This window comes from Camellia sinensis, chromosome 8 (genome assembly GCF_055761805.1).
Source record: "Camellia sinensis isolate YWXY chromosome 8, ASM5576180v1, whole genome shotgun sequence".
Classification (NCBI taxonomy): domain Eukaryota; kingdom Viridiplantae; phylum Streptophyta; class Magnoliopsida; order Ericales; family Theaceae; genus Camellia; species Camellia sinensis.
The window spans coordinates 199,892,506-200,036,684 of record NC_138968.1 but is presented as its reverse complement, the minus strand read 5'-3'; the positions used below and the strand labels follow the sequence as shown (position 1 = coordinate 200,036,684).

Genomic DNA, 144,179 nt, shown 5'->3' with positions numbered 1-144,179 from the left:
AGGAAACCGGCCAATGGAAAATTGGGTCCTAACTGGGACGGCCCCTATCAGATCGATTCAGTCGCCGGAGTAGGGGCTTATTGGCTCAGAGACATGTCGGGAAGGAGTCTACCACGACCTTGGAATTCCACGCATTTACACAAATTTTATCATTAACCCGACTTATGGGACATGATACTTGTTCTGAACTATTCGTCATGTACATCTCTTTTTCTGTAAATACAAAGATTTCCATTCACCTACTACAGGATCTAGTTCAAACATGGGCCAAACAAAGTCTCCGAATTCGGAGCCCCATCGGTGAATGACATTTTTGGGCCAAACAAAGTCTCCGGATTCGGAGGGCCCTTCGTGGATATCACGACCGACCAAACAAAGTCTCCGAATTCGGAGCCCCATCGGTGAATGACGTCTTTGGGCCAAACAAAGTCTCCGGATTCAGAGCGCCCTTCGTGGATATCACGACCGGCCAAACAAAGTCTCCGGATTCGGAGCTCTATCGGCAAATAACGTCTTTAGGCCGATTAAAGACTCCGGATTCAGAGCGCCCTTCGTGGATATCACTACCGGCTAAACAAAGTCTCCGGATTCGAAGCCCCATCGGCGAATGACGTCTTTGGGCCAAACAAAGTCTCCAGATTTTGAGCGCCCTTCGTGGATATCACGACCGGCCAAACAAAGTCTCTGGATTTGGAGCCCCATCGGCGAATGACGTCTTTGGGCCGATTAAAATCTCCGGATTCGGAGTGCCCTTCGTGGATATCACGACTGGCCAAACAAAGTCTCCGGATTCGGAGCGCCCTTCGCGAATATCACGACCGGCCAAACAAAGTCTCCGGATTCGGAGCCCCATCGGCGAATGACGTCTTTGGGCCAAACAAAGTCTCCGGATTCGGAGCGCCCTTCGTGGATATCACGACCGGCAAAACAAAGTCTCCGGATTCGGAGCACTCTTCATGGATATCATGACTAGCCAAACAAAGTCTCCGGATTCGGAGCCCCATCGGCAAATGACGTCTTTGGGCTAAACAAAGTCTCCGGATTCAGAGCCCCATCGGCGAATGATGTAATGACGTCTTTGGGCCAAACAAAGTCTCCGGATTCGGAGCGCCCTTTGTGGATATCACGACCGGCCAAACAAAGTCTTCGGATTCGGAGCCCCATCGACAAATGACATCTTTGGGCCAAACAAAGTCTCCGGATTCAGAGCGCCCTTCGTGGATATCACGACAAGCCAAACAAAGTCTCCGGATTCAGAGCCCCATCGGCGACTGACGTCTTTGGCCTGATTAAAGTCTCCAGATTCGAAGCGCCCTTCGCGGATATCACGACCGACCAAATAAAGTCTCCGGATTCGGAGCCCCATCAGCGAATGACGTCTTTGGGCCGATTAAAGTCTCCGGATTTGGAGCACCCTTCGTGGATATCACGATCGAACAAACAAAGTCTCCGGATTCAGAGCCCCATCGGCGAATGACGTCTTTGGGCCGATTAAAGTCTCCGGATTTGGAGCGCCCTTCATGGATATCACGACCGGCCAAAAAAAGTCTCCGGATTCGGAGCCCCATCGGCGAATGACATTTTTGGGCCAATTAAAGTCTCCGGATTCGGAGCGCCCTTCGTGGATATCACGACCGGCCAAACAAAGTCTCCGGATTCGAAGCGCCCTTCGTGGATATCACGACCGGCCAAACAAAGTCTCCGGATTTTTAGTCCCATCGGCGAATGACGTCTTTGGGCCGATCAAAGTCTCCGGATTCGGAGCGCCCTTCGTGGATATCACGACCGGCCAAACAAAGTCTCCGGATTCGGAGCCCCATCGGCGATTGACGTCTTTGGGCCGATTAAAGTCTCTGAATTAGGAGCGCCCTTCGTGGATATCACGACCGGCCAAACAAAGTCTCCGAATTCAAAGCCTCATCGGCGAATGACGTCTTTGGGCCAATTAAAGTCTCCGGATTCAGAGCCTCCTTCATGGATATCACGACCGGCTAAACAAAGTCTCTGGATTCGGAGCCCCATCGGCGAATGACGTCTTTGGGCTAAGCCGCAGGGCCGTGCTTAACACAATTTCGATTAAAACAGGTCGATCAACGTCCATTCACTCATCTGAGATATGTTTATTCAAACACGTATAATGAAACATATGCAAGCAGTGTGCCGAACAAGAATTATAACAAAACATTAAAAATAAAATTCTTTTCTTTATTTATTCATTCAACCAATCAATAATCACATAATTCCAGACGTGATCCGCGTTTGCACATTACAGCGAATATTTTTATTCGACGCTGCCCTCGTCATCGCTTTTTTCAACTTCAAAGGCGGAAAAGGGCAAATGATCACGATGATCCAGCCTACATAAGCTGGAATCAATACCCTTCGCTCGGAGAACCTCGGCGGCCTGAAGAGCCGCGATCCAACCGTGCTTCAATCTCCGATTCTCGCATCGAAAAACCTCCTCAGCGAGTGTCTCGGCTTCCTCTAAACTACGGGCCCGTTCGTTCATTTTCTCTATCTCATGCCGCGTGGCGCGCAGACGCATGCCGACTTCGTAGGCCGTGTACACGCTCTGGCTGGGGAAAGAGCAGATTTATTAATCTAACCGGCCGAGCATCTTGGCCCCACGCCGATTGATATGTGCCATAGCCACTTCATGCACTGATTTTTGGCTTTTTAAATGGCCTAATTATCTAAACGGCGATTATGGGCAAATGCCATGAAGTCCATGCACTGGCTGGGGCAAGGGTAGATTTATTAATCTAACCGGCCGAGCATCTTGGCCCCACACCGATTGATATGTGCCACAGCCACTTCATGCATTGATTTTTGGCTCTTTAAACGGCCTAATTATCTAAACGGCGATTATGGGCGAATGCCGTGAAGTCCACGCACTGGCTGGGGCAAGGGTAGATTTATTAATCTAACCAGCCGAGCATCTTTGCCCCACGCCGATCGATATGTGCCACATCCACTTCATGCACTGATTGTTGACTGTTTAAATGGCCTAATTATCTAAACGGCGATTATGGGCGAATGCCGTGAAGTCCACGCACTGGCTGGGGCAAGGGCAGATTTATTAATCTAACCGGCCGAGCATCTTGGCCCCACGCCGATCAATATGTGCCACAGCCACTTCATGCACTGATTTTTGGCTTTTTAAATGGCCTAATTATCTAAACGGCGATTATGGGCAAATGCCGTGAAGTCCATGCACTGGCTGGGGCAAGGGCAGATTTATTAATCTAACCGGCCGAGCATCTTGGCCCCACGCTGATTGATATGTGCCACAGCCACTTCATGCACTGATTTTTGGCTCTTTAAACGGCCTAATTATCTAAACGGCGATTATGGGCGAATGCCGTGAAGTCCACGCACTGGCTAGGGCAAGGGCAAATTTATTAATCTAACCGGCCGAGCATCTTGGCCCCATGCCGATCGATATGTGCCACAGCCACTTCATGCACTGATTTTTGGCTTTTTAAACGGCCTAATTATCTAAATGGCGATTATGGGCAAATGCCGTGAAGTCCACGCACTGGCTGGGGCAAGGACAGATTTATTAATCTAACCGGCTGAGCATCTTGGCCCCACGCCGATTAATATGTGCCACAGCCACTTTATGCACTGATTTTTGGCTTTTTAAATGGCCTAATTATCTAAACAGCAATTATGGGCGAATGCCGTGAAGTCCACGCACTGGCTGGGGCAAGGGCAGATTTATTAATCTAACCAGCTCGTCTTGGCCCCACGCCAATTAATATGTGCCACAGCCATCTTACGCACTACTTTTTGCCTTGCTAAAACGGCCTAATTAGATAGTCGGCAAGAACACAAAACGTTTCACCCAAAATAGCAACCAAACAATTCCATTCATTAATAACAGTAAAGCACAAAGTGAATTGTCATTAAGTAAATTGGGCACAAATTGTAACCATTTTTACATATGAAAATTACTAAACACAGGCAAATTCTAAAACAAAAACAAGAGCAAGCTAGCCCTCGGAGTCAGACTCCAGCAGCTCAACTTCCACTTGCTCATACGAAATTGGCATAGCCAATGACATTGGTAGCAGCAAGGGCTTTGAGCCAGCCATGTTTAAATTCCCGATTCTCAAACTTGGGAACTTCGTCCACATATTCATCAAAAGCTGATTTTTTCCCAAGCATCGAATGCACTGGAAGCCTTCAGGTCGGCTGTTTCCTTCGCCGCCTTCATCTCTTCCAACCCAGCTTCCAATTCAGAGATCGCCTCCTGGGCCAACTTTAGCGCGTCATCGCTCGCATCCGCCCTCTTCTCGGCAACCGATCTCAATTCTTCGGCATTACGGGCTCTTTCCGTCTCGGCCTTGACACGGGCACCCTTCGACTGTGCCTTACTCCTTTGGCCCTCAACCTCCGCTTGTAAACGGCCAATTAGCTCGACGGTATCATAATAGTGACGGCTCATGTCGGCTATCCTTCCGACGGCCTGCAAAATAGGAATTTGAGAACAAAATATTATTTTCGTAAAGAGAAAAGACAAAATCCAAATATATACCAAAAGAGCCGATTGCACGGCCAACCCAATTGGAACCAGATCAGGCTCCGCCCAAAAAGTCGCCTTGTCAGCAGGCAGCGAAACAAACGTCACCAAGCTGAGTGCAACCGCTGGATCTTTGATCACCGAAGCATCGCAAGAGATCGACATATTTTTTATCTCGGCTGAATAACAAGGCACAATCACATCCGATTCATCCAAGCGAGGTCGTTTGTCGGCACGTTCTTCTGAGCCGACATCGACATCGACATGGCGTCTCTCCAGCCTACACAAAAGGTTCCGCCTCGGCACTTCCATTCTTTGTTGTCCCCTCGATAACAGGCAAGGATTGGGATTGAGATTCGGCAGTCCGAATCTCTTCCGTCCTTCGTCACGCGGCCAGCCTTTCCGCATTCGCTTTCTTGGCAAGTTTAGTTAGGCTCAACCCGGCCATATCTTCTGGGAACGTGTCGGGAAGGCCTTCTAGATCGTGAAAAATATCGTCAAGCGCACGGTTTTCTCGACCCGAAGTGGACGGAGGATCAGCCAAATTGAGGCCAGCCTCTTCAAATGCTAACTTCAAAGCCTCAACCTCAGTTTCGGATTGGTCTGACTCTACGAAGTCAACTACTCCCGGCCACTCCGAATCTGATCCCTCGCAACCGATTTTCCTCAAACTTCTGAAATCAGTCAAGAAAAGGGCGGTAAGAAACACCCCACCCTCTGCGATTGATAGAACAGGGAAAACGATCGTGGTTTCGTCAACCCTCTCCATATCGAGGGTGTCGCCTGTCACGAATGACAGATAAACGTCATCAGGAATGGAAAAATGGCGTCGGAAACCAGAAATTCGATACAATGAAAGGAGATCTTTTAAATGATTTGCTATTTCCCTCAGCCAAAAGGATTATGATAAGTCAAGAAAAACAAAGCAGAGTAGGAAGTTGCAGAGGTAGTATGGAAGGCAGTCTGGCGACGAGTGTCTAAAAAACGTGTATATGTTTGAAAAGACGTCGAAATTTTAGATCACAAATAAATATAAGTGTACAAAGAGGCGTGAAGTTGAAATGATAACCGAGAAGTGTGTGTATAGACATTTGCATTGGGAAACGATCAGCCGCCGAATTTCGGCTCTGACTCTTCGAATTCAAAGCCAAACACTCCACCCGTCGACAGTGGAGTGCTTGGGAGGCAATTGTGGGGGCCGATTATTGGGAGTCATAGAGATTCCGGATAATCAAACCTGTGAGAGTCAACATTCTGAAGCACTCGGCAATGGGCCCGAAAGCTCAAATCCAACCCTACTCAGCCAAAGCGATCGATTGAGCAAGGGGCCGAGTGAAGATCGGACAGTCATAAAAAGTGTCGAATACGAGGTGGGAAAGGGATCTAATCCCGAGGCCCAAAGAAGAAAAGATATAAATAGGAGAAACATCAGCCAGAAAGAGGTATGTGAGAATTACTGTGCTTAACTTAGAATACAAGCTTCCTCGAGTGTAGATACTAACTTGCCCGTCGGAGTGTTAATTCCGGCACCCCCAATCAGAGTGTTTATTCTTTTCCAGGCGACCAGAAGAGGATTACGAGCGTTCTCCAAGATCCTGAAGAGTATTTTCAAACCACTTCCCCACAAAATTAATAGATTGTTTTCTATATTTAGTGACTGTTTAAATTTTAATAGAATAAAATTTAAAATTTTGAATTAATTAATTTTTGTGTAAGCTGGTTGGTCTTTTGACCTAACTGATTAAGCTAAACCGTTTTTTATTTGAATGATTTGTTGGTTTAACCGTGATTTTAGCAGTTTTACATGTTACGATGATTTTTTTTTTACTCATTAAGTTTTTAAAATTTCTTTAATTATTTCCCTTTCAAAAACTAATATGATAATTTTTTTAAATTCATATATTTTTATTCTAAAATAGTAAAGTATTAGAATTATGTCATTTTTTTTTTGTAATTATTAATTTTCAATACAACAGTTTTAATTTATCTATATTATATATTATAGTAAAGGAACATCTAAAAGAAAACCTTTAAACTTATATATAAAATTTTAATTACGAAAGATAAAATATAAAATATATATATATAATTATCATATTTTTAATAAATAATGTATTATCTCATACATAACATGGGTGTTATACTAATAATATATAAATTTAATTGGCTTTTATCCTATGTGAGAAAGATGGACTTAATTATTTCATTACTTTAATCCTATATTAAAATTTTATTATTTTACATTATTTCATTACTTTAATCCTATATTAAAATTTTATTATTTTACATTACATCAACTTATATTTTAAAAAACAGTAGTGATTGGGGGCCCGAAAACGGGACCCCCGAATGCCCCGAATTTTTTTTTTTTTTTTTTTTTTTTTCAGCAGACGAAGAAGAGAAGGAGGGGAGGGGAGGGGGAGGGGGAAGGGGGAGGAGGAGGAGGGGGAGGAAGGACTGGAGGGGGCCTAAAAAATGGAGGAAGAAGACGGAGGAAGAAGAGGTGGCGATCGGCTACAGAGGCGGAGGCGCGGCGACGAGCAGAGGCGGCGATCGGCGACGGAGGCGGAGGCACGGCGACGAGCAGAGGCGGCGATCGGCGACGGAGGCGCGGCGACGCGATCGGCGACCGGCGACCTGTCTTCCCTCTCTCTCTCTTTCTCTCTTCTCTTTCTCTCCCTCTCCCTCTCTGTCTCTGCGAAGAAGACGAAGAAGAAGAAAATGGCGGAAGAAAAGAAAAGAAAAAAAAAAAAAAAAATCAAAACCCAAAACGACGTCGTTTTGGGTTTTGAGCCAAATTCGACCCACGAATTTCGGGCCCTCAAACATTACTCTTTAACAAATTTGTTTCCGTATAATTTTTTTTGGAATAAAAGACGAATAATGTTATTTGCATCAATTAATATGCTGATTAGTGTATTAAAAAATAGAAAAAAATTAAAATTAAAATTAACGTTCAATTAGTACACATTAAAATATATTTGGGAGATTAAAAAAATTGGATATACACCTAATCTCTAGTATAGTGTACAAAATAATTGTCCTATGACTTGAACCCATAGCATAATTTTAAAAGTTTTGAACTTTTGTAATTTATATAATGGGTGAGATGATAGTGTTGATATGACAATCTTATACTATATGTTAATATATTAATTCAAAAATGATAGAAATCTCAAAAATTTTATTAAATGTCTCACATGAATGTGAAACTCACATAAAACTCACATTATGTAAATCTCACACCCATAATAAAATTTTGATAAAAATTTTAAGATCTCTAATCAAAAGATGGTTTTTAACCCCCCAAGGCCTATGGAAACTTCAATATGTCAATCCTAATTTTCTAATTTTTTGTTTTTTTTTTAAAAAAAATTAACCTCAGCATTTATTAGCTTCTCTCAACCCACAAAACTTTTTCACGTCTCTCATAATTACTGCAGTACCTTTTCCAAAACAAATAATTTGTATATTAAAAAAATTTAAAACAAATATAAATATAAATATCTATATCTATATCTATCTATTTATTTATATCTATCTCTAACCCACAAGTTTTGTGAGAGTTCTAATATCTGAACCTTAGTTTCTTAATTTTTTTGACTTTTTTTTGAAAAAAAAAAAAGTAACACTTATTAAATTCTTCTAAGTCTTTTTAACTTCTCCAATACATACACTCTTTTTAACTTTTCATATACCTATTGCAAACAGTGAATCTTCTTTTTGTTTTCTCCTTCTTGACTTCTCACTTCTACACTTTCAATTTCAGTGAACACGTATGCAAACAGTAAGTCTTCTTTTTGTTTTCTCCTTCTTGACTTTTCCTTTTGTTTACTGTTTTAATATTGTAGTTAGATAGTGCATAAAAATACTTGTGATTTGTCTAGCGAATAAAAAATTATAATTTAATTTTTTAATATAATTGAAGTTAGATAAATATAAACTTTCATAAAGAGAAAAATGTGATTATAATTAGTTGAATGATTCTTTTTTTTTTTAATGTGATTGTAGTTAGTTTAATAATTCTCATTTATTTATTTTATTATGTGAAAAATGTGATGTAATTGTAGTTTGTTCAATGGTTCTTTTTTTTAATATGATTGTTGTAGTTAGTTCAATGGTTTATTTTTTAATATGATTGAAGTTAAATAAATATAAACCCTCACAAAGAGAAAAAAAGTGATTATAGTTAGTTGAATCTGAATTTTCTAAATTTTTTATTTTTTATTTAAAAAAAATCTCAACATTTATTGATTTGATCAAAATTCCCTGATCAGCAATTATTAAATTTTTTCAATCCACATGTCTTTTCACATGCCTCCATTTATTGATTTGGTCAAAATTCTCCGATCAGCATTTAAAATCCCCTCATATAAATAATTATAGATACAATCCGTATATAGTTACTGTAATATCATTTTCAAATTCTCTCATACACTATAATTAGTAATAAGATTATTAAATTATTTTTATAAAAATTCTTTAAAAATATAATTTATATATTAAAAATATCTAAAATAAATATAAATATTTATAATTATTCCGTGCATAACACACGCATGATAAGCTAATATTATTCGTATGAATTCATATGTTAATGAAAAATGCTTGGGAGCACTAATTAGTGCTCCCACTAATTAGGTGGCAATGGGTCCCGTCATTAATGATGTGATGTTTTGGTCTTGGAGTTGTATTTTTTTTTTTTTTTACTTTTTTAATGCATTAGTGCTATTAGTGGTGATGTTTTTAGTGGAATGAATCATTGTTGATATATTAATTGATGTGCATGACCCCACCGATAAAAGATACAGCCCTTTCAAGAAAGAAGAAAAGAACAATAATGATTCATTCTATTAATTTGGGAGTATTAATTGACTACTAATGAAGTGGAAATTTAAAAATAAAAAAATAAATAAAAACACAAAAATAAAGCATCCCATCATGTAAGACTCACACCATTTTAAAATTATTAGTACTTTTCATTTTAGTGGTCTTACTCATTTTTCAAAAAAAAAAAAAAAAAAAAAAAATGAATACAAGTGACGTGAGAGGTTTCAAAAAAGAGCAATACTAGGTGTCATGAAAAAATTTTCATGAAAATGATCATGAAATATTTATAATCTTTGGATTACACTTAAAATAAAACATCACACACTAATCAAGGTAATCTAAGGATCATAAATTTTTCATGATCAATTTCATGAAAGTTTTTTCATGATCCCTATCTTTTCTCTATCAACAAATGGGAGATGAGATGGAGATGCGTGTTTAGTGTGGACTCGTTGTCTCTCTCTCCCACCTGTTGATTTATTTATTTATTTATTAAGAGAAAGAGAAAGAGATAGAGATAGGCTAGCTAATCCTTCTGGGGCCTCTCATTTGGAGTGGCTCAAGAGAATAAAACACATAATAAACGAAACGACAAAGAGCAGTCCAAAGCCAGAAGAAGAATATATATATAAAGCAAAAAAAGGACGGCCCATCATGCCGGTTTTTTTATTTCTACTCTCACCCCTCATATTTATTTATGTATTTGGCAAATAAAAGCTAATTGAGCCCCATTATTTTATTTTATTTTTTATTTTTTTTGACATAAAAGGCACTATGAGCCGTATGCGGCCCACATAAATAAATAATTCAAAGGTAATGTCAAAAATCTCAAAAAAAATTATTATAATTTTTATTACATATTTTATATGAATGTGAAACTCATATCATATAAGTCTCGTATGTGAGACATTTAATAAAAATTTTAGTAAAATTTTGGAGAAATCTAAAATTTTTGTAATTCAGATTTATATGTAGCATAGTTGTTTTGTGGCACTCACAGTATTAAATGTTTTAAATTTATAACAATAGTGTCATATGCTAATTAACAAAATTTTACAAAATTTTGAACATTTTTTTCTTTCAATGGTTGTGCCGAGGTGTTCGTTTAATAATGTAAAATATCTAAATAAATAAATAATTTATTTTAAAAAATATATTTGTGATTCATTTTTTCAAAAATAAATAAAATATATAATTATCAGATCAATTTAATTTATTTTTTTTTATAAATAATATACACTGAAGACTTTATAAAAAAAATTAACAGAGCCATTCATTTTATTGTATTGGAATAACATAGCCTAGATGTCACAAACTTCTCAAATTTAAATTTATTATTTAATATAACATATTTATAACTGATAAATATTAGTGGGATTAGTGTGAAGCTTATTACATCAATACGTGTGTCTCATTAGATAACAAATGAATTATAATATAAAAATGTGATGGATTTTGTTAATATCTGCCCTAAATAAGCTTAATTTAATTGTACATTTTTATTGCAGTAATTTATGAAAGATGTACAATCATTTTAAATATCTTAATATATGCCTTAAAAGATACATGCTAATAAAATCTAAATATAACAAAGATTACATTATCAAATTTTTACTATTAATTTAATGTATTGGGTATTGGATAACAAAGATTATTCATTTTTTAAATTTTAATGGGATAAATCACATATAGAATAAAGTATAAGAAGTTAAAATGAATTTTGCCTTCTAAATAAATGACAAAATATAAGGATATTTTAGTCCTTTTTATTAAATCGTTAACGAACGTAACAGTATATTTCTGTTAGTTTTTTTGGCTTTCGAAAGTTAATAGTGTAAATGTAAGCGTACCAGTAAGGATTAATCAGTCATTATAGAATTTTAATTGCCAACCAATTATCAAATGATTGTGTTGAAGTTCTTTCAGCCTCAATGAAGAAGGCTTTTACTAGTAGCTTGTTTTAGGAGAAATTTATAAGAAATAACAAGTACAGAATAATTCAGTAACTGAATTTCATTGAGTAAATAGAAACTTACAATGAAATGACCCAACCTTAAAGGATTTATAACAACGACTACTTGAAAACTACTCATAGGAAATGAAGTGCAGTACACGAATTGAAGTGCTGAAAATGTAAAGAACTAGAAATATAAAAATTGGAAAGAAAAAATGAAATAAATAAACTGGTTCCTTAATCTGAGTCTGGGTCCCGGATTCTGGGGCCTTCTTCTCTATTTATACTTCCTAAAGGTAACCGTCGAAATGCACTTCCATGATCTCTGGTCATGCCTTCGCACAATCAGCTTCCACTACGTCATTCCTTCAGTTAGGCTTCCCTCTTGCATTTGAATTCGAACTTTTGAGTAACTGTTGGGTCATATTACCCCGTGCCTTCTCACTGCTTCCATGTAACGCAGACCCACCGTTATCAATATGAACTACCACGTATCCGTTGCTGATTAGTGACTTGCATTAATTCTCCAAAACACCCTTCACGAGCCACGTGTTAAGCTGTGACTGGCCTGTACAAAATATATAGCCAATATTACCCCACGCACTAATATACCCAATACTTGGTGATATTAGTGGATTAGTACACTTTATCCACGTCCTAGGACGTGCATGGACTTAGGCTAAAGTACAACCATCTTTTTAGAAGTGAAGCGCCGAACTTCATTAAATCCTTCCTTATGTTTTGAACATCCCCTCCATTATCTATGAATATGAAGAGTCTGATACGCCTCCAATGGCCAATCAAGCTTTCTCTTATATTGATCGAGCATACGAGGAGGTATTTAACAATGACGACTAACCTCGAAAGAACCTTTATGCATTTATTGGCCACATTTATCCGCCCTCATTTATACAAGTTATGGAAGCTTTTGCACCATATGAACCTTTGGACCAAGCATTTGCATAAATGGATCTTAGAAGCTCTCCATCTGCTCCAAAACATTCTGCATGGGATGAAGCTGCTTCATCGTCCTCTGGAAATACTGGCTGGGATGTTTAGCCCACACCCACTTAACCTCAGACAAGGGAATGAATCCACCATTGATTCTCCGAATTTGATGATCCCACTGCAATTCATCTCTCCATGCGCAGTTCTGTAATATATCCATACGTCCCCCTCAATCGTCTTCGCAACCTTGAAGACAACTTACTTTCGGCCTAGTATACTTCCACATTGCCGTCTAGAACAATGCGAATGACTCCACATCCTGTTGAGGCCTTAGGAATCAGCCCTGCACTCCTAGCCCAAAAACCAAAACTATGCTCCTTTGATTAGCTAGAATGCGTAAATAAGCCTGAGTTCCCATCTTCATTTGAAGAGGACCCAACTGTTCTTTCCTTGCCCTCCAATCCTAACTGGGTTGAAGAACTGAAACTCACCCTCTTCGAGACCCAGTATTTTGCTCCCTACCAAGCCCCAGTTCTTCCTACTGCTTAACAACAGTATAGAGCCCAGGCTTTGCTTGCCGCTTTTTCCCATTTATCCTTTGAAGTCCTTCGAGATGACATTCCTCACAAGAACTTATTGTGGTCCTGTGTTATTATCTCTCGAAGCCACATCCTTAACCCTATAGCCCAGGCAGAGCTTTATACTTTCTTGGATCAACTTCCTCTTCTACTCAACTAGAACACAAACGCTTCTATTACCAGTGAGTTGTTGGAGAACACCTCTGCTACTCGTATTCAAATTCAGTACAAAGTAGAGAATCTTTTTGAATAATATGAAGACTTTAAGAACCAAGATTTAGAGTATGGAGAAGATGTCATTATGGGCAATGTACATGAGAAATGAGGAGTAGATGAAATAGAGAAGGCTCTTAGACAAACAGAATTTGAAATGAAGGCCTAACAACTCTTCTTCCAACTAAGGGCTCATCAGTTAGATAAACCAAATTTAGATAGGATAGAAGATATGTTAGGAAAATAGTATGTATTTATTGAATTTTGCTAGATAAAGTTTCATGATCTTGTAACTTTCCACATTCCTTATTTTTATGAAATTAAGAATGTAACCATGTAGTTTTTCCCAATGTAAATATTGCATATCAATAAAACTGAGTTCTTCAAATCTCATTTGTCATGATCTGGCTTTATATTTCAATTGCATGATTGATTCCATGAAGAATATAACTTCACTTCTTACTTTTTCTATGTAATCTGTGAATAACAGTTTCAAAGAAACCAACTTGCTTTGATGCCTGGTTTTAAGTGCTTCGAAACATGGACTTTCTCATAGGAGTGTCCATATTTGCCTTGGGTTTTCACATTCCAAGCATATGGCTAACATAGCCTGCATAAAATAACAACTTCGAACTAATCAATCTTGCTTCGAGGCCTGGCTCAGGTGTTTCAAAGTATGAAATTTGTCTTTAAGAATGACCACTTTTGCTTTCGTAGGGTCTTACCTAAGCAAAAGTACAGGATAAGTCCTTTGGCTCTTGGATTTTTTATATTGCTCAACCAAGAACTGGTTTCATAGCGCTTTTTTATGCTAAAAGAATAGGCAAGAACTATATTCTAATCATAGGTCATTTCAAAGATCCTTTCAAAGATCCTTCGAAGGAAATCTCTTTCGTTGGAAAGTCTAAAAGCAGACCTCCAAGATTCCTGAAGTGGATAAATCTCAACTATGCTTGAATGTAAGGTACAAGACTGGTTTCAAAGCCAACTACCTGTTTACAAAGCTACGCTAAGTACTTGAAAACTAGCTTTGAAGCCAACTAACCATTTTCAAAGCCAAACTGAATGTCTGAAATGTGTTTCCCTCCATCATAAGGTATCCACATACTGGCTCAGAGATAGTTTTCTTCCTTATGTTCTAAGGGATTTTAAAATAAAAGCCTTAATCACATATGGGTTAGAACTTGGGTCCATTTAACCTGTTATATTAAATGGGTAACTTTGGACAGAAAGGTTTAAAACCCCCTCTTCTCGCGCTTAGAGGATCAATACCTCCTTTACAAGGGTGGCCTTGATTGGGGAAGCTGGAAGACGAACCATTCCCATCACTGCTAGCCCACATTGAGGCCAAAATGGGAGGAATAGTACGACCGAGTTGTTCCTGCCGGGATACTGAACCTCCAAGAACTCTGTTTTCTCGACGCCCTTCAACTAGTTAGGTTTTTCATTACTGAAGATGTAACAACCCTCGTCACTGTTTACCGATTAACCACTGATTACTGCTGAACTGAGACTGATTATGATTGGTAATCGAACTGATTGAAATACTAAACTGATTGACTGAAATCTGGAACTGAATTGATCAAGTATATCTGTTTAATTGTATGTCTATCTGTTGACTGTTTGATTATCTGTTCATGTCTTTGTGTTCAAATTGCGAATTGAAGGCCTTATCGGCGACCGAATCTGAAATTGATTGATGATGTGTGTTCATTGGAATTTATATATTTTTATGGTGTATTTATCTAAAATGTGATTTGGTATGATTAAATTGGATTAAAATGAGTTAAATTACAAGAGTTGGACTTAATTGCCATTTTGCCACTTAGTGGACTTTCATGAGCCTCTTAGTTGATCTCTAATGTTAACATTACAACACTTCATCAGCCCATCTTTCTTGTTCTTGCCGACTTGAGAGAGTCAGAGGTAGAGAAAGCTTGAGTTCTTCACAATTTGGCTTAGAGTCTTGTAGAGATTGAAGGATTCTTGCATATTGAGCCTCTAGACTTGTAATTGAGGAACCTAGGTATGAATTTCATCCTCCTTATTGTGTATTTGAGTCCTTTCTAGCATGGATCATGGTAGTTTAAAGAGTTAAGTCAAGAATTGGTTCAATAATGTTGAATTGGAACTCATTCCATGCATGCATGTTTGAATTGTTGAGTTGTGAGTTCATTTCCTGGTAAAATGTTATATGCATGTTCATATTGTGTTTAAGTCCATGATTTCATCTTGTCTTTGGAAGAATTGACTCATTAGAGCATGAAATTGAGCTTTGAAATGGTTTAAATTCATGCATGTTTGCATATTTTTCATATTCTTGAAAATTGGTTTGAAATTGAGTTGTTTGAAACACCCTTGGGCCTTGATTTTACAATTGAGCTTTGGAATCATGTTAAACTATGAGTTTTGGGATGTTTTCTGGAAAATTGGCCCAAGAGGATCGAAATTTATGTTTTAAAACTTGAATTTGAGCTTGAGGTTCAAATCTGGAAATTCCAGATTTTGAACTCACGCTCGAGCGAGGTGACTGGCGCTCGAGCGTGTAATTCGTGCTCCCAGTACTTTGCACTGTTTTGAAGTTCGCTCAAGCGAAATAATTGACGATCGAGCAGGACATTGTGTCTCATGCTCAAGCGGGTGTCGAGCGCCCAATCGAGCGTGGTTTTCGCCCATCCAGCACTTTTGACTGTTTTGCAGAATGCTGGAGCGGGTAATTTACGCTCGAGCGGAAACCTTTGTCTGCATGTTCGCTCGAGCGGAGTAACATACGCTCGAGCGTGACCCATGTTTTCTGAAAATTCTGAAAATGCTTTTAAAGTGCATCTTTGCATCCTCATCCCATCCTAGGCATTCTTAGGCCTAGTTTAAGCCATCTTAATGAGGATATAGTTGTAGAACACACCGAGGCAAATTAGGGATTAAGTTATTATCTTTCCCAACTGTGTAGCTTAGTGTGTGTTCAATCTGTAACTGTGTAGGGTTGGCGACTGGGGACGCGCTCTAGCTTTACTATAGCCCAGAACTCTGTGAGTAACAACTGTGTAAAGATATGTTCAAAATGATTATCTTCTGAACAATTGAACTGTACTGCTTTCTGAATTGATACTGTTAATTGAATGAATGTATGTCCTATATTCTGAACTGTATTGTGGCATCCTTAGCAACTACTGTTTACTGTTACTATTACAGAGATCTCTGTTGGTTCCCTTGTTGGAACCACTACTGTTTACTGATTGATGGCCATCATTTACTGTTCGGTCTTTTAAGACCTACTGTTTACTATACTGTTATGCTAATGGATGTACCACATATGGCTGTTATGACTGAATGACTGATATACTGAATTAACTGACTGTTTTCAATACTGAAAGGACATTCATTCTTAACCTCTTTACGCATTATGTTATTCACTGGGCTTTAGCTCACTGCTCATATATATATATAGGTGTACAAGCACCAGACCGTGGTTAGAAGCGTCGGGGTAAGCTCTAGTTTTGTCAAGCCAACCAATGTGCCTCACTGCGAGGTTCCGAGCCTGTCAAGTTATGGCTTAGGGGTGTTTTAGTTCCCCATTTTGTCTCTGTAACCATTTTGTTTACTGTACTGTACTGTTTAATAGGGATTAGGTCCCTGAACTGAGTGATTGTATATATGTACATACTGTTTTGTCCGACTGTATATATGTGCATGGAAAGTCTTTTTGGCATACAGACTGTCACAGCTCATTGGACATTGTTTATTTACTGTTTTGGCTTCCGCCAGGCCCCTGTACTCTGTTTTACTGTATTACTGTTAAGCAGGCCTTCAGTAATCTTGGATTACTGGGCGGTTACGGTGCTAAACCCATAGGGGCGGGTTTAGGTCGTGACAGAGTGGTATCAGAGCGATACTTACCACGAGTTATACCGCACACACGTGTCCCAATGAGCTATAGGATGTCCTAGAAAAGCGATTAGGGCATTACATGAGCATGATAAGTGTGTGTGGCTATGACATGACTGAATATATGCTAATGTGTTAATCTGTTTAAATAAATAACTACCTATGTTGATAACTGCTATAACTACCTATAGTGAAATGGATAATGCAAGAACTGCAAATGAATCTGAATACTCATCCTCTGAGGCAAGAATGGCAAGACTGGAAAGAATGATGGAACTAATAACTGAAAGACTAGATCAACAACAGAATCAACTGCCCCCACTTCCTCCTCCGGTACAGCCGGAGCAGTATGTGAATGTTAATGATGGGGATATAATTGCTCTCACCCATAAGTTCAGGAAAATGAAATCGCCATCCTTCCAGGGAGGCCTTGAACCGTTAAAAGCTGAAGCATGGGTTCTTGAGACAGAAAAATTGTTTGAGGTTTTTCCGTGCTCCGAAGCACATAAAGTGCTATTGGCCATCTTTACTTTGCAAGAAGAAGCTAGAAGATGGTGGATGCTTATCCGTGATGACAATACTGTTATGACTTGGGCTCAATTCAAGGGAGCCTTCTTTGAAAAGTACTTCCCTCAGTGTGTTAAGGACAGAAAGGTAACAGAATTTGAACAGCTGAGACATGGCACAATGTCCGTTGCTGAATATGAGACAAAATTTACTGAACTTACCCGTTATGCACCACATATGGTTGACACTGACTACAAGAAGGCCAGAAAGTTTGAAGGCGGCCTTAATGTTGCAATACTCGACAGAATAAATGTTCTGAAATTACCGAATTATGTGAATGTTCTTGACCGAGCCTTGATGGCTGAATCGAACATCGAAGCACTGAAAACTGAAACACCAGCGTCTGAATGGCGTGGTAAAAGGCAGAGTTTTAAATTCAAGAAAGGCAAGCATAACCCATTGAACAAGAAACAGAATATGGGGTCAACAACTAGTCCCAACCAAAGGAGTGGTTTCATACCGCCCTGTTCTGAGTGTGGCAAGAAGCACAAAGGGGTTTGTTACAAAATATCTAGAGCCTGTTACAGGTGTGGCAAGGTGGGCCACATGGTTAAAGACTGCCCCTCTGCTCCACAAGCCAGTAGTAAAGCTGCACCAAGCGTGGCAGCATCAACTGTTGCACCAAAACTGAACCCCAAAGCTACCGGAAAAGAGCCCATGTGGCAGGGCCGAGTGTTCGCCCTAGTACCGGGAGACGTGCAGAATACCGAGACCGTTGTGTCAGGTATTCTCTCTATTTGTACTCAAAATGCTTATGTACTGATTGATTCGGGGTCTACGCATTCATATGTGTCGCATGCTTTTTCGCGAAAACTGAATAGACCATTAGAACCCATGAATTATCTGTTAGCTGTATCATCACCCATTGGGGGATCTATGACCTGTGCATATATGTACCCTACTTGTGAAATTATTGTTGGAGATGCACATTTGTTTATTGACTTACTGTTCCTGAACATTGATCATTTTGATGTAATATTGGGAATGGACTGGTTAATGAAATACCATGCTACCATAGACTGTGTAACGAAACAAGTAGTTTTCCATCTACCGGGTTTACCTGAATTTGTGTTTAATGGGGTTGGAGTAGTACCTCCTCCGTATTTGATTTCGTCTGTGAAAGCTGTTAAATTGATTAGAAAGGGGTGTAAGGGATATCTGTGTTCTGTGTTGACTGTATCTACTGATGATAATGCTAACGTGAACAGTATTCCTATAGTCAGAGAATTCTCATATGTTTTTCCAGATAATCTGCCAAGGGATTTGACTGGCAGGGAGATTGAATTTACTGTTGATGTGATTCCGAGAACGCAGCCAGTATCTAAAGCTCCTTACCGAATGGCTCTGACTGAATTGAAAGAATTGAAAGTGCAATTGCAGGAACTGTTAGATAAGAAGTTCATCAGGCCTAGCACTTCGCCATGGGGCACTCCTGTTTTATTTGTAAAGAAAAAAGACGGCTCACTGAGACTGTGTATTGACTACCGTGAACTGAATAAGGTAACTGTGAAAAATAAATACCCATTGCCACGTATTGATGACTTATTTGATCAGATACAGGGTGCTCAAGTGTTCTCTAAGATCAACCTCAGATCAGGATACCATCAGTTGAAAGTTAAACCAGAGGACATTGACAAAACTGCTTTTCGAACGAGGTATGGACATTATGAATTTTTAGTTATGCCTTTCGGAGTTACCAATGCACCTGCTGCATTTATGGACCTCATGAACAGAATCTTTAAACCATACCTTGATGACTTTATTGTTGTATTCATTAATGACATACTGATTTACTCCAAAAGTGTAGAAGAACATGAACATCATCTGAGACTTGCCCTACAGACCCTAAGAGAACAGAAACTTTATGCCAAACTGTCTAAATGTGAATTTTGGCTTGATCATGTTATGTTTTGGGGGCATGTTGTTAGCAAAGATGGAATTTCCGTTGATCCACAAAAAATTGAAGCTGTAGTGAACTGGCCTAGACCAACAAATGTGACCGAAATCCGAAGCTTTGTCAAAGATTTCTCTAAAATTGCCTTACCGTTGACTCAGTTAACTCAGAAGGGGACATCATTTGACTGGACTGACCAAAGGGAATCAGCATTCCAAGAGTTGAAAACTCGACTTGTAACTGCACCGATTCTTACCCTATCTTCAGGTACGGATGGTTATACTGTATTTAGTGATGCCTCTCATAAGGGTTTGAGATGTGTTTTAATGCAGAATGGGAGAGTTATTGCGTATGCTTCCCGACAACTGAGACCGCACGAAAAGAACTACCCGACCCATGATCTAGAACTTGCTGCAGTAGTGTTTGCACTGAAAATCTGGCGTCACTATCTATATGGGGCGACATGTGAAGTATATACCGACCACAAGAGTCTGAAATATTTCTTCACACAGAAAGAACTGAACATGAGACAACGGAGATGGGTGGAACTGATTAAAGACTATGACCTATAGATTTTGTACCATCCGGGAAAAGCCAACACCGTTGCCGATGCACTGAGTCGGAAATTGATTGGAAATTTAGCCTGTTTGCTTATCGGACATAAGGAATTGCTTTGTGACTTTGAAAAATCTGAAATTGAAATTGTTTTACGAGAATAAGGTGGAACAATAGCTGCTATTTCTGCTCAACCAGCACTGATTGAAGAGATTAAAGAGAAACAGCAACTGGATGACTTCTTGAAGAAGATCATCGAAGAAAGGGAAACTAGACCAAGACCGAGTTTCAAATTTGAAAATAATGTACTGAAATTTCAAGAAAGACTGTGCGTACCAAATGATTCTGAATTGAAAAGAAGAGTTCTGCAAGAGGGCCACAATTCAAAATTTTCTATCCATCTAGAGAATACAAAAATGTATCAAGATCTGAAACTGAATTTCTGGTGGCCGAGAATGAAGAAAGAAATTGCTGATTTTGTATCGAAATGTCTTCATTGTCAACAAGTTAAAGCCGAACATCAACGACCCGCAGGCTTGTTGCAGCCCTTACCCATACCGGAGTGGAAATGGGAACATATCACCATGGATTTTATTATGGGATTGCCTCGCTCCAGTAAAGGTATGGACTCAATTTGGGTTATTGTTGATAGACTGACTAAATCTGCTCACTTCTTACCTGTTAAGACAATTTATAATGTGGACAAATTGGTTATACTCTATATTGATGAAATTGTTAGACTACATGGAGTGCCTGTGTCCATTGTTTCTGATAGGGATTCGAAATTCACATCGAGATTTTGGCAAAGCTTACAGACTGCATTGGGTACTGAATTGAGACTGAGTAGTGCTTATCATCCTCAGACCGATGGCCAGTCAGAAAGGACCATCCAGACTCTGGAGGATTTACTGAGAATGTGTGTCCTTGATTTTCAGGAAAACTGGGAAAGTCATTTGCCCTTAGCTGAATTCGCCTACAACAACAGCTATCATTCAAGTATTGGTATGGCGCCTTTCGAGGCATTGTATGGCAGGAAATGTAGATCTCCGATTTGCTAGGCAGAAGTTTGAGATGGGCCTTTGCTTGGGCCCGAGATTGTATACGAAACGACTGAGAAAGTGAAACTAAAACAACAGAGATTGAAAACCGCACAGAGCAGACAGAAAAGTTATGCTGATGTCAGAAGACGGGATAGAGAATATGAAGTGGGTGATCACGTGTTTGTGAAAGTAACACCGATGAAAGGCCAGACTCGTTTTGGAGGCAAAGGCAAGTTAGTGCCGAGATACGTCGGACCATATGAGATTATTGAGAAAATTAATTCGGTGGCGTATCAAGTTGCGCTTCCTCCTAAAATGGAGCATATGCACAACGTCTTCCACATTTCTATGTTGAGGGACTACTTCCGGGATCCTTTCCATGTGATAGAGCCTACTCGTGTAGTGCTGAGTGATGACTACACTTACGAGAAACGGCCTATCCAGATTGTAAACAGACGAATCAAAAAGTTGAGAAACAAAGAGATCCCGTTAGTGAAAGTTGACTGGCAAAACCATGGTGGCGTATATGCCACTTGGGAGAGGGAAGATGACATGGCTAAAAGATATCCTGAACTGTTTCCACTGAGTGCTGTTTTCTTCCAAAACGAAGGTAACTCGAGTTTAGAGGACTAAACTCTTTTTAAAGAGGGGAGATTGTAACAACCCTCGTCACTGTTTACCGATTAACCACTGATTACTGCTGAACTGAGACTGATTATGATTGGTAATCAAACTGATTGAAATACTGAACTGATTGACTGAAATCTGGAACTGAATTGATTAAGTATATCTGTTTAATTGTATGTCTATTTGTTGACTGTTTGATTATCTGTTCATGTCTTTGTGTTCAAATTGTGAATTGAAGGCCTTATCGGCGGCCGAATCTGAAATTGATTGATGATGTGTATTCATTGGAATTTATATGATTTTATGGTGTATTTATCTAAAATGTGATTTGGTATGATTAAATTGGATTAAAATGAGTTAAATTACAAGAGTTGGACTTAATTGCCATTTTGCCACTTAGTGGACTTTCATGAGCCTCTTAGTTGATCTCTAATGTTAACATTACAACACTTCATCAGCCCATCTTTCTTGTTCTTGCCGACTTGAGAGAGTCAGAGGTAGAGAAAGCTTGAGTTCTTCACAATTTGGCTTAGAGTCTTGTAGAGATTGAAGGATTCTTGCATATTGAGCCTCTAGACTTGTAATTGAGGAACCTAGGTATGAATTTCATCCTCCTTATTGTGTATTTGAGTCCTTTCTAGCATGGATCATGGTAGTTTAAAGAGTTAAGTCAAGAATTGGTTCAATAATGTTGAATTGGAACTCATTCCATGCATGCATGTTTGAATTGTTGAGTTGTGAGTTCATTTCCTGGTAAAATGTTATATGCATGTTCATATTGTGTTTAAGTCCATGATTTCATCTTGTCTTTGGAAGAATTGGCTCATTAGAGCATGAAATTGAGCTTTGAAATGGTTTAAATTCATGCATGTTTGCATGTTTTTCATATTCTTGAAAATTGGTTTGAAATTGAGTTGTTTGAAATTGAGTTGTTTGAAACACCCTTGGGCCTTGATTTTACAATTGAGCTTTGGAATCATGTTAAACTATGAGTTTTGGGATGTTTTCTGGAAAATTGGCCCAAGAGGATCGAAATTTATGTTTTAAAACTTGAATTTGAGCTTGAGGTTCAAATCTGGGAATTCCATATTTTGAACTCACACTCGAGCGGGGTGACTGGCGCTCGAGCGTGTAATTCGTGCTCCCAGTACTTTGCACTGTTTTGAAGTCCGCTCGAGCGGAATAATTGACGCTCGAGCAGGACATTGTGTCTCATGCTCGAGCGGGTGTCGAGCGCCCAATCGAGCGTGATTTTCGCCCATCTAGCACTTTTGACTGTTTTGCAGAACGCTGAAGCGGGTAATTCTACGCTCGAGCAGAAACCTTTGTCTGCATGTCCGCTCGAGCGGAGTAACATACGCTTGAGCGTGACCCCTGTTTTCTGAAAATTCTGAAAATGCTTTTAAAGTGCATCTTTGCATCCTCATCCCATCCTAGGTATTCTTAGGCCTAGTTTAAAACATCTTAATAAGGATATAGATGTAGAACACACCGAGGCAAATTAGGGATTAAGTTATTATCTTTCCCAACTGTGTAGCTTAGTGTGTGTTCAATCTGTAACTGTGTAGGGTTGGCGACTGGGGACGCGCTCTAGCTTTACTGTAGCCCAGAACTCTGTGAGTAACAACTGTGTAAAGATATGTTCAAAATGATTATCTTCTGAACAATTGAACTGTACTGCTTTCTGAACTGATACTGTTAATTGAATGAATGTATGTCCTATATTCTGAACTGTATTGTGGCATCCTTAGCAACTACTGTTTACTGTTACTGTTACAGAGATCTCTGTTGGTTCCCTTGTTGGAACCACTACTGTTTACTGATTGATGGCCATCATTTACTGTTCGGTCTTTTAAGACCTACTGTTTACTGTACTGTTATGCTAATGGATGTACCACATATGACTGTTATGACTGAATGACTGATATGCTGAATTAACTGACTATTTTCAATACTGAAAGGACATTCATTTTAACCTCTTTACGCATTATGTTATTCACTGGGCTTTAGCTCACTGCTCATATATATATGTAGGTGTATAAGCACCAGACCGTGGTTAGAAGCGTCGGGGTAAGCTCCAGTTTTGTCAAGCCAATCACTGTGCCTCACTGCGAGGTTCCAAGCCTGTCAAGTTATGGCTTAGGGGTGTTTTAGTTCCCCCTTTTGTCTCTGTAACCATTTTGTTTACTGTACTGTACTGTTTAATAGGGAATAGGTCCCTGAACTGAGTGATTGTATATATGTACATACTGTTTTGTCCGACTGTATATATGTGCATGGAAAGTCTTTTTGGCATACAGACTGTCACAGCTCATTGGACATTGTTTATTTACTGTTTTGGCTTCCGCCAGGCCCCTATACTCTGTTTTACTGTATTACTGTTAAGCAGGCCTTCGGTAATCGTGGATTACTGGCCGGTTACGGTGCTAAACCCATAGGGGCGGGTTTGGGTCGTGACAGAAGACCCTTTTCTCATACCTACTGCTCTTTGTTTTTGGAACCCAGCTTTCAATTTTTTTTCAATTTGGGTGTGGCATGATGGCCCCTACTGTCCTTGACATGTTCCATCTTCTAGGGTTATCATCCGCTGGTACTCCTTTCGGTTTTGATTATCCTGATCTTAATGTTCCTTTCTTTATTCCCTCTCTGACTTCTTCCTTTAGTGATTTTGTGAAGTCTGAGATTAAAAAGGAAGACCCTGTGACTAATAAGGAGTTCTTTTCTTTTCTCTTATATTGGCTCTGCAAATTTTTATTTTGTACCTCCTCACAGAGAATTATGCCTAAATTCGCCCATGTTGCCAAGGCTCATGCTTCGGCTAAGAAGATATCCTTAGCTCCTTATGTACTGGGTCATGTATATAGAGCTTGCTCTTAGTTTTATGAGAAACTCCTCGATGCCAACCAAGGAGGACCACTCTGGGTGTTGCAACTCTAGCTTTTCACTTACTTCACTGACTTACATTCCAGGTACTTACGATTCTTGGTGCAAGACCCTACCACTTATGGAATGAAGTATGCCAGAGTTTCACTCTACCCTTCTAGCTTTGCTTATTACTTTACTTTCTTCCATTAACTTCCAGCTTCCCTCATTTCCACCTTCTCTTGCCTCTTTGTGGCTAACACAAGGCCAACATGGCTGAGGACTTTCCTGGTTGACAACACCTGCTCTAACCCCGTTCACAAGGATATGTGGCCTCAATTTTGATTCAAAGAGAGCTCTACATTGGTACCTTGAACTTTCAAGCTTATAAGTGTATTGCTGAACTCTACTGCCCTGCCCAATTTGCTAGGCAATTTGGGCTTACTCAAAGAATTCTTGTCCCTCTCTGCAGCTAAACTAACCTCAATCTTGCAACCAGAGACTTGACGGTGCCAAGAACCAGGCTGGATAAGGTAACTTCCAAGTTGATACAAGACTTGGTCGAATTCAGGTTCACTCCCTTCATCCCACACAACATTACATTGAGGAAGTACCAGAATTGGTGGACAACCAATATGGAGGTGCTCCTGGCTATCTCTCCCCAGGATCTGTTAGTAGGGCTAGACGTGTCCTCTCAAGCTAAGTCCAAAGAGACTGAGACCACTACTATTGCCTCCACTGCCCCTGTCATCCCAACTCTTACTCATGTTGTCTCTAAATCTGCTCCTGCTGCCTCACCTCCTCCTCCAAGAATCACCAGGGCTACTTCGAAGAAATGTATGCATCGCAATTTTCCCTTTCTCTTTCTTTTTTGATGTCTTGCTTATTTACTTATAGCTTTTATTCTTAGTGTAGGAGCTCTACAGGAAAACTCTCCCAAAGAGCTCAAGCTTTGAGCATTCTTAAGGGTAAACAACAACAACAAAGGAAAATGAAACTCTTGCTTGATCCTAAAGAAAATGTGGCTGAAACTCTTGCAGAAGAGGAGGAAGCATCAAAGGAAAAAGAAACCCCACTTGAGAGGAGGAAGAAAATGACAGTTTCTTCTTCTGATTTTTCCTAGGACCTCACTCATGAGGTAGCTGCCAGAGTAGTGGAGCAAAAGCATTCCAAAGAAATTATTGTTTTCCAAAGGTCCAAGAAAATGAGACAACAACAAATGCAAAGAGAAGAGACTGCTGCTACTGAAGCAATACAAAATGAGGCTGCAAAGAAGAAACAAACTGCTGAGCTCTATACCCTTCGAAGCTCTTCAATCATCACCATCATAACCTCTGAAGCTGGTAATTTTTTCCTTAATTCCTTTTGATTCCCTCTCCAGGACTTAACAAAAAGTTAACATTTTCTTTCTATTTTCTAAAATGCAGCAGTAATCATTCTTCGTTTGACATTGGCTTCTTTAGCCTCAAAAGGAACAAGGAAGGCTAATACTGAAGTGCCAATGAGTATAGAGCTCATTCAGATAATGCTTCTACTTCCTAGCTCTACATTCCTCATGCCTTCTTTTTTGAAGCAAAGCATCTCACCTTCCTCATGCTCAGGTTTAACTCCATATCTGCCCCATCTATCTTTCATCTCATCTCATTTTACTTCTTCTATAGTCTTGGCTGCCCCTTTATCACCTGAGAGAATTCCAATTGTCACTTCATCTTTAGTAGTAACCGTCGAAATGCACTTCCACGATCTCTGGTCATAGTTTTACATAATCAGCTTCCACTACGTCATTCTTTCAGCTAGGCTTTCCTTTTGCATTTAAATTCGAACTTTTGAGTAACCGTTGGGCCATATTACTCCGCGCTTTCTCACTGCTTCTATGTAACGTAGACCCACCATTATCAATATGAACTGCCACGTGTCCATTGCTAATTGGAGACTTGCACTAATTCCCCAAAACACCATTCATGAGCCACGTGTTAAGCTGCGACTGGCCTGTACAAAATATATAGCCAACAACTTGAGTTCACAAATCATAAAGAAATAGAGAGTCATTTCCAATCGTTAAATAAATAAATCACACATAACCCAAATCATATGAAATTAAAATGAAGTTTGTCCTCTGTTCTTGATTAAGTACATTCTTTTAATTATTATGATTTTTTTGACTAATGGAACTGAAAAACAGGAGATGATTTGGTGCACGTTATATTTTCGTTGGCTAGGTAAAGGTAATCAATCATTCGAAAGTAAAGTTAGGCTTGTTTCACAGTGCCTTACAAATCATTTTATAGGTTGAAAAAATTTATTTTCTTTATTTTTTTTTTAAAAATCTCAACTTATTTGGCAAAATCATTTCTTGTGAAAAAACTCACTTTAATCCCTTCAAAAAATTATTAGAAAAGAGAAATATTATTTTAAAAATATTATTTTCTTTATTTAAAAATTATTTGGCCGTAGCATAGCCAGTAAACTCAATCATACTAAAAGAAAAAAAAGAGAGAGAAATTTTTTAAAAAATAATTATAAATCAATAGCAAACTTTACAAATATTAATAATTAAAAGCATAAATCTTTTCATGAATTTGTAATTATTTTTTGGAAAGTTCACTCAATTGTAATTTTTTCTTAAAAAAAAAAACGATACAAATTAAATTATTAAATATTTTATTACTGTACAAGTTAAAATAATTAATAATTTAATTTACAAATGTAGAAAAGTGTCTCACAGTTGCTGTATTGGCCCACATATGAGACTGCCGTTGGACAGATGGGGTGTCCCTTTAGGTCTACAAATTAAGCAACATTGTTTGTTCTCCCTCTGCCTTTCTTTAGCACTGGGTCTGCTTCGTATTAATTGCCGCTTCTCTCTCTCTCTCTCGCTCCTTTAAAACACAACAGTACAATGGCTTTTTTTCAGATGAGAACTCATTATTATCAACTCTCTCAGCAGAAATAATAATTTTTTTCTTCCCCTTACTTGAGCGTCTTGTTGTTTGTTTTCTTTAAATTTGGTGAGCATAGTTAATTGTAAAGAAAGAGAGAAAGAAAATGGGGTCGAGAGGAAGAAGGAAGCAAAGATGGAGCGTGCAAGCACTGACACCTCTGATGGAAGGGCCGGATCTTGAAATGCAAGATCATGAAGGAACCAAGAAGGAAAGCTCTTGGGATGTCATTCGGGAATGGTTTCGATTACACAAGAACAACCAGAATATCCCCGGAGGAGGAGGAGTAAGCATTTACAATAATAACGGCTTTTCGATGTTGTACAACGGGACCAATATTCCGGCCAGGAGGCAAGATTTAAGGCTTCTGCTTGGCGTATTGGGTTGTCCGCTCGCCCCCATTCCTCTCTCCATTGACATTCATAATAATATCCCGACTACTATTCACCGTCCACTCCACTTTATTAAAGACATTCCCATTGTAAGTTAAATAATTACTCTTCTGTTTTTTCTCTACTACTCCATTCCATGTATGTATGTATGTATGTACATAATAAGGTAGGGTACTCCTCCTTGTGTATTTGTTAAATATATGATGATGAATGATCTCAGGAAAGTTCAACGGCGCATTACATAATACAACAATACCTGGCGGCGACAGGATGTTTAGAGAAGAAGCAGCAACAGCAACAGCAACAGCAGGAGAAGAAGAGTAATGGTGGTGGTAATGGTAATGTTAATGGAGGAGGAGGAGGAGGAGGAGGCGGAGGAAGAGTAATAAAGAATATGTACACGACAGGGATGGTGAAGATGATATGTTGCGAGACAGAGATATCATCGTCATCGTCATCGGGAGCGTCAGTGAAGAGTTTAGGGAGGAGAAGTGGGGAGAATGGATGCTTCGTGCTGTGGCAAATGAATCCAGGGATGTGGTCCCTGGAGCTGGTGTTGGGAGGCGGAAGCGGAAGCGGAAGCGGTCATCATCATAAGGTGATAGCCGGCAGCGACGGCAAGATCATTTGGAGACATACCCCTTGGCTGGGCACTCATCTCGCCAAAGGTCCCCATCGTCCTTTACGTCGTATCATCCAGGTATTGTATTATATTATTCTTTCAATTAATTCCATCCTCTGTCCAACTAAATTATTTAATAATGAATAATACTATTATATATCGTAAAATAAATATTTAAAAAATCAACATTATATATACTCAGAAACTAACATTATATTTAGAAAATTTTAAAAAATATATATATATATATAAATATGTTCAGAAGTTTTTGTTAAAAGTTAAATTTTGACATCCAATTCTTAGAGGTTACTCTACTTCGAAAATATCTATGGATTTGTTATTTGTTTTTCATAATAACGTAATTACTACGCATTTTTTATCACAATATCAAATAAAAATTTTATTTGAGAGTCACATCTATCATAAATGATAAAATAAATTTAAAAAATTGTCAAATTGTCATAATGCAATAACTAGGGTTCATTTTTGGAGTGTTTTTTGTCAAATTTCAACCTTTTTTTTTATTAAATCAAATCTCAACTTTGACATGTGGTCTAAGTTCAGAGCATTTTGGATGATTGATACTCTTAATTTGTATGTCTATATATATAAAGTCTATTTATTAGGGTATTTTTATTCCTTTTTTTCAGAAAAAGTTATGCAACAGTGGTACAATCAAAAAATTATTACACATTCATGACATAGTTTATAATTTTAATAATTAATATATATAAAATTTATCTTTTATTTATAATTTAAATAAAAAATCTACACAAATTCATTTTTTAGCTTTTTTAACCGTCCAATTACTGCCATTGTCATGATTAATGTCATACATGGTCTTCTTAATAAGAGTCTTAAGAGAAATAATTAATAAAATTTAAAACGATTATCATTTTTAAAATATTTCTTTATGCAATTTTTTTTATTATTATAAATAATGTTCCATAAACACTTCCTATATTAGCCTTTCGTGTTTTTTTTAAACACAAACGTAGAATTTAAATAAAAATGGTAAAGCAAACAGTATTAATTTAATAATGTAACGACTGATAAAGATAAAGCAGTGTGTAGTCTGTCTCATACTTTCCCAGACAAACCATAGCACCACGCACGCCACAATCTCCTTGTACTCTTTTTAACTTTGTCTTTTGTGATGATCAGAACAATTCATTATAGAAGTATATAACTTTCATTTTTTCGATAGATATAGTAGATCAGAGAGTTATAACTTCGAGAAAGGAAACATGTGATTAAACTTTGTGACGTCATCCGTGACTTCCTCGGGATTTGCATTTAGAGCAATAGCATTTATCTTTCCCCTTTTTATATTTTGGATCTAAAAAATATTATCGATTCTAAAAATTTTATTAAAATTTTTATTAAATGTTATGAGTGTGAGATTTACATAATATGAATCTTATATTTATATAAGATATTTGATAAAAAATTTAATAGAATAAGATATTTAATAAAATTTTTAGTATGTCTAACATTATTATTTATTACAAGTATTTTTATTAAAAATATAATATTTGAAACTTTTTATATGTATCATCACAGTACACATTAATAAAATATTTTTTTGTATTGATAAAAATATTCATTATGTAATATCTAACATATTTTAAGTCTCATTAAATATTTTTAAAAACTGTTAAAGAAACAAACTTATATAATTTATAAATATTAATAATTAATATCATCCTATTTAAAAAAATTTAAAAAAAAATTAAAACTTCGGGGGTTAATGGTTGTCTTGCCAGCCGCCCCACAATTAGTCCCTGTTTACATCTTCTATCCTAATAAGAATGAAGGTCCATGCCCGTAGCGTTTAAGCATCTACAGAATGTATCACTTTTATATATCTTATTAACTTTCTTTTGCTTACTATGCTGTTTTTCAATCAACAACATGAATTTTATTAGTTTTGTGATCTTTGAATCAAATACTAAATAAATAAATACATAAAAAGTGATGAAAATAATTTTATTCCCATAAATATTAAACCAATCAAAAGAAGGACAACCTCCTAGAATCTATGAAAATTGCCCCTTTAAGGAGGCGATAGTTGATTGGGGATATTCCTTATAAGTGGTTCTATCATAAAATTATTACAGAATTATTAAAAAAAATTATAACTTCAATAATTAATGTATATAAAGTTTACTAATGATTTCAATTTTTTTTTTTTTAATTTTAATTTACACTGAATTCCCTAGTTAATTTCAATGCCAGTTGCTTTAAACGTTGAGAATGTTGATTTAGGATCCGAAGGTCGTTGGTCTACCAAATCACAAAAATTAAGACATCCCATCTACCCACCAACTCGAATTAAACCTAACAAAACTTACAATTATTTATTTATTTGTTCATTGTTTGATGTCGTGTAATAATTTTTTTTTTTTTTCAAATTTCAAGTAATAATATAATTGTTACATTATTGACTTCGGTGAGTGAAAATTTACTATTGTAATTCGTTTAGTTTTAAAAAAAAAATTTATAGACTAACTAGTTTCATTGATTTTGAAAAGTTAGATTTAATATATTATTTGAAAATTAAATTTATAATTATACCCTTATTTCTATTATGCTTTCTTTTTTATTTCTTTTTTTTTTTTTTGTGCTAGAAAGGTAAGATACACAATTTATGATAATTAAATTTGGGATGAATTTTTATATGAAAATCTTTTTTATTTGGAAAACATTTTAGAAGAATTACAAAAATAATTTCAAATATGAGATTTTCCAAACATTTCAAAAAGATGTGAAATTCTTCAAATATTTCAAAAGGAGTATAAAAAACTCCTTAGTAAGTTTTAGACAAACATATAATTTTAAATTGTAACACTATAACGTAACACTTAAACGTAACACTCTAAAAAAACTATTTAATTTACTTTTGTCAAACATAACATTCCAATACAACACTCTTAAAAAACTCCTTAATGTAATACCTCAATGTAACACATAAAAAAATTCTTTAGGCGATTTTTCCCGAATGTAATACTCTAATGTAACACTTCAAAAAAATGATATGGGATTCTTCAAACCATTTCAAAATGAGTAAAAAAATTCCTTAATAAGTTTTGGACAAATGTATAATTTCAAACTATGAATGTTACGCTTGGAAAAATATACTGAGGAATTTTTTTAGTATTTTTGTATATGTTATATTAGCGTGTTACGTTTGAAATTATGTTGATTGGAATGTTACGTTTGTAAGAAGTACACTAAGAAATTTTTTTGTATGTTACATTGGAGTGTTACATTTGGAAAAAAGTATATTAATGACTTTTTTTGGATTTCTACGTTGTTATGTTTGGAAAAAGTATATTAAAAAGTATTTTAGTGTGTTATATTAGAGTGTTGTATTATTAGAGTGTTACATTTTTTTTTCATAATGTGAGATTTGTTCTAAAATAATAAAAAATTCAAAACCTCTATAGTGTATGTAATTTCACATTTAGAGGGGAAAAAAAAAACTCATTTTTATTCCTTAAAAATTAAATACAAACGTGTAAGTGACTATTTTTTTGTGTAATTTTCACTTTAATGGGTCTTTTAGGTGCATGAGAAAGAATAGAGGACTAAACAATTTATAAAATTACATTTTAGAATTTATTAGTGTTTCACCCCATAAAAATGTCATATTTTTTTGTTATGATGAAAAAAGAAAGAATAAATTACAAATATACCTATTTTTTTAAAATGCGAATTATTTATTTTAATAATATTAGTCTTCTCATTCAAATATTCAAATACACCTTTAAATTTTTTTATTTAACAGAATTGTTAATTGAAATATATTTCATATCATTAAAAACTAGGAGGTGACCTATGCTATGTACGAGAATTTATTTTTAAAATGAAAAATTGATTTTGAGACTTAATAATTTACATGTAGGCTGATGATTTTTTTTTGTTACTATATGTGATTCTATGTAAAATGTTCATAAAAATAATTTATTTCAAAATTATTAAAAAAATGTATATTTTTAACTTGAAATCAAATCATCATTTGTGTTAATCAAATTTATCAAAAACTATGAATTCCATTTGTATCCAAATATTATTTTTTTTGAAAAAAATAAAAACAACAAAAAATTCTATAATACACAAATTATGACTTAGTTATAGCTCACTGTAATATTATGATATGTGTTAGAAAATAATAATATTTATTTTAATTTAAAATAAAATTTTAATTCTAATTATTTATTTAAATAATATTAGTCTTATCGTTTTATAAAAGTGTTATTTGAATACTTATATATAATAAATTTAGTTAAATTATTTGTTTATTTTGATAATTTTAATTCTATTGTGCTATAAAAGTGTAATTATCATATAATAATTTTATATGATATATAAATCAAATTATAATATAGTACAATAAATACTCATTTTAATATTAAAAATAATAGTTAAATTAGAAAGAGAATTAGTAATATAAAACTAAAAGTGATTTGAATTATTTTATTTTATTTTTACTTTTATATTTATTTGGAAAATAAAAATATGTAGAATTAGAATTGTACAAAAAAAAAATTAAAAGATTAAATATAAATATGTTATGATTGAATGAAGAAGAAAATATGTAAATTAATTATGTAGAGTATTGATTTTTTTTTCTTTAATATTCTTTTTGAATTATTCATACATATTGTATATAGGTATATAAAATTTAAATTACATATAAATGTTTTGTAATAAATGATTTCATGTTAAATAAAAAATTAAATATAAATTAATATTAAGATATCAAAAAGATAGACAAAAACTAAAATAAAATAAAAGAAATTAATTTGATCAATGCGATAATTAAACATATTATTTCTTATTTATTTATTTGTATATCGAGATAATTTTTGTTTCAAATATCATAATAATTAAATTAAAATATCAACTCTATAAAAGAGATCCGACAACAACAAAACGTAATACACGATGAAAAATATATGAAAAATAAGTATATATATCAAATAGAGTATATATAAAAGTGGTTATTATAATTGAAATTGAGTTTGCTTAAGATTTTATATGTAAATAGAAAATGCATATTGATTTGGTTTTTTTTTTTTTAAAAAAAAAAAAAAAAAGCCTCTAAAATTTGACACATAAGAATGGATATTTTAAGCAATTTTTAAAATTATTACAACAATGTGTATAATGTATATTTTATGTAAATCTCATGTTTATTTATAGTATTCACCCAAAAAAATGCTTAATTATAGTTTATCCAAAAAGAAAAATGGAGGCATTAGATCCGAAGAGAATGAATATATATATATATATATATATATATGAATATTAAGAGGGATATTAAATGGTGTGGTGTGGGTTGGGGTTGCAGGGACTAGATCCGAAGAGCACAGCAAGGCTGTTTGAGAAAGCGCAATGCTTGGGAGAGAAACGAATAGGGGAGGATGATTGCTTCGTGTTGAAAGTAGCCGCAGACCGCGAGGCTGTTATGGAGAGAAGCGAGGGCCCAGCCGAAGTCATAAGGCACGTACTCTATGGCTATTTCTCCCAAAAGAGTGGCCTTCTCATCTACATGGAGGACTCCCACCTCATCAGAGTATCTGCATCGTCTCCATCTCCATCTCCATCTCCATCTGCATCTGCATCTGGAAATAACACCAACAATCTCAATCCCAATAATGTGAATGAGTTTGACGATGAGGACACCATGTACTGGGAGACTACAATAGGGAGTAGCATCGGAGACTACAGAGACGTGGACGGAGTTTTGATCGCTCACCAAGGTAGAACCATCGCCACCGTCTTCCGCTTTGGAGACTTATCCATGGCCATGCAGCCGCAGCAGCAGCCACAACCACAACAACAAGGTGATCATAATCATCACCATCATCAGTACATGAGCAGGACTAGACTGGAAGAAGTCTGGAGAATAGACGATGTCGTCTTCAACGTCCCCGGTCTCTCCCTCGATTCCTTCATCCCTCCTGCTGATATCTTCCACCACACCACCACCCCTGCCCACACCCCTCTTTTCCATTCTCCATGATATCAAATCACATCATTATCATTTTTCTTGCCACTTATTAACTGAACTCAACAGAACAACATTCACTAGCTAACTTTATACAATTCTCACAAAACAAATTCCATTTCTTAGGTTAACTTAAATTTGTGTAATTGCTTTATTGGATAACTGATGAGGTGTGTGTGGATTGGTATGCAGTGGGTATAATTGTAATATTACATGATGGTATCATTAATTAATGAGAAATTTCATACTATGATAAAATGATAACTATATTGCTGGGTTAATAACAATATATATATATATATATATATATATAATAAGGAGCGATCATCCCGTCTCATTTTTTTAATGGGACATTCTGTGGAGCTCTCCCTCCAACTAGTTTTATTTCAAACGGGACATAGTTAAAGATTTTCCTGTACCAAAGACAAATGACCACTTCTTGAATGCAAAATGCCTCCTTTACCAAATATCCCAAAATTATTTTTCAATGTCTAAAATTTCATAAGAAAGTGGTTTATTAATAGAATGAGCGACAGACGAGGGATGAGAAGTGTGAGTCCACTCCTTCACATGGTCCATTTCATGTCATTGGGGATGAATTTAGGAATTAGGATTCTCTCATTGACTCTCTACTTGTTGGGCCATTGGACCCATGTTTAGGCCCAATTTTTATGATCCAAACCATTCACATTTTAAGATTTGTTGAATATATGATACCTATAAAAAATTAAGTTGATCGGATATCAGAAATTACGTGTTAGTATCATCGAATTAAAAACCATTTTTTTAAAAGTTTAGTAATCAGTTTTCTTAACACATATTTTCTGATATTCGATCAACTTGATTTTTTACAGGTATAATATACTCAACAAATCTTAAAATGTGAACAGTTCAGATCATCAGAATTGGGCTTAAAAGCAGGCCCAATGGCCCAATAAGTAAGAAGTCAAGGATAAGTTAAGGAGAGAATCCTGATTCTGAATTTAGGGTACTCAATTAAGAATTTTTAATTTACAATGATATAACAATGACATGGTTGTAATTATGGAACACAATAATGAGTGTTTTGACTAAAAATGAAATAATCACAAACAACCATCTATTATTTATAAAATTTCTATATAAAAACTATGTTCATATAATTTATAACTTCTAATGTAAATGTTTATATTTGTATAAAAATTGTATTTTGAAATAATCTCATTAAAAATTATTAAATAAAATCCATATTAGTTTTGAAATTTAACTAAATAAAAGTATACAGTAAAATTTTATTATCCAACAAATGGATGAAAAAAAAATAATGTTGAACTTCACACAACACAACATACACTTTGTACAAGGAACTTTTAGGCAATTTTTTTATTATTTATTATTCACTAAGCTAATGACATCACGTGAAATGACGTCATCATCGTCCACAATATTTATTGAGCCTTGGACATTTTGACCGCAAGGAGTGAAGTAACCACCTTTTCAAACATTTTGATTTGAGTAATGTTAGGGATTCTAAATATTTTATTAAAAGTTTTATCAAATGTTTTATATGGGTGTAAGATCTATACAATGTGAGTCTTATGTGAGATATTTGGTAAAAATTTTGGTAGAATTTTTGGAACCTCTAACATTTTTGTTTTCATTTTGAGATTTAGGTTTTATTTGTCATAATTTAAAAAAGTTAAAAAAATATTATTTTATTTAAATCACATCATCTTATTTAAGTTATATCATCTCTCTATCACATGACTTTAAACCTAATTCTTATCTAATTTATATTTCATAAAAAATTAAAAAATATACTTATTTATATCATCCCAAATCACCCTTTTATGTGTTGGCCATCCTTTTCTCATTTTATGCGGTGGTGGCATGCCATTGGCTCAAATTGATCCGAGAGTGAGAGAGAGAGAAATAATCCACGGCTTATAGTGGGGGATCACTGGGCCCAATTAACGGTCATGTAGTTGAAGGTTAAATGGGCAGAGTTTGCATTCGTTCGGCCCAATAGACTGTCCAAAATCATTTGCTATATTCCTATATATATCTGAATCCTGACAGACGATGACAATGAAAACAATGGAAGGACGAACCAAATAATTTACCATCTCCTCAAGGACTCTAAAAAATTTCTTGCTTATGGATAGGCTTTGTCAATCTGGTTAAATTTTATATATAGCTCACTTTTATCCCACGACGGATTTTTTTTTTGTGTGTGTGTTAAATAAATCTCTTTTTTTTTTTGGTTGTATGTATGGATAAAATGGTATGACGAACTGTGGTAGAGATGCTGCGACTCTCTTTTAATTCGATTGTTTGATAGTGGATTGGATCTCCCTTTTCTCTTGGACTTGAAAAACAGTTTTGTAACTTTGATCATTTTATATTTTGATTGATTCTCGATTTCACAAAGCATTTCGAACTAATAAAACTCATACTAGTAGACTAAAACGTGACGAGAAGGAATGTTCACAAGCTCCAAATTCAATTAAATAATTTTTGTTTTCAACAATCACTACAATAAATTGATATTTTCGAAACAAAAAATTTAGGGATGAAATTGCTTTTTTTATAGAACAAACATCTTAATCGTCAAAAATGTCACTGTTGTATTTTTAGTGACGAAATTAAATATTTAATAATGAATTACTGTCTTTCTTGGACAAAATTGTTTTGTCTTATTAGCGATATTTTAAAAATTTTATTGCTAAATTTTTTTTAAAAAAAAAACTTTTCCAAATAACACGGTTGGCGTTAGTCTTCTGATATTTTTTTACAATTTTTTAAAAAGGAACAAATTTGGTCTTTAAAACTTTTGTATGTTGAATGTTGGATACTTACAACTTTCATCAATTTGAACACAAATGAACACAAGTTTATGGTGGTCCGTCACTTAACATGAAGTCTACTAACAGCTTTGTTTCTTTTTATTTTATTTTATTTTATTTTATCGGCATGCTTTGTTTCTTCTTTGGTATAAAGGAATGTAAGTTAAATTTATTCTCTCTCTTTCTTTTTTTTTATTAGACATATTATATGAGTGCTCAAATTCAAGTCAATGCAAATTTAGGAATCTAAATTGTTTCCCTAATAAAACTTAAATTGTTAGGTTAATCATAATCAATTACTGCATTAAATATGTATCGTTGAAGAAAATAAATAAAATTTTGAAATTTTGTGTAGGGGTGTCAGGTATCTCGTTTCATGCACTCTTTTATCTTCTTTTTTTTTGAATTTGATTGATGTGTAATATTATTTTTACTGACATGAACATCTTCATAAATTAAAGTGTAAGGAACAAACAAAAAAAGAAAAAAGAAAAAAAAGTAGATGATCTTCATTGATACATTTGGAAATACAATAATGGTGAAGAAAGGCATTATTAGTGTTCCATTTGTTTTGGCAGCAAATATTTTTTATGAATTTTTTTTTCAAAAAATATTTTCTGGAGAAAGTATTTTTCTATATCTGGTGGTGATAGTGGAACGAAGGTAGAGATGTAAGTGGTGGGGTGGCGGCGGCTATCATAGCGACGATGATAGTAGCAGTGGCTGTGGTGGTAGAGGTGAGAGTGGTAGTAGTAATGTGATGATCTTAGTAAACTTTTAGTCCGAAAAACATTTTGTGCCTTATAAAGGGAGAAAACATTTTTTGCCTACATAGATTTGTTTTCTGTTAATTTTCATTTTTAATTGTAGCAAATATCAAAAGATATAAAAAATATTTTTTGTCCAAATAAACAGATAGTAAGTATTGAAACAATTTTGGATGGGATTGTAGTGGATCAATCTATAGGTAGTTCTCGACTAGAGATAGAACCAAAATTTCATTATCGGAAAGGTTAAAAGAAAAATATTTTTTTTTTTAGCACATACACAATGTTAGAATATTGTATAAATATAGTGTTTGCTTTCGGCTGTTAGAATATTGTATAAATATAGTGTTTGCTTTCGGTGTTAGAATAGCTTTAGCATAGCAGACTTCATTATATTATTAATTGTATAGTGTTTGCTTTCGGTGATAAGTGTGGTATCCAATGCCCCTTTCTCTCTCTATAAAGAGAGCCTTCATCCCTTTGTAAAACACACAACATAATACAAACATTTCAGAGTCTCTCTCTCACTCTATAGCTTCTCTCACTCTCTCAAACTAATCTTTCATGGTATCAGAGCCCAGTGTTACATTTCTGGCAATTTTCAATTTTTGTGTTTAGTCCCGTACACAGTGGCATACATCAAAACGCTCGGAATTTTCTCACGATTCCAACGGCACCTAGCCCGTTCTCAGAACACCCTCCACGCGCCCACACGCGCCGCCTTTACCTTCGGCGCGTCACCAGCTCCGCCACCACTCTCACACGCGCCCGCACGCGCCATCTGTTGCCACTCACCTTCGCCACGCGCCTCCACGCGCCCACACAACCGCGGCTGACGTCAGCCCTGCCACTCCCGTACGCCGCGCCTGCTATCGTGCGCCTTTCGTGCGCCGCTTCACTACATTGCACCCGCGTGCGCCAAAACGGCTATTGTGCGCCGCGCCTGCGCCTGTTTCGCTACCGTGCGCCGCCGCCTTTCTGCTAACGTGCTCCTCCCTGCACTCTGCTAACGTGCGCCGCTGACATCATCGCTGACATCATCTCTGTCCAGCAGCCTTTTCTGGCTATTTTCGACCTTCCGGACTCACTGGTACACTCTGTTTTACCAAATTTTGCTCCTACAGGTCTCTTCCTGTTGCTTTAATCCTACTTAACTAGTATTATGGATCGTCTTGACACCTCCCATCCCATTTCCGTTATTCTGAATGGTTCAAACTATGTTCTGTGGGCCCAAGCCATGTCTTCCTTTCTTAAAGGCAAGAAGCTCTGGCGAATTGTCACCGGGGATGTGACTAAACCAGTCAAAGACAGTGCCACTACTGAAACTCCTGTTCTTACTGCTACATATGAAGACCGACTTGAGGAATGGGACAGTAAGAATTACCAAATCATTACCTGGTTTCGTAATACCTCTGTTACCTCTATCAGTCTTCAATTTGGCCGGTTTCAGCTTGACTCTGTAACTACTCCTGCGAAAGACATCTGGGATTTTTTGAAAGATTAGTTTGAGAGAGTGAGAGAAGCTATAGAGTGAGAGAGAGACTCTGAAATGTTTGTATTATGTTGTGTGTTTTACAAAGGGATGAAGGCTCTCTTTATAGAGAGAGAAAGGGGCATTGGATACCACACTTATCACCGAAAGCAAACACTATACAATTAATAATATAATGAAGTCTGCTATGCTAAAGCTATTCTAACACCGAAAGCAAACACTATATTTATACAATATTCTAACAGCCGAAAGCAAACACTATATTTATACAAAATGCACATGTATGTATAATATGATATATAAATTATATGTACATATAAATAAATAAATGAATACCATAGGAGCCATTTGTAATAAGATGAAGAATTTTTTTTAGTGCAAAATAGAAAGAAAATATAAAATAGAAGAGGAATAACATATGTAGTTTTTTATACTGAGTACTATTTTATATATAAAATTATATATATATATATATATATTAAATTCTATAACAAAAAATATTTTTCACAAAAACAAAAAATCAGAACCTTTCATAATTTTCTCCTAATTTTATCCCGGCCCTCAGACATCCCTTCCCCTCCGGCCGTGGGTTTTTACGAGTGTGAAAGGCAAAGAAAGGGGTAGATAGGTGGGGACAAAAGAAGCTTCATGATTGTACTTTTGTAATTTTGTATGAAGAATAGAATAACCAAAGCGCTCGCTCTCTTGAAAAAAGATATTAAAAAAAAAAAAAAGGATAAAAAAAGAGTGAGCAAACAGAATCCAATGACATGCGCTGGTTAGTTTTGTTGGTCTGGTCTGATCCTTCAAAATTACTAATTGATTGATTTTTATTTTTTGAACATAATTATTAATTGATTTAACTAACGGGAAAGGACGCATCGGGAAATATCATTTTATTTTGAGTGTGTTTATTTGTACGGACTGGATAAGGAGGGATTGTAATCTATCGGACTATTAATCTTGAAATACATTATCCCGAGACTATTTAGTTGGACTGAATTTGTATTATGTTTGTTTAGAAATAGGATTAAATGTCTGAATTAGACTATTTTTAATTATCCAATGCTTGTTTGGGATATCATAGAGAATGATAAATGCTCAAATAACTATTTCATGTTTTTCAATTATTTACTAAGTAATAACAATATTAAACATAGCTTTAATATTTTAATTATTTTTAGCTAGATTAAATAAAAATTTATTTTTTTTATTTTTTGCACAAATAAATAAATTTATTTTTAAATAAATTAAATATAAATATAAATACATGTTATTTTTTTAATTAAAATTTTAAATAATAATAATAATTAAATAATGAAATAAAATAAAACATCTATTAAAATTTAAATAATGAAATTAAATAAAATATAAACAAAATTTTAAAATAAAACATCAATAAAATATCTATAAAAAAATATTTTTAAAAATTAAATAAATAAAACAAAAATAAAAATAAAATAAAGTTATTTTATTTTCAAATTGAGACATTTAAATTTTTTTGAATTTTACTAAATATAATACATAATTAAATACTAGAGGGCAAAAATGTAATTTCATTGTCTAATCCCCATTGGATAAGTTATCCCATAGTTTCCATCTCACCCCCCCATGGGATAGGATAGTTCCATATTTGTGGGACTAATAGTCCGGGAGGACTATTAATCCGGAGCAAAATTTTTCACACAAATAATGGACTATTAGTCTGGTGAGACTAATAGTCCAATCACACATCCTAATCCTTCAAAACAAACACATCCTTTGTATATATATATATATATCACTTCACTCACTTCAATGCACTACTACTAACATAATAAGAGATTCAGTTCCCGCTAGTTTTTTATTTCCTAGTAAAAACATTTTTCCCGAGCTAGTCCAAAAATATATACTTGATGAGATAGCAAATACTTCTTTAGAAAATTTAGACATAGAAAATTATGAATTAGAGAATTTAGAAGAATTTGATTCTGAAGAAAAATAAGACTATTGGAACCTAAGAGATTTTCAACAAACAGTTAACCTAGAATTAATTTTTGCAATAATAGGAAAATTAAAGAAAAAACCAGTATACAGAAAAACAAAAAATGATTTAGATGAGATAATAAGATTAGCTGAAACAACAGAGATTTTAGGAGAACAATTCATGAAATATTGGGAAAGAAATAAAATTTTAGCCAGTTTAGATATAAAAAATAAAGATTATAGGATTACATTAGCACAAATAGATCATACGCCAGCAAATATAGAAGAATTTAGAACACATATTAAGGTGTTACTAGATTTAGGAGTAATTAGACCTAGTAATAGTCCGCATATGAGCGCTGCATTCATGGTTAGAAATCATGCAAAGATAAAAAGAGGAAAAGGTAGAATGGTTATAAATTATAAAAGATTAAATGATAATACAGAAGACGATAAATATAATATACCAGATAAAGCTCAGCTCATAAACAGAATACAAACAGCAAAAATATTTAGTAAATTTGATTGCAAGTCGGGATTTTGACAGATAAAAATGGAAAATGAAAGCATACCTTGGACAACCTTTTGTTGCCCACAAGGACATTACGAATGACTAGTTATGCCTTTTGGACTAAAAAATGCACCTTCCATACTTCAGCGTAAGATGGATAGCATATTTAATAGATATAGTTTTATACTGGTATATATAGATGGCGTATTAGTATTTAGTCCAAATAAAAATAGTCACATGTATCATTTATATATAGCATTAGAAGAATTCATAAATAATGGAATAATAATTAGCAAGAAAAAGATTGTATTAAATAAGCCTCATATAGAATTTTTAGGAATAGAGTTAGGAAATGGAAAAATTAGGTTACAACCTCACATAGTTAAGAAAATTTTAGATTATCCAAATAAATTAGAGATACAAAACAACTTCAATCATTTTTAAGAATTTTAAATTATGCACGGATGTATATTCCTAACCTTAGTAAAATAATAGGACCCCTATATAGTAAGACCACACCCACAGAACAAAAATATTTCAATCAACAAGATATACCTCTAGTTAGAAAAATTAAAGACATTTGTAGAAATTTACCAGACCTACAACTTCCCTTAGAATCAGAATATATAGTTGTAGAGGCAGACGCAAGTCAATTAGGATGTGGAACAATATTATTAGGTAAACCTAGTAAGTATGATAGTAAAATTAAAGAACGCATTTGTAGATATAGTTCTGAAAATTTTAAAGAAAAAGACACGACCATGACCAGCCTAGATTTTGAAATATTATGAGTAGTATATGCAATAGACAAATTTAGATTATTTTTGCACAAACCATTTACAATTAGAACAGACTATGAAACTATAGTTAGATTTCATAATAAACTTAACGAGCACAAATTAAGTACCAAAAGATGGGCAAAATTTTTAGACTGTATAGTAGGACAAGGATATAAAGTAGAATTTGAACATATTAAGGGGAGTGATAATAGGTTAACAGATTGGTTAGGTAGGAAAATTTATTTAGAAAAATAAAATAACCAGCTTAATTTTTGTGCAGATAATGCAAAACAGCAAAACCATGAACTTTGGGGGATTTGCTCTTTCCATTCATGAAGGCAGAAACAAGTTCAAACCATTAACAGGAATTGAGGTAGACCCAGTTCAACAGTGTCTTCTAGATAACCTTTGGAACAACCATAACCACCCAACTAAACGTCTATCAGCTCTAAACTCTCTTAGTATATATTTTTCAAAAATTCAGAATAAACCTTTGTCCAAAAGCTTTTCTGTTTATGTAGTAGTCAAAGGAACCAAGTCTGGTATTTACCATGACTGGATAGAAGTTGAACCCTTAGTTAAAAATTTTCTCAAACCTCAATTTAAAGGATTTTATGATTTCGAGTCAGCCAGTACATATGCCCGAAGGCAAATAGGAGCCCGTTACTTTATCAGCCAGATAGCTAAAGATTACCTGGACACATTGAGCAAGACGCAGTCAACCACTCTTGCTACTAGTGGAGTTCCAGTTAGCTAGATAATTGGAAGCAGTAGTACTAACCCTCAGATAGATTCTCAAAACCCTCTTCAAATGTGCAGACATTGTGAAGGCCTTACCAGAAATTTTAAGAAAATTATAGATAAAGGCAAAAGGGTCAGTGAAGTGTTAGACCAGCTTCGAGACGAAGAAAAATAATTGAGAGCAACCATTCGAACCCTAACCAGCTAGCTAAAAAAATTAGCTCTAGGAAAAACAACTGCCCCCTTTCCTAACCAAGAAATCAGACAACTCACCAATGAGGAATTTGAACAATTGAGTGCTACAATGTATTTCTTCAGGCATTCTATCATTTGATCTTTTTGTGAGAAAAGCCAAGAAATAGAGGACCTCAAACCCCATATATATACCTTAGCCGAAGAGAGCAGAAATAGTGAGTTAGTCACTATACAGCAATTTTTTTAGGATCTCTCCATAACAGGAGTTCACTGCCCTGGCATAGCTTATCAATGGACTTATCTCTACGAAGATGAAGAGCAACCCTGCTTAGAAGAGGAAAGATGTATAAACAGGCCAGAACATTTTGGTCGATGCCAGTGTAATTTAGATTTCAACATCTGTCATTGCCAGATAAATCTAGCAACGTTCGAACCATTGGAGATAGAGATTAGGGGCAAAACGCGTTATCTAAAGGCCTCACAATTGTTAGATTACGGCCTTGTCTCTAGAATAATTTTTTCAGATCCAGATTAGACAGATAGCTTTGGAAATAAACTTGCTCATTCAGTACTTTGTGTAATGGAAGAACATCATCCATATGTGGAAACATTAATTGATAGCAGGCTACTAGAGTGGAAAGAAATAAGATGCATCTTAGCCAAGCATAAAATGTACCTCAAAGGAACCTCAACATTTTCTGAATACCCAGGACTTCTCAATTGGAGACCCTGGCCATGCAGAAAATTTTCACTCAGAGATCAGCTCGATAAATGGAGGAAATTCGCTAATAATCCTCTATTAGCATATAATGGAAATTATGGACATCTAGTTTGCGAAGATAGAAATCAGAAGATATACTGTAATCTAGCTATCTCAGGATATCCCTTCAGCAAAGAAACATTCGTTGATGAAAGCCAGTATCCTAACTATCAGCATAACGTCTCTCATGAGTCACCACTAATGGGAGAAAATGACCAAGATAATCAATGGGAAGATGAACCAGCCATGGGGGATGATTTTTACGACCAACTTTCAGCGGCAGACCTGGACGATCTCTCAGATATTAAAAAATAAAAAATAAAAAATAAAAAAATAAAAAAAAACGTGCACACCATAAATAGGTTATTGTAATCTTTGGAAGTATCCTAACAAGCCCTTGTTTTCTAGACTCAGAAATTTTCCTTAACCCTTTGCAAATCCACCTTGAAGATTCACTCCACGGGTCTACATCAATAATTGGTATTTCAGTAGAAAAAGACAAAATCCGTAGAAGATAAGGCCTCTCTTCAATTATCAGAGAAATGCATGCCAAGAAACGACAAAAGATTCCGTAAATATTTGTGTTTGTAATTATTTGCGTCTATTAATGATAAGGTTTCTCCTTCGCTCACTACTTTAATAAAGCAGATGACCCCTACCCTACTTCATTAAAGAAAAGCTGTGAGAATCCTTACGCACGTCCTGTAATAAATTATAGTATTAAAATTTTATCAAAAAGAGAGGATTGAATAATGTGCGATGGGACCCAAAGCAGTACCCGACATCATTATTCAAACCCTCTACTTGTTTTTATCTGCGTAGAAAGCTTGTCAAAATAGGCATATAATTGTATGCATAAGTCTTGTCTTTATTATAAAAGCCTATGTCTAGGCTTGAATAGGCCTTAGACTTTTAGGAAAAGCTTAGATGTAAGATATGGAGTCTAGATTTTGGGTTCTGTTTTTATCTTCCTTTTGTATTGTATAAATTGGCATTCATGCCAACGGAAGAAGCAGAATGAAAAATTCTCCTTCACTCTACTTTGTAAAAATTTCCAACCCCTCTCAAAAGCCTTTAAGTGTATCAAGTCTTTCAAAGTCTGTAATATAATCTTTGTAAGTATATTCTTTAATAATATGAAGTGTGAGTAATCTCTCTTTTTCCTTAAATATTTCAAAAAGGTAACTCTTCTATTCTAAAAATTTATTTTCTTTTTGAAAAAACTTAAGTTTATGGAATGCTTGTTTACTCATTAATATTACATGTTTTGCACCTTCGTAGTATCTGTTGTTTTCTATTTTATTTCAAAACTGATAACAAAATAAAATTTTAATATTCAACAACTTATATTTCAAAATACAATTCAAAACTCATTTCAAAAATTAAACCAAACTGAGTCAAAATTTTGGTAAAAAAAAAAATGGTCAAGTTGGCGCAAGCCAAAGCCCACTGGCTCAGCCAGCCAACCCACCCGAGGCCCAAGCAACCCCTAGGCTTGGGCTTGGGCCGCAATTTTGCACAAGTAATCCGGCCAAGCCCGATCCAATCCAATTTTTGGTAGGAGTCTGCATGGCCCAATAGTGGGCCCAAAGAGCCAAATTTACACCCCTATGTGTATTATATTTTCTAGTTATCACATTTGCAATTTTCTATTTATACCTATTATATTATTAGTTATAATTTGATTATGTTTGGTTATGATATTAGTTATGATTGATTTTGATTATTTTTTAGTTATAATTAAAAAAAAATTGACATGTACCATATAGTAGTTATAATATTTGTAATAATTAATATTATAATATGTATATATATATGTATTGTATTTATATTTTATGTTAATGAGAGAAAGAGAGAGAGAGAAAGAGAATGATAAGGTACGTCTAATAAGAATAACGTTTAAGGCAAGAGAAAACTCTATTTAAAAGAAGTTATTAATTGGTGAAGGACAACGTGACATAATATTTTGCATTATTTTATGTGCATTGTAATGGGTAGAATCAATAAAATTTATATTTTTATATTAAATAATTAAAAAATATAAAAAGATATAATAATTTATAAATGACAAAAACATAATCACTTGCCAATAATTTTTTCTCACTCAGTCGTCAAACTTTGGGCGCATAATAATTAATAATAATAAAGACAGAAGCTTCCTCGATATTTGAACGCATGCATGGGAGTGCGTTGTATTCTCCTTTCCTTTCCTTTTGCTTTTTTCTCTTTCACTCTGTCTCTCCCCATCTGTGTTTGTGCTTTTTTTATTTTTTTTTAATGGACTGTAGTACCAAGGAGATGACTGGGGGGGGGGGGGGGGGGGGGAAGCTTTCTTTGCCAACTACAGCTACAGCCTCCAAAGTCTTCTTCCCCGCAATCACTAAAGATAGTTGCACCACCCCCACCATCTTTTCTCCTCCACAAAAGATAACCCTCCTCTCTTGGACCAATTTTTGTGTACCTTCTCTGATGCAATTGGTGTACATAGATAGTGAAGTACAACCATGTAACGAAAAGTTTTGAAGGGAGACATATTAATTTATCTTATGAGATAAAATATAACTTACTTAATATTTGATGTGATTTCTTATTAATAAAAAGTATGACGTAAGTATATCACATTGGAATATTTAATTAATTTTCATAAAGTTTTTGAAGAAGTTGATTATTAATAATCCCACATATTATCAGAATAAATAATAAATTTTGGACTTGAATGTCACTTCCTCTTTAATAATTATAATATTTGAACGTGTTTGATTATCATGTGAGAATACCTTGTGTTTGAATCTTCCCATCTGCTTAATAATTAGAAAAGAAATTCTATTATACAGATATTAAAATTGATGGTAATGGTAACTAAGGTCAAATTTAGCCCATGATTTTGTGACTGTAAGCATGAAGGTAGCACTTGGGTTTTTGGAGGTTCAACTACTCTAAGTACTAATCTAATAATTATATATTATCTTTGGTTGATTAAAAAATGAAAAATTATGGATCAGTGGTAGTTACAAAAAAATAATACAGATTAATGAAAAAATTTATGCTTTTAACTATCAATATTTATAAAGATGACTATTTATTTGTAATTATTTTTCAACATCATCCCTGAAGTGAAATTTCTCCATTGAAAAAAATAAAAATAAATAAAAAACACAAAAACCTATGGTCAAATTAAAGCTGATAATATACACATGATCGAAATTGAAGTGCATCAAATAAAAATTTTGAGTAACAAAGAAATTAACAAAAGGTTCATAACAAACTACTCCTAGATTCAAAATTAAACTACAAGTGTAATTTGTGGAAAATGTGTTTGAGATATATATGGGCTATGTAGAGTTTTCGAGGTGATTCAACACCGACTATGTACAAAACTACAAGGAATGTGAGAGAGGAGTAAAGAGGTCTAAAAAAAAGGGCATGAAAGTTTAAAGTTAGATATTCGCTGTCGGCTTCTCTCGCTCGGAATGCTCCTTCCTTCATTCCAAGTTGAAAAAGGGGTTTCAACTTCTACTTCTACATCACATCTCTCTCTCTCTCTCTCTCTCTCTCTCTCTCTCTCTCTCTCTCTCGGTTCTGCCCTGATGAGCGTTTCAAAACTCTCTTGTATCTTCCCTTTTTCTTTTTATTTGGTACACTTTTAAACCTTTCTTTACTGTTCTAAGTGCTCCCTCAAACCCTAACTCTCCTGCCTTTGCTTTAATGGGTTTAATGGGGATCTTCTTGTAAATTGATTTATTCCTTAACCATAGTTCCAATTATTATCATCATTCGTATTACTATTCGCAATGATTGGCTAACTAACTTCGAGCAACCAACTTATATGTAGAAGCAGTGCTCAGAAAAAGAAGAAGAAGAATGCCCTACAACCAAAAGAGAGGCCAACATTTTTGACCCAAGATCATAATTACTAAACCCCACCACACGAAATTAAGATATATCATAAACTTTAAAATGCATAAAATCATAAATAAGGGTACCTTTCTCAGCAGCTACTAATTATGTCCCTAGTCACATGTACCAACACATGTTATGTCATCAATCAAAAGCAAAAATGCTGAAGGCACATAAGTAGTAACTATCGACAGGAGTTATTTAGTGTGTGGGATTTCGTATGTGTACATCTTTACTCATCATCAATATGATATGCAACACGCATGAGTACACATCCGTGCTTACATTGACTAGAATGCAATGCATTTCAATTAATCAAAATATGCTAGCCCTGATCAAGAAGAAGCATCAGCAGGTGACGATAAAAACAAAGCATAAGTTTAAAGGTTAAAGTACAAATATACCAGTTAAACTTAAATTCCAGTCAAACTTAAAATATTTGCCATGCAGATGCAATGGCATGTGTCATAGTTAAGAGGAAATTAACTCAAATGTGAACGTCTTAAATTTTTATAACTTAAAAATAAAAATAAAACTTCAAAACCCTAGAAATCTGATGATAACATATAAGCGAGCTCTACTCTAGAAGATAGCTGAATCACTTGGTGTCTAGTTAAGCAATGACCTAGATTCAACCAAAGGGAGAATTTCTTCCTTGTGGCATGGTATTGGCAGCTGCAGGGTTATTAATCCTATGATCAGCAGAAACTGGGGCTCTTCGTGGAGAGGGCCTTTCAAGCTTTGCTGATGCATCGAACTTCTTTTCTCCCATTGCATTTCCAGAGAGGATTGGCTTTGTTTCATACATTTCTGACATCGACTCCATATCAGTGCCTCTATCGATATGAATCTGATCATCTTGCTGGGAGCCAAGACATGATGAGGTTGTAGTTGTTGTTGTTGTTCCCAATTCTTGCAAATGGAGATGATCATCTGACCACATTAAGGGGCTCTTGCCACTGCCATATGGGTTAATTGGCCTCTTCTTCCCCAGTCCACCACACATGTTATGATCATTATTACTTGGCATGAATCCATCATGAAGTACCGGTGATGATCTGTCCATGTTGTGCTGAACTTGAAGGTCAAGTTGATCACCTCCATATATGTTTAGGTCTTGAAGAGAGGGAAAATTGAGTAGTGGAGAACCAAAGTCCTTCATGGCTCCGATATTGTCCGAAACTCCTTGATTTCCTCCTCCCTTGTAGCTTCCTGAAGCAGCCATGTTCTCACCGGCGAGTGTTTGACAGGCTTTCTCCAGTATAGTCTGCATGTACTTCCCTTGAGCTTCAATCCTCAATTGAAGGTGTCTCTGAACCTGTCATGCCCCATAGCACAACACAAGAATAACCCCACCTCCCAATGAAATCAATTTATATATATATATATATAAGCACAACAAAAGTAGCTACTTTGCTAGGAATAGGACCCATTCCCATTCCCACTTCAGTTGGAAATGACAAAAAATATATTGATCAGTTGAGGTGTTTGGGGTTGGAAATTGTCTGTGTGCTTACCTCTAATTGTTCATGTAGTCTTCTCTGCACCTCCATTTGCATCCTAATTGCATCAGTGAAGTGAAAATTACTGCTATTGATATCATAACATTCAACAAGAAAAATCAAAAATCCCAAACGTAAGAAAGAAAGAAGAAGAAAAAAACACATCTTTTCTTATTTATTGTTGTAACCATCCTGGTGGCCCTCTCCCTCCCCCTCAACCCCAACACAAACATTAAGATTTGAGAGAGAGAGAGAGAGAGAGAGAGAGAGAGCAAAATCAAAGAAAGGATTGAGAAGGAAGTACATACTCATTCATACTACGTGCCATAATCCCAGAGGAAGAAGCTGTGTTTCTTTGGAGATCTAAAGCTGAAGCTACCACGGACAATTGAACAGCTTAATTAATAATAATATATATGAGTTATGCAGTTAATACAAATGAATTACTAGAAATTGACAACCTCTCTCACCATCTTTGATTGAATGATCATTAAATTCCTTGTGAGGTTGCTTTCCAAGCCTGAATTTCTGGTCAAGACAAACAAGAGATTAATTGAATCAAACGGAAGGGAAAAAAAAAAAGAAGAAGAAGAAGAAAAGAAAAGTGAGAGAGAGACACACACATGAAATATATGTGTATTATATGCGTGAGTGAGTGAGTTAGTTGTATTGAATCTCAAACTCAAACCTGAAGATGGCTCTTGAGATGGTAAAGAGTGAGACCCTTCACACCCATAACTCTCATGATCGTCTTTGGTGTGGCCTCTGCGCAGTTCACATAGAAAATAACAAAGCAAATTAAAGAAACAAATTTAATAAATAAAGAAAATTTTGAGTAACATTAATGGAACCCAAGATCAAAGATAAGAAAGAATTAAGTACTGTCTGGTCCCCCAAGCTGAGTTACGGCGTCGACAAAGCGCTCATGGAGCTCAACGGTCCATCGGAGGCGGGGCTTAGGGTCTGTGGTGAGGACAAGACCAGAGTCTCCTTGAACACACATGGGTCTATCATGTGAATTCATAGTCGCAGGCTTCTTTGAATGGAACATTCTCTCTCTCTCTCACTCTCTCTACAAAGAGATTCAAGAACAAATGCGATGCAAATAGAATAGGGTGCGTTTTTTTGAAGAAGAGAAGGCCTTTGATTTCTCAAATAGAAAGGCCGGGGGGACAAGCTAACCCTGCACAAAAAAGGAAATTTCAAATATACTTAATTTAAAAAATCAAAAAAATAAAATTAAAATTTAAAGTGCACCTACTCTAATATACGGTCCTTCCTTTGCCTAAAGATACATACTCTCTCTCCCTCCCTCAAAAAAATTAAGAAAATTTACTGTTAGAGGTTGGCTACCAAGTTTCTAGACCGTGTGATTACACTTTCAGTCACTTAGGCTCCGTTTGGTAAGCCTCTCAAATTATAGTTATACCCATTGATTTGAGTGTGTTTTTTGTTTTGAGCTTTCAAATTATAATTCTACACCCATTTCTCAAAACTCAATTCAAAACATAATCATTACTTTTCAAAACTCATAACCAAACACATAATTCAAAACTTTTTTCAAAACCCAATTCAAATCAATATTTTAATTTTTTAAATATTTAAATATTTTAAAAATATTTTAATTTTGTTAAGATTTTAAATATTTTAATATTTAAATATGTTACGATTTTTTTAATTTTTTGAATATTTTTAAATATTTTAATTTCAAAATATTACGATTTTAATTTTTTAAATTTTAAAATATTTTATAAAATAAATTCAAACTCTATTTTATAAAAATATTTTTAAATATTTTAATTTTTTTTATTATGTATTTAGTTACGATTTGAGTGTAGAGTTGTGAAAATAGTATAGAGTTTCGAATTATATGTTTGGTTATGAGTTCTAAAAATAATTTCTTAATTAAGTTTTATTTTATATGTTGGTTACAATTTGAGTATAAAGTTGTTTTTAAATTTAAAATATTAACATTTTAAATTATTTAAATTTTTTGAATATTTAAATTATTTAAATTTTTACTATTTAAATTTTTTGAATATTTATTTTAATTTTTTACTTATTAAATTTTTTAGATTATTTAAATTATTTAAATATTTATGATTTAAATTTTTTGAATATTTATTTTGAAAAAAAATTATTTCCTTTGTAGTATTTTCAATTAAAAAAATTGATTAATTTTATTTTCTGTTAATAATAAAATTTTTTAATTGAATTTTAAAAAAAGTTTGATTATGAGTATTGATCAGAATTGTCAATAGTGTGAAAGTAGTGTGTTTTGTTATGAGTTATAACAATTTGAATTAAAACTCATAACCAAACAAACTTTCTTACTTCGCATGTCAAATCAAACTTTCAAAACTCAATTCAACATTTTATTCAAAAATCATAACCAAACAAATTTTCTACACTCTAATCATAATTTCACAACTCACAAACTCAAAATACAACTCATACTCTCAAATCATATTTACAAAACTCCACCAAACGCTACCTTAATCTCTCGTAAGGGATTTTTAGATTTCAACTTTTCCCAATCAAAAAAACAAATGTTCTAACATGCAATATGACACTCAAACATAGTGATATATAAATAAATAATATATATATATATATATATATATATAAATTTAGTTATAAAATGATGCAATTGTATTGCTGATTTATTATTTTAAATAAAGTATCTATTTCAATGACATTTAATTACAAAAATACTGTGACTACATTTTTTATGAGAAATTATGTATAAACATAGAAAAATAAATACCATTTTGATGGAAAAATTTATGTACGTAATCTTAAATTTTGTAAAGTTTTTCACTAATATGAAAATATTTTTCATAATTTCAACTGAAATTATATATTTTTTTTATAAAAATTCTGTATGAAGAACTCTTTGTTTGTTATAATGTTGAGAGAGAGAGAGAGAGAGAGGGGGAGAGAGAGAGTACATATGGTTAAATAGAGTACATCTTTGTAGAGCTCTTCTCGTACTACCCAGTGAGTGATGTGAAAGTTTTTCGGTATTTTTATATTAAAAAATATTTAAAATTTTTAAAAATATCCACAATAATATGACAGGATACGTGTCTATTTTTAATTCGTTACACTTAGGCCTCGTTTGGAAACAGGCTAATTTAGTAACTTTTTGGCTAATTGGCTAAAAAGGTAGGTAAAAAAAACTTGTATGTTTGGGATGACTTTTTGACTAATTACGAAAAGCTGTGCAAAAAGTAGAGAGAAGCCGTAATTATTGACTTTTTGGTATGACTAATTGGCTAATTGGCTAATTTAGTAACTTTTTGACTTTTTAGCTAAAACAGAGCCTTCCCAAACGAGGCCTTAATAATGGTAGATCCAACTCACATGTCATATTAGTGTAGCTGAATTTGTATATATAAATGTGTAGATTTCTAACATTACACTTTATATTATTAAAATAATAGCAAGAAGTGAGAGAAAATATTTAAGATCCACAAAAAAAAAAAAAATTCACAATTTGACCTACAATATTGTGATAGAATAAATGTTAACTTTTAATTTATTACTCATTTAATTGTGTAGGTTGTATCTCCCTTACAACATCATTATAAATCTATTTAAAAATCTAAATTATAAATCTCTGATCACTTCTTGCAAGGAGGGAGTGAGTGTGAATAAGACTCGTCACGTAATCATAATCATGGTGATCATTTTGTTGCACCTTTTTGTGCTTTCTCCAGTTGTACCAGAGATAGACTTGTATATATATACACGAGAATGAATGCGACTACCGCTTGCATTGCATTGGCATTTGCGTTAGCATGTAAAACAATAACTCTGCCAATTGCCATGGTATGATTCGTTTGATTCGACTTTCTCCTCCGTTTCATAGTACCCACCCCTTTATACATATTTTTTGCATCACCGCCATCACTATGTCCATGTCCATATGTGAACTATTATCAGCAATTGTATATGTTGAATATAATTTTTTTTTTTTATACCCAGAACACCTTTATGGTAGGACTTTTAAGATCCACCATTACAAGTCAAACGGGACAAGCTAACCGATCCATCTAAACCGTCAGACTTCTACTTAAGTAGTAGGGGATTCGAATCTTAACCAGTAAGAAAAAAAATATACTCCCTTACCAACTAAGATAATCCCTTAGTGGTAATATAATTTTGTTTACTCACTCAATCGATGAATTAATAATATCATATTTTTTTATTAATTAGTTTGAAATAATAGATCTGAATTACACATTTAAAATAATAAATTCAAATAAAATAACCACACAAGTAATGAATTTCAGAAAATGAAATGAATTTCCTGTATTATATTTTCATTCCATACTTTCAATGACAGATTACATTGATATTTATATACATTCATAACCATCTAATCTAACTCTAGTTCTAACTAATTCTAAACTCAACATACTCTAACTACAGCTAGTTACAACCACTAACTAATACAGTTATTATTCTGTTACACTTTCTGTTACACTGGATGAGCTGGCACTGCTGGTAGTGGACTGATGTTACTGCAGGTGAATCTGCTTCGGTTGCTCTGAGTTGTGTGATATCCTATCATCCCCCCGCAAGCGAATGGGTGGAGGAGACACCAAAAGCTTGGTTGTGAGAAATTGAAACCGTGAAGTGGAAAGAGGTTTGGTGAACACATCCGCAAGTTGATCCAAAGTAGGAATATAGCGAAGAACTAACTGATGGGCAGCAACCTTTTCTCGCACAAAATGGCAATCGACCTCGATGTGTTTGGAGCGACTATGGAAAACGGGATTGGCAGCAAGGGAAAGAGCAGATTGATTATCACACCAAATGATAGGAGGAGAGGGAAGAGAAATAGCAAACTCAGTTAAGAGCATTTGCAACCAAGTGACCTCAGCAGCAGTATGAGCTAAAGCCCGATATTCGGCTTCAGTGGACGAACGAGATACAGTAGCCTGCTTTTTAGAAGACCAGGAGATGAGATTGGACCCAAGAAAAATGCAATAGCCGGAAGTAGAACGCCGGTCTAAAGGATCACCAGCCCAATTGGAATCTGTGAAAGCCTGCAACTGAAAGGAGCTAGGAGAAAAGGTAAGGCCATGAGACAAGGTACCCTTAACATAGCGGAGAATCCGCTTGACAGCAGAAAAATTGGCATTAGAAGGAGAATGCATAAATTGGCAAGCTTGATTCACAGCATAGGCTAATTCAGGCCGAGTAATAGTCAAATATTGAAGACCGCCAACAAGACTGCGATAGAGAAAGGGATTAGAGCAAGGAAGAACATCAGCAGCAGAAGAAGAAGGCTTGCTAGAAACTGGGGTGGCACAAGGTTTACAAGCCACCATACCAGCTTTGACCAAGAGTTCAGAAGCATATTTATGCTGGGAAAGAAAGAAACCAAGGGAAGAAGAGGTAACAGAAATGCCCAAAAAATAGGAAAGAGAACCCAACTCTTTCAGGGAGAAAGCCTGGTGCATATGGGTTAACAAGGATTGAAGATAAACAGAGTCATTTCCAGTGAGAAGTATGTCATCAAAATGAGCAAGTAGGTAATTGTGGAAGAAGTTTTGTGAACAAACAAGGAGTGGTCACATTGACTCATGACAAAGCCTTGAGAGAGAAGAAAGGAAGAAAATGTAGAATACCAAGCTCGAGGTGCCTGTTTGAGGCCATACAAAGCCTTATGAAGTTTACAGACCAACTGTGGGTGAGAAGGATCAACAAAGCCGGGAGGTTGAACCATATAGACCTCCTCTTCCAAACGACCATGGAGAAAGGCATTGGAGATGTCCAATTGCTTTAAAGACCAGTTAGAGTGCAAAGCCAAACACAAAAGAATGCGGATAGTGGGTTGTTTGGCAACAGGACTGAAAGTGTCCTGAAAATCAATGCCATGTTCTTGAAGAAATCCCTTAGCAACAAGGCGGGCTTTATGTCGAGCCACAGTACCATCAGAATTTTTCTTAAGTTTAAAAACCCATTTACACCCAATGGCTTGTTTATGGGGTGGAAGAGGAACCAAGGACCAAGTGTGCTGCATTTGCAATGCAGAATATTCATCTAACATGGCTTGAAACCAAACAGGAGAGGTAAGAGCAGATTTGTAAGAAAGAGGTTCAGTTGAAGAAACCGGACTAGAAGTAAGAAAACAAGAAGAAGAAGGAAGAGAAGAAGAAAGTTTAGACTTGGATCTGGTTTGCATACTATGAGTGTTAGAAGTAGAAGAGGGAGTAGGAAGAGGTAAATGAATAGCAATAGAATTAATAGGAATAGGAGGCTGAGGACACTGCTGAGACTGCTGAAGCTGGTGTGTAGGCTGCGGAGATTGCTGCGGGAGTCGAGGCTGCTGGAACTGTGGAGGCAACTGAGAGGACGGAACAGGTTGTGTGGACAAGTGATTAGGATGGGAAACAGGTTGTGTGGACAGAGGCTGTGACGGCAACAGAGGAGACTGTGAAGGAGGCATGAGATGCCGAGGCTGGGAAGGAACAGACTTAGGAGAAGAAGACCAAAAGAAGGAAGAGAGAGTAGATTGAGTGGGTATAGTAAATGTAGGTGATGGAGTAGAAAAGGGAAAAATTGTTTCATGAAAAATAACATGTCTAGAAATAAGAGTGTGACCAGTTTGTAAATTGAAGCACCTGTAACCTTTAATGGATGGATGATAACCCAAAAATACACAAGGACTAGATTTAGGTTGGAGCTTATGAGTGGAGGCAAAACGAAGCCAAGGATAGCAAAGGCAACCAAACACTTTAAGCAAAGAATAATCTGGAGAAGTGTGAAATAATAGTTGAAAAGGGGAGGCATGAGACAGTGAAGCACTAGGAAGCCTATTAATAAGAAAAGTGGCAGTGGCAATAGCATCAAACCAATAGGTGAGGGGTAAAGAAGACTGATGGAGAAGAGCAATAGCAGTTTTCGTAATGTGCCTGTGTTTCCGCTCAGCAACACCATTTTGAGAAGGTGTATGAGGGCAAGATTGTTGATGCAAAATGCCATTTGTTTTGATAAAATGTTCCATTTGATGATTAATAAATTCTCCACCACCATCGGTTCGAAGGATTTTGAGAGGAAATCCAAATTGTTTTTCAACAAAAGATTTAAATTCCAAGAATTTAGAGTAAACCTCACTTTTATAACTCAAAGGATAAAGCCAAGTAAAGCGAGAGTAATCATCAACAAACAACACATAGTATTTATAGATGGAAGTAGAACCAACAGGGTGAAAAGGACCCCAAACATCACTATGAATAAGAGCTAATGGTTGATTTACATGAGAAGTAGACAATTTGAAAGGCAACCGATGACTCTTAGACATAGAGCAATCAATACAAGAAAAGGACGTTTTATTTTTATTTGAACGTAAAGGTACATTCAAAAACTGATGAAGATGTTGCAACTTGGACGCTGAGGGATGGCCGAGCCTTTGATGCCAAAGCATGAATGAATCTGAAGAAGTAGTGGTGCTGTGGAATGCTTGTGGTGAAGAATGCAAAGGAAAATGATAAAGACCATGCTTATGGAAGCCTTTATGGAGTGTAGCTTTGGTATTGTTGTCCTGAATAGAAAAGGCAGAATTATTAAAAGTAATAGAACAATTATTGTCTTTGGCTAATTGCTGAACAGAAAGAAGATTAGAAGAAAGAGAAGGAACATGGAGCACTCTTTTGAGTTTGAAAGAATGATGTGGAGTAGGTAAAAGACCTGAACCAGTATGATGGATAGGTAGAGAATAACCATCAGCTACAGTGACTTTCTCAGAACCAGTGTAAGGGTGATAGGTAGTCAGATTATCAAGATCATTAGTAATATGATCTGTGGCAGCAGAGTCCAAATACCAAGGCTGAAGAGAACAATTCTGGGAAACAACTTCAGAGGTAGATGTAGTGTAAGCTTTAGAGCCAGATGAAGCAGGAAAATGCTGTGGAGAAGACTGAGTTGACTGCTGAAAATGAGGATCCATACGATGCCAACACTCAAATGCAGAGTGATTTGGCTTGCCACAAATCTGACAAACTGAACCAAAAGGAGATCGAATGTGATTATGATTTTTGGACTGATATCTTCCTCTAGAAGAAGAAGAATATCTACCACCAGATCTATTCCCTCTGTAATGACCTCGAGAATCTCCTCTGTAGTTAGATCTACCATGATGATATGTAGAAAAACCTTTTGAAGAAGAAGAAACATTATCTTTCATAGCAGCATAGGCCAGAGAAAGCTCAGAAGAAGATTTTGGTTTCTCTTCAATATGTAAAGCTTCAGAACACAGTAAAGAAGATAATTCATCCATAGTAATCCCTTCAGAACGAGCTCTAATAGTAGTTTTAAAAGCATCGTATTCTCTTGGTAATCCATTCAAGGTGATGAGAACTATATCTTCATCATCAACCGAAGCTGAGGCAAGATGCAATTGATCAACCAATTCTTTGATATGACTCAAGTAGAGTTCCATAGACTCAGTTTTCTTAGAAATCGAATTCAGCTTATTCTTTAATTGGTGGATATGAGATCTAGAAAGAGAGGTAAAACGCTTATTCAGAGTTAGCCATACCTCAGAGCTAGTTTTGAGATGAAGAACCGAAGTGAAAATCGATGGTGAGAGAGTAGCAGTGACGCAGCTGAGAAGATGATTATCAATCATCTTCCACTTAGAAAATTCAGGATTAGGTATCTCTTTTCCAGTTGAATCAAGAACAAAAGGAGAAGGACATGAGGATGAACCATCAAGAATATCAAGAAGATCAGTTGCTCTGAGTATATTCTGTAACTGTGTTTTCCAGATTATGAAATTTGTTGAGTCAAGCTTTACATTGACGAAAGAGGAGAGATTAGAAATCAAGAGACCAAGATTGGCTGGAAGAGTAGGTAGTGCTGTTGAAGACGCCATGGATGACATCTCTAAAGCTCGTTAGGTAGTGCTGTTGAAGACGCCATGGATGACATCTCTAAAGCTCGTTAGAGCAGCATTAGCTCTGATACCATAATGAATTTCAGAAAATGAAATGAATTTCCTGTATTATATTTTCATTCCATACTTTCAATGACAGATTACATTGATATTTATATACATTCATAACCATCTAATCTAACTCTAGTTCTAACTAATTCTAAACTCAACATACTCTAACTACAGCTAGTTACAACCACTAACTAATACAGTTATTATTATGTTACACTTTCTGTTACACTGGATGAGCTGGCACTGCTGGTAGTGGACTGATGTTCACCCACAAATACTCTAAAGCGTGGCCAGCTATCAGTGTTTGGACTTGACTCAGTCTAGCTTGGCCTCTAGGTACCTGAACTCGGTAGAATGTCCAACTCAACTATTCAAGTGTGATGCACAAGTAAAACATGATGTTATTCCAAACACTGCCTTCCAACACAAGAAACAAGAGATTGCATTAACATAAAAATTACAAGAGAGTGAATAAGCATCTGTTGGAAATATTTAGGATTTCTTGTTACAACATATATATATATATATATTCCATAGTGCTATAGAAAATGGGGTTCCCAACCCATTTGCATATTGTTCAAAAAAAAAAAAAAAACCCATTTGCATTTCTTATTGCATTGTTGACACATAATAAAGCATGCATTAGAATTGAGGTCCTTTTAATATTTACCAATTATCTCTTAAACTGGTCTATAAATGTATAGAATTTACATAAGAATTCTAAGAATGAGTGGACAAATCAGTTTTTAGATCAATGCATTGAGTAATGTTATTCTAATATTAATGGATGACAACAATGCAGAATTTTTTTGTGCTAATTAATGTAAATTTAGAAGATAATTATTGACGATGAGGACGTGAAAAGTGAAAGCAATGGTCAAGAGAGACTCCAGACTGACAGCTCTCGAGCCTGCTTGTAACAATTAACACAAGCAGCACAAGACAATATTCTGAATGGGCACCCTCCTCCTCCTTTTCATGTGAATCTTTGTCCTCAATTTTTCTGCTTCAGATTCATGCTTGTTTTAGGAAAACAAAGGTGTATGTATACAAATAAATGAACTACTACTCTTTGAATTTAGAAAATAATTGATCAGGATGTGGTTTATGGAGAGAGACAGAGACAGAGAAAGAGCACTAGAGAGGGAACAACACAATAACAAGAAACCAATCCAACTTTAGGAAGATGTATCTTTTGTTAATGTGTATGTATTATGTGAGGAGGAGGAGGACGTGAACATCAATGCATAAAGTATTACTGTTTGTTTCATATATATATATATATCGTGGAGCTTTTCATGGCAGGTGGGTGAGGGTAAGGGTTGAGGGGACCTCTTTTCTCTTCTTCTAAAAGCCTTTTTGTTCTAAAGTTTACTGCTGGGGTGGGTCTGGGTCTCATCCTCCACCACTTTTGTGGAATAGAAGATTGTTCTCCTTGCTCCATTACATGTCTTTACATGTATGTATACATAATATATGAGTTATATGTTAACTTGTGTTTATTAAAATACATGTTAAGAAGATTATACATCCTTTCTTGCATTTACTTATATATAAAATGTACAATCTTATATGTATATATATATATATATGGATGTATTTGTATAGAGATCACCATTCTCCCAGATAATACAGATCAAAAACAAACAAAGACAACTTAAAGAAGGGGGTCAAACCAAAAAAGCTTAACATGGGCCCCATCCCTAGTTAAAAGAAAGTGAATTGAGGATGAGAGAACATTATAAAGGTAGCTACGTACCCCCCTCTCTCTCTCCCTCTCTCTAAACACAAACACAAACACAAACAGAGAGATAGAGAGAGAAACAGAGCTAGCCCATGCATTGACGTCATAAAAAAATGTAATGGGCTTATTATTATGTGCACCATAAAAATCTGAACTAGGAAAACTCTATTTTATATATATATATATATATATATATATATAATGATACGATATTCACCCAAATCTGAAAATAGGAATCAATGCTTTCTTCTTTCACAATCAAAGGAAGATTCTTCCTTCCTTCCTTCCTTCCTTCCTTCCTTCCTTCCTTCCTTTGATATCTATACATTTAAGACTTCTAATCTCATGGCTGGCTGGCTGGCTTCTAACTAATCGCACTTTTTATGTATGTAATGTAATACTGATTGATGTATTCCATGGCCAAGTATTTTTATCATTAAACTATAACCCCTACTTTCAAATGATGGTGAATTGTTTAGTATATAAATTATTAAGTATCATAAATATAAATATATATATATATATATGTTAGATTTTTATGATAGCAGTGCGTAAGAACAACTAACCAACGCTTGTATGCCACCAAAGTCATTCAAAGCTTTTTTATGTCTTCTCTACCTCTCCTCTCCGTCCATTGGCTAGAAAAAGTATTTCTCATTTTTAGAGTAGAGAATAGAATATTGTCAAACTTCTATGGTGTTGGAAGGGATAGAATATTGCCCTACCCAGCCCAAGCCCAAGCCCAAGCCCATCTATTATTATTATTATTATTATTAAAAATTAACTAGCAAAAGCTAAGATTTAACCTTTAGTTCATATTATATATATAGTATAAGCCAGACGAGAATCCCAAATGACAAAAGTGATTCTAAGGGCATGCCATATCATATACTTGTTTGCTTAAATCTCAAGCATCTTTTATATCCTTTTTAATAGAATTTATTCTCACCAATAAATATATTCCTCCTTTCATGGTGTACTTGCGGGACCTATCCATCTCCATCTCCATCTCCATCTCCATCTTCATGCACCACAATTATTATTATTTTTATTTACCAGGCTGGCTGCTTCTTCGTCCTCTATGTCCACGTTTAATTTTTCCAAGTGCAATTTGATAGAATTGTGTAAAAAATAAATTTGTTCACACTTTGGGAGAGTGAACAAAACACAAAATTTGACGAGTCCAAAACAATGGGTCTCATATTCAAAAAGTACCAATCAAAGAATTGTACATTACATATACAGCTACGAGTGTGTAAACAAAATTATACTCAATATAAAGTCTAACTTTACTTACGCGGAAGATATTAATGTCCTGTTACACCAAATCACTAAATTTTATTTGTTTGTATGCAGACCAATACACTCAATAGTCAACACATCTCCATCGATATCTATCTATATGTAAATAAATGAAAAAGAAAGAAAATTCCCACTCAAAACACATTATAGACGAGTCTCAGAATGGACAGCCGCAGCAGACAATGATCACAATGATTATATATGTATATGGGGGTATATTTTTACATTCCATTCTCACAATGTTTTTTATATGTTTACATCCTCTTTATTTTTACACACATGGCATGATAACATATGGTATGGCATGGCAAGGGATGCATTAACTGAGTCAACTCAGAACTCACACGGATTGCCCAAGAATCTGATTCCTGCCCAGGTGAGTGCATGTCATTTTATTCTTCTCTTTTTGTTTTTGTTTTTTGTTAATTTGTTTTTTTCCATTGGGTTATCCCTTTCAATATCATGATTAGTTTTTTCTTTTTCCATTTTTTTATTTTAGTAAAAGCCTATCACAAACTAAGGTTGGGTTAATTACAAACAAAAAGCCCCAACCAGGACATCAAAACTCGTCCTCACATTGATTGAGGTTTCAAGAAAAAAAAAAATTCTAAATATTAAAACCCAACAAAGCCTAAATAGACCATAACTATTGGCATTTGTTTCCATTCTGCTAGAATCAGCCAGTATCATGCCAGAAACACTCATTTTGAAACACTATTCAGTTAAAACAAACAACCAACCATACCACCCACCAAAGAAAATAGGAAAGAATGCAGTAAAAACTTTTTCAAAACAGAACAAGATGACAAAAAGTGAAGGTTTGCAACACAAAATCATGTAACAGCTGTTGTATCTTACATACAGTGCAAATTGACACTTATTTATATACCTACAGAAACTTGTCTTATACGAGCCTTGAGAGGTAGTGCTGTTCCCCCAAGCTACCTCAACAACCTGCACTGGCAAAATTTAACACATTTTTCCATTTCAAAATGCAGAGTCCGTAACAAGAACATCTTCATTCAATTGGCTTGTGCCGGAAGCTTGCTAATGATTAAAATACAAACCTCAAACGTCAATTACTGTTCATATTTCCCAAACACACGTACTTAATCTGCAAATACACAGACAAGAGAGAACCTCAGATAATGACAGCAAAATTGGAGGAGCATGCTGAAAACTTTGGGCTTCTGAATATCATTATATACTACAAGGCCCATGATTAACCATAAAAATTTGGTAAACAAATAGATCAATAGTCCAATAACAAACCTATTGGGTGAAGCAATGGGTAGTAAAAGAAAGAATATAAACTGGTTCAAAGAAACTTCTAGCATTCTTTATTTATAATGACCAAACAAGTCTTGAAATAACTTCTCAGGCTTCACCCATATATTCGTGTTTTCATGTATAATTTCCACTCCCATGACACGGAAAAAGAAGTGTTCTGAATATACTTACTTCCAAATATTCATCCATCCCATACTTGGAACCTTCCCGTCCGAGGCCAGACTGCTTAAAGCCTCCAAATGGAGCTACCTGCACAAAAAGCAAACAAGCACTGAGCCAGTCACAACATTGCCATTGTGATGCCCATGGCAGATGCAGTAGGAGTCCTACCTCTGTTGAAACCAGTCCTTCATTGACTCCTACAATGCCATATTCAAGAGCCTCGGAGATGCGCCAAGAACGTTGCATGTTTGACGTGAATACATAAGCAGCTAATCCTGAAAGTGTAGGTGTTGAATGTATAGTGAAACACCTATCTCATTGTCTTTTGGATAAATCCATGATCTATTTACCAAGAGATTTGGGTAAAAAGTTGAGGCTTTTTCGAATTCAATGTTTACGTAGCCACGTTAAATATATATATTGATAACTAAAACCTTAAATATATTTCTATATTAGGTTAGCAAGACATGCAAAAGGATGCAACTTTGAATGGTTCTGATCTTGTGACAATATATGGAATATTTTGGAGCACAAACCTGCATTCGTGTCATTAGCAATGTTTATAGCTTCCTCCTCAGTTTTAAATCGCAGAAGGGGTGCAACAGGTCCAAATACTTCCTCCCTGAAGAGAAACATATTTAAATACAAGGTCGAAGTGCATAAAATAAAACAAGAAAGAGCCATATACTTCATATATCTTAAAATGAAACTTTTATCAAATTTGAAAATCCAAATATCTATGAAGGAACTTATAACCTACAAGCCAGTGTTATTAAAGGCTCAATGCGCACTAAGGCACTGAAGGTCTCTCGGGGCCTCGGCGCAAGGCAAGGCGCGGGCTTTATTGAAGCAAGGCGTACAGTCTTAGTAAAAAACAAATAAATTAATATAGACTAATCATTCATAGTACTAAGACAATTTTTTTTAAATAATATGTTCTTATTAATCATTTATTTATTATATTTTTTAAATAATATGTTCTTGATAATTTTTTTATTTTTATTTTACATACATATATTTGTGTTTTTTTATTAATATGTATAAATATATATTATATAAGATATAAAACAATATATATTTATATATATTATATAAGATATAGGTAAAATTATTTTAAACTTATATATATATATATACTAATACGTATACATATTAAGATAAAAACCAAACAAAAGATAGATAAGACAGAGAGAAGCCGATAGAGAGAAAGAGAGAAGAGAGAGAGATCGCGAGCTTGTGAGAGGCTAAGGCGAGAGAGATAGAGAGAGCAATCGAAGTCAAAGGGAGGTCAAGTCGTCAAAGTTGAGAAGACGAAGGCGACGGGAGGTCGTCGAAATCGAGAAGAAGAAGTCGGCAAATCAATTCGAATCACCCAGGCCTAGCAGCAAACAGAGAAGGAGAAGAAGAAGAAGAAGAAGAAGAAGAAGAAGAAGAAAAAGCAGCGCTGACCTGACTCAAAGTCAAAGTCGAAGTCGAGAGAGGAAGCCCAGAGGAAGAGAGATGACACAGATTTGTTTGATCGATTAGGGCTTTAAGTCGTATTACTGATTTGGGTTGAGTAACTCATTGAATGAGTTGTAATCCTATGTGGTTGAGCCTTTCGAAGACAAATCACAGCCGTTAGATCAGCAGCAGAAACAACAAAAACAAAGCCCGCTTAGGCACGAGCCTTGCGCCTCTCGAAGCCTGCCAAAGTCGCATCTAAGGCGCACGCTTCATCTAATGCGCCTCGCCTTGAACCCGTTAAGGCGCACTTCATGCGCTGCACTGCGCCTCGCGCCTAGGCGCACTTTTCACAACACTGCTACAAGCTAAAGCGGCAATGGCTAAAATCAATCACCATCAGAAATTGTTAGAATTTCCCATCTTTACCTTCACCTACTCCACTACACACTCCACTTCACCTACCTCTACTCCACTACACACTCCACTTCACCTAACCCACTATCACCTCCACTACACCTACTACCACATTTTCTTCTATATATAGATTGTATAGGAATTGTAATTAATGCATCTTGTAATCTATCAATCAAGACATCAATCAATAATACATAAATTCTTACATGGTATCAGAGCAAGGTTAAGAATTTAATATTTTTTCGCTTCACCGGCGGGCGGCAACCTCGCCTTGGCCGCCCGCCGGACCTCAACCTAGTCCGCTAGAATTGTCTACTACATACCTACCTCCTCATCATATCTTCATAACATCTCATTCTCTCTCGGCATCATAGTAGCCGTGATACTGCTCATACTTCTGGACAGCGGAGAGAACATCGTCTTTCTCGATCTTTCCGCCGACGCCGGTGGCGAGATCCAAGGCTCCGGCTTTCGACATCACTCTCCCCAAATAGTCCATAGCAGCTTCTCCACCGGAAAGATACTCCTAACAGCAGCGGAAAAAAGGTGTTTCCCTCAGCCAAACAAGGCTCAATAGCTGTGGTCCTCATCAAAATACGTGTAATTGCTACTCCTGAACTTGGTTTCCCTATCCTTGCTAACAAGCTTCTCAAATGCTTCCGGGCCATGTTCTTCTATGTACTTCTCAGCAGCAGTTAGAATGTCATCTGGCTTACTGAAGATGTCCTTCTTCCTTGGGACATACTAGACGTTAACAGTCTGCTGTGGGTTAAGAAAGAAAGGCCTCAAATAATGCTCATAAACATATGCAGCACCACTGATACTCTTTATGATGGTGGATATTTCAATGCCATTACAACACAGCACCTTGAAATTTATTTTATTTTATTTTCTTATCTCTCTTTCTGACCATTACAACACAGCACCAGCACACTTGTTCCCACCTTTCATCATGGTCTCCACTTTCTTTTTCTTTTTTTATATTTATTTTAATCCATCTTTTTTGAAAACAAAACCAATATCACTTTTTTTAATTCCTTAATTTATTTTAATAACATGAGTGGCCTCTCTTTTCCACCATCTCCCTCTTTTTCTACACAATATTTTTGTACCACCGCCCACTCCATGATTTCCATATTAATATTATTATTATTATTATTATTATTATTATTATTTTCACAAAAAAAAAAAAAAAAAAAAAAAAAAAATCATTCCAGTTGATTTTTCTGCCTTACCACACCTACCATTCGAGTTTGCCAAACACACTTATTTTATTCATGTCAGGATCAACCCCGATCATAATTTTACACGAGAAAAAAAAAAAAAAAAAAAAAAAAAAAAAAAAAAAAAAAACACACCCAACACCCACAGTGGGATTTTTCTTCTCTACTCTGCTGCAGATCTCTTCTTCTTTCCTCCGTCCTGGGCGGCCCTTGACGGTGCTGCCTCCGTGTTTCCTACGCCGCCGAGCACGTTCACTCCTCCATACTCCTCCACTGCAGCATACGGCGGACCTCCAAATCGGAACATCACAGTGGCCTTCCGCTTCAGCTCCTTATTTTCTGCTTTCAGCACACTTATCTCTGCTCGCGCATCCTTATACATGCGCTGGAGCAGAGCCAGTTGGGCGTTTAACTGCTGCACCTCATTTGTCCTACTCTGCAGCCGGTGCGACAAGTTTGTGACCGCCGTCATGGTTTCCACGCATGACTTCAGAGTATACTGATTAGCCTCAATATCAGTTTGCACCGCCATTTTTTGCTCCACCGACCGCATCGGAAAGTTCAATGGAGCAAAACCAGAGGTGTTTGGTTGAGGTTCACTGGCCACCGCACCAGTTATTTCTCTTGTGGGCTCGTTCAGTTCTGGAAAGAGCGTGAGCAGGTTCTGGGTAGCTGGACGGGAAGAAGAGGCCATGTTTTTGGGTTGCTAAGTGTTTCAGCGAAATAGCAATTTCAGACTGGTAATGTTCGGAAGGGTTGGTGACAGAATGGCAACAAAGTGTTCCACAGTTTCTCTCTCCGCTGAGGCAGAGTTTTTTCAGCGAAGGGTTGGTTTCAGAGGTTTCAGAATGGTATGCCTCAGCCTCAGCCTTCCTCTTGGTTAAATAGCCGAGGCAGCCACGCGTATCGCGCGCCTCTTGCCGCCCGACAAACTGGCACGCCTTTTCATGGCACATCTTTTGACAAAGTGGACACGCCTTTTGATGGCACGCCTTTTGATGGCACGCCTTTTGATGAATTGGGCACGCCTTTTGATGGCACGCCTTTTGACAAAATTGGGCACACCTTTTGAGGGTGCAACTTTTTAAGAGTCCGACAAGACTCTGTAAACTGTCCCGACATTGATTCCGGTTAGTTTTTACAAGTGTCCGACAAGACTCTGTAAACTGTCCCGACATTGATTCCGGTTAGCTCCTTTATGGGTCCGACAAGACTCTGTAAACTGTCCCGACATTGATTCCGGTTAGTTTCTACAAGGGTCCAGCAAGACTCCGTAAACTGTCACAACATTGTCTTCTACAACGGTCCGACATGACCCCATAAACTGTCTTCTACATCGGTCTGACACCACCATACAGTGTCCTCTACAACGTTATGACACCCCATACAGTGTCTTCACCAACGGTCTGACACGACCATACAGTGTCTCCTATCCTTTTTTATTTTTATGTATTTTCTTGTTTTGTTACTCTCTCCAAACTCAAGTTGGTTAGTTTCTCTCCTCCTTGAGTTTGCGGGGGGCTGTTAGAATTTCCCATCTTTACCTTCACCTACTCCACTACACACTCCACTTCACCTACCTCTACTCCACTACACACTCCACTTCACCTAACCCACTATCACCTCCACTACACCTACTACCACATTACCTTCACCTACTCCACTACACACTCCACTTCACCTACCTCTACTCCACTACACACTCCACTTCACCTAACCCACTATCACCTCCACTACACCTACTACCACATTTTCTTCTATATATAGATTGTATAGGAATTGTAATTAATGCATCTTGTAATCTATCAATCAAGACATCAATCAATAATACATAAATTCAATAATACATAAATTCTTACAGAAATCACCGGAGGAATGACTACACAGTCTCTGCAAGTGGATCTAAATGTCCAGGCCAATCATCCCCATTTTGAGTATTGTGCCATGAACACAAACCATTACACAGAAAATAAAGTACAGAAGTCCAAGTCACTAAGTTCTTTCTGAAAATTCATTTGTAAAGTTCCCCTTCGAGAATCATTTTGGTTCTCAAATGCAAACTTCAATTGCAAACAGCATAAACTTTCACTTAGTAAACTAACAAGCACAGAATGAAAGCAGTCTAGCACATTTAAGCTATTAACAAACTACATCAAAATAGTTATAGACATCAGGTACTCCTCCCAGTGTGCATACATTTGCGGTGATGCAACCTAAACTTTATAATTTTCAAGCTGAAATGTTTCACATATGCATACATCTTAGGTGATACCAACTAAACTCTAATAATCTGCAAGCTGAAATGTAAAAGCAAATAAACTCCATTAGCAGATTATATTAAGCATTCATTCACCTAAGCAACAGCCCTTGATATAGCTCAACTACGTTAAGAACCACTAAACCATTGATGTCATATACTAAGTTCCAGGTTTATTGATGTTTCTGTTACTGCTCCCTTCTTTTGAAAATGACAACAGGGAAAAGAAACGTATTCGTCCAAAATTAATTAATGCCTTTGCAAGACCATCCACCATCCTCTGGTAATGTCAGACAAAACCTAGTACTTTCAAACCAATTCACCATTAGGACTCTAAATTTAACTTAGTGCTGTTGATTTTCATGAGCACATATTGCCAGAATTTACTATCATTTACTGTATTTACTGTCTGTTCATGCAAGTAGGATCTATCGAAATGCATCTTGCAATAATAGTTTACAGAATTTCAAAGATAAAAATTTATCAATTATCAAACAACTCTCTTTAGGGGCCATTGCTTGGTGCAATCATAAAGCAATCTACAATGATGGTTAGGCCTGTACCTAATCTACCCCCCTCCCAGCACCCTCGATTATCAAGGGCCAGCTCTGGGGAATGGCTTTCATCCAAAAACTTCATATCAAACCAATCACCAGCTTGCCATGTCAATGTCACTTGATCATGCAACATAATGGGTGTCTTGAGCGATAGAACATTCAACTTGTGGACATGAACAGGGACTAAATAGCAACCAGTGTCTCACAAGTTTCTAAACTACATTGTTCAAAAATTCTATCACAACTACACAGTAAGAAACATAATAGTCTAAAGCATTCCCTTTTCTGCACATACATGAGATCATTACAACATTACCAAAATAATAATGCAAGTAAAGAATTTGAAACTTTCTAACAGCCAACGTTTTAAAACAGTTACTATTTGGCTTCTAGAGTTTTACCTTGATATGAGCATCTCACTTTTGACATCAGTTATTATTGTAGGCTCATAAAAAGTCATTCCAAGGCTATGTCTCTTTCCCCCCAAAAGGACTTTTGCCCCCTTCATATCAGAAAATTTATGATTTATGAGAGAAATTATATTAAGTATTGTAGTAAAAAAACATCCTAGTCAACTAAATAGTAGTTTCTGAGTAAAGGGAACCAACAAAAATCAGCACCAGGAAAATAAAATAAAATAAATTCTTACACTGAAACATGTCAACTCCAAGCAGCATGAGAGAACAAAGAAACAGATGACACAACCGCAGTGGCAAACACAATTGTAACAATAGCATTCTTACCAAATATTAAAGGACTAGATTATTCAAAATAATGTTTGCGCCTTTCAGTTGAAGTGCCAACTGATGGAGAATGATCGTGTACTCCACACACACACACACAAACAAACAAACAAAAGAAAAAACTAAAACTGCGACGGGTCAACATAACCAATTGGTTCATGAAAACTATGGATGACTGTGTTTCTAACTTGACCATTACTTAAAGCAAGTTGAAAAGTGGTCAATGTGGGGCTCTGAAGCACATGCTTTTGATAGTAATTGCGATGCTAAAGCATGTCCATTGTTCAATGTGGGACTGTGGACGATGCATATCAAACCAAGATGAACTCCCTAACCATGACAATACATATTCATTCCTTCTTCTTAATTGAAGATGACCCAATGGGTCAGTTGCACAAGAGGGCCAAGCTGTCAATAAATGGCAAGATAGCGAAGAAAGGGCCCATGGATATCTGTGTAGTTTTTTCTATCTATTATCCATGAGATCCTAGTGTTTGGGTATTACATAATTTTAAAACCTTTATATAGTATTTATATAAATTTAAAATATATATATTTATGAGGTAATTATAATGTCATGGCTCAATTCTAATTGACCCAACGGTTGACAGTGACCCAATCCGTTTTCTGATTTGGTTAACGGATCAGATTTCAGAACATCGACACAATACAATTGAAGAGTGTCTAACAAAGAAATAAAGCAACGCAAACTTTGCTCACCTAAAGTTCCCTATGAATGATACTTTGTAGTTCAAATACCCCTGTCTAAGTAACAATATCAAATTAGAACCCTATGTTACCCTAAGCAGAATATGAAGAAAAATCATAATTAGGTACTCTACCCATATTCCTGGTGTCATAAGATTTACAGATTTGACATTTGACACATAGACAAACACCCCTAACTCGGGCAAGTAAGATAGGGGAAGCCAAAAGAGGACACCATTAGACATAATAGATAGGATCCATCTGCTCCCCCTCACTTTATTTATTTGTTTACTTCTTTAAGAGTGAAAAGAACCAATGCTCAACTGAAAGAAAGAGCAATCAACCATATGCTTAACTCATGCCCCAGGAGTCTCATTGCAAATTGAAGGGAACAGTTGGGGACAGAGCTCTAAGGCTTTATCTATATTTAATCTAAAAGGAAGATACAATCATTTCTTATGCAGAAAGTTAATGGGAGAACCAAAACTAAAAGCATTGTAAAACCAGCAGCATAGCAAATTTTTCACCTGTATAGTACAATATAGCCTAGTTTATTGTATCCATTTTACTACTATAACAAATTTAAAATTTCAGCAACCTATATTCTAAAGGCTCCCAGCCTCCCTCAGAAGATAATGCCATGTTTCTTAACAAGGATGTCAAATGCCTACCTGTTCCATGTCAATGGGAAAAATACAACCCACGGAAGTACATAACAAGCATCAAAACTCGCTTACAGGTTCAGCATATTATACAGTAGAAGTGAAGGACCAAGTCACCCACTGTCACCTCTAGTTAACAAGATTCAACATATTATCAAGTGGGGTATACTAAAATAGTAATTGTACCAGAAACATAAAGTATGAGCACATGGACCATTATTTAGATAAGACAATCATGAACTAAGAACCAAAAATAGTTTCTGACCCATGGACCATTAAAATGTCTTGGTGTGGTACCAAAGCCCTAGGATCGAGTCCTGCCTTCACCTGGGCTGGGAGGGGTTATGGGAAAGGAGAGGGCTACCCCTAGTTGTGTATCCCACCACCATTGGACCAAAAGTAAAATAAAATAGCTTCTGATCCTTCTCTAAATAAACGTTTATTAATTTTATCAGTATAGATGATAAAGCAAACCTTTAACTTAGCATCTTGCAGAAATGATTCAACCTGCGAGACAAATCCAGAAAGGATCAAATAGGATAGAAATAGATGTAAGAAACACCAGCTTCACAAGAACACTGCTTCAGGGAAACTGTTCAAGTCAAGACTAACCTTCTGCACTGCAGCTTCATTAATTAGTGGACCCTGCAAGAAACAGACAATTTAACTTCAAACAATGTTTCTTAACTCACTTGTTCTCCATTCTCAGGAAGGGGGAAATGCTCAAATTGTGGTAGTAGACTGAATAATGACATTTCCTCAAAAAGGTGCGGAAAAAATACAATCCTGAATCAAAATTGATGCATAGCATACCCTTAGATTACATGCTTGGAAAATGAAGAAACAGGAGAAAGCCCATGTGACCTAACCAATGGATCAATAAGGCTCACCATACTGCGTAACATAATCAAGGATTGTTTTTTGATAGGTTTGGTTGAAAACAAATGAAGCCATGTACTTTGGAATTGGAAGATTCATGTTTCCATAACAGGGGACATTTCTGTAATTTTCTATGTTGTGGACAAGTTGAAAATTTCATCTTTCTTTGATGTCTACGTTCTAGGTTGTTTGATAATGTGTTTGCATCTCTTGTTATTCAATATTTGTTGAGGCTTAACTACTTTAAGAAACCATTGTTTGGTGGGATTTGAGGAAATCATTTTTTAAGTAGGAAAGTGTCTATGGTTCCGTATAAGCTTTTATGCATCTCCAGCAATGCTCCCACAGTAGTGCTAATGCTATTATTTGGCATGATGAGCACAAAAAAAATCAACTTCAACAGTTTGCTGTCTGTTGGATAGCTTGATTTACATTGTTGGGCTCATTGTCCAATAGCTTAAGCTTTTGCGAAACTTAACATGGTATTAAAGCTCTAGTTGGGAGAGGTCTTAGGTTCAAGTCTCCCCGTTTACATTTGCTCCCATTTGCATTCTACTTCCCTCTATGTATGTCACTTTGCATATCCACGTGCAGCATGGAATTGCATATGAGATAGGTTATAGGATAGCTTGATATATATTGTTCACCCCTATTAGATCAACACTAGTCCCAAAAACTTAAGTTGTTAGAGCGTCTCCAACGCTTCCTCTTTTGTTTCATCAAATTTAAATTTGATGAAAAACGTACAGCTTTGGTGCTCCAATGTTAACATCAAACCATCAAATTGAGGATTTCTCAAACTTTTAATCAAATTGAGGATGACTGGAGCCTTTCACCAAATTACTGTAGATAGCCGTTGGGACCATACGCTAGACAACCGGCCGGTTGTTTGGCCTTGGTTAGACTTCCCGTAAATTTACACTAACCGGTCGACCGGCCGGACATCCTCCCAGTCGTCCTCCTGGTCGACCGATGGTTTGATGAAAAATGAAAATTTCCCGTTGGAACGCTCATGAAAAATGAAAATTTCCCGTTGGAACGCTCGATATCAGATGAAGCTTTTACTCAACTTTGATGAAAAAAAAAGAGTAAACATTGGAGATGCTCTTAGGAAATGGGCTCAGTAATGTACATCAAGCGTTTCCCTCACGTGTGATCTCGTCTCACATGTGGAGAGCCAAATAGACCAAGAAACAAGGTGCAAAAAAAAAGACAAAACAAAGTACACAATGACAAAAATAATGAGGGCAACAAGAATTTAATCCAAAATTTCCTATAACAAGAACTCATATTATGTCACCAACTGCCCCCAAAAGCTTAAGTTGTTAGAAAATGCACTCAACAATTTATATCAAGCTGACAGGCTCCTTTCTTAACAACTTAAGCTTTTGGGACAATTAGTCACTTAACACTATCCATACTGCTAAATTTAGCATGATGCTCTCCATTGTGCTAATTCTGGCACGATTGGAGTAAAATGCCAAATTTTAGCTCAATCAAAAATTTACTATATTTCACCCCATAAAAATGCAATATCAATTAATTATTGTCAAGTTGGCAAGTTTGGCATCGTACAATGTTGCCAACTGTGCTACCACATTCCCCTACACCAAATTATATATTTTATTTATTTTATTTGATGTGACTTTGAATTAAATTAACAAATTGAAATTTCTTTAAAAAAATTAATCATTGCATTAAAAAATTTACATTTAAAGACTCTGCTAATTCATATAAGAAAAATGCTTGGTGGCCCGAAAAGGAACCGCTCGAATGGCCCGAATGGGTGTTGGCTGGTCGTCCGCCTGGATGACCGGCCAGACGTCTGTCCGGACGACCAGATGAAAGATTGTCCACCGCGATTGTCACCTTTGTCGACCGCGGCTGTCAGCCTCCTCGCCGAATGACCAACAAGATGAATTTCGAGCCATTCAAGCCAACCTCATATTCGGACGACCGGCATTGCTCTTCATATAATTAGGTCTACAAAAGAACATTGTAAGGTAAAAACTGAATCATACAGTAATAGTGCTAAAAAAATAAATCAAAATACAACACTTTAACCTAAGTAACCAATTCTCAAAGCAAGAGTGGAGCATGAGAGCATCCTTTGTAAGGCTACCTCGAGAACGGAAGCACCTTCAAAGCGTGTATATGTATTTTAAATATTTACATATTTTTATAATATATTCATATTGTTAGCATTTACCATAAACCTACCACCACTACCACCTCACCTACTCCACTAAACCTAACCCACTACACCACTACCACCTCCACCTCCACTAAACCTAACCCACTACACCACTACCACCTCCACTTCACCTACTCTCCACCTACTCCCAAACACACTCCTATATAATAGGAATCCTTGTAATTGTAATAAACACAACACATCTATATATCAATCAATAATACATAAATTCTTACATGGTATCAGAGCAGGTTTAGAACCTAATATTTTCGCTTCCCCGGCGGGCGGCAACCTCACCTTAGCCGCCCGCCGGACCTCAATCTATTCCGCTTATTTTCTACACATACCTTCCCATCATTGTCCAAATCTTCTCTCTCTCTACAGCTGGGAAAAGTGCCAAAGCTTCTTCATCGTCATCTTCAAAGCCCATTGAAAATGAAGAATCAGATTCTCATCTTCATGTCCATGTCTAGAGTAATCATCGGATTTGCACCTCTTTGATGATGCACATTTTTTGTCTTCTTGCAAGGTTACCTTAAGGAAATCGGATTCTTGCACTGCATCTGCATCTGTGGCTGTGGGTATTGGAGGTGCTGCTGCTGCTTCGTGGGTCTGCCATCTGGAAAGGACTGCTTCTTCAAAGCTTCTTCTCATCTCACTGAACCTGAAAATTCACCGGAGATCGCCTCAAGTTTCAGAGCTGTTGAGTATTTTCCGGCGAAATTTGCCGGCGAAATGTGCAAATTCGGATCACTCGTCTTCCTCTTACTTCTTTGCTCTGCGGCTCTAGCTTCTGCTCAGGGATCTAAGAACAGAACCACCATGAGTGGTGTCACTTGTTGCCTTCGGTTTCCTGGTCAGCTCAACTCTGATCTCCGACAACTTGCAGTCAACCTCATCCCATTCCCAAGGCTCCACTTCTTCATGGTTGGCTTTGCACCCACTTTCATCACTTTCCCCTTGTTCCCCCTGTTCTGGATCTGGATCTGGATCTGGCCAGATCAAACTCAAGGAGGGCAATCTCTCTCTCTCTCTCCATGGACCCAAAATCATCATCATGCACCCACTCAATCTCCCTCTCTCTGGGTCTCGGTTGGAGGAGGAAAACATGGGGGACACCGATTGGTGCTCTTGATACACACTTGTTCCCCACTTTCTTTATTTTTATATATATATATATATATATATCTCTTTTTATTATATTATATTATATTTTTAAAAAAAAAAAAAAAAAAAAAAAAACAACAACAACAACAACAACAAACAAACAATATATTTTTATTATTTCTTTCTTTATTTTTTCACATTATTTTTAATCTTTTTTCCAATTCCATTCATACCATATAGCTTTGCACACCAAACCATATTTTATTCATCTCAGGGATCAACCCCGATCACAATTTTACACACAAAAAAAAAAAAAAAAAAAAAAAAAAAAAACAACAACAACAACAAACAAACACCCAACGATTTGTTTTCTTTTCTGCAGGCGGCCACCCACCAACCTCACTTCTTCGCCTATTCCGCGGGTCTCTTCTTTTTGCCTCCGTCCTGGGCGGTCCTTGACGGTGTTGCCTCCGTGTTTCCCACTCCACCGAGCACGTTCACTCCACCCTGCTCCTCCACTACAGCATATGGTGGACCTCCAAATCGGAACATCACGGTAGCCTTCCGCTTCAGCTCCTTGTTTTCCGCCTTCAGCACACTTATCTCTGCTCGCGCATCCTTATACATGCGCTGGAGCAGAGCCAGTTGGCCGTTTAAATGCTGCACCTCATTTGTCCTACTCTGCAGCCGGTTCGACAAATTTGTAACCGCCGTCATGGTTTCCACACATGACTTCAGTGTATATTGATTGGCTTCAATATCTGTTTACCCTGCCATTTTTTGCTCCACAGACCGCATCGGAAAGTTCAACGGAGCAAAACCAGCGGTGTTTGGTTGAGGTTCACTGGCCACCGCACCAGTTATCTCTCTTGTTGACTCGTTCAGGTCGGGAAAGAGAGTGAGCAGACTCCGGGAAGAAGAGGCCATCTTTCTGGGCAACAGAGTGTTACAGATTATCTCTCTCCGAAGAGGCAGAGTTTTTCAGAGACGGGTTGGTTTCAGAGGCTTCAGAATGGTATGCCTCAGCCTCAGCCTTCGTCTTGGTTAAATAACCAAGGCAGCCACGCGTATCGCGCGCCTCTTGACGCCCGACAAACTGGCACGCCTTTTCATGGCACATCTTTTGATAAAGTGGGCACGCCTTTTGATGGCACGCCTTTTTATGGATTGGGCACGCTTTTTGATGGCACGCCTTTTAACAGATTGGGCACACCTTTTGAGGGTGCGACTTTTTCTGGGTCCGACAAGACTCTGTAAACTGTCCCGATATTGATTCCGGTTAGCTCCTTCAGGGGTCCGACAAGACTCTGTAAACTGTTCCGACATTGATTCCGGTTAGCTCCTTTATGGGTCCGACAAGACTCTGTAAACTGTCCCGACATTGATTCCGGTTAGTTTCTACAAGGGTCCATCAAGACTCTGTAAACTGTCACAACAACTGTGACAGCATTGTCTGCTACAACGGTCCGACATGACCCCATAAACTGTCTTCTACAACGGTCCGACATGACCCCATAAACTGTCTTCTACATCGGTCTGACACCGCCATCCAGTGTCCTCTACACCGTTATGACACCACCATACAGTGTCCTCTACATGGTTATGACACCCCCATACAGTGTCCTCTACATGGTTATGACACCCCCATACAGTGTCTTCACCAATGGTCTGACACGACCATACAGTGTCTCTTATCCTTTTTTATTTTTATGTATTTTCTTGTTTTGTTCCTCTCTTCAAACTCAAGTTGGTTAGTTTCTATCCTCCTTGAGTTTGCGGGGGGCTGTTAGCATTTACCATAAACCTACCACCACTACCACCTCACCTACTCCACTAAACCTAACCCACTACACCACTACCACCTCCACCTCCACTAAACCTAACCCACTACACCACTACCACCTCCACTTCACCTACTCTCCACCTACTCCCAAACACACTCCTATATAATAGGAATCCTTGTAATTGTAATAAACACAACACATCTATATATCAATCAATAATACATATATTTATTTTTATATATAAAAAGTAATTATATTTGTTTACAAACAAAATACAACAAATATTCAATAAATAAGAAATATTTCCAAAATATTTAACAAATGTCAAGTGCCTAGTAGTGAATTGCGCTTCTAATTTCCTCGGACAAGGGTGTGGGATATGTGTTTGATACTTTCCATTGGACACTTCTTATATATTAGTATTAACACTATCATTATATGTATAGATTATTGTATAATTGCTATAAAATTAGTAAAATGCATTTTTAACATTGTATGTCACATAATAAATTTAAAATATGACCATTTTTTTTTGACAAATCTGTGCATCCTTAAATTCAATATTTGATGGGTCTGACCTCTAGATATGCACTTGCATCTGAAACCTGTACCCAAGTCCTGTTAACATAGCCTGCCATGACATTTTACATGATGAATTTGATCTCCCGAGAATGCGTGCACAGTGAAAGGCATGAAGACTAATCCAGTGTCTCACCTCCCATAGGGCAAAGATGTGACAAATAAAAATAGGACATAATTGAATTTGTTTGTAATGCGCAGATTTGACCACAATAATCCGAGGATTTGACATTATTTCATGGACAATTAGCCAATCCGCGAGCACCGTGCCAATACAGAGTTCTTCCACTATTATAGGTGAATTAGATGACTTCGATTTTTTTTTTGATCCAATAGATGACTTTGATTTTGACACTATATTGTGCTAAAATATAGTTTTGGCATGACTGGATGGCACGGATACACAAGTTGATAAGTAGATTACAATACCGTTTGAATAGTGAAATTACATTAAAAGGTCTTAAAAAAGATTTTACTGTTATTATTATTATTATTATTATTATTATTATTATTATTATTATTATTATTATTTAATTCCTAACACTGTCGAGTATAACCACACAATATTCAACTTTCTTTCACCTTATTTAAGTCCATAAAACCTTAACCAAATTTACCCATCATTTAACCCTTAAATTTTCCTGTTGTCTGCAATTTCCTAGAAGATTGCTATTCAATTTGATGCCAAAACCAGCCTAACACTTGGAACTCAACCATAAAGACATCCTTAACCCTTTCTTCTCAAGCATAAACCCAAAACATTTAAAGCACAAACCAATTCCACCAAATTTGATCACAAGATACCATTTGTCGTGCTCCGTTCTGCATCACATGTCGCATCATAAAATTGATAAAATAGTTCCAACACAATTCGATTTCAACCATGAAAATATTACCATCTACTTTTATTGAAAAATGAAATTTAACATGTAGTGCACGACTGATTACCTGAGACACACCTTCATGAAAACCATCACCAACTTGCATTTTCTGGACAATATTGGAAAAGGCATCTGCAAATTTATCATAAATACCTATACAAAGGTTCATTGTATCAATCACCAAAAAACATTTGAAAAACAAAAAGTACTTTCGAAAAGGTCAATGAAGAAAATAGAATGATATAAAAGAAACTATCTGCACAAATGAAGCTATTAAAGATCAATTAATTAAAAGAAACGATGCAAGCCGTAATAATGTCAAGAAAAAATAAATTTAATGAAGCAAAGATTTTGAAAATTGACATGACTTCACTAACATTGGTCAAGAATTCCAGACAAGTTTTTTTAAATTACACTAGAGTTTTTGAAATGTCATTTTATCATTGAATAAGGAAGTTTGAGAGACACGTTTCTAGTTTCCATAACTTAACATTACACTAGATTTTCTGAAATGTCTTGGATCTAAAACATCTTGGAAACTTTTCCTCAAAGTTTCTATTAAAATTTCGTGAAAGTTTCATTTCTATTCTTTAAACGAGTTTCTAAGTAAACAAGTTCCACCTATCAAAGAGAGTTTCCTGGTAACTATGCTGTGGATATTCCATCATGTTATTTGTTCAAATGGATTTCTAGACACACCAACAGGGAAGGTGATAATCAAGCCAATGACTGGCAATAATACATTGGAGTTTGTTAGAGGTCATTTCTGTGCTCAGTAGTAGTTTTGGGACTTTAGGCAGGCTCTCTTTTGGAACTAAACTCCCTCTTGTTTCCTTGAGATAATACTATAGCTCTTCATTGTCTTTTAGCTTTTCTTTACATTTCCTACAAGGATGCCTCATCCTAATTATGCCTAAGCTATTTTCAATTTGATAAAAACTTGCTCATTTTATGCAAAGAAAAATGATATGCTTACAAAAAAAATTATAAAGAACTCATAACAAGAATGATGCGGCAGTGGCATTTGTGAAATTATGAGGATAATGACGAGTATTTTCATTATAAATGAAGGGACTAGAAGATGCCACATCATTCTATATGGAAATTTTGTTCATAAGTTTTGTTTGTATACCATTATTCTTATGCAAAACACATACTATCTAAAACAATTAGAATTGCATATATGTACTTACAAAAAAATAAATAAATAAATTTAAAGAAATATTTATAGTTTAGTGAACTTTCATTTATACCTTCTTGCACAATTATTCTATTTGCACAGACACATGTTTGTCCACTATTACGGAACTTTGTTGCTAACTGCAACAACAAATTGGATGTTAACAGTTCACTTACTCATACAATGGAAAGTAAAAATATTGACAAACAGAATAATAATGTCCATCAAAACAAGCAGCAGGAGAACTATTGCTTAAAAACCACAAAATATTTGACCAATGTAATATACAAGTGGTAGGAGAAAGATATCAAGATGAAAGGTTCTATTTTGATGATGAAGACAAAGCCAATTCTCCTTTTCACACGAGTTTACACTACCTGGGAATTCCATAGGAAAGAAAAAAAGAAATAGGTGCACACAACTATTTTCTTTAAAATAAAAATAAAAAATATATTCCAGCAAGAAAGTACACAATCAATAAAATGTCGAGCCAAAACATGTTGGATCTTCTTAAACTACTACTATGGCTCTGAAAGAGGCATTCAAGTAATAATTGCACCATCCCAGTGAACAAAAGATGAACAATTTCCATCTGAACATTGACTTCTATAAATATTCTAGGTTGTTTTTGGAATTGCCTATTTTAGTTGACTTTTTAGCTTTTACGAAAAGACATGTAGAAAAGTAAAGAGAAGAGTTGACTTTTTTGTACGGACTTTTTGGCTATTTTAGCCTATTGCCAAAACAGCCCTCTGTTTGGTATATTGATCGAGCATTCCTCTGAGGCAGACCACAGCTATATTATGCCATGGAAGTAAAGCCAATACATATGCCTTCAATAACGTTGGACAAGTTTCATATACCTATAAACTAGGAAGAGGCCACTGAGACTGAAGTAGAAAACAGATCCTGATAGTGATATCAATTACATGCTGTGAAGCTAATCATAAAGGTATTCCCATAATTCAATCATGAAAACACCAGTCAAAAGGTAAATTTTCAGAACCACCTAAAGAATTCAAGGACTATTTGTCTGACCTCCAAGATTTGGCCCAAAAACTTGCTCAAAGAATTGTATTCCATACATAACATTCTAGTATCTGTTTTATGCTTGGGCATTGACGGCATTACTGAATACACACAAACTCCTACTGCTCTGTTTGTAATATCATATGAAATCCCAATCAAACCATTGTCAAATATTGAGCCCTTTAGCAGCTATTCAATGTTCTTTTGGGTCCATCTAGCCCATTGGTTGCAACCACTGGCCCTGTCCACAAAATTGAGAAGGTCGTATTAGTAAACGTCCACATTGATCACCAAACATCTAATAGCAAGTTGCCAGAATCTGGATGGAGCTTACGACTTCTGGTCAGTTTGAATATTATCGAAAACCAGACGTGCAGTCTCACCGCTGTACAACCATATCCGCTAATGAATCTCAACCCCCAAAAAAATGATCTACACATACCGCACATTTCTGGGTTCCAAACCTCTTTTTTAGCATGTTGGGATATTCACCAAGATAAGTTGGTTTCTGGGAACAAGGGTATATTCTTTCACATTGTTGATTTCACATTAAATGCAGTCATATGGTTCAGTAATTCCGTCTCAGAGTAAATTATATCTATCCAAAGTCAGGTGCAACTTATGTTACATGGACTGCTCTAAATTTGTAAATACCCATGCAAACACTTGGCACTTGGGTAAGTGTATGGATTATGAAATATGGGTCCGATATACCTAGCTGGAGATGCACCCAACAAGTACGTATAAGTTATTAAGTTTATTATATACATATGCATAAGACTTCTATTTTATAGATGAAGTGGTATATTTTAGTTTTTAAACATCATTATACCCTTGAGATATTAAAAAAACTATTTAAGAAATATGAAATAAATCCATGTCCAAGTGTCCTTGACAGGAGATTTCGATGAATCCGACAATTGACACATACTTGCACCCAAATTAAATCTCCAATAGAACCAAAACTTTAGACCTATATATAGATGCACTAGTTAGCCATAAGTTTTAATGCTATGGAAACTTTAAAAATTCCAGTTAAACTCCTGGTTCCAAACAAATGATGGGCCAATGCCACAACGTAAATAAATAAATTATGTGTTTAACTTATAACAATTCTAGGTCAACCCAACTCAACTAAGCCTTTTGCCAACTATTACAATTATAGTCTTTTCTCCAAAATGCTAATGTGGGTATATGGACCCACTATCCATATGGCTTATCCATGTCAGTGTCATGTCAGACCCTATCACCACGAGACAGTTTCCTAGAATGACACCTGGGGAAACTAGGCGTTGCCATTTGTCCAGCCTTGAGATAGGACACCAGGGGCAACCCCAAAAGGCACAAGCTCATTCCTCTGCTGAGTGTGCCCCCCTCCATGGCATGATCTAGCTGGGACCTCCCTGGATTTGGTCAAGTTGTTCTCCAACCAAGCTGCTTATCTCCCTCTTTCTATATATACACAATCTCCCAAGCCACAAGAAGATTTTTATCCTAACCAGGCTCAGAGAGATAGATCCGAGGTTAGCACCTCGATCATAGGGCAGCCAAGCAACCCATGACCCCCATGCAGTATCACTTGTGTTCTATGGCTTGGTGGGCTACAGCTAGAGGGTTCATTGAGGTAACTTGTCCCATCCTCCCTCGAGAGACCTAGACCTCAACCAATCTCGAAGATTTTGGTTGTCAACTATGAAGCATGGACACTCCAAAATCGGTACCGTGGCAGTGTCCGACACGCGGACACGACGGGGACATGGAGACACGTACAGGACACACCGGATGACGTGTCCCTTTAATTTAATGAATTTTTTGTAGGGGATACAGCGGGGCTAATTTTTAATTTTGTTATATTTATTTGGGGTCAAAGTGTAATATTTAAAAAGTATAAAAAAAAAATTTTAAAAAAAAAAAATAAAAAATAAAAAAAAAATAACCAACAACAACAACTATGTAAAAGGTCAAATGTTCCTTGCTCTAATTGTAACAAACGACAGAGAGTGAAGGAATAGAGTGAAAGAGAGAACCTATCGCCGACTTGAACCAGTCGATCCACCACCTCCATCCAGTCGATCAAAGACCCCCGACCCCCATCTTTGAAGACCTCCATCAGTCGATTGTGAGCTCCATCAGTCGAGCTCCATCCAGACGACTTCGAAGGTAAGCCCCTCTCTCTCTCTCTCTGTCTCTCTCTCTCTCTCATATTCCTAAACTGTTTTTTATTTTTTATTTTATTTTATACATTTATATATATATATATACGTAAGACTTTGTTTTTTTTTTGTAATTATATGTTTATATATATGTATGTATATCTCTAAAACTATATTTTTTTTATAAAAAAAATTATAGGTTTATATATATATATATATACAGTATGTAAAACTCTCTTCCTCTTTTTTTCCTTCTAATGTGAATGTTAATTTATAATAGTTATAATGTATGGGAAAAAATGTCTGGTTCAAATTCTGCCAATAACACACCATCTGCCTTTGATGCTGAAGATGATAAGCCACTGTGGAAATATGTGACTAGATTAGAAAATTTTGATGCAAGAGGAAGGAACTATACTTTTCAATGTAACTTTTGTACGACTACACGTAAAGGATCATACACTAGGGTAAAAGCCCATTTGATGCAAATTAGAAATCAAGGGATAGAAGTGTGTCCAAAAGTAACAAGTAAGGATAAAGCTGAATTTGAGAGAGCAATTGCAAAAACAGAGTTGAAATTGAAAAACTCTAGGTTGAAGAAAGTCCCATTGCCTCCTCCTAGTTCAAGTGCATCATTAGGTTTATATTTCAATGAACCAGAGGAGATCTACGGATCAAAAAAGAAGAGGTCAACTGCTGTAGGGAGTGGAAGTAGTAACCATGTTATGAAAGCATTTAACATTAGGGCTCTAGAACGATTAAATGGTGAGATAGCTAGAATGTTTTATTTAGCAGGCTTGCCATTTTATCTGGCAAGAAATCCTTATTATGTTAGTGCATTTACTTTTGTTGCAAATAACAACATACAAGGATATGTACCACCTGGGTATAACAAGTTGAGAACTACATTGCTTCAAAAAGAAAGGACAAACATTGATAGGTTGTTAGACCCTATTCGAGGCACATGGAGAGAGAAGGCTGTGAGTGTAAACACAAATTGTAAAACATGAAGTGTTTCAACACATTTCAAAATTTTATGTTATAAATGTCCACTGTTTAGTTTTTTGACTAAACAGTGTTGATTATTTGAATAGCAGGTTCTTATTTCCGATCTGTATTTCAGATCGTTAATTACACATTTTATACAAATGAAACCTCCGATTAATGAAAAACAAAATAAACAACAAAAGACAACTTTAAAAAAAAAAGAAATATTTTATTGAGATTGTTATGGGTTTTGAACCCTCGAATACAAAATACAGTTTGGGTTTGGAACCGTTTACCTATTCATCGCCATTAGCGTAGGCTCTTGAGTTCTCTAGGCTTCTCTTCTTCTTTCTTGTAACGATTTGTTTAGCTCTCAATTTCTCTCTCTCTCTCTCTCTGATCTTTTCACTTCTGATTTCTTCCTCCCCCCGTCTTGTGTGATGGTTCTCATATTTATGGAGGGCCATCAGGTGATAGGAATGCTTCATCTTCAATTTGAATTTCAAATTGAATGATAGCGCCTATTTGAATTTTGAATAATAGCAGTATCTGATTAATCGTATATCTGATTAACCGGATTGATCTTTGGGGTTTCATCCTGTGTGGTGTCCTTACTGTAGGCTCTACAGGTGTCATCTTTCGTAGGCTCCACGTGTCACTTGAGTATCTTGAATAACGTTATTGAGATGCAACGTCGTTTTATTTATGTATTTCAACAGATCATATTGATCTTTTTTTTTTAGGAAGTGATTACCTACAACCTTCCTATCATAGCCTCCATACGTGTCATAAATTTAGTTGAAATTTATATGCAAACAAATGCCCCTCGTGACTTGCACAAGTGAATTTTCTTAACTGTGCGAGTCACGACGATTTGGCACTTTTATCTGGATGATCTTTAGGTCTTGGATGTGATTATTTCTTTGCTTTGGTCCCTAGCCTCTTTTTTTTTTTTTTTTTTTTTTTTTTGTGGGTTGACAACTCTTTTTCCATGGGTCCTTTTACTTTTGTTGCATAAGTTCTTTTTGTGGACTTGATTTTATTTTTTTTTATTTTTTTATTTTTTTTAAAGGGTCATGAGTAAGGTCCAAGATTTAATTGGATATTTCCTTTTGTGGGCCTCCAACTTGCCACCATTTTTTTTTTTTTTTTTTGAAGGGTCATGAGTAAGATCCAAGATTTAATCGGGCATTTCCTTTTGTGGGCCTTCAACTTGCCACCATTTTTTTTGCAGTAGATTGTTTTCTAGGTCATCATGGATTTTTCTAAACCATCATGGACCTTTTCTTTTCTAGGCCACCATTTTTTTAAATTGGGCATTTTCTTTTGTGGGCCTCCAACTTGCCACCATTTTTTTACAGTAGATTTTTTTTCTAAGCCATCATGGATTTTTCTAGACCATCATGGACTTTTCATTTTCTAGGCCACCATTTTTTTAATGGGCCCTTTTCTTTTGTGGGCCTCCAACTTGCCACTTATTATTTTTAGGATTTTTTTTACAGCAGATATATATATACCTATATATATTTTAGGAGTTTGTCCAAATGGAATAGGATGGATTGGCATTGGTAGGATTTCTAATCCAACACAAACTCTTACTTAGTATTTCAAATCCTACCTAAACTCTTGCTTCTTTGAAGTATTTTAGGAAACCACTACCTCCCTTCTTAAGCAAAAATATTTGCTTATATAATACCTATCCATGCATGTAGACAACAGATATTTTTCCTCCTACAACTTTGTTCTTCCAGCAGAATTTTTTCTATTTTTTTCAGCAATTTTCAGCAGTCCCCTTTTTTTTATTTTAATCAGGTATGCTTCTCTTTTTTAACAGCATGTATTTGTTTATTAGCATTTTTTTTTTTTTTTTGGAGCCCAAATATGAACACAGAATTTTTTTGAAGAACAAACCAACGCAGGTTTTTTTTTTTTTTTTTTCTAAACCCAAATATGAACACCGACTTTTTTTTTTTTTTTTTTTTTGATTACCAAGCTTCGAGCCTTTGACGTTGGTGTTGTGATACGACACACCATTTGCCAAATAACAAAGAAACTTAGTTGTGTTGTCTATCATATTCAGAAAGGTCTACCTAATATGTGGTAGGGGCAATAAGATTGTGGTCCCTAGGCTGGATTGGCATCATGGTGGAGTAAATCTGGGTGAAAAAAAAAAAAAAAAAAAAAAAGGTGTAGAACAGAAAATCTGAACAAGTTTAGTAACTTGGTTTTATTTATTTATTTATTTATTTTTTATTATTTTTATTTTTATTTTTATTTTTATTTTTTGAAGAACAAACCAACAAAGGTTTTTTTTTTTTTTTTTTTTTTAAGATTGTTTTTTTTTTTTTAAAACACAGTGTTAATAATTTCCCCTTAAAGAGGTCAGGCCGTCATCAGACATGCAAGATTTTCCAAATCATTAAAAACAAAGGAAAAAAAATCCCTGCCACAGAACCTTCTTTTTTTTTAAGGTTTCAAATTTTTTTCAAACTGTTTAGCAAACCTTTTTTTTGTAGACCATGAATAATAGACCAAACAAGATAAGATTATTTATTTGCTTTGGTCCTTGGCCTTTTTTTTTCGTTTTTTTTTTTGTTTGTTTTTTTGTTTTTTTTTTTTTGGTTAAAAGTCAAAAATCAACCTTGCCCCCTCGTGATTCGTACAAGTGAATTTTAATTGTATGAATCATGATGACTAATTTTTTTTTTTTTTTTTTTTTTTAACAATTATTTCATGTCTTTTTATCTCTTTTGCAGGCAACCCGCAAGGCGTCAAAGTTTGTTTGCAGGTATCATTGCCCCTTCTAGCCTAATGGCAATGAGTGGCTTGAATCCTTGGCAGTGATTGTGTCCTTTCACCCCAATAGCTTGAATCATTGGCAGTGATTGTGTCCTTCACCCCAATGGCTTGAATCATTGGCAGTGAATGTGTCCTTCACCCCAATGGCTTGAAACCTTGGCAGTGATTGCGTCCTTCACCCCAACAGCTTGAATCCTTGGCAGTGATTGTGTCCTTCACCCCAATGGCTTGAATCCTTGACAGTGAATGTGTCCTTCACCCCAATGGCTTGAAACCTTGGCAGTGATTGCGTCCGTCACCCCAATGGGTTGAATCCTTGGCAGTGAATGTGTCCGTCACCCCAACGGCTTGAAACCTTGGCAGTGATTATGTCCCAAGGGGTTGAATCCTTGGCAGTGAATGTGTCTGTCACCCCAACGGCTTGAAACCTTGGCGGTGATTGTGTCCGCCACCCCAACGGGTTGAATCCTTGACAGTGAATGTGTCCGTCACCCCAACGGCTTGAAACCTTGGCAGTGATTATATCCGTCACCCCAATGGCTTGAATCCTTGACAGTGATTGTGTCCGTCACCCCAACGGCTTGAAACCTTGGCAGTGAATGTGTCCGTCACCCCAACGGCTTGAAACCTTGGCAGTGATTGTTTCCGTCACCCCAACAGGTTGAATCCTTGGCGATGAATGTGTCCGTCACCCCAACGGCTTGAAACCTTGGCAGTGATTGTGTCCGTCACCCCAACGGGTTGAATCCTTGGCAGTGAATGTGTCTGTCACCCCAATGGCTTGAAACCTTGGCAGTGATTGTGTCCGTCACCCCAACGACTTGAATCCTTGGCAAGGGGCTTTCGTCAATTTCTTTATATTATGACATTTTGCCTTCACTAACCTTTTTTTTTTTTTTTTAAGGAAGCATGGAAAAGACACTTGAATATCTTCGACGTGACGAGAGGGATGTATTAATTTGGCACAAACCTATCACTGCTTTATTGTCACCTACCAAGTTGGACCCCTACATCCCTTTACATACGGCTTCCGAAGACTCTATACAGGAATTCGAAACTGCTGTGAGATTCTCGAGAAAGGGCACTCCAAATCAATTGGTTCATTCCCTGTCTCAATCCTTCGTCCATTTTCTGAAGACCTTCACTGCTCTGAATTTAATACTCTTCTTAAGAGAATGAAGCATGAAAAACTGAAGTGGGATAATTCTTTTAATGACCGCGGCATTTCTACCCATTTGCAATCCCCTATATGGATTTTTTGGTTGAATGACGTTCTTTCCACATTTGCCCCTATTTTGAAGAAGTGTGGAATTTATGCTGCAATCTATGTATCCCAATTTGCTTATGCTAGGAATGTTTCCCTCCTCAAAGGATTCTTAGAGCGGTGGTCACCCGACACCAACACTTTCCACACCATTTACGACGAACTTGGGATCTCTTTATGGGACCTTCATCGCATTAGCGGGCTCCCCATTTGTGGCGAGTTTTATGAAGAGTTCACCCCCTCCAATGACATTTTATATTCGTCCCAGACATCCAAGGCGTGCCGCAGGCTTTTCAACATTTATGCCAGCTCTTGTCAATCCAAGAAGTTTAACCACTGGACTTTCAAATTCATTGACGAATCCCCAACTTCAATTAGTGATTTTCAACGAAAAGATAGAATTCCTGATGATGTGTATCTTTCTAATTTTTTGACAAGCTGGCTTAGCGGATTTGTCTTCCCTCACTCTTCTGAGGAAATTCGTCCGACGACCTTTCATGTAGCTACCAAAATGGCAGGTGGAACCTTATTTAGCCTGGCCATCCCCGTCCTTGCATACCTCTATCAGTCTCTTGGTAAAATGGCATCATCATCTTCACCTGGGAAGGAAAATATTCAAGATCCTTTACATTACCTTTTTGGATGAATTTCACTATATTTTGCCAAGACTTACTCTCATGAGGATCCTCAGTCGATTTGTCCGATTCCTGATATTCATTTCATGCCATATCTTGGGTTTATTGGAAACCAATCGGCTGCCCAGTTTTTTACTGATAAATTTCCATTTGTGGACTCTCTCCTAACTTATCGTACGGAGTGTCAATTTAGGGCTCTTACTCATGAAAGTGAACCTTCAGGCATTCTGGTCGACTCTGAAAAGATATCACCTTTCCACCTTGGATATCTTATATCTTTAAGGCAAGGGATTTTAACTTTTAAAATGGGATTTAATTTCATTTTTGAACCGTACTCCCCTAACCGATATGGTCGTCAATTTGGGTTTGCTCAAGCATGCCCAAAACCGCTTAATGTATCTTGTCGGCAGCCCTCTGAGTAGTCTAAATTTTATTACAACTGGCGCCATATGCTACGCTGCGGTACAAAAGTCTCATTGGAGTTACCAGGCTCCCGATCTACTTCTCATGTAACCATGCCTTATGCCAATTGGTGGTTGGGAACTTCCTTTACCGTGCTCCAATATGTTACTCATTCCCAACCGAAATCTTCACGCAAGAGAAAACTGGATATGCCAATTAAAGACCGAAAGACGAAGAATCCTTCTTACTCTAGAGCTAGGTCATCATCTTCACCTATTGCTCTGGAAGCATCATCACCTCAGAGAATGGATAATAGTCGACCACTTATTGCTCCTTCTCGATCTAGTTACTCGGTTTCAGATCTCCTTCATCTTTTCGAGGATATGTGTAATTCTCAATTTAAAATGAGATTTAGCTTTGAGCAAGTAGATTCTGGCCCTCAATTTGCTTGTCTCGCAAAGCTTTTTCCAGAGACTATGTCTATCAGTGATTGTACAGGAACTTCCCAACCCACCGTAGCGACCAAAACCCCAATGGATCAATTTCGCACATACTTGTACTCTTTTCTTGAAGATAAAGATGAGAATATGATTCAAGAACTCTTTGAGGGAGATGGGTATGAATTAACTGCCTTGAGTCGTATTCACATTAAGAGTGTTGAAATTCCTTCTCCTACCAAATCTTTTGATTGTTCTCTCAATGGAAGTAGCGAGAGTGAAGATGAGTTTTATGACTACACCCCTCTTTTAGATGGCACACCGACTAAGATGAGTAAATCGCCTTCATCAAATGTAGTTTTTTCTTCTCCTTCGAACGAGTCATCCAAGCTCTTAGAGAAAGGAATAATTTTTTTTTTTTTTTTTTTTTTTTTTTTTAATACCTTTCATTTTCTTAGGCACTGCGCCTCGAACTTCCCCAGCTGCCTCGCATATGCCATTGGCTACCTTTAAGGGTATTCTTATTCATTCCTTGTACCTCATTTTATTTCATCATATATAGATACTCAAGGAACTCTTTTCTCTTTAGATCATGCCACATTGCAAAATCCATGTTCCACTTGTGGGATTCACAACTTGTCTCCTCCACCTAAGTCTCTTCAAGCCGTACACCAAGGTATACTTCATTCATCTATATATATATATATATATTGTTTTTACCTTCTACGTTTTCATTGAGTATCTCCTATTTTCACAGAAAATACTTCTGACACATTGGAAGAGACAGACGAAATTACTTCTGATACCTCGGAAGAGGCCCAAATTCTTGCAGACTTACTTGAAGCAAATGGGGTTAACAAATTATTTGACAAACTTGAAGCACCCTTTGCTCCATCTAACCTTCTTTTGGGAACTTCCTCTAACGAAGCAGCCACCCATATTCAGAAAGGTCTTACTATTTCTCTCCAATCAATGACGGATGTTAATGGCATGATTGCTGTAGCAAACAACGTTTTCATGATTTTGAAGAGTTTGGGTGTACACTTCATCTCCTTTTATGAGAAGGTGAAGATATTCCTTGGGTGCTTTGCTTTGAAAGCCCAACTTGCAGATTCTTCAAACTTATCTACTGCAGAATTTGAGGCCCAATATTATGAGAAGAAGCTTCATTTCGACAAAGTTTCTGGCGAACATGAACAGTTGTCTGCTTCAATTATCAAGTCGGATGAGCGCATTGCGGGTCTTAATCAAAGGATTATTCAAACCAAAGAGTTACTCAAACAACTTGAAGAGGAATTGTCATCTACCCAAGCAGAACATGCATCCTTTATGTGTGATTTTGCACAAGCTTCCGAGAGTGTTTCTAAATCAGAAGAAGACATGCAAACTGCTCTGAATGTTTTGAGCCAACACAAGAAGAAGAATGGACAACACAATGTTGTGGAACGTACTTTTGAAAGGGCTAAGGCTTCTCTTAATGAATGAATACACTTTTATTATTTTTTTTTTTATTCATCCGAACATAATGTATTTATGAAATTTCGCTCAATGCTAGATTTATTTGGCCGTACACAGTTTATACTCTTGCGGGCCAGGAGTATCCAATGTTTTATCATCTTAGATTTCGATGAGGTATTTTAGCAGTTTAACCACATACAATACCGTTGGTCGTTTTTTACTTTTGTTTGGCCGTACACAGTTTATACTCTTGCGGGCCAGGAGTATCCAATGTTTTACTACCTTAGATTTCGGTGGGATATTTTAGCAGTTTAACCACATACAATACCGTTGGTGGTTTTTGACTTTTGTTTGGCCGTACACAATTTATACTCTTGCGGGCCAGGAGTATCCAATGTTTTACCACCTTAGATTTCGGTGGGATATTTTAGCAGTTTAACCACATACAATACCGTTGGTGGTTTTTTTTTTTTTTTTTTTTTTTTTTTTTTTTTTTTTTGCCTAGGCCACCCTTTCAGGTTTTCAACCTAGCAGGCTTTTTTTTTTTTTCCTTTTTTTTTTTTTTTTTCTTTGCCCTAACTTTTGCCTAGGCCGCCCTTTCGGGTTTTCAACTTAGCAGGCTTTCTTAAGGGTAATATCTCTTCAAGAACCTTGCATTGGTTGGGGGAATGATTCTGTCACCATCCATCGTTATCAACAAATAGGCCCCATTAGAATAAACCTTCTCAATCACATAAGGTCCTTCCCATTTGGGCTCAAGCTTTCCTTTGGTTCTTCGTGAGACAACTATAGGTGTTCTAACCATTAGTACCAAGTCTCCCTTTTTAAAGGAACGAAACCTCACTCTTTTATTACATGCATTTACCATCCTTTGTTGGTAGATTTCCAAGTTCTGTTGAGCATACAACCTTCTTTCATCCAGGGTCTCCAGCTCAACCAACCTCACTCTTGCAGTTTCATCTTCTGTTAAGGACTCTTGTATTGCCACTCGCAATGATGGTATTTGAACCTCAAGTGGTAACACTGCTTCTCTTCCAAAAACCAACGAATAAGGGATTGCTTGAGTAGGAGTTCTGTGTGAAGTCCGATAAGCCCACAAAACTTCTTGCAACTTTTTGTGCCAAGCTTTTTTGTTCTTATCCACCATCTTCTTAAGAATTTTGCACAATGTCTTGTTGAAAGCTTCTGCCAAACCATTGGCAGGTGCATGATATCTTGACAAATGGTTGTTTTTGATTTTGTACTTGGCAAATAACTTGTTCAAAGCATCACTCCTGAATAGCTGTCCATTATCCATGATGATACTTTCTGGAATCCCGAACCTGTAAATGATATGGGTTCGGATGAACTCAGAGACAACTGTGCTTTATATCCTTTAAAGCCACGACCTCTGCCCATTTTGAGAAATAGTCAGTTGCAGTTAGGATGTATCGATATCCTGCTGAAGATAGAGGTACAAAAGGACCAATAATGTCCGTACCCCATGCTGCAAATGGCCAAGAACAAGTTGTTAAATGTAAAGGCTCTGGGGGTTGGTGGGGAAAGTTCCCATGGAATTGGCAGACTTGGTATCTTCGAGCATAATCTATGCAATCTGCAATCATAGTCGGCCAATAGTATCCCAACCGTTTTAGCTGCATATGTAATTTAGGACCACTTTGGTGTGCCCCACATACACCTGCATGTATTTCTGCCATTACCTCTTGAATACGCTCCTTGGCTATACACCGCATGTACATTCCATCCAAAGACCTTTTGTATAACCCATCCTTCCACGAGACGAACTTGGTAGCCCTGTGTCTCACTTCAATTCTTTTTACTTTATCTTCAGGTAGCCTACCATGTTGGAAGTAAGCTATGAATGGTTCCCGCCAATCCTCCTCGTTTTCTCCTTTCGTGGTGACGACCAAGATTGAAACCAAGTCAGAAACTTCTTTTAAAAGTTGTAACACCTTTCTTTCACCTACCGTGATAGTAATTGTTTTGCTACCTGGTAGGGTGAGTGATGCAGCCAAACTTGCAAGTGAATCAGCTCGAGCATTTGTTCTTCTTTTCACGTGGAAAATATGTGTTTTCCTGAATTGCGAAAGCAATTGATCAGCCCTTGCATGATACGGGATGAGACTTGTTTTCTTAACAATGTATTCTCCACAGAGTTGCTTTACCACCAGTTCCGAATCTCCATAAATTGAGAGTTCTTCAATAGGAATTTGTAATGCCAATTCTAATCCAGCAATTACAGCTTTATATTCTGCCTCATTATTGGAGCATCCTTCACTTAAGACGAAAGAATGGGTGATTATAGCATTGTCTGGAGTCACAAACACAATTCCAATTCCAGCTTTATTGTTTTTAAGATTTTCTTGCTTCTTGCCATCTAGACTCCTTGAAGCTCCATCAAAATACATCTCCCATCCTTTTTGAATTTCTACTTGCATAACCTCTTCATCTGGTAAATCAGTTACTAGAGGTGAGTCATCAGGTATAGGATGTGCTGCCAAAAAATCTGCTAGAGCCTGCCCCTTTACAGCTCTTTGGGGAACATATTCAATTGCGAATTGTTGGAGAATTATAGCCCACTTTGCAATTTTCCCTGAAAGTATGGGCCGTGAAAGTATATATTTCAAGGGGTCTGCTCTTGATATCAACTTGACTTCGTGTTCCAAGACATAGTGCTTTAGTTTTTGCAAGGCGAACACCAAGGCAAGACATGTCTTTTCGATAGGGGAGTAATTGACTTCTGCCCCAACCAAAGTACAACTCAAGTAATACAAGGCATTTTCTTTCCCATGCTCATTATGTTGTGCCAACAGTGCCCCTAACGAACCATCCAAGGCTGTTATGTACAACAAAAGTGGTTTCCCTTTTATTGGGCTCATGAGTACTGGAGGCTTCAAAAGATACTCCTTAATACTATTAAAAGCATTTTGGCACTGCTGATCCTATTCAAATGGAACACCCTTTTTCATCAATCTTGAGAATAGCAAACATCGACCAGCCAAGTTAGAAATAAATCTTCTGATATAGGCCAATCTCCCTTGTAGCCCCATCAATTCCCTTAAATTTCGTGGAGGCGGCATTTCAGCAATGGCTTTAATCTTGGTAGGGTCAATTTCAATCCCTTTGTTTCGAACCACAAACCCAAGAAATTTTCCTGATGAAACTCCAAATGCACATTTTAGTGGGTTCATTTTGAGTTTGTACCTCCTCAAACGTTCGAAGATTTTTCTCAAATCTTCCACATGGTTTTCCTTTTCCTTTGTCTTGACGACAAGATCATCAACATAGCATTCGATGGTGTCATGGAGCATATCACCAAAAATTACAGTCATCGCCCTTGATACGTGGCCCCAGCATTTTTCAGACCAAAAGGCATTACCTTATAGCAAAAGACTCCTCTCGGAGTCCTGAATGTAGTCATTTCTTCATCTTCAGGTGCCATTCGGATTTGATTGCATCCTGAGTATCCATCCATAAAAGACAAGGTTTCATACCCAGCAGTTGCATCTACAAGAAGTTCAATGATGGGCAAAGGAAAGTCATCTTTAGGACAAGCCTCATTGAGATCACGGAAATCAATGCAAACCCTGATTTGACCATTCTTTTTCTTGACTGGCACTATGTTTGCTAGCCAGGTTGGATATTTGACTTCCTTAATGAATCCTGCATTGATAAGCTTGTCGACTTCGGCTTCAATTTGGGCTGTAAGCTCTGGTCGAGTTCGCCTCTGAGGCTGTTTAACTGGCCGTTTCTCAGGGTGAATTGCAAGCTTATGGACTGCAATCTCTGGATTAAGACCAGGCATCTCACTGTAGTTCCATGCAAATATGTCACGATACTCCCTTAAAAAGAAAATATATTGCCGAGCTTCTTCTTCTTTTAAATTTGCACTAATGAAGGTTGGTTTGTTTTCTCCTTCATCACCCAGATTTATTTCACGAGGGTCATCCACGGTGGCTTGGCCTCCTGTTTCAAATTCTGTTGGTGCAGGTTGAGCTTCATCTTGGTCAACATCTTCCAACACATCTTGAGTGATGGTCATGTTTACTAGAAATTTTTTCTCATCCCCCTGATAGCCTAACCCTTCTGTCCTGGCGGTGATAATACCGCCTTGCTGGATAGCCTGCCTCTGTGAAGGTGTTAATGCAAAGTCAAAGGGTGTCATTGTTCCTGGTATTTTTTCAGGATCTAAACCAACTTTTACCAACATCTGTGTGATTTCTACACTGAAGGTAGGCTTCTCAAAACTCGAGATGTTTTCTTCTGGCACTTGTTCAACTTTCACTTTCTGTTCAACATGTCCAAGTGAGTGGAATATGATGGGTTTCGACCCTTTTCCTTTAGTTTGGACCACAATCTTATTATATTTCTCCACATAGGTACATTCTGTCTTCCTTAATGGCAACATGAACTCACCCTTGAGATCCAAAATTGGATTTATTGGGGCTAGAGCCTTTGCCCCCGGTTTCCTTTCGAACTTTGGCACATATCGAAAAGTTCTTTTTGTTGAAACTGGAATAGGCTCTAGAGCGTCTTTGACATTCGGAGTATCTTCAGACTTCTTCACATCTTTTCCCTTTCTTTGTGAAGTCTTTGTATAGAAGCGAGCATCAGACCTCTTGCACCAATACCCCTCAACAAAATGGGGTGGCAGAACGCAAGAATCGCCATCTTCTTGACATGGCTCGGTGCGTGTTTTTCTATGAGTGTGCCTCGGTCCTATTGGGGCGACGTTGTTCTCACTGTTGCCCATCTTATTAATCGTTTTCCTACTCAGGTCTTACAAAAACAGGCTCCTCTTCACGTCCTCCTAGGTTCTCAGTCCTTGTTTTCTATTCCTCCTAAAATATTTGGTTGTGTCTGTTTTGTCCGTAATCACTCTTCTACTCGTGGTGAGTTGGACCCTCACTCCTTCAAGTGTGTTTTCCTTGGGTACTCTCCTACTCAAAAAGGGTATAAGTGTTATCACCCTCCTTCTCGTAAGTAGTTTGTGTCCATGGATGTCACATTCTTTGAGTCCCAGTCTTATTTCTTGTCCTCTCCGGTGTCACAGTCCTCCCTTCAGGGGGAGCCTTGGTATGAAGTGATTCCTGTGATTCCTATGATGGAACCAGTTGTTCTTGCACCATCATCTCATACTGGGACTGCAGAACCCAATGTCACCCAGGATAGGGAAAGGCAAGTTTATGTCAGGGATAAAGGCAGACAGAAAGTTAACTGGATACAAGAGACCACTTCTGCTCCTCCACTGTCATCTCCTGCTTCTGATGAGAGTCCAGGTACCTTTGAATCTCTTGAGTCCATTGATCTTGATGTTCCAATTGCTAAGAGAAAGGGTGTGCAGTCTTGTACTCAACATCCTATCTCAAATTTTGTCCTACTCTCATTTGTCGTCCTCATATAAAGCGTTTGTGTCCAATATTTTCTCTGTTAGTATTCCTAACCATTTTCAGGATGCTCTTGCTACCTCTGAGTGGAAACTTGCCATGATTGAAAAAATGAAAACACTTAGAAAGAATGGTACTTGGGAATTGACTGAGTTACCTAAGGGCAAACGCCCTGAGGGATGCAAATGAGTGTATACTGTGAAACACAAAGCGGATGGTTCTATTGAGCGTTACAAGGCTAGACTTATGACAAAAGGGTTCACTCAGACGTATGGCGTCGACTATCAGGAGACCTTTGCACCAGTGGCTAAGATGAATTCAGTCAGAGTGCTTCTCTCTTTAGCAGCTAATCTAGATTGGCCACTTCATCAGTTTGATGTAAAGAATGTCTTTCTTCATAGTGACCTCGAAGAAGAGGTATATATGGACATTCCTCCTGGTTTTGAGGATCATGAGACATAAGGCAAAGTATGTAGGCTTCGGAAGTCATTATATGGTCTCAAGCAATCTCCGAGAGCTTGGTTTGAGAGATTCACTCAGGCTATGCTTAAATATGGCTTCAAACAGAGTCAAGCAGATCACACTTTGTTTGTGAAACATTCCTCACTTGGTAAGACTACAGCACTCATTGTTTATGTAGATGACATAGTTCTTACGGGTGATGATAGTAAAAAATTCCTCTGTTGAAGAAATATTTAGCCCGTGAGTTTGAGATCAAAAACTTGGGGAGCTTGAAATATTTTCTGGGAATTGAAGTTGCTCGCTCCAAGGATGGGATATTTATCTCACAGAGGAAGTATGTGCTTGATTTGTTGAAGGAAACTGGGATGCTTGGCTGCAAGGCCTGTGACACTCCACTAGAACCCAATCAAAAACTGGGGGCTGTTGAAGGAGGAGCAACTGTTGTCAAGGGGAGCTATCAGCGATTAGTGGGTAAACTCATTTACCTATCTCACTCTCGTCCTGATATTGCTGTTACTGTTAGTGTGGTTAGCCAGTTTATGCATGCTCCTCATCAGATTCACTTCGAGGCTGTCATGCGAATTTTAAGATACTTGAAGTCTGCTCCTAGTAAGGGTCTTTATTTTTCAAGGTATGATCATCTTCATGTAGAAACCTATACAGATGCTGACTGGACTAGATCAGTGACTGATAGGAGATTGACTTCAGGGTATTGCACCTTTGTTGGAGGCAACTTAGTTACTTGGAGGAGTAAGAAACAGAATGTGATTGCCAGGTCGAGTGCAGAAGCTGAATTTAGAGCTATGGCACAAGGGTTATGTGAGCTCTTATGGATCAGGTTATTATTGAGTGATCTAGGTATTGATCAAACAGATTCCATGTTGTTATACTGTGATAATAAGGCTGCTATCAACATCGCTCACAATCCGGTTCAACATGACAGGACAAAACATGTTGAGATTGATCGCCACTTCATTAAGGAGAAACTCACTAGTGGCACAATATGTACTCCCTTTGTGCAGTTTGGTGAACAACTTGCTGACATCCTCACCAAGGGAGTTGGGAGTAAGTCATTTCATGAAATCTTAGGCAAGCTGGGCATGAGAGATATCTTCGCACCAGCTTGAGGGGGAGTGTTAGAATAACATATGATTATTTGGTTATTATTTTGTAATTATTTTATGCTTTAGGGCTTCCTTGTAATTATTAATCTTCATTAATATAAATAGGAAATGATATCCTAATCATTCCCTAATCTTGAATTCTCTAAAATAACAGTTTGCTAATTTTGATTTAGGATTAATGTAATATGAATCTACATAACACAAAAATAAAAAAAATCGTCGTGTCCCCCACTGTGTCTGTGTCCCAAATTTTTGGAAATTGCCGTATCCCGTGTCCGTGTTCGTGTCCGTGTCCGTGCTTCATAGGTTATCAACCACCTATTAATTGGTCCCATCAGAGCACATGAATGGGTTCTAGGTGGCCTGACTCTTCTATAAATAGAAGGCTTTCTCCCTTCTATACCACCTCTACATTCACCCATCCCTTCTCTAGCAATCCATGCCACATCAAAAACCACATTCACTTTCCAGAAGACTCCGCAGCCTACTACTAGTCATCGCAACACCAACAAGAAGGAACTCATATTGAGAAATGCCACACCAAAACCATAGCCATGAATGGATTCCTGCATAATAAAAACGGCATAAAACTAAAAGAGTAAACCACCCAGATCCTCACCCAAAATGACTAACTTCGGATATCAACCGGGTTCATTGGTCCCGCATATATACCCATTAAGGATCCCTTGCACATTTCCGATGTCATACTCATTACATTACCCTACGCAATGATATGCTCTCCCTCTTTCCTTGCCAAGGCCCACTAGACACAAATACCACAATAGGTTGCAAAATCACATCATGCTACAGTATCTCCAAGCCCACACAACCATGTGTGCGTGTCATCCCAAATACTATAGGTAACCAACGACCCACATCGTTCCCCGAAGGGAGAGGCCCAATCAATATAAAATATCTTCCAAATTCCCAACAATGTATAGAACCGTGATAGGATAATTACATCAAAATCATCAAGATTCACATCACCAGGAAGGAAACAAATGTGCCGATCTCCTCGCAAACGGAGGTTTCAACCATGAAGAGGGCCTAGTTATCTTTTCTACTATTCCTACTTGTATTTCTTTTTCTGTTTTTCAAAGACACAAAGGGCACATTTTACCAAAGAAGTGTAGAGACAAGAATAGCTTCCATGCTTATCTCCCATAGTAAAGCCAAATTGATTTTATTCATGATTTAAAAAAAAAAAAAAAAAAACGGGGGGCTGTTAAAATCCACCTACTCTCCACCTACTTCACCCACTTAAACCTACTCCACTAAACCTAACCCACTACACCACTACCACCTCACCTACTCCACTAAACCTAACCCACTACACCATTACCACCTCCACTTCACCTACTCCTTACCTACTACACACTCACCCTCTTCTATATATAGGAATCATGAATCATTGTAATTGATATCAATATTCAATCAATCAATAATACATAAATTTTTACATGGTATCAGAGCAAGGTTAAGACCTTAGTATTTCTCGCTTCACCGGCGGGCGGCAACCTCGCCTTGGCCGCCCGCCGGACCTCAACCTATTCCGCTTATTTTCTACACATACCTTGACTTCTTCAACATTTTCTTACACCCCTCCTCCGCTATGTCGGCGGCGGCACCCGCATCATCGTCTAGCCTCTATCGCCGTTCACCTCGCCTCTCACATATCCGTGGTTGTACTCTTACTCGTCGTCGTCATTGGCGTTTCTGGCGCTGCTTTTCTGCTCGTCACTGCTGTTTTTTTCCCGATTTGCTCTCTCTCTCTTAGCCATGGATTTGGGTGTGGGGTGTAGAGCTGTGGCGCTGTTGTTGGTAGCCATGTTTGCTGGCTTGAAGGTTTCAATGGCAGCAGTGTACAAGGTTGGGGACTCCGCTGGTTGAACCATCATTGGGAATATTGATTACAAGGCCTGGGCTGCTTCCAAGACGTTTCATGTTGGAGATGTCATCATTTTCGAATACAATTTTCAATGTCACGTGTTGCAAGTGCCCCACAAAGAATACCAAGCCTGCAGAAGTGTAAGACAGTAACATGCATCTTCACATACAGCTTGGGTAATGTGTAACTGTCAAAAGCACAAGCTTCTTGGACATCCCTCTCTCTCTCTCTCCATGGACCCAACATCATCATCATGCACCCACTCTATCTCCCTCTCTCTCATCTTTTCCCACTTTCAAACCCACTTTAATCATATCTCTCCTTTCTCTTAATTTATTTCATCCACGTTCTTTCACCCTTTTCTTTTATTTTAATATATATATATATATATATTTTATTATAATATATTTTCCCTATCCCTTGTTAGTAAGCATCACCCGTTTTCCATTCTCTTATTATTATTTATTTTATATTCCACCAAAAAAAAAAAAAAAAAATCACACTGCTGTTTTTCTTATCACCCATCCACAAATATTTTTCTCTATTTTCTTTATCCATTATTTTCTTTTATTTTATTTTTCTTATTAAACAAAACAACACCACAAAATAACACCAACAACATTCCACAACCTTGTCATTTTATTCATATCAGGAGATCAACCCCGATCACACTTTTACATCCAAAAAAAAAAAAAAAAAAAAACCCACACAAACAAAAACAAAACTACCACACCCACAGTGGGATTTTTCTTCTCTACTCAGCCGCCGGTCTTTTCTTCTTGCCTCCGTCCTGGGTGGTCCTTGCCGGTGTTGCCTCTGTGCTTCCTAGACCACCAAGCAAGTTGCCTCCTCCCTGCTCCTCCACTACAGCATATGGTGGACCTCCAAATCGGAACATCACGGTGGCCTTCCGCTTCAGCTCCTTGTTTTCCGCCTTTAGCACACTTATCTCTGCTCGCGCATCCTTATACATGCGTTGGAGCAGAGCCAGTTGGGCGTTTAACTGTTGCACCTCATTTGTCCTGCTCTGCAGCCGGTGCGACAGGTTTGTGACCGCAGTCATGGTTTCCACACATGACTTCAGAGTATACTGATTGGCCTCAATATCAGTTTGCACCGCCATTTTTTGCTCCACCGACCGCATCGGAAAGTTCAACGGAGCAAAACCAGAGGTGTTTGGTTGAGGTTCACTGGCCACCGCACCAATTATTTCTCTTGTGGACTCGTTCAATTCTGGAAAGAGCGTGAGCAGACCACGGGAAGAGGAGGCCATGTTCTGGGTAGCTGGACGGGAAGAAGAGGCCATGTTGCTGAGTGTTTCAGAGACGGGTTTGTTACAGAGTATTACAGAGTTTCTCTCTCAGTAAAGGAAGAGTTTTTTTCAGAGGATTTTCAGAAGTTTTTTGTCTGCCTCAGCCTCAGCATCAACCTTGGTTAAATAGACGGGGCAGCCACGCGTATCGCGCGCCACTTGACGCCAGACGACAAACGGGCGCGCCAGCCAAGGCACTCACGTGCCTCGCCATCATGTCCGGCACATCTTTTTATGACTTGGGCTCGCCTTTTGATGGCACGTCTTTTTATGGATTGGGCACGCATTTTGATGGCACGTCTTTTTATGGATTGGGCACGCCTTTTGATGGCACATCTTTTGAAAGATTGGGCACACCTTTTGAGGGTGCGACTTTTTAGGGGTCCGACAAGACTCTGTAAACTGTCCCGACATTGATTCCGGTTAGCTCCTTCAAGGGTCCGACAAGACTCAGTAAACTGTCCCGACATTGATTCCGGTTCGCTCCTTCAAAGGGTCCGACAAGACTCTGTAAACTGTCCCGACATTGATTCCGGTTAGTTTCTACAAGGGTCCAGCAAGACTCCGTAAACTGTCACAACAGTGTCTGTTACAACGGTCCGACATGACCCCGTAAACTGTCTTCTACATCGGTCCGACATGACCCCATAAACTGTCTTCTACATCGGTCTGACACGACCACACAGTGTCTGCTACAACGGTCCGACATGACCCCATAAACTGTCTTCTACATCGGTCTGACACCGCCATCCAGTGTCCTCTACACCGTTATGACACCACCATACAGTGTCCTCTACATGGTTATGACACCCCCATACATTGTCCTCTACAACATTATGACACCACCATCCAGTGTCTTCACCAATGGTCTGACACGACCATACAATGTCTCTTATCCTCTTTTATTTTTATGTATTTTCTTGTTTTGTTACTCTCTCCAAACTCAAGTTGGTTAGTTCCTATCCCCCTTGAGTTTGCGGGGGGCTGTTAAAATCCACCTACTCTCCACCTACTTCACCCACTTAAACCTACTCCACTAAACCTAACCCACTACACCACTACCACCTCACCTACTCCACTAAACCTAACCCACTACACCATTACCACCTCCACTTCACCTACTCCTTACCTACTACACACTCACCCTCTTCTATATATAGGAATCATGAATCATTGTAATTGATATCAATATTCAATCAATCAATAATACATAAATTTTTACAGTTCCTATACATTCAATCCAATCATACATGGAAGTCGGTAATTATTTAAAACAATACCATAATAATCAATATATTTAGGGATTGTTTGGAATGATCTAAATAAGTGCACTTTTTGACTTTTCATGAAATATGAATTGGGTTTGGGTTGGGTTTGAAGTGATGTGTAAGAGAAGTGATGTGACTTAAATAAGATGATGTGACTTAAATAAGATAGTGACTTTTTGACTTTTTATCTTTTTCAAGACATGCCAAACTTGGCTTTAGACAGATCCTGACTTACGGTTCCTTTAATTGCCACATCCAGGTCTGCGTCATCAAAGATTATGCAAGGTGCATTGCCACCAAGTTCCAGAGATACCTAGAGAAATCAATATTGAACATAATTAGTGTATGATAAAACATAAAGCCTTACCTTTCAATCCATAGTGCAGTAGTCAATTAGTTGCCTGTGCATACCTTTTTAACAGTCCCAGCAGCACCTGCCATCAATTTCTTTCCAACAGCTGTTGAACCAGTGAATGTGATCTTCCTTACCTAAACAAAGTTTAAAATAAAATAAGGAACCACAGTTCTGTGATTTGTTCATCCAAATAATCCCACAAAAAAAAAAATGCACCATGATGTCAAAAAAAAAAAGAGAAAACCTGTGGACTTGCAATCAAAGCATCCCCAATTTCAGAAGCATTCCCCATGACTACATTCACAGCACCCTAAATTTAAATTTAAAATAACAATAATTAATTAATAAAAAATATCAATCATTAGAGACAAAAGAAACAACAAAAATATTTAAGATGATTTAACAAAACAAAAGTGCAAACAACTGCAACATCAGTATTCTTCCAGACACATATAATAACATCAACAAGGAGGTGCACCACCGCCTCATAATCTTCCAACTCTTCCTGTATGTTGCCTTCCCTTATTATATATTATATACTATTTTGCTGACATCAATAGGTCATGACACAAAGCAAGTACCATAGCTGGCCCTATTTTGGGATACAATAAGAAATTCACCCCATGATTTGCTTCTACGCTCAATATGGATGCACCTGTAAGCTGTATCTTAGTGTTGCTTTTGGAATTATTAAGATTACTTGTGCTAGCAAATAATATGATGGACACCATCTGGCAAACCAGCATATATACTTTACTAACAATGTATCCCACACAATGTGCAGGAATTTGAGGAAACAGAAAAACGTTATAAGTGGATCCCATCCATCTTGATTTCCTCTATCTTCTACTAGCTTTTTATGGGTCCCATTCATTCTCAATAAAGCACATAGAAGTGGGAGGCCAGTTACTGTAGAATCTACAGTAACCAAAGCCCCCTTGCTTACATATTGGCTAATCCCTTGAATTTGCTGTCAAGTTTGTAGCTAAGGAAAAGGAACAACTAAACACAGATCACGACAAAGAATCCCAAGAGGAAGATAGTCAGTCTCATTACTCAGTTCATTTATAGTGGTAATGATAAAGGAATCTACTCCAGTAACAGCGTACACAATTAAAGGAGATGTCAGTCCTACATATGACAATATTAAATATATTTAATTTTACAGTTTTAAATGCATAAGAGATAGTGTTAAAGTTAAATAAAAATAAACTTTATATAAAATAAAATTTACAAAAAAAAAGTTCAGTCCTAAACCAAATCCCTTTCTCTCATTTAATGGATACACAGTTCCAGCAATGAACTTAGATGAACAATGGAACTTTCATGATGCCTGCCAATACATGCATATACGAAAATACATATGTATATAAAAGATTACCGGTGGTATTCCAGCTTGAAGGGAGAGCTCAGCTGCAGCAAGAGCAGTCAAGGGTGTAAGTTCAGAGGGTTTTATAACAACAGTACAGCCACAAGCAAGGGCAGGACCAACCTGTTAAAATGTTGAATGAGAAGGTCATTTTGGACACAATAGTCATGCATCAAACAGGTTGTTAACACACAAAAACCTACTCAAGTAATGCACCACTGGATAGTCATTAACTTAAGAAATCAGAATTAGCCCACCTTTCGAGTAATCATTGCCAGGGGAAAATTCCAGGGGGTAATTGTACCAACAACACCTACAGGCTGCAAAAAAGAAATATTTCTTTTAATAGAAAAAAAAAATCAGAATGAAATTGATTGGCCCATTCAAAGCTAAAATCATGAAGAATCAAGAGCTGCACCATTGAGCCAGAAGGTGACTTTGTTGAGCACGGAAACAGAACAAAAACAACAAAAACAGTCTTCCTTATAATTACTGAGAGGTTTGGCATAGACCAGTTGTTCCGCATGAGATGCATCTATTATCCCACATCTGATACCAAATGATACGAACCCCTTGGGTAGAACTCACCCTTGAAAATCGGCTTGCAAGTGAAGGGTATCCAAGAGGCTTATATGCACATAGCCAAGCAAGGCCTATGTTAACCGATGTGGGATCATAGCACCTTCAAATATTTTTGTGATGTATAGTTGGTATAGGTCTTTGTTTTTATTTTGTATGCAAATCGCAGCCCATCAGTGCTTCTTTTATTAATATACCAAACCAAACCTTGTGTTCCGATCAATTGGAATCGGCTACATAAATTTTTTCCACCATTCCACTCTGTTAACAGCTATGTCCTCAATAAAATTAAAGAACCAACTGAAAGAAACTATGCAACCAAAATTTCTTAAAATACTCTACAAAGTCCAAAAATTGATTCAAGGACCAGTCTATACCATCCAAGAACCAACTATACAAAATAGCCAAAAATTTGCTCGAAATCTTAAAAAGAGTGCCAGTCTCCTAACATTTCACAAATCAATTCAAATTCTACATTTCTTATCCGTACAACACATGTATTTTAGCATCTTCATCTCAACTATATTTTTTTTATTAATATATTGTTTCTTAGCCTAACATTTTGACTCAAGTACCTCTTTCATTAATATAACCTTTAAAAAAAAAAAAACTAGTGATACCTCGAGCATGTGAATGAAATGTAAAACATAAGGGACTGGGCAAAGTTCACCTGCTTTAAAACAAACAACCGACGATCAGATAGTGTGGCTGGGATTATATCACCGTACACACGTTTAGCCTCCTCTGCAAAGAATTCAATAAAACTGGCACTGTAGCTAACCTGTAAATTGTGTGAACATGTTACAAATACTTCATGAAGGATGCAGTCCAAACACTAATGCGTAGATTCCTAAAGAAAAATTGTGAATCCAATACCTCACCAATAGCTTCTTTTAGAGGTTTTCCTTGTTCTAATGTTATAAGTTGGCCAAGCTCTTCTTTATGTGCAACTATTAAGTCATACCTGGTAATACATGTGCAAAGAAACATCATAAAGATCTTTGCAGGTATAAATATTTGAAGTAACAAATAGAGACAGGATCAAATAAGCACCGGAAGAAAATTATATGAAATACGTGCACGTATTTCTCTTTTCTTTTTCAATGATGGTGAAATACATATTTCTAACCTAAAACAAGTGTAATAAGTACATATAACACAATGTTTGGACTAAAGTGCTTTCTTACTTTCACGAGCTCTGAAGTTATATAGAAACAATGAACAGTCTGTACTTTATGTGGAGCTTATTCTATGGTAAAGGAGAAAGTATCAAAACAGTCAAACATTAACTCATTTAGAAGCATCCATGCAACATAGCCAACCAGTGTCAAGCACTAAACTTTACCATGAGTAAGGCTGCAAAAGTGCCTATCTCTAATGTTTTAAGGCTTCACTCAGTCACTCTAAGAATGTGTGGCTCATGTTCATGACTAGACCAACCAGACCTATTCAAAGTCGGCTCATGATTGTTTAACGAGTCCATGAGCCAAGCTCAGCTAAGCTTGACTAAGGCATATTAAAAGACTTTTGTAAACAGGTCACTTGTTCTACCGCGTAGTGTAATAAAAGACAAGAGGACAAAAGTTCATGGTGTGTAGATTAGATGATTTCAAAGAATTATGTCAATGGAAGCCTACAAAATGTGCATCAACGTATATCTATATAATTCTTATGTTTTATCACATTCAAAAATCAAATTTGAAGGTGATTTTAATCATAAACCACCAAAAATCAGAAAAAAGAAAAAAAATTACAAGATAACCATTATAGGCCCATGTTCATAAGACTAGACAAGTGTGTTCGGGCTTGACTTCTTACTAAGCAACATTTATTTTATAGCTTGTAATCAGCTCATTTATTAAATGAACAATCCCAATAACAAGTTGAACCCTAGCTGCTCATGAACACCATGAGAATTGTCCCATCCTCAATATTTTGGTTATTCATGTAGGAAGGACAATCAACCTCAAGCTATAACATTTTTTTATCAAGCACATGTTTTTAGCAGATCATTTAAAATTTTATGCAAGTAGCATCATTATAAAATATCACAGGACCTCAGTTATCTTGTACCATTTCCGTGTAGATGATTTCATGGTGTGTAGATGATTTCAAAGAATTATGTCAGAAGAAGCCTACACAATGTGCATCAACGTATATCTTTATATAATTCTTGTGTTTTATACATTCCAGAGTCAAATTTGAAGGTGATTTTAATCATAAACCACAAAAAATTGGGGAAAAAAAAAATTTACAAGATAACCATTATAGGCCCATGTTCACAAGCCCAGACAAGTGTGTTCGGGCTTGACTTCTTACTAAACAACATCTATTTTATAGCTTGTAATCAGCTCTTTTTTTCTTTTCTTTTTTTTGATAAATAAATTAGCAAACTTTATTAAGAAAGCATCAAGATAATGCAAAGAATACAGAAAACCCCAATTGGGAAAATAACCAACTCCTAACCAATAACATCATCCAAAAAATCTAAAAAAGAAAATATATCCAAATCAAACTTCCTCTCTAACCAACTATACCCAATAACAAGTTGAACCCTAGCTGCTCATGAACACCATGAGAATTGTCCCATCCTCAATATTTTGGTTATTCATGTAGGGAAGGACAGTCAACCTCAAGCTATAACATTTTTTTATGAAGCACATATTTTTAGCAGATCATTTAAAATTTTATGCAAGTAGCATCATTATAAAATATCATAGGACCTCAGTTATCTTGTACCATTTCCGTAGGCATTTGCTCCTTTCAGCAGCAGTAAGTTTGCTCCAAGCTACACAAACAAATGTCATCACTTATTAGTACTAATAATATGATCTTTTAAATTTAAACATATAACAATTCACAAATTAAAATACAATTACCAATGCCAAATGTTTCATATTCAGGCATCAATGTGCTAAAAGTAACTATAAGTATAAACTTGTCAAACTAATATTAGTGATAATAACCTTATGCAATGTTTGGTATGCTGCATCTCATAATATTAGTAAATTTAAACCCCTCTCGTCTACAACTTGTCTTTCTACTATTCTAGACCCTAAACCTACAAGCTCTCTTTAGCCCTAACCCACCATAAAAACAACTGTAGGCTGCCCTATTCTAGGCTATAGTGCTATCCTACTCCTACATCATTGCTTCAAAAACAAGTGCATTTTGGTTCCCAAATTCCTAATATCAATCTTTAACATTTCATGTCAAAAATATTCTACTCTAGAAAAAGAACCACAATAGGTATAACTGTGAATACCACAAGATGAGGGAGAGTGCTTCTTGCACAAGAGCAATATAAGCACAAGCTTAAATGGGATCATTCATCAAAACAAGGCATAACAATATCTCCTCTTAAAAACATGAGGATACAATGGATATTGGGGTAAAAATGGATACATTTGAATGCAGCGTAAGCTGAAGCAATTGCATCATTTGTCTCCCTCACACCCATGCATGAGACATTCGCTATAACTTCACCATTAGCAGGATTATGGACCTGCCATAACAAGTGAGTACAGTTTGTCAGAATAGGCTAGTTGGTAGAAACAGTGAAAGAAATGAACAGCAAGTAAACAAAAAAGAATACACAAACAATGAAGCAAAAATCAGTATTACGTGACTTTCCAAACAAAATGCAATATGACTAGTCACTAGTGTAACAAGGAAGCAAGAATGAGACGAGCAGAAAGAATAGTACCCCTTTTTTTAATTCGCAATAACTCCAAGTACTCTTAACTACAAGGGCAGAAAATAACACATTGTAGGCACACTTACATGAACAATTTTACTGCAACCTTGAATTTTCACTCAGTAAGTAATTTACCTCACATAAGATAAAACAAACAAAATTTAACTGATGGAACAAGTAAATTCCACTCCCCCAACCACCACATGCAGGGAAAAGAGTCCCTTGCAGATGCATCCTAAGAAAAATTTAAACTAAAGTAGACAAATTCAATAATTTTGGGAAAAGAAGCTTCAATGTATCCAGTATTCCTTTGATGATTGATATCAACTAAGTTTCCCATTCATGTATAATCCACATGGAAGAAAAGTTCCTCCAACAAATTTTTCTAACCATTTAAATATCAAATTTAAGATACATGTAAAACACTAAATTTCCAATGCAGCCTACAATTACATATTCCACAAAAATAATAAAAGTCCACAAACTATCAGCATCAAATGGGAGAGAAAGATTGAAATATATTCTTTCTTTCAGACCTTTAAAGTTTTCCCATCATATGCATCAATCCATTTCCCCCCGATAAGGCCTTGAGTTCGTAAAAATCCGGAACTATTAAGTTGATCTGCAACACTTTGTGCCTCCATGCTAATCTAAACACCGAAACTCATTCGTCAAATACATTTGCACATTTTGTAAGTTGCTAAATAACACTGTATACAAATTCACCTTGGGATAAAAACATAGAAGAAGAATAAGCAAGTATGGAGACATGCTTAATAGGACATAAGCAAGCACAATGCACATGTCACAAGATCTAGTTGTCTACAATGTGGTTAAGTGACCATGTAGCATAAGTCGGGGCAAGTGCTACATTTAATCACACCTCACATGTTCAAATGCCTGCTATATTATTGATTTCCTACAAAGTTGCAATATAGGAATCTCCTTAATTTTAATGTTTCTCCCTATCTCTTGTTTCTGACTCAGTTTTCAATTTCCGTTTTCCCAGTCAGCTAGCCCATCCTCTGCATTCATAAAGAAAATCGTAGTTGATATCATGATGTTTCCGTAAAATTTTGTCTACTGCAGTCTGCAGATGGTGATGCAAGCGACAATGATGTTTCAAATGACAAAAACCAATTTGTTTTCTGCACTAGACAACATGTCACATCGTTGCTTGCACAGATGTTTCTCCAACAAAAAACAATTTGTTGTCTACTGCAGAAAAATAAATAAATAAACAGTAAAATTTTGAAAACCTAAATTACTAGCATCAGGATGTTTCAAATGACAAAAACCAAATTTTTTCAATCTTTTCAGCAAGAAACAACTATTTGGAAATCCCCTTTATGAAAGGGAAAATTTGATAATTAAGTATTTTTATAAAACAAGGACAAATTTCAATAAATAAATAAACAAGAGACAAGATGTTATAAGTTTGCGATCTACTTAACATTGTCTAAGTTTCCTGGACAACCAAACAGAGTTTAAAGCTAGAAAATTTCGTGCTGATGTGACCATGGAAAAACAAGTAATTCTTGAATTGTTGTCTGACCGCAAACTCACACCTAGAATCAGATTCAACTATTACAGCAAATAAACAATAAAATCAAATAAAGAACAAGTGATCGATTGAATCGAGTAAGGTAAAAGCATTCACAGTTAATGTATACTAGAATGAAACGTAGGAAAGTTTATATATATATATATGAATAAAAATAAAAAGAGGAAGATAAACTCTGAATACTTGCTAGTATCTGTTGGTGTGCGCTCCTGAAAATACCAAAACACAACACAGCACACCAATAGATTAAAGAGAGAGTACCTGCCGAGAGAGGAAAGTAACTGGGCGGTGCTGAGAGGGGAGGGAGGCAAGGCGTAAAATGCGACTGCCACCGCCGAGGAACATGCGTGCCGGTGCCATCCTCCTCTCTTTTCTTTTCTGATCAAAGGAAAAGAAAACCTCAGCAGACTCTCTCAAGTACTGAAGTATCACAACCTAATCTGGAGTCGCACACAGCCAACGCTTCCCCCTTTCTTTTTTTTTTAAAAAAAAAACAAAAAAAAAAAGAAAAGGAGAAGAAAAACGAAAACAAAGAGAGAAGAAGAAGTAGAAGTTTGGTTTGACTTGTTGGATTAAGTTTTTTGAAAAATTATTTTTTTGGTTTTTGTGTTTTTTTTTTTTTAAGTGAATGTTTTTAAAATTTTAAATATTTTTTTTATATTTTTAAATACACTTTACTTAGATATATTTAAAAAGTAAAAAATTTGTGAAAAAATATTTTAAAAATTTAATAAATACATAAAAATGCAAAAAAATATATTGAATTCTCGTATTTTTTTATATTTTTTATATTTAGTGAATTTTTAAAAGGTTTTTTTCACAAATTTTTTACTTTTTAAGTATATTTATATTAGGCATGTCTAAAAAGTGAAAACAAAATTGCTTAAAATATTTTTAAAAATCAATAAAAACAAAAAAATACAAAAAATTAAAAAGTAAAATTTTCTGAAAGATGTTTTTGGAAAAACATAACCAAGCAAGCTGGTAACTCAGAGAAACTAGCCTTACAATTATTTTAGAGGATTCGCATCAATTTATTTAAATTTTTAGTCAAATTATAGGTAAAAAAATTATTTCACTATTCAGATAGCTAATTGGGAGCTCTAAAAAACCTAGCATTAATAGCTCTAATGAGCTGGAAATGTAAAAAATAAAAAATAGAAAACAACCAAGACATACGTCATATCATAAGGGAGCCAGCTCATTAGTGTTCCTCTTAGTGCTCTCTTTTTAGTGCTTCCAGACATTTTTGTTTCACTATTTTAGCTAATCACCTTTTTAGTACTACTGTATCAAACTCTCTATTCTAACTTAACTTTATTAAAATGTTATTTTCTTATTATGTTTATTATTATTTTTTTATTATTATTAAATTGATGAGTTACGAACCAAATAAATCTTAAAAAATACCAAAAAAAATGGCCGTTGACCCGTCGAACTTCCGGATGGACATCCGGTAACACTAATGTAGCGATGAACAGTGCCTCGTTTATTATACCGAGCTACTGTAACACTCGTAAATTAGTGACCTATTGTAGCGAAATTGACGGAGGCCCGTTTTTTATGAACAGTATCATCAAACTAGCTAAAAAGCGACTTTAGCTAGTTTGATGTGGATGTCCTAAGGCATCCTTTGGAATGTGGGTTGATCTTTTTTTTATTTTGCTTTTTTTTCTTGTTTGGGTCCAAAAAATATTGTTTGGAATACATTTTTTGATTTTTATAAAAAATAAAATAAAATAAAATAATTATTATTTAGATAAGATATTTTTTTGCCTGAAATTAAAAGGTATATTTTACATTTTTATAACTATTTTGTCCACAACCTATCCCAAATCAAACTTTCCGGGTTTAACGTACTTACAAATTATCCCAATCAAACTTTCCGAGTTTAATGTACTTACAAATTCTTATTTATATAAATTGATATATTTATCAATATTTGTATGATATAATGAATTTAAAGATTTCTTATTTGTTATTTGGATGTGAGTTAGCTTTTTAATTTTTTGATTTTTTTTGCTATTTTTAGTTTGCGTTTAGGATAGATTTTTTGGCTTTCTTAACTTTTGTGAAAGAAAAAATAAAATGATTATGAATTAGATGTGATATTTTGTCTTATTAAGCTAAAAAAATTATTTTGTCTTTTTGTGGCTAAAATAGTCAAAAAGTCAAAAAACCTAGCATGCCAAGCAATGGCTTAATCACATTCAGAGATGATTATTTTTTTTCTATCCCACTTCATACCCACATCTCCCTCTCCATACGGATTTTTCCTGCTCTGATTAAGAAGTAAGACAAGGACAAATTTTACTTTCCTTATCCCATTCCGCCCAAACCCTACCCTGATTATATTCATTAAATATATTTATATATATATATAATTTATTTATTTTTCATTATAATAAAATTAAAATATTATACTTAATTAATACTAGTATTTTTTTATTTATTTTATCTCAATGTAAATTATTACTAGTAATATACTATATTATTTGTAATTTTTATTTTTTAACTTACAAAGTTAACCCGCACCCACCACATTTCTATCACTCCTCGATTTGCCCTAGCTCTAATATGATATAAGACCGGGCAAATCTATACAAACCCAAATCCAACTCGACCTGTGACCATTACATTATTGATTTGGACAAATCACATTCCATATTTTTTTCCAACAAACATTCCATATCAATTCACCGATAATTAACATTCGCATTATGAAAATTAACCCTTATGCCACATTTTACATTCCACATTCCACATCTAAAGCTTGTTTAGCACTGTACCATAAAAAGTTAAAAGTATATTTATTTATATTATTCTCAATTTGAAAATTTCCTCATTAATTTTAGTTGTTTATGTCATATTTCAAAAAATTACACTAAAGGGTTTTTTCTAATCACATTAGTGGTTTGAGCAAAAGACATTTCATGTTTTAAATTCAATTCACCAAAAATGTAACATACCTATTATGAAAATGAACCTTTATTCCACATTTCAAAAATCACACACCAAGAAAAAAAGTCAAACAATTAGTAAGGGCAAAAAAGTCTTAACGGAACATAATAATATATTAAATCGGATCTCATATAAAATGTTTCAAAATGGATAAGACCTACCGGTTTATAAATAAATAAAAAATAAAATAAAATACTTCATGCGTATAAATTTCTAAAGTGGAAATTTTAAATAATTTTTTAAAAAATATAATAAATGAAAATTGAAACTTGTTTTAAACTAAACCGTTATTTTATTTTTTTAGAATTAAATCCTACACCTCTAAACCCACCAAAATTCAAGAGTTGCACACAGTTATGGGGTGAATTTAGTGCTCTGAGAGCATGTTTGATTGGAAGGATTAAAGCATGGGATTAGGATTATTAATCCGTGGGCCCAATTATCCTATGTTTGGTTTGACATTTTGGTTTAGGACTATTAATCCAATGGATAATTAATCCAATAAATTTGTAGGATTATTAGTAATGGGGTAAGGGTGGGATAGTTAATACCACACTAATTTGATAGGATTATTAATACCTCACTATTAGTATTGTGAATCAAACATGACCTGATAGTAATTTGTATTCGTATCAATGATATTAACCGTAAATTTCATATGACAAATCGAGAATAATACACATGTAAAGTATTAAATTAATTACATAACTAATCATATAATTAAATCACATATATATTATAATATATAGACTGTTTATTATTAAAAAAGGTCTAATAATATGATAATCGATCAACTTGATTTTTTATATGGATATTTTTCTTAATTAATTGCACAACATGAATACTTTAGATGACAAAATTAAATCCAAATTAATCCGATAATTGATAACTTCACTATATAATTGAGATCTTCAATTTTGACAAATTCGAATTAATTCAAACCATTTAGATTTATGAATGTAATTAGGATACATTATACAAAAATGTCTATGACTCCCTTTTTTTCCCACCCCCTTTGACCCCCTCTCTCTCTCATTAGTTGGATTTTTTTTTTCTTTTTTTTGTTTCCCTTGTCCTCCAATCACCACTTGCCGCATGTGTGTGGGGGTGGTGATTGAAAGGGGTCTCCATCACTCCTCTACATTATATCTACCTCATAAATTTTGAGAAAAATATACCAATTTTTATAATTTTGTAATAATTACACCGATCTCTTATTCAATAAAGCTTAGAGCATCTCCAACGATTCATCAATTTTTTTCACCAAATCTAGGGCTGAGCAAGGAATTCGTGAAATCCGTAATCCGATCCAATCCAGTTCAATCCAGTAGGTTTGGATTGGTTTTTTTTAATCCGTGGTTCGGTTCTAAATTAAAAAATTAAAAATCCATAGTTCACAGATTTGTTTCGAATTGAACCCCACGGTTCCGGATTGGAACCGATCCAGACCGTATACAAATAGTCTATATTTTTATTATCCACCCTCCTGCATATTATCTTCTCTTATTCCATATAAAACTTAAATCCAAATCTAAACTCGCATAGTATCTTCTTTTATTATTTTTGTTTGCCAATTTTTAGTGTTAATTTGTAATGGTCTAAATACTTATGGTGGAACCAGTTTTCTTATGGTTATTTAAATTTTAGAATAGTATGTCGCTATTATGAAAAGACATGTTGCTATTGGGAAATTAATATGGTACTATATTTATATTTTTATGAAATTAAAGTGTTATATATATTTTTTTGTTATTTAATTATGTAAATCCGTGGTCTTAAATCAATCCAATCCGTGTTTAAATGGATTGGTTCAGATTGGTTCCACGATTTAAACGAATTGGATTGGTTCCAATTTTTCAGAAACCGTAGATAACAGATTGGTCCTGGTTTTACCCCAATCTGATCCAATTCGGACCATGCTCACCCATAACCAAATCTGAGTAAAAAAAAATGCAAGTTCCTCAATCTGATATGAGCCACTCCAACGGTTGCACTTTAGCTTGCATCAAAAGACTAGGGACGTCCAGTGAAATGACCGGCCGGTCGACCGGGCAAGGCACTGAATTTTTTTTTCCCCTCTATTTTTGTTTCCCAATTCTTTTTCCTTCTATTAAATATTTTCCATTTTTTGTTACCTTCAATAATGATTTCCTTCCAATAGCTAATATAAACACATTAATCCCTGTACCATATACTAGAAAAGAGGTACGTTATACCTGGAAAGCACCCTAACTGAAAGCAAAGCATAATGAGTACCTCAAATTCTTACTTAGTCACTTCATTTTCATCACCTTTTTCTTCCTCATCTTTTGATAGTGATTCTGCAATCAACTGATCGATCAAAGAAAAAAGGTGGTTCTGTTGTAAGACATATGTACATACGTCGCGATAGATAGAAGGGTCATGAGCAATTGTTTGTTGATTATTTTAAGGCAAATTAAGTTTATTCACCTGCAACATTTCAGAGACGTTTTTGAATACGTTGTCCTCTGTATCTGCGAATCTTTAATGGTATTGAAGCACACGATCCATATTTTGTTCAAAAACAAAATGCAACTCATATTCTTGGATTGACTCCCCTACAAAAGATAATTTCATAAATAAGAATATTATCATATGGAGTGGCAGCAGATGCAGTTGATGCTTATATACGTATTGGGGAAAGCACTGCAATTCAAAATTTGCAACACTTTTGTAATTCAGTAATTAAAATATTGTAGTTGTTGATGTATTAGCTGGGTTGAAATCTTGGTCGTGTTAATGTATTAGCCGGTTGTTGATCCCCCGCAATATTATAGTTGGGTTGAAAAGCCTCATCTTCAGTTAGTGGATTTGAACATGGATATACATGTTACGTTTTTTTTTTTTTTGTTCTAAATTTATTCCACTTACAATTTCGGCACAAAATATCTCAACTTGTATCAAATGTGAAGTGTTTTTTCTATATTGCATGATACATCCGCTTCGCTTCAGCGATCTACAAAATGAAAATTTAAAAATATCGATAACAAGTATACATTACAAAAGAAAATTAATATTTAATAACATCAACAAAAATTACCATGTCTGCCTTAGTTGTTCCACTTTGTTGCCTTAATTGAATTTTCTCAAGAAAATCACAGAATTTATTAATTGCCCTTTGCACAACAGACCAACGATAAGACAAATAAATACAGTTTCAATTTGATTCATCGCTCAATTGTGAATTAAAATAAATGAGTACTCGTTCCCAAAATATTGTCATGGTCTGACTATTACCAATAATGGGATATTAAGAGACTGCCAACCAAGATTTACATAAAGTTTCATATTCTATAATTGTGAATGCTTTACCGCGAAAAACATGAGAAGTTTCCGAAATAAATTTAATATTAGTGTTGTGCTCCGAAGTTTGTGATTCCTCAAACATTTTAAAAACTTCCATAGTTTGAAGAAAATTCAGGAAGGTACAACATCCAACTTAGACAATGAAATATATTGTAATGATATACACTGACGCTGAGAAACAGATAGTATACACTGAAACTTACAATGAAAATAAAAATTGTAATGATTTTGTCAAACTGAAACTCACAAAGAAAATAGAAATTCCAATGATATAGTGAAGTTCAAAGACTGATATATTTTATAGATCACAACAATGGTAAGTTTGTCAAATTCTCTGTAACATCAGCGGTAACTTATTAGAGTTGTAGGTGCAGAACGACTATATTTGATACAAATTTAAATCTATACCATGCAACTTTTCCATATTGCATTTTGATAGAACTTTAAACCTATATCAACCTTGAATTTATTGTTAGTGTCACAAAAACAACCTAATTGTGAGGCAGTTCGCAGGGCAACCAAACATTGAAGCAGTGCACAACAGCTTTGCATTTTTTGTATGCAAGGGACGACTAGTGGGACAATCGATTGGACATCTGGCTAATTGTCCAGTGGGTGTTGGATCAATCTTCTGTGTAAATAAAATAATTAGAAATAAATTCAAACAAAATAAATAAATAACGTACCGAATTTATTTATTAAACCGAATAAATAATTTAAGACCAAGTCGAGTGTGTGACACTCTATCCTTAAGACAGATTCGCCCCGCTATGGTACTTACGGTTGAGCGGCGTCTATCTCCCAGGATACAATGATCTTCACAAATTGTAGTAGTACTCCAAACAATTTGTTCGGCGAACTAAACCTGTGTTCTAACTCTCTGAAAATTTATTCTAATACTAACAAATGCAGAATTTAGGACAACCAAAGACCAAAACAGACTGATTTTTTCCGGATGATCAATTATTGGATTTATGGTCAGTATATATAGGCAACGGTATTCCCCCGAACAGGTCCAAAACAATTTTGTGAAAAGATGCAACTATTACTATTCAAATTTCAAAACTTGTTTTGACCGTAGTAAAGATCAACTTTTCACATTAATTGAAAAGAGACCCGTTGGAATCTGTTTCACCTTTATTTTATTTTCATTTAAACCATTTAAAATATATATATATATATTAAACAAGTTTAATAAATAAAAGAAAAGGTATTAATTTTAGGAAACTATCACGGAACCTAAAATTTAAATTTAGAATTAAATTAAATTTTCACAATTACAAACTTTAGGAAACCACTTAGGAACCCAAAATTTGAATTAGAATTAAATTAAATTCCCACAATAATTTTTATTGAAAATCCAAATGAATTTTATCAAATAAAAATTAATGTTAAACTCGAAAACGACGTCAACTTCCCATTCACTCATAAATGGTTTTGACGTTCCGTCTATACTACTTCACCTCTTCGGACCCACCCCAAAAGACATTTGGGGTCCACCCAAAATGGGCTAAAAAATAAGCCTATATAAAACCATTTTTCCAACAATCCCCCACATGAACGGAATTGACGGAGAGAAAATGCAACAACATGATCTAAATACAGAGAGTACAGAAGTTGGAAATATCCTGCAAATGATAGGTAGCTTTTGGCTTTGAACCTTCCCTTGTGAGACACTATCGGATTTACTAGCTAACCAGTGAACATGATGTCTTGAACTGTTCAGCCGTTTGTGTAAACCAAGACAATAGAACTCACACAGTATATTCCCAGACACAATTTAGTTCTCACTATTGTGTTCATTTTGGCCCTGAACAACCTGGTCTATCATGAGTGCTCTAAAGACTTGTAGCCCTTCACAAATCTTATAGAACCGGCCCAGTTCACACTCACGTAGGTGATTCTTATGAAAAGTATCCTGCCATACTCCACTAGGTTTACCTAGATATAAGAATCATTAAAAGTATTACTTAACCTAAATCGCTGCAGACATCACTTATTTCATCATAGAAATGGGTAGGAGTTGGACTCCACAGTGATCCTTCTGAGTCAATCACAACTCAGTTGTCCCTTTGAACCTAGATCTTGGGATCTCCAGTCAACTAGGTTGGGTTGCTGTTGTGGTAACTCTTATTTAATAGGCTTTAGTCCCATTCCCCTCGATGAATTCTCAACTAACTCTCTTGCTAACCCTTTGGTTAGTGGATCCGCTATGTTGTCCTTAGACTTAACATATTCTATGGAAATAATTCTATTAGAGAGTAGTTGTCGTACGGTGTTATGTCGACGACGAATGTGTCGTGACTTACCGTTATACATATGACTCTGTGCTCTACCAATTGCTGATTGACTATCACAATGTATGCATATAGCAGGCACCGGTTTTGGCCATATTGGAATATCTTCAAGGAAGTGGCGAAGCCATTCTGCCTCTTCCCCTACTTTGTCTAAAGCTATGAATTCAGATTCCATAGTAGACCTAGCAATACAAGTCTGTTTGGAAGATTTCCAAGATACAGCCGCCCCACCAAGAGTAAAGACATACCCACTGGTGGACTTTGAGTCTCTAGTATCTGATATCCAATTTGCATCACAGTATCCTTCAAGTACTGCTGGATATCTAGTATAGTTAAGCCCAATGTTACGAGTAAATCGAAGATATCTTAGAACCCTTATCATTGCTTTCCAGTGTTCTACTCCCGGATTACTCGTATATCTACTTAATTTACTTACTGCATAAGCTATATCTGGGCGGGTGCAATTCATCAAGTACATTAAGTTTCCAATAATTTGGGCATACTCTAATTGAGAAATACTTTCCTGTACATTTTTAGAAAGATACAAATTAACATCTACAGGAGTTCTAGCAAGATGATCATCATCTTTGCTGAATCTGTCAAGTATTTTCTCAATGTAATGAGATTGTGACAAAGCATATCCTTCTGATGTTTTGGTAATTTTCATACCAAGAATTACATCAGCATTGCCCATGTCCTTCATGTCAAAATGTTTATTCAACATTTTCTTGGTAGTTTTAATCATATCATTATTACTACCAATGATGAGCATATCATCTACATAGAGACATACAATAACATAACCTTTGTCTGTGTTTTTAATGTAAACACATTTGTCACATTCATTAATTTTAAATCCATTTGACATCATTGCCTTGTCAAATTTCTCATGCCATTGCTTTGGCGCTTGATTTAAACCATATAATGATTTAACCAATTTACACACTTTCTTTTCTTTCCCTGGAACAGAAAACCCTTCTGGTTGTTCCATGTAAATTTCTTCATTTAACTCACCATTTAAGAAAGCGGTCTTAACATCCATTTGATGAATTTCTAGATTATATAGAGATGCAATGGCAATTAGCATTCTTATGGATGTTATTCTAGTAACCGGTGAATACGTGTCAAAGTAATCAAGACCTTATTTTTGTCTAAATCCTTTGACTACAAGTCTTGCCTTGTATTTGTCAATTGATCCATCCGCTTTCATTTTCTTTTTGAAAATCCATTTATATCCAAGAGGTTTACAACCTGGTGGTAAGTCCACTAGTTCCCAAGTGTGATTTTGCAAGATGGATTCAACTTCACTGTTGACAGCTTCTTTCCATAAAGGAGCTTCAGGACTGGACATAGCCTCTTTAAAAGTTAAATGCTCATTTTCTAACAAATATGTTAGAAAATCTGGACCAAAAGATTTTGAGGTTCTAGCACGTTTACTACGCCTAAGTTCCTCTTCCTCATTTTGATCTAACTCTTGTTCTTGATCATGTTCTTGATCCTGACTAGTAATAGCATCAAAAGATCTTTTATTAGTACTAGTCTCTTGTCCAGTCTTCTTTGGAAATACATGTTCAAAGAAAGATGCATTCCGAGATTCAATAATAGTATTTACATGCATTTCGGAATGTTCTGATTTATGAATCAAAAACCGATATGCACTACTATTCTTGGCATAACCAATGAAAATGCAATCAATGGTCTTAGGACATATCTTAGTCTTTTTAGGACTAGGAATAGCCACTTTAGCCAAACACCCCCACACTTTTAAGTATTTGTAGGATGGTACTCTTCCATGCCACAATTCGTAAGGTGTTTGATTCACTTTCTTTCGGGGTACTTTATTAAGTATATAATTAGCAGAAAGTATTGCTTCCCCCACAAGTTCTGAGGTAATCCAGAACTTATTAACATGGCATTCATCATTTCTTTTAAAGTCCTATTTTTCCTTTCAGCAATTCCATTTTGCTGAGGTGAGTAAGGAGCGGTGGTTTGATGAATTATTCCATGCTCTTTACAAAACTCACCAAAAGGTGATTCATATTCACCACCTCTATCACTTCTAAGTTTCTTGATTTTCTTACCAAGTTGATTTTCAACTTCATTCTTATATTGAGTGAAAGTTTCCAAAGCTTCATCCTTGGTTCGAATTAAATAGACATAACTATATCTAGTATAGTCATCTATAAAAGTGATAAAATATTTTTTCCCACCTCTAGTTTGAATTGATTTAAAATCACAAATGTCACTATGAATTAATTCAAGTGGTTCCGTATTTCTTTCAATTGAATGAAAAGGAGTTTTAGATAATTTTGCCTCAACGCAAACTTCACATTTATGATTTGAATCAATGTTAAATTTAGGTAAACATTCCATATTAATTAATCTACGCAAAGATCCATAATTAACATGTCCTAGTCTACCATGCCATAAATTTGAAGACTCAAGCAAATAAGAAGAAGATGTAGTATTATTAATAACTGAGGGTACAACGGTCATTACATTTAACTTGAAAAGGCCATCAGACATGTAACCTTTTCCTACATACATCCCATTCTTAGTAAGTACAAATTTATCACTCTCAAATACTAGCCTAAACCCATTCTTACTCAACAAAGATCCGGAAACAAGATTCTTGCGAATGTCCGGTACATGCAGCACATTGTTGAGAGTGAGTTCCTTTCCAGATGTCATCTTGAGTACAATCTTTCCTTGTCCTTCAACTTTGGAAGTTGAGGAGTTGCCCATAAAGAGTTGTTCACCATTATCCACTGAAGAATAAGATGTGAACATCTTTTTGTCGGCACAGATATGGCGAGTAGCACCAGTGTCCACCCACCATTCTTTAGGATTTCCGACAAGATTTGCCTCGGAAACAACTGCAGAAAGATTGATGTCATCGACACCATTGGAAATATTATCCACTTCGGTCATGTGGGCTTAAGCAGGCTTCTTGCTTGTTCTTCTTTTGTTTTTGCCTTTGCTACGGCAATCTTTGGCCCGATGTCCCTCTTTGTCACAGATGTAACATTTGCCATTAAACTTGTACTTTTTATTATCCCCCCTTTAGAGCCTTGTGATGAACTTTCTCCAGAAGACTTTCGTTTCTTGGTTTTTGAAGTATGTTCCACCACATTTGCCTTAGACTCCATAGGATGCTTACCAGCCCGCTTTTCAGAATTGCGGTTGTCCTCCTCAATCCTCAAACGCACAATTAACTCGTCCATAGAAATTTCTTTGCGCTTATGTTTGAGGTAGTTCTTGAATTCCTTCCAGCCTTTTGGTAATTTTTCAATTAAGGCTGCAACTTGAAAGGATTCACTGAGAAACATACCTTCTGCGTGAATGTCATGCAGAATGAGTTGGAAATCTTGAGCTTGGCTGATCACAGTTTTTGAATCAACCATTACAAAATCTAAGAATCTGCCAACTACAAATTTCTTTGAGCCGGCATCTTCCGTTTTGTACTTTTTCTCCAACGATTCCCAAAGTTCCTTTGCTGTCTTGATTGGACTGTAGACGTTGCATAATGTGTTGTCAAGTCCGTTCAAGACATAATTCCGGCAAAGGAAATCGGCATGTTTCCAAGCATCAACCGCAACAACCACTTGCCGGTCGGTTTCATCCTCTTTCAGGATAGGAGCATCTTCACGGAGAAAACGAGCCAGGTTCAGAGTTGTAAGATAGAACAACATTTTCTGTTGCCATCTTTTAAAGTCAGTTCCTAAGAACTTCTCTGGCTTTTCACCGTGATTTACCGGTACTGTTACAACAGGAGAGGGGGTTGGCGTCATTGCAGCCACCACAGTAGTACTTGTTTGGGCATTTGTTTCAGTAGCCATCAATTCTAATATATATAAACAAAATTATAATTAGAATTTACACTACACAGAAAATTAAACCAAATTCACAGAATTAAATTCTGTAAAAATAAAAGAAACAAGAATATAACTTTTATTTTCCAATTAATTTGAAAATAAAATAAAATTTTATTTAAACAAATTAATTCCACACAGAAAATTAAATTCTGTAAAAATAAAAGAAATAAAAAACTATAACTTTTATTTTCCAAATAATTTGGAAATAAAATAAAATTTTATTTAACCAAATTAATTTCACAAAAGAAAATAAATTCTGTAAAAATAAAAGAAATAAAAACTATAACTTTTATTTTTCAATTAATTTGGAAATAAAATAAAATCTTATTTAACCAAATTAATTCCACACAAGAAAATTAATTCTAGTAACACTTCAATAATTAAAATACTGAAACAGAATTTTAATTAATGAAAACTTAGAAAATAATTTCTAAAATCCAAAATTAATTTATGAAAAAATTCCACAAAAATATATTATGAATTGTTAATGACACCAGTATCGTACTACTAGTTGTTGTCAAAGAAAAGAGACAGTATATTACTACTATCTGTCAAATAGCATATAATCACTATTTATTTTTCCAACCAGAATATTATTTTGTAAATCCACAGAAAATAATTTTCTTCCGAAATTATTTACGAAGAATGAAAAAGGAAAACAAACGAAAAATTCTGTAAACAGAATAATTCGAATCTGTCTTAAGATTGTTGGATCAATCTTCTGTGTAAATAAAATAATTAGAAATAAATTCAAACAAAATAAATAAATAACGTACCGAATTTATTTATTAAACCGAATAAATAATTTAAGACCAAGTCGAGTGTGTGACACTCTGTCCTTAAGACAGATTCGCCCCGCTATGGTACTTACGGTTGAGCGGCGTCTATCTCCCAGGATACAATGATCTTCACAAATTGTAGTAGTACTCCAAACAATTTGTTCGGCGAACTAAACCTGTGTTCTAACTCTCTGAAATTTATTCTAATACTAAAATGAAGAATAAATAAAAAACAAATGCAGAATTTAGGACAACCAAAGACCAAAACAGACTGATTTTTTCCGGATGATCAATTATTGGATTTATGGTCAGTATATATAGGCAACGGTATTCCCCCGAACAGGTCCAAAACAATTTTGTGAAAAGATGCAACTATTACTATTCAAATTTCAAAACTTGTTTTGACCGTAGTAAAGATCAACTTTTCACATTAATTGAAAAGAGACCCGTTGGAATCTGTTTCACCTTTATTTTATTTTCATTTAAACCATTTAAAATATATATATATATATATATTAAACAAGTTTAATAAATAAAAGAAAAGGTATTAATTTTAGGAAACTATCACGGAACCTAAAATTTAAATTTAGAATTAAATTAAATTTTCACAATTACAAACTTTAGGAAACCACTTAGGAACCCAAAATTAGAATTAAAATTAAATTAAATTCCCACAATAATTTTTATTGAAAATCCAAATGAATTTTATCAAATAAAAATTAATGTTAGACTCGAAAACGACGTCAACTTCCCATTCACTCATAAATGGTTTTGACGTTCCGTCTATACTACTTCACCTCTTCGGACCCACCCCAAAAGACATTTGGGGTCCACCCAAAATGGGCTAAAAAATATGCCTATATAAAACCATTTTTCCAATAGTGGGACCCACCTCCAACTTAAACACACAGTAATTTGGTAAAATCTGATTCAGTTCCTCATTTTGGTGAAAGTTTTGGCTCATTCTCAATTTGATATCATTTTGGTGAAGCCGTTGAAGACATAAAGGTGGTCATTTTTCATCAAATTTAAATTTAGTATTCAATCTGATTCATTGTTGGAGATGATCTTAAAGAATTGGAAGTAATGTTGATGGTATGAATACATAAAGATAAACAAGTTAAATTATACAATTTAATATGAAAGATATGATAATATAAATTTTTTGTCAACATGTCTAATAAATTATTGAAGAAGAACGAGTTAAACAATATGTTAATTAAAATTTTAAAATAGTATACTATAATCACGTTTAATTTGTTGACTAACTATATTTGATTTAAAATTTGAATGGAGACTAAAAATGTTTCAATTATAAAAAGAGGGTACAAAATATTTGACAGATATCAAATATCTAATGAACACCAAAAGGATTTAGATTCACATTTACAGTTTTAGCCTTTGTTTGAGATGTTTTAATTTTTTGTCCATTTTTTTATGGGGTTAAAAAGTTTTATTTGGGATTTTTTTTTTTTTTTTGTTGATTGAGAGAAAAAATAAAATGATTATGATTTAGAGGTAACATTTTGTCTTATTAACTTTTTAGCTTATTTTATCTTTTTATGACTAAAATAGCAAAAAAAAAATCATGCCAAACATTATTCAACAAATGGAGAATTACACTAACAGTCATTATAATTTAGGGCTATGTCACTTTGGTCCTCGACTTTTCACTTGTATTAAATTTGATCCTGAATTTTGAATCTTATTTCAAATAAGAACAATTGAATATATCATTGCTTAATTTCAATGACAAAATTGTCAATTTGATAAAATATAAACTAATTTGACAAAAATAAATGTCATTTTTTTATATATATTTTAAAAAATTATTTCTACGCACCAAAGATAAATTTATATAAAATTGATAAATCTTTTAGATATTTATTTATTTATTTATTGTTACTAAATTAAGTTTTATTATGTGTTTGGATGATAATCATGTAATTGATGGTTGTTAGGATTTTAATGTGTAATCGATATATTAAATATATGAAATATATTTTAGTTTTGAATTTTTTGATTTAATAGATTGTTTAATAATGATATCAAAATTGTTGCCATATTTCACTTTTGAAAACAAAAAAACTAATTTAATGGACATAAAAAAAATTACCCATTACATGTATATCATCCAAACATATAATAAAAATTAAATTGGTAAAATAAATAAATGTTTAAATGATTTATCAATTTTACATAATTTTATCTTTAGTGAGTATAAATAATTTTTAAAAATTTTAAAATATTTTGTGACATTTATTCCTATTAAATTAGTTTATATTTTATCAAATTTATGATTTTGCCATTGAAATTAAGCATTAGTATCTTCAATTGTCATTATTTGAAACAACATTCAAAATTTAAGATCAAATGTGTCACAATTGAAAAATAATGGATTAAAGTGACACAAGTCACAAACTATAGGATCCGTTAGTGTAATTCGCCCTTCAACAAATTGTAAAAAAAAAATTAAATTTTTATTATGGCTTGGTTTGGCATAAACAAAAAAAGTTAAAAAGTCAAAAAGTCACTATCATATTTAAGTCACATCATTTTTTTTAAGTGACATCACCTCTCTATCACATCATTTCAAATCCAATCTACACTCAATCCATATTTCATAAAAAGTCAAAAAGTACACTTATTTAGGACACTCAAAATAATATAATTTAAACAATTGTTAGTTGAGTTTTTAGGGTAAAGAAAAAATGTAATTTTTATTATACTTATGAGATGATATGTATTTTGAACAATTGTTAGTTGAGTTTTTAGGGTGGTGTTTGGTGTGAGTTTCAAATCAAGTTTTCACTCTTATATTTGAATATTATTTTTGGTTTGAGTTTTCAAATTATGATTCCAAATCAGTTTCAAAATATATTTTGAAAACATGTTTGGTAAACTAAACACTTTTTAAATTTTTAGTCTACCCAGTCGTCCATCCAGTCGTTCGGCCGATTGATCAAAACAGTAATTTTTTTGTGTGCAATTGCCAATCGCCATCTGTTATTTGGAAAAAAAAAAATATTTTTTTTGATATTTTTTAAATATACAAATTATTTTTTTAGACCAAAATGACAAATTATTTTTTTAATTGAATTTTAAAAATAGTTTGGTTATAAGTTTTGAATAGAATTTTCGATAAAGTTTTAAGTTGTGTGTTTGGTTATGAGTTATAAGTTTTTGAATTAAGATTTGAAATTTTTTTTCAAAACTCATAATCAATTTTTTTTTTTCATTTCATATGTCATATCAAAAATTCACAACTCAATTTAAAACTCATAACCAAATAAATTTTATATTTTTAAATCATAATTCCAAAACTCACAAAGTCAAAATACAACTCTAATACTAAATCATAATTATAAAACTCTACCAAACACTACCTTAAATTTTTTAATAGAAAGTAGTTTAGGAAAAAATAAACATAAAAATATATATTTAAATTATATAATTTAATTTTTTCTTTAAAAAGGAGAAATCATGTGAAGGTGATAAGCGTTACTTATTTTAGGAGCAGTGGTTGGGAGCTTTACGTATGGAGTTTTAAATGGAGCTTTGTATGTGCAATATTAATTCAGTGCTTTAAAATGATAGTATAATGTCAGATTTAATGAGTTAGTAGTGCATGAAAAAAAAAGAGTTAAACTATCACCTCAGTGGTAGGATTTACATGGTGCTACGTTATTAGTGGTGTATTAGTAGTATTAAATTAATGATATGATGTATTTTTCTTATATATGTGGCATTGAAGAAAAAAAATAAAAAGAAACATGTTTGGGAGCTCTAAGTGTGTGGGCTCACAGTGATGGTGATGTTTTGACCTTTTTTTTTATTATTTATTTTTATTTTATTTATTCCCTATCACATTATTAGAATTCATTTGGAGCTCAAAAATTAGGAGATGCATCACAAAAAAAAAAAATTAGGCTAAAATATCACATCATTGAGTGAGTCCCACCTCCTAAAATTCATTTAAAACTCTTATTTTAGAACTCTCAAATATTTTTGTTATTTTAGTATACATATTAATATTTTACTTGTGATGATACAACGTGTTCTAGGTGGAACGGGTCGGACTGATCCACGCTTCTCAAATTGGTGCCCGAGTGACCAAGCCCACCAGAAGACCTGCACAAGAGTTGAACGGGGAACGGGAAGTCCCCCAGAGAACCCTCTGACGAGCAAGTCAGAAAGAGAAGTAGAATGTAGAGATAGATTAGAGATAAAAAGCTTAACCTTCTTCTTGTCTTCGACGTCTGCATATATCCTTTGGTAATCATTTCGTTATCCCTTCCGACTTGTCACATTGGCCGAAAGTCTATGCTCTAATTTACCTTGTTCGTGGTGAAGGCGTTCTGTCCTGATGGAGAGGAGTTATCGCAATAAATGCTTTAAGGGGCTTCATTAATGGTGATGTGCAGTGGCAATAACTTTGCAGATCTTTGTCTGCTTGTGTGGCTTGCCCTTCTCTTGCCATGTGTCTTGATGTCATTGGTTCTTATTACTACGTGGGGATTCAACAATGCTGGGCTTTAGTATTTGAGTTATGTATTGGGCCCTAAATGATGGGCTATAATCTTTATGGGCTTACCCATGTCAATAGTCCCCCATTCCCAAGTGTAGCTTTAGTCCAACAAATGGAATAATGAAGAAAATGAGGGTTATGAGAGATCGGCAGGGTGAAGGCCAACCGAGAGGGGTGACCTACCATAAGGAGGGCCGACCGCGGAGGGTGGTCGAGTGGAGGGACCGACCATGAGGAGGGCCGACCATGCAGGTGACCGAGTGGTGGGGCCGACCATAAGGAGGGCCGAGCATGAAGGGTGGCCGAGTGGAGGGACAGACCATGAGGAGGGCCGATCGCGAAGGGTGGTTGGTGTGGCGCGGGGCTTGAGAAGCGGCGGGGTACGTGTTGAAGTGAAATGGAAAGGACATGGAAAGGGAAAGGGGTAGTGGATCGTGGTCGTACACGTGGCAGAATCTCGTAGTGGGGAAAGTTAGGCGTTGAGCAAGAAGTGAAACGATAGGTCATTATAGGGTGTTGAAAAGACAGTTTTGGCAGATTTTTGAAAATTTTCAAATTGGCGAAATTTAATTGTGACCCTTGGAATATAGGCAAACCTTGGGCTTTTGGTATTATCCGTTTTACGTATCTCTTTGCAAACAACCAAAATATTCCAAGTGTAAACTCCTTCGTCGCTAGTGACACACCCCTGCATCACTTTGTGAATTTTCTTGTGCCCGCATCCGAAGCTATTCGCAGACACACGAGAGAGATGGCCCAAGAGGAAGCAACGACCGCGAGGGTTGATCCATTAGGCGACGACGATGCGGTGGGTTTGGCAGAACAATACCGTACAGAGCGTAGGGAGGGGGAGGAAGCAGGAAGCAGGTCAGGTTGTACGGGCTCGCCCCATGATAATAATCTCGGCCGCGAGGCCTATTAGTCAGGTGGAGCCAGACCATTGGCACACCAAACCGGATATGTCCGTACTGATAGCAGAGGAGTTGGAGGGAATAAGGAAGAAGTATCAAATTCCCCCGGAGATAGGGCTAAGACTACCCACATCCAAGGAAAGCGGCGTCGGATGCACGGCCGGGTGAGTTCAGCTTGTACGATGAGGCATTGCAAGGAGATTTGAGGCTACGTCTTTCCCAAGTGGTGGTAGATGTGTTGAACAAGTTAGAGGTGGCGCCAGGGCAGCTGATGCCGAACATCTGGAAGATAGTAATGGCCTGCGCGAGTGCCTGGCTTCAGGTGACCGGAGGGGCAGCAATGATAGTAGAAGAGTTCTTCTCCTGTTACAAGGCCTTCGGTCAGCAGGAGACTTGGGTCACTCTGCAAGCGGTGGCGGGGCGAGGGCTGGTGGCGGGTCTTCCATCGTTGGTGAATGGATGGAGGTTGAGATGGTTTTTTGTAACGGTGAATGGTGGAGCGAGAGTTCGCGCAACGTGGAAGGTATCCACCAAATCGATCGAGCCCAAGTTGGACAAGGCGGTGGAGGACCGAGTGAAGAGGGTGAGGGAATGGATGAAAGAGAAGGGAGTGAGATGGGACGAGCTGGTCCTGCCTTCAACGTTGTTTGCCTTGAACATTAAACCGCAACCGTTGAAAGAGGATCCGGCAAGGGAGGAGTTAGAGAGGCAACGGAAGGAGGAGGAGGAGGAAATGAGTTGCTCTCCCGAGCGAACAAATACAATGAGACCCAACTAGGGCCTGCTCCGAAGCCGATCGCGAGGGAGCGGATCCGACCGTGCCCCAAGCCGTTGCGGGAGAAGGATCTTGGCGGCTTTAAGCCACGATCGCCCCTAGTGGATCCTATGAAGGAGAGGAACAAAAAGGAGATGGAGGCTTTGAAGAAGAAAAAGAGAGTGAGGGAGAGTGAGGAGGAGCCCACCTTGAAGAGGATGAAGGAGGTGACGGCGGAGGCATCAAAAGAGAGGGCGAAATAGACATCAAAAGAGATGATGAGTAGGGCGACTGGCCCTGAAAAACAAGTTGAAGATAAGGCGACTGGGCCTGAAGAGAAGGCAGAGCAGCAGCCCAAGATGGGTCATGTGCCTCAAGGAGGAGAAGATAGGGCTGGGTTAAAGACCGCCCTTTACCACGTCCCAGCGATGTCCGGACGAGTGGAAGGGGAAGGAAGAGAAGCCAGGGGGGCTACAGATCGTCTTTTGGGCGTGGTGGAAGACGCAGCCGTGCGTTTGGTGGTCGGTTTCACTGAGGCTGAGTTGCTAAAAGGGTTATGCTCTGCCCAGATAGAGGTGACTGCCTTGGCAAGAGCCTTACTTAGAAAGGTTGCGGCTGCCAAAGATGAAGTGGGGCCACAGAAGGTAAAGTTTGAGGAGGCGAAGGCCCAACTTGAAAGTTTGAGGAGAGAAACTGCCGGATGGAGGAAGACCGCACGGAGCGTGTGCGCGAGGGGGCTGGAAGAGGCCCAGAAGGCCAAGAAGATGGAAGTGTTAGCGATGGTGCAGGGCTATTCAGCCGATCGAGCCAATGCTGAGCTGCGAGTTCCAACTGGTTGGCGAGCAAAAGAAACTGGAAGAGGCCCAAAAAACCTGCACTGTCGCCAATGATCGGTTTGAAGAGGCCATGACTAGCAATGAAGATCTCAGTGGGTCAAAGAAAAGGAAGAAGCATACCTGAAGATCGCTAAGTTGGAGCGGGATCTGGCAGACGAGCGCGTCAAGGCAGCGGCAGAGAAGGCGGGGCTAGAGAAGGAGTTTGAGGAAGAAAATACCAAGTCTGCCTCTGAGAGGGTAGCATACCTCGACTTATGTGTCGCAGCAGTAAAGCAGTTCAAGGGGTCTGCTGACTTCCAGATGGCTATCGATATCGCGATCGCCCATAACTTGGCAAGAGAAGGGTCTGGGGGGCTGGCCCGTCAGGAGTGACCGTTGGGAGCAGGAGTGAAGAATAAGTGATCCAGAGCTTCCAGCGGTCAGACTTCTACAAACATGAGATGGCCGAGTTCTGGGACAGCGGCTAGAAGATGTTCAAACGCAAAGCAGAAGAACTGTTCCCAGACTTGGACTTCAACACTGTTAGAATAGAGGAAGACGATGTGGCCCAGACCCCTTTAGACGAAGGTGTGAACGAAGAAGACCTTGCTTCGAGCGAGGAGGATTGATGAAATGTAAATTTTGGCACTTTGCTTATAAATGGAATTTTTCTTGGTGTTTTGAGTGCTGTTGTTGTTGTTTTTTTTTTTTTTGAGAGTGTAATTTCTGCAGTAAACTTATGTATAAGTTTGTGAATAAATATAATTCTGAGTTGTGTTTGTCACACTGTGGCCTTTATTTTTGCAAATTTGAGAAGAATGAAAATGGTTATTCAAATAAGGTTTCTGTATAAATCGCAGTGAAAATTGAGAAATAGGGAAACAGTCTGACTTGTAAGAAAACCACAATGCAGAGTGGAGTTTAAAATGTGATAATGTCAAAAAATTTGAAGATTCAAATCACGACCCAAAAGGGAGTCAGTTTGGCTTGTAAGGGTCCAAAAAGTGAAGTTTTAAATCATGTTGTAAGGGTGTTGACAAATGAAAGGTTGGGTTGGGAAATGAAAGTTAAAAAATGTAAAGAGTGTTAAGGGGCGTAAAAACATGGACCTTGGCCGAGCGCTTCATTCGTGCTCAGTTCGGGTTGAGCCATGATTAACTCGGTCGGGCTGTCTCTTCAAGTAACTCAGTCTGACTGAGCTCTTCATGCTCAGTCTAACTGAGGCTTTAAGTGACTCAGTCTGACGGAGCTCTTCATGCTCAGTCTGGCTGAGGCTTTAAGTGACTCGGTCTGGCTGAGCTCTTCATGCTCAGTCTGGCTAAGGCTGTCATGCTCAGTCTGGCTGAGGCTATTTACGCTCAGTCTAGCTAAGGCTTTAAGAGACTCAGTCTGGCTGAGCTCTTCATGCTTAGTTTGGCTAAGGCTGTTCACGCTTATTCTGGCTAAGGCTTTAAGTGACTTAGTCTGGCTGAGCTCTTCATGTGCAATCTGGCTAAGCTCTTCATGCTTAATCTGGCTGAGGCTTTAAGTAGAGGTGTGTGCGGTACGGTTCGGGCGGTTTAAGAGTAAAATTACAAACCGAGTGGCGGGTTAGCGGATTGACAAATTGCAGTTTGGGCAGTTTTTAGCGGATTGGCGGATTGAAGAATATTCTAACTAATTATTATATATTTGCGTAATATATAACACTAATTTGAATAATATTTTTTAGATATATAACACAAAGTAATTTTATATAATATGTTTCATAGATATAACCACTAATTTGTAATAAATTTCATATTTTAAATATCCCTCACACTCATTTTTATATTGATATTTCATTTGAAGTTAAAAAATATACATGTATTAACTATAGCGGCGCAGAGTGGTTCAGTTGGCGGATTACAAATTTTAAAGTTTAAACCGCAGTTAGCGGTTAGAGTGGTGCGAATTGATGCGGATCGGTGCGGTTTTAGCGAATTGAGCAGTATTTTGCGCAGCCCTAGCTTTAAGTGACTCAGTCTGGCTGAGATCTGCATGCTCAGTTTGGCTGAGGCTTTAAGTGACTCAGTCTGGCTGAGCTCCTCATGCTCAATCTGGCTGAGGCTTGTAACTGAGTGCTACAATCAAGACGTTATTAAGGTACCATGCAGATAATTGAGATATAAGATTGTTGTCGTGTAAAGTGTAGCCCATTTGATCAGAAATTTACATCATGTGAAAGAAGAAGAAGACCATTCAAGTGTGTAGATTGCCAAAAAAGAAAGTACAGTAACCAATCAATACAAAAATAGGGATTTATTGAAAATAACGCTTCAAGTGTTCAGCGTTCCACGAATGGGGGAGGTCTCGACCTTTCATGTCCTGAAGTCGGTAAGTGCCCGGACAAGGTATGGCTTTAACAACGTAAGGTCCTTCCCACTTGGCTGGCAGTTTACCCTTAGCCGGATTTTTGGTGGCAAGGGTTACTTCGCGCAAAACAAGGTCCCCCATGGACAACTCCCTCGGTCAGACTTTGCGGTTGTAATGTGTTCTCATTTTCTGTTGGTATGAGGCCCGTCTGACAGCAGTGGTTTCTTGGAGCTCTTCGATTAGGTCTAGGTCTGCTCGACGCAGCTTCTTAGTTAGTTTTGGATTCGAATGTAGAATTCTTGGGGTAGGCAAACCGATTTCCACTGGGATAACCGCCTCAGTGCCGTATGTTAAGCGAAAAAGGGGTCTCCCCAGTGGGGGTTCGAGTAGTAGTGCGGTAGGCCCCGAGTACATTCGGTAATTCCTCAGCCCAAAGTCCCTTAGCAGTTTCCAGTTTAGTTTTGATGATCTTGAGAAGAGAACGGCTGGTAACCTCAACTTGGCCATTGGCTTGGGGATGACCTGGGGAAAAGAAACATGACTGGATTTGAAGTTCTGCACAGAATTTCTAAACTTTGCATTGTCGAATTGTTTGTCGTTGTCAGAGACATGGCTTGAGGGATGCCAAATCTGCATAAGATCGACTGCCAGATGAATCTGGTTGTGTTCCGCTCAGTAATTGTGGCAAGGGGTTCTGCCTCCACCCATTTAGTGAAGTAATCAATGGCGACAATGGCGAATTTGGTTTGGCCTCGGCCAGTGGGCAATGGGTCAACTAGGTCGATCCCCCATTTGGCGAATGGGTAGGGACTGCAAAGTGTGATCAATTCTGTAGGAGGAGCATGGGGGATGTTGGCAAAACGCTGGCACTTATCACATTTGAGCACGAAGTGTGTCGCATCTTGATTGAGAGTAGGCCAGAAAAAACCAGTGCGAAGTATTTTTGGGCTAAGGCCCGGGCGCCCGAATGATTACCACAGATACCCTCATGGACTTCTGTAGACGTCCCCGAACGCCCCGGGAGGGATAGCTCCCCCCCGTTCTGTTCGTATTGGGCTCACTACAGTTCAGGACTCTAAAATTGTCACGGTTCTCAATCTGAACCAAAGAGTTCAAATCTGGCAAATCGTTTTGAGAAAGCAGATTTTGAAAGAAGTGCCAAACATGGACTACTTTGCCAGATACAGAGTCGCCACCTAAATATTTTATTTTTGGAAAATTTAGGAAACCCTGACTCGTTGCCTAAGGCCACGTGTCCGTCATCACCAAAGTTGCCTCGGCTCAGGAACTTGCGTACGATTAGGGAAGGTCACTTCGTGAGCACCTCCGCTCGCCCGATCAAAGATCGGCCTCTACTAACCATGATATCTATTTTTGAAAACATTATGTGTTCTTATTCCGGTTATTAGCCTAGATTACTATGTGATGCGCACAGCATACAAGTATAGACTGGATCGCCTGAATTGGAACAAAACGTTTCATGTTTGTTTATTTGAAAATGGTTTGATGGTGCTACCTGCAAGTAGGCTAAGATGTGAATTTGCCACCCTCAAGTGGGCTTAGAAAACATGATTTTGCCACTATCTAGTGGGCTTAAAACTCACAATGAATGATTTGTTCCAATCCGAATAACCCAACCTTCACCCACAGGCATTCAGGCAGTTATATCACATAAGCATATAGCCTCATGGTAAGCATGCTATTCATGGCAGTCACTCACACACATGCAAGAATGCTAAAGCACAAAAACTTACCGAGTACTCTAAGCCAAAACAGAAGCTAATTAGAAATCCATGCATGATCCTAACTATACAGAAATGCCTAGTTCAACACATGCAAAATGCAACTATAACAGGCTCGGCTATTCGAAAGATGGCATATGAAATGCTACAGCTAACTTGTATTTCAACTTGGAATTGAACTACAAATGCAGTTAGTATGATGCGCCAACCTCGGTGCATGCAAAACAGATGAATGAATGCAAACATGCTGTCATACTATATGCTAATTGAAACATGCCCTAATCTAACCATCATAAGCGGGTAAATAAAAGGGAGAAAGACGTGGGGTTGGAAGACATACATCACACATACGCACACTTATTACAGTTGTGCCCTCGCGCAGAGGGTCCGAATAAATAATATACAGTCCCAAATAATTACAGTCCAAATATATACAAAACCCTAATTAATTAACAAATTAAATTAGGAAAGCAATAAATTGGCATGCAAGCTAGGGACTGTCTCAAATCTGCTCCGGATGAGGAATGATGCATGCTCGGGTTGCCTTGTGCGGAGAATCCCTCGCGATGCCCTGGTTTGCCTCTGTTTGCAATTGTTCTTAGAATGCGTACCGAGCTCCAGAAGGCTGCCGATTTCTGATTTGCTGTAACAGAGAGCAACAAAGGAGCATGGCAAAGTATTTTCACATATGTATGCATGACTACTCTTCGGGGAGTGTAGTCATCGATCCTCGTGCCACCAATCACGCATATCGATGCATGATGGCCGAGGAGTCGAATTGCACGACTCAATATGAAATAAATGCACATATGGACACAACAAGGCCCAGACTCCATCATGGATAATCCGGAGTGTCGGTGACTGGGAATTGAGACACGTTCCGTCACTCGAAGTATAAAACGTCCCTCGTTTCCCGTGCTCGGGCTAACTCCTATCCCAAATACAATGCAATATGCATGACATGCATGAATGCAACTAATATACAACCTAGCATACACAATGCTATGAGATGACATACACAATGCACGATATAACGAGGCACACACAATGCTCTAACATACAACCTAGCATACGCAATGCTATGAAATGAAATGGCATACACAATGCATGATGGACTTACACTAACATGAGTGGACCTCAGCCACGCTCACATCAGTAGCCATGAGATGGAAATGAGACACTCGAAATGCGCGCACACATGCACGCAAACCGAGGACCGATCCTAAGGCACAAATGCCACTCTAACAAGGCACGGCAAGGCACGAAATATGGCATACAAACATACAAGTTTCAGCACTGAAATGCGATGCAAAATGATCCCGAAACATGGAAACATGGCACCCGATGCATGGAATGGCCCCGAAACACAAAACTAGGCATGCGCATTGACCTATAGCTATACAAAACATGTATTATTTTATTATGAAGCATGAAGACAGATGCAAGACAGTCCCAAAACATGCATATTTCCAGTTTATAACAAGCCTCAAAGATGAACACAAATAAGGCTAATCTATCATGCAAAAATGGCCCTAAAAGAGAGGTTAAACACAAAGGGACAGCAGCTGGCCCCAAATGGCAAAGATCCCTTCAACAAAGTTGAAGAAAGGATCACAACAAGGCACTTTACAGTTTACATCAAGCCACGAAAATAATCAAAAATAAGGCCAAACTATCATGCAATAAAAGGCCTAAAAGAGGGGTAATGAGACAAGTGGCAGCTTCTGTTCTCAAACAGAGGATAGCCCTTCAACAATATTGAAGAGGGGCTCAAAACAAGGTATTTCACAGTTTATGAAAAGGTCCAAAACAGTTCACAAATAGGCCTAAAATACTATGCAAAAATTGGCCTAAAAGAGAGATAAAGAAGCAAGTGATAGCAGGAGGCCTCAAACAGGGGAGATCCCTTCAACAATGTTGAAGAGGGGCTTAAAACAAGTTATTTTACAATTTATGGAAAAGTCCAAAACAACTCAAAAATAGGCCTAAAATACTATGCAAAAATAAGGCCTAAAAGAGAGTTAAAGAGGCAAGTGATAGCTGGAGGTCTCAAACAGAGAAAGACCCTTAATCAAACATGAAAACAGGCTCAAAATATGACTATTTACAGTTTGGTTCAGATCCCAAAAATTCAAGAAAGTATGGCTTAGATACAAAGCAAAATAAGGCACAAAAAAGGAAAAATGGGACTCACCCTTGTAGACCAATGGACCAGCAGCTCTTGGACCAAGTTTGGGAGCTCTTGACCTCTGGAAAGCAGCCTCAAGTTGCTGGAATAGAGGATGGAGGCCTTATGCTATGGGTTGATGTAGAAATGGTGTAGGAGCAAGGTGGTTTTGAAAGTTGGAAGAGAGAGAGAGAGAGAGAGAGAGAGAGAGAGAGAGAGAGAGAGAGATTTAATGCAAAGGCCTTAAAACAATTTTTGTAACCCCTCAAAATGCAGCTGAGGGGCTGGTTATATAGGCAAAGGGATGGAGGAAAATGGGGGAAAATTAAATTCAAGTTTCCCCCCAAAAGACCCTTCCTCGGATATAGGATCTGGGGGGAAACAGAAGGTGCAGTTGGAAGGAACAGGGTGTGGGGGGTCATGGCCGGCCAGGTTTTGAGGGTTCAGGTTTCCGGCCGACCACCTCCAATGGTCGGCCGACCAAGGGCCAAAGGGGTCAAGCATAATTACTGGTCGGCTACCTCAAAAAGGTGGTCTCCCATGTGTGTACAACACAACTATGTGGTTGAAACCCAAAAAACGTGAACCAGGAGAGAGAAAAGACCATTTTTTTTAGGGGGTCAAAAGGTTCAGGCACAATTACTGGTTGGCCACCAAATATTGGTGGCCTCCCAGGTGTGTACAACACAAATATTGGGTTTAGGGTTCAATAAAGTGGCCCCGGGGTGGTCAACATTGGCTTTTAAGTGAGGAAAACGGGCGTCGGAGAGCGATGAAGAAATAAAGCTGGCTTTTCAGAACAATTGCTAGCCTCCTACCCTCCTATAAGCTTCCTAACTATGAAAATAAGGTCTCCACCAAAAATGAACCCAAACCGATGCAAAACGAAGGTTCGGGGGCCAAAACACGCGGTCTGGGGGCCCGAAAACTGACTGTTAAGCACCGGAGGTGGCGTTTGACCACGAAGTTGGTCTCTCGGGCCACAGTGTTCCTCAAAAGGGAGGAAATAAGATGTATGCCAAAAACCTGAGCAAACGGAGGTGGTTAAGCGGTCCCGAACTGAGGCACACGGCCGTCGGCTCCGAAAAATCGGAAACTGGGCTCCAAATGGGAAAAATGACCTACGACCACGAAACGTAGCCTACGGACACTGAGAGATGATCTACGAGACCTCTCTCTCCCCTCAGGAAGAGAAAACAGAGAAAACAGAGCCTGGTTTGCAAACCGAGGCAAGGCATGAAAGAGTCCGGAAGTCCGGAGGCAAGGCTTGCAGCTGGGACTCTGAAACTTCTGAACGAGCGCAATATGCAATATCACCGAGCGCTCAACTGGTGACGTCTGAGTCTTAAGGTCGGTCAAAAATGGGGTGTCGACAACTTCCCTCATCACGTAGGTTGCTTGAGCAAGATTGAGTCATCGCAGGTATGGGCGTAAAAAACTGCGTTTGTACAAGAGGCCGCTGACAAGAATGTAGTTGGACGACCGGGCCTTGACTTTGGCGACCTGCTGTTTTTCGACTGGGAGTTCCCCCTTGTCAGAAATAGAAAGCTGTCGGCCACCTATGGAATAGATTCATTTTGGAGGAAGTACACTTACGGCTGAGTTGGGGAAATGGCAGGGTGGGCCAAGTACTCGAGGCGGACACCATGGCTGAGGTCTAACTGGTCTGCTGAAGCTAACTGAGCCATTTCATCTGCTTTGGAGTTTTCCGTCTAAAAGATGTGCTTGATGTGGAAATTATTGAAGATGCGAGCGAGAGGGAGTGCGATATCCCTGTAAGCCCGCATTGTGTCTTCCTTGGTATTGAATTCCCCCGTGATTTATCCGACAATGAGCTGGGAATCGCTGAACACGTGGATGTGGCTGACACTAATATCTCTGGCGAGGCGAAGACCTGCGATCACTGCTTTATATTTAGCCTCGTTATTGCTTACATTGAATAAGAAGCGGAGAGCACATTTGAAATAACCACTCTCAGGGGCGGTAAGGATGAGACCAGCCCCACTGTTTTCTTTGAGGGTCCAAGAGTGGGGGTCTTCTAGCTCAGTAGGAGGTGGCGGGGGCCGAGGAGCTGTGGTTGGAGTGGGATTAGTGAATTCCAGGATGAGATCGACAACAACGTACCCTTTAATCGCCGTTCGAGGCCAGTAGGAGATGTTAAATTGGTTGAGCTCGATCGACCATTGCATAAGTCTGCCGGAAAGCTCTGGTTGTTGCATTATCTTCTTCAAGGGTTGGTCAGTGAGGACCACTATGGAATGGGCTGGGAAGTAAGGACAGAGTCGTTTGGAGGCGGTGACCAAAGCCAAGGACATTTTTTCTGACAATGGGTAATTTTGTTTCGCGCCTCTGAAAGCCCAACTGATGTAGTAGACCGGTCGTTGGACAAAGCTATCTTTCCTGATGAGTGTTGCACTGACTGCGGTGTTTGACATGGCTAAATAGAGGAATAAGGGTTCGCCCGTAATTGCTTGAGAAAGTAGGGGGGGTTGGACATGCACTGTTTCAACTGCTGAAAAGCCTCTTCGGATTCTGCCGTCCACTCAAAAGTTTGCCGAAGAACTTTGAAGAAGGTGAGACACTTGTTCGTTGCGTGGGAAATGAAGCGGTTGAGGGCGGCAACTCAGCCAGTAAGCCTCTGAACCTTCTTAACCGTTATGGGTGACTGCATTTCAATTAAGGCCTTGATCTTTTCGGGGTTAGCTTTGATGCCCTGCTGACTGACCATGAAACCCAAGAACTTTCCAGATTCTACGCCGAAGGCGCATTTCTCCGACTTGAGCTTCATTTGATGTTTTTGTAGGGTGGTGAAGGTCTCTCGCAGGTCGGCCAGATGATCAGTGGAGAGCTTGCTCTTGACTAGCATATCGTCGACATATACTTCCATGTTCCGGCCTATCTGGTGATGAAAGACGGCATTGACCAACCGTTGGTAAGTGGCTCCAGCATTTTTTAACCCAAATGGCATCACACGGTAATGGTAGGTTCCCCGGTCGGTGATGAAGAAGGTGTGTTCCTGGTCAGACGGGTGCATCAGAATTTGGTTGTATCTAGAGAAGGCATCCATGAAACTAAGCATTTGATGGCCGGCCGTGGTGTCAACCAGCAGGTCTATGCGAGGAAGAGGATAACTATTTTTGGAAAAAGCTCGGTTAAGGTCAGAGTAGTCGACATAGAGTCGCCATTTACCATTGTTTTTACGAACTAGAACCACATTCGACAGCCATCTGGGGTAGTCCACATTTGTGATAAACTGTGTCTCAAGGAGCTTATCTACTTCAGAAACAATAAGATTATTGCGCTCCGAGTGAAAGATACGCTGCTTCTGGAAATGGGGCTCAATGCTGAGACGGTGGGTGATGAAAGAGGGGTCAATACATGGCATGTCGGAGTGAGTCCAGGAAAATGCGTCGTTGTGCTCAATCAGGAGGGCGGTGAGGTCGGCCTTGGCCTAGGAGGATAGTTGGCTACCGATCTTAGCAGTTTTTGCCGGGTTGGTGGGATCGATAAGGATCTCGACGAGCTCTTCCACTGGTTTTCCTCTGACTAGCTCGTCCTCATTTCTGACATCGAGTCCTTCAATGATCATAGCCTCCTTAAGCTTGACTTCTTTAAGTGAAGCGACATAACACTCTCTGGCCACAGTCTGTTCTCCCCTCACTGTGCCGACTCCAAGATTGGTGAAGAACTTGATGGCAAGATGGAAAGTGGATGTGATAGCTTGGAATGCATTAAGGGCGGTACGGCCAAGGATGATATTGTAAGCAGAGGGGCAATTGACAACAAGGAAGCTGAGTAACTTTGTGGTCTACCACGGGTATTCGCCGATTGTGATGGGAAGATCGATGGAGCCGATGGAGGTCACCCGGTCTCCAGTGAAACCGACTAACGGGATTTAGAGATGAGACAGACTTTCTTCCCTGATCTTGAGCTGGAGGAAAGCATTTAGAAAGATGATGTCTGAAGAACTGCCATTGTCGACGAGGACTCGTCTGACTTTGTAATTGGAGAGGATGACAGAAATAACGAGGGGGTCGTCATGGAGGTAACGAATGCCTGTGCAGCCAGCTTCCGTAAAGGTGATGGGCTTCATCTACTGCTTAGGCTGTTTGGGAGGGCGGTCTAATATGGCAACTTCTTTGTCTGAGCCCTGTCTTATTTTTCTGAGTTCTGCCCGCTGAGCAGAGCGGGATGGGCCTCTACAAGCAAGCCCGCCGGCTATGACTCTGATTTCTCCGACAGAGAGAGCGGGGTTACCTTGTGCTCGGGATTGTTGTGGAAGGCGATCATGGCCAGGGTTAGGTTGTGCTGGTTGCCAAGAAGGAGTGCCCCGGCTGTTGTTTCTGATGGGTTCGGTCCTTTGCCTTTGCTAAGGGTGGGTTTCCGTGAACTGACTGAGACGTCCCGAACGTATCAAGCCCTCAACCTGATCTTTGAGGTTAACACACTCCTCGGTATTATGACCGTGGTCCTGGTGAAAACGGTAATATTTGGATTGGTCTTGCCAATTGGAGACCGTGATGGTTGGGGCCATTTCAAGGGGTAGTCTCGTTGAATCTGGTTCAAGACTTGTTCCATGGGGGAGTTGAGGGGTGTGTACCGTTCGAACCGGCCGGGAGGTCGGACTGGCGCCAGCCGGTCGGGTCGGGGTGGTCGGTCAGTATACTGTGGTGTTTGGTGATTGTACTGGGTGTTTATGATTTCTGAGTCATTTTTTTTCTCTTTGGGGGTTGGGTTTTTGGATGTAGGATCTTGTCGGGCGGTTAGGGAATCTTCGGCGTTCATATATTTTTGGGCTTTGGAAAGTAGGGCTGCCATGGAGGTCGGGGGCTTTTTTGAGAGGGAGAAAAAGAAATCAGATGATCATAGACCGGCCATGAATGCCGTGATGATGACCTTGTCATCATTTTCCGCCACCTGCAGGGTTTCGGTGTTGAAGCGGGTGACAAAACTGCGCAGTGACTCCCTCTCAGTCTGATGGATGTTGAGGAGCTGGGTTGCCGGACGCCGTTGGCTCTGGGCTCTAATAAAATGGCTGAGAAATGAGTCACCGAGGTGCTGGAAAGTGGAGACAGAGTCTGCTGGTAGTTGACTAAACCAAAGTCGAGCTGACTCCTTGAGTGTCACGGGGAAAGCCCGACACATGATTTCATCGGGGAATGCATGGAGGATCGTGAGGGTCCTGTGGGTCTCCAAGTGATCGACTGGGTCCGTTGTACCGTCAAAAGAGTCGATCGTGGGTATTTTGAACTTAGGAGGTAGATGTTTGTCCCTGATGGAGGCAACAAATGAGGAGTTGGCTGTGGTAGATGGTTTATGCCGTATGTTCTGCATGACCCCTTGGAGTTGGAGCTTCATGGCTCGGAGTTCTACGTCCCAGAGAGGAATGCTGTCACCACTGGAAGACAGCGGGGGCTGGACGCTGCTGGCCTCTCCTTCGGGGGTTGGTGCCGGGATAGATGGATGTGGGCCCCGGGGTGGCAGGTTTATACCTGGGGAAGGGGGTTACAAGCCTTCCAAGTTAGGTGGATTAGGCTGCTGGATAGTATGGCTTGGGGTTCGTTCTTGGTTGGGTGGGATATCTAGAGGTGGTGGAGGAGGCAGAGGAATGTTTCTTTGGAGTAGAGCATTAATTAGGGCTTGGTTTTGCTCGGCTAGGCGGTTAATGTTGTTGGTGAGCTCGGTGAAATACAGTGGTGGGTTATTTGGATTGGGAGGGTCGGCTTGATGATCGGCAACATTGGGGTGAGAAGCCATGGATCTAGTTGTGACCATCCACCTTCACAGGTGGTAGGAGGGGGTTATGGGGAGAGGGTCTCCGGCGACAATGAGCACAACTAGCGCGCGGAACAAAAACTTTCCCACAGACGACGCCAACTGATGATACAGCGTGTTCTAGGTGGAACGGGTCAGACTGATCCACGCTCCTCAATCCAGTGCCTGAGTGACCAAGCTCACCAGAAGACCTGCACAAGTGTTCAACGGGGAACGGGGAGTCCCCCAACGAACCCTCCGACGAGCAAGTCAGAAAGAGAAGTGGAATGTAGAGATAGATTAGAAATAGAAAGCTTAACCTTCTTCTTGTCTTCGACGTCTGCTTATATCCTCTGGTAATCATTTCGTTGTCCCTTTCGACCTGTCACCTTGGCCGAAAGTCTGTGCTTACCTTGTTCGTGGTGAAGGCGTTCTGTCCCGATGGAGAGGGGTTATCGCTATAAATGTTGTAAGGGGCTTCAATAATGGCGATGTGCAGTGGCAATAACCTTGCAGATCTTTGTCTTTTTATGTGGCTTGCCCTTCTCTTGCTATGTGTCTTGATGTCATTGGTTCTTATTGCTACGTGGGGCTTTAGCAGTGCTGGGCTTTAGTATTTGAGTTACGTATTGGGCCCTAAATGGTGGACTACAATCTTTATGGGTTTACCCATGTCAACTTGTATTAAAAAAATTAGAAAAAATATTTTGAAAACTCAAGAGTTTATTTGGTAACCATTTCGTTTTCAATTTTCAATTTATATTTACAAAAATTTTAAAAATTGTCATAAAAACTTGTTTGATAATTTTTTTTAGTTTATAAATGGCTGTATCAGTTTATAAATTTAAGAAAAAAACATAAATTTAAAAAATGAATTTTCGTTGGTTTTTAAACAAAAAATTAAAAATTTGACTAACAATTTTTTTTTCAATTAATTTTGTTTTTAATTTTTTTTTTCAATTAATTTTTTTATATTAATTTTTTTACAATTAAAATGTGTATAATCCCATTATTATAAATAATAAAAAATAAATATAAATATCTTTAATCTGAACAAACATACTTTTTAATTTATATTTTTAAATTTTTTTAAATATTTTGTTCAAACTAAATATATTTGTAATTTATATTTTTCAAAAATAAACAAAAAATCAATTTATAAAATTTCGGAAAAATTAGTCTAGGCCCCCTCTCCCACTTTTCGTAATTGAAGAGATTCACAATATTATTTTTTGATGTCTAAGATCCCTAAACATATATCAGAGAAATTTTTCTTCGAATAGGTCGATTTTTGACTCTTCAGTTGCTGCCTTGGGTTCAGTTGCCATTCTTAATCAATCTCTTACAAAACCTTGCCTGTGGAACAGAGAGGTGTCGGAGCTAAGATGATCGTCGGAAACCACCATTGTTTCTGGCTAGATAAGAGAGAGTGAGAACAGAGAGGTGTCGGAGCTGTGATACACAACACACACAGACACGGCCAGTAGACAGAAAACTCACACACACATGCACTCTCTCGCTCGGATTGTTGAGGAGGGTTGATTTCTCATCTACAGACATAGATATCACATGCATCACACACTGATATAGACACACAGCAGCACACTCAGATAAAGGAGAGAAAGATGGATACACGTTATATACCACAAAACACACAACACACACACGGCTATCACAGACCCATCACACACATGCACAGAACACAAAATTCAAAACTTCTCTACAGATAAACTCTGAATTTCTCTGGAGATAAATTCCGAAGTCAGAGAAATTTGGTTAAAACACATTATGAAAACACATTTGATAAATTC

General features: G+C 37.0%; 3 protein-coding genes and 1 long non-coding RNA gene across 17 annotated transcripts; 1 reads left to right on the top strand and 3 right to left on the bottom strand.

The window, feature by feature from the left end:
* Window positions 1-27,237: 27,237 nt before the first annotated feature.
* LOC114321164 (C-type mannose receptor (DUF620)) lies at window positions 27,238-34,714 on the top strand. The gene is made up of 3 exons (XM_028268308.2): window positions 27,238-27,898; window positions 28,030-28,509; window positions 33,788-34,714. Exons 1-3 carry the CDS (start codon window positions 27,524-27,526, stop codon window positions 34,460-34,462), a joined length of 1,530 nt encoding a protein of 509 aa, XP_028124109.2. The 5' UTR covers window positions 27,238-27,523; the 3' UTR covers window positions 34,463-34,714.
* A 14,021-nt stretch (window positions 34,715-48,735) lies between these two features.
* Window positions 48,736-51,122, bottom strand: APL (Homeodomain-like superfamily protein). 9 transcript variants are annotated; one of them, XM_028268298.2, is made up of 6 exons: window positions 50,764-51,122; window positions 50,570-50,646; window positions 50,352-50,409; window positions 50,190-50,256; window positions 49,897-49,939; window positions 48,736-49,697 (listed from the first exon to the last, which is right to left on the bottom strand). In XM_028268298.2, the coding sequence occupies exons 1-6, from the start codon at window positions 50,930-50,932 to the stop codon at window positions 49,011-49,013; spliced, it is 1,101 nt and encodes a 366-aa protein (XP_028124099.1). In that variant the 5' UTR covers window positions 50,933-51,122; the 3' UTR covers window positions 48,736-49,010. The 9 variants fall into 9 exon arrangements, with proteins under 9 accessions (XP_028124099.1, XP_028124057.1, XP_028124063.1 ...); XM_028268256.2 differs by having other exon boundaries at window positions 49,897-49,969; window positions 50,190-50,277; window positions 50,764-51,064; XM_028268262.2 differs by having other exon boundaries at window positions 49,897-49,966; window positions 50,190-50,277; window positions 50,764-51,064.
* Window positions 51,123-62,527: 11,405 nt separating this feature from the next.
* On the bottom strand, window positions 62,528-110,698 carry ALDH5F1 (aldehyde dehydrogenase 5F1). Of its 6 annotated transcripts, none has more exons than XM_082884572.1 (22): window positions 110,386-110,539; window positions 109,287-109,585; window positions 109,097-109,210; window positions 108,269-108,368; window positions 107,603-107,651; window positions 105,740-105,827; window positions 105,534-105,644; window positions 104,542-104,604; window positions 104,297-104,407; window positions 103,160-103,225; window positions 102,972-103,049; window positions 102,796-102,873; window positions 80,029-80,095; window positions 78,843-78,928; window positions 71,964-71,996; window positions 71,826-71,858; window positions 69,640-69,740; window positions 63,878-63,963; window positions 63,510-63,616; window positions 63,351-63,428; window positions 62,957-63,003; window positions 62,528-62,848 (listed from the first exon to the last, which is right to left on the bottom strand). In XM_082884572.1, exons 2-21 carry the CDS (start codon window positions 109,362-109,364, stop codon window positions 62,965-62,967), a joined length of 1,566 nt encoding a protein of 521 aa, XP_082740698.1. In that variant the 5' UTR covers window positions 109,365-109,585; window positions 110,386-110,539; the 3' UTR covers window positions 62,528-62,848; window positions 62,957-62,964. The 6 variants fall into 6 exon arrangements, with proteins under 6 accessions (XP_082740698.1, XP_082740700.1, XP_028124014.2 ...); XM_082884574.1 differs by having other exon boundaries at window positions 62,528-62,843; window positions 110,386-110,527; XM_028268213.2 differs by lacking the exon at window positions 109,287-109,585 and having other exon boundaries at window positions 110,386-110,698.
* On the bottom strand, window positions 81,064-81,455 carry LOC145797428 (uncharacterized). The gene is made up of 2 exons (XR_014338983.1): window positions 81,319-81,455; window positions 81,064-81,225 (listed from the first exon to the last, which is right to left on the bottom strand). It is a non-coding gene; the product is annotated as an uncharacterized LOC145797428 (long non-coding RNA).
* Window positions 110,699-144,179: the final 33,481 nt, after the last annotated feature.

Bases quoted from the DNA above. Each gene is read 5' to 3' on its own strand.
- APL (XM_028268256.2), bottom strand. From the start codon at position 50,932: ATGTTCCATTCAAAGAAGCCTGCGACTATGAATTCACATGATAGACCC. The intron at 50,410-50,569 runs GTTTGAGTTTGA...TGTCTTGACCAG, and splicing joins ATCTCAAGAGCCATCTTCAG to AAATTCAGGCTTGGAAAGCA. The intron at 50,278-50,351 runs GTGAGAGAGGTT...TTATTAATTAAG, and splicing joins TGATCATTCAATCAAAGATG to CTGTTCAATTGTCCGTGGTA.
- LOC114321164 (XM_028268308.2), top strand. From the start codon at position 27,524: ATGGGGTCGAGAGGAAGAAGGAAGCAAAGATGGAGCGTGCAAGCACTG. The intron at 27,899-28,029 runs GTAAGTTAAATA...GAATGATCTCAG, and splicing joins TTATTAAAGACATTCCCATT to GAAAGTTCAACGGCGCATTA. The intron at 28,510-33,787 runs GTATTGTATTAT...TTGGGGTTGCAG, and splicing joins CTTTACGTCGTATCATCCAG to GGACTAGATCCGAAGAGCAC.
- ALDH5F1 (XM_028268213.2), bottom strand. From the start codon at position 110,484: ATGGCACCGGCACGCATGTTCCTCGGCGGTGGCAGTCGCATTTTACGC. The intron at 105,828-107,602 runs GTACAAGATAAC...ATGTATTACCAG, and splicing joins AGCAAATGCCTACGGAAATG to GTATGACTTAATAGTTGCAC. The intron at 80,096-102,795 runs GTAAGTCAGGAT...TTGTTGTTGCAG, and splicing joins ATGTGGCAATTAAAGGAACC to TTAGCAACAAAGTTCCGTAA.